Here is a 144,179-nt window from a genome sequence, read left to right on the forward strand (position 1 = left end):
TCAGTTTAATTGCCAGGAAAAATGGTTTTAAATCCTTCTTACACATTGGAAGGTGTCTGTCAGAGAATGCTGTAACCAGATTTAAAGAGTTGATTTCATCATCCTTTTCTTCACTGCCATGTGCAGATATGACAGAGGACGGCTACCTAAATTTTACTCCAGTAGAACTTGACTCTCTTGTTGACAGCACTATAGCTTCAATGCGTACAACACTGGACAATGTTGCCCCTCTGAAAAGGAAGGTAATCAGTCAGAAGAGGTTGGCTCCTTGGTATAATTCACAGCTGCGTGCGTTAAAGCAGACTGCAAGAAAGCTGGAGAGACAGTGGCGTTCCTCTAATTTAGAAGAGTCTCAATTAGTCTGGAAAGATAGTTTAATAACGTATAAGAAAGCACTTCGTGAAGCTAGAACTGCTTATTATTCATTATTGATAGAAGAGAATAAGAATAATCCCAGGTTTATTTTCACCACTGTTGCCAGGCTGACAAAGAGTCCGAGCTCTGTTGAGCCATGTATTCCTTTAACTCTCAGCAGTGATGATTTCATGAGATTCTTCATCAATAAAATTGTTTCTATCAGAGAGAAGATTAATGGAATCCTTCCCATTATTATCACTGATGTATCATCAAGTAGAGCAGCTTTAGAAGTATCTCTCGAACCTGAATTGTATTTAGACAGCTTCTGTCCAGTTGATCTTTCTGAGCTAACAACAGCAATAGTCTCTTCTAAACCATCAACTTGTATGTTAGACCCAATCCCAACCAGACTGTTCAAGGAGGTTTTCCCCTTAATTGACACTTCCATATTGGATTTGATCAATCGGTCTTTGTTGATAGGATATGTACCTCAGACTTTTAAGGTTGCTGTAATTAAACCTTTACTTAAAAAAACCTACTCTTGATTCAGAAGTGTTGGCTAATTATCGACCTATATCCAATCTCCCTTTTTTGTCTAAAGTTCTTGAAAAAATAGTTGCAGTTCAACTTTGTGATCATTTACATAGAAATAATCTGTTTGAAGAGTTTCAGTCAGGATTCAGAGTGCATCATAGCACAGAAACAGCACTGGTGAAAGTTACCAATGATCTCCTGTTAGCTTCTGATAGCGGACTTGTTTCTGTGCTTGTCCTGTTGGATCTCAGTGCTGCATTTGATACGATCGATCACAGCATTCTGTTACAGAGACTTGAACATGTTATTGGGATTAAAGGAACTGCATTAGGCTGGTTTAAGTCATATTTATCAGATAGATTCCAGTTTGTTCTTGTAAATGAAGAATCTTCCTCACACGTTGGAGTAAGTCATGGAGTTCCTCAGGGTTCTGTGCTTGGACCGATTCTTTTTACTTTATACATGCTTCCATTAGGTAACATTATCAGACAGCATGGCATAAATTTCCATTGTTATGCTGATGATACTCAGCTGTACTTATCTATGAAACCAGATGAAACCAACAGGTTGGTCAGACTACAAGCCTGTCTTAAAGACATAAAGACCTGGATGACTCAGAACTGTCTGCTTTTAAATTCAGACAAAACTGAAGTTGTTCTCTTTGGACCTGAGCGCTTCAGGGAGAAATTGTCTAGTTATATAGTTACTCTAGATGGTATTTCCTTGGCTTCTAGTTCTACAGTGAGGAACCTTGGAGTTATTTTTGACCAGAAATTATCATTTGACGCACATATAAAACTGGTTTCTAGGACTGCCTTCTTTCACCTTCGTAATATTGCTAAAATCAGGAACATCCTGTTTCAGGGTGATGCAGAGAAACTAGTTCATGCATTTGTTACTTCAAGATTGGACTACTGTATTTCCTTATTATTGGGCTGTCCCACATATTCTCTGAAAAGCCTCCAGCTTATCCAAAATGCTGCAGCCAGAGTTCTGATGAGAACTAACAGGAGAGATCATGTTTCTCCAGTTTTAGCTTCTCTTCATTGGCTCCCTGTTAAATTCCGAATAGAATTTAAGATTCTTCTTCTCACATATAAAGTTCTTAATGACCAAGCTTCATCATATCTTAAAGATCTAATTGTAAGGTATTTTCCTAACAGAGCACTTCGCTCCAAAACTGCAGGTTTACTTGTTGTTCCCAGAGTTTCTAAAAGTAGAATGGGAGGTAGAGCCTTCAGTTGTCAGGCCCCTCTCTTGTGGAATAAGCTGCCAGTAAATGTCCGGGAAGCAGACACCCTTTCCACTTTTAAGATTAGGCTTAAAACTTTCCTTTTTGATAAAGCTTATAGTTAGGGATGGCTCAGGTAATCCTGAAACATCCCATAGTTAAGCTGCTATAGGCTTAGACTGCTGGGGGACCTCATCTGTCACACCTTTCCTCACTTTGCTCTCTTTTTCCCTGTTTAATTTCACAAATGATTTTATGTACATGTGACATTATTGTGGTTATTAACGTATGTTTCCCTGTTCCAACAGACATCCTTTGAATGGCGTTATGGTGTTTTTTCCCCCCTCTTTTCCCTCTTTTCTGTCTTCTCAAACCCCAGCTGGTCACCCTTCCTGAGTCTGGTTCTGCCAGAGGTTTCTTCCTGAGTCTGGTTCTGCCAGAGGTTTCTTCCTGTTAAAAGGGAGTCGTTCCTCTCCACAGTCGCCACAGGCACGCTCAGGACGGGAGATTGGACTGAAGACAAGTTTCGGTGCAATCTGTTGGTTTCCTTAGCTAGGATATTAATTTTTTGAATTGGCTCTATATGAATTAATTGGATTATGATTACAATTAATTGAATTCCAATTGGCTTGAATTGGACTATATTACTTAAGTGCCTTGAGATGATAATTGTTGTAATCTGGCGCTATATAAATAAAATTGAATTGAATTGAATTGAATTAATAAATGTTGTTCCATCCTCTTCATTTATCTCTCCTTAATGAAATGCTGTTTATAGATATATTCTTATTTTAAAAAAAGGATTTTGTTGTGTTTTTATAGCCTTAAATTGAGCATTTTTTTTCCTGTTTTTCAGAGCTACAGTAGTTTTTCTTAAATGCTTAGACACACAATGGACGTTAAACATGTATGAAAACCACTAAGCTCTCTGTAGAGGATGTGCTAAACATCAATAAAATGATTTAATGCAATAAATATGAGCTTGAACGTTGATATCAGGGTTTTTGGAAGCATATTTTGGAAGATGTCCTTCGCTTTTTGCAGAAATGTACATTTTTAAACTACAATGTAAGTAAAAGAGAGGCCTGGCTCATTGTCTATAAATGACAGGGTAGGCAGTTCTCCGCCTGGACCTTTAACATGCAGCGACTGTGGGCTGAACCAAGGTGCTGAACCAAGAGTTGCTGCAAATGGAGGGAAAGTGCTTTGTGTAGCTCTGCTGCTATTGGTGCATGATTGAGAAACACTGTGAAGCTTTTTGATAACCACAATCACAGAAATGCCCAGTTTAAGTGCAGCCGTGTTGTTTTTAACTTGAAGGTGCCACTTTAGGTGTCATGTAAACAAATTGCACTTACAGTGAGGACAATGCACTGTGGGCACGATTATAGCACATTGCTGGGAGAGTTTTGCTGATTACTTCTGTTTAGTCTGCAGGGTTCGGTTTTAATCACAGCCTCTTTACGAGGGCCGAGGTGACTCGGACTTGTGGGAGTCTGCCTGCCACACTGCTCCACTTTTTAACGTGAACACAAAACAGTTACAACGAACCCTCAATGACGTGCTGCAGAGAAAAATAGGAGCCAAACTGTGTCAGTGGAACACAGGGCTTCAGGTGCACCAAGCCTCCTCTCCTTTTGTGTTCTCCAACGCTCCATTTTATTGTAAAAGGGAGTAGGGTGGGCTTCTTTTGAAATGTTGACATTTGGCATGCAGGCATGAAAGATAGCAGTTGCTGGACTGAGCACTGATCAGGCTGCTTCTCTTGTCTAAAGAGGCTCCGGGCACCTTTACTCGCCTGGTGCCTCCAGAGTAAGGAGCGTTGGTATCAATTTTACCTTTTTCTATCAGTAAATGCGTGAGAAGTGGTCCATGGCAACATTCAAGTCAGGAACCAGATTGCTCTCTACCACTCAAACTGTAAGAGAAACGTTCTGGGGAACTAAAAGCTCACGTTTCTGTAAAGCAAATTAAATTTGAAGCATGTTTTTTTTAGATTCCCCTGAAGAGGTGCAACTCAGCAACCTGAAAAAGTGGTGAAAGCCAGTGGTATGTTCATTCAAATCACAGTTATCATACAGAATGTAGAGCTGATGTAACCGGTGTTGGTCAACTTACCTGGAAATAGTAATTAGTTACTGATTACTTCTCCAAGAAAGTAATCCAGTTATTTCCTGATTACTTATTTTCAAAAGTAATGAGTTACTTTACTTAGTTAATTTTCAAAAACATGATGCACAACCTGAGTAGACCTTTCAGCCTAATTCTATTCTTTCTGCATATTCTATTGTATTGAATTGAATCAAATGAAATGCCTCTTTTTGAAAGCACCTGTTGCTCCTGAGTCTATTTTCACCTGTTTAGCAGGAGGGGCGGTCGGAGGTTGCCCGGTGGAAGTGGATGTGGTAGCTGCAGTGGTCATCTCAGTTGGGGGGATCCGGGGAGTTTTCTCAATGAGTTTCACATTCCTGTGCCAGCTTGTTAGGTACTTGCCCAGATTTGAGTTGGAATTTTTCACGGTAGATACAAATTTTCTTCCCATGCAGCGTGTACAGCGGACGCGAATGTTTTTGTCACTTTTTACTGAGTCAAACTCAAAGTGATGTCGGTGCTTCCAAGCATTAAACGCTGCATGGTCCTGCTCTCTCCCGCGCTCCATGCTATCGCTTGTTGATCTACACGCGCGCTGATGTCGCACCGCTCATACGTGATTGTCACGAGACACTCTCACAATCAAAATCACGGTTTAGTAACGCAGTAATGCAGTCTGCTTACGGGAAAGTAACAATAATCCAATTACTGTTTTTGCAGTTGTAATCCCTTACTTTACTCATAAAAAGTAATCGGATTACAATAATGCGTTTCTGCCCATCGCTGGATGTAACAACGAGGATCATGACCGTGTTGAGGCCTGTAAAATCCCATCTTAATCCTTTTCTGTTCAACATGAATCCTTACAAATCTGCCCGATTCAAGCATAAAGTAAATATATCCGATAATGTATATGAACGCCTTTGTAAAACCCTTGTGCAAAATGTTACAGTTTTACAGTAAAAGCTAAAAAGTTACTTCATATATGGCGTTTACTTGGCCACAGTTGTTTATAAGGAGTTTGGGGGGGTGCTGGAAGGCTTAACCCACAAACCTTTGGGCACTATTTTTCCCTTCATCACAGAAATAGTTAGTTTAAGAGTCATCCTGCACAATCATTTGAGCGGTCACTTCCCTACCTCTCACAGTTCCTTACTCTTCTGCAACAGGTTAGAATAAATGCACATGTTCAGATACATGCTACAGAACACGTTTAGATATTTACAATAATCTGGTTTATCAGCGTTTACACATTTTTCTAAGCATGCCTCACGATTCCCATCATGTCATGTGAATTATTTCCTGTAGATAACAACAGCTTCTGGTTTACAGTCATGTGACACTGCTACGTTTTGGAAAGAGTAGAAAAATGTACAAAGTACATAAGATTTCTGGTGAGACTGGGATGAATGAACACATGCTTGAATCTGTCACTTTCATAACTGGTTTGTTATTGAGTTAAAACCGGGGTGAGATTGTCATGGTAGCGCATGTAGACCCTTAGACTCTCACGTTCAGGGAGGAGTTAAAACAAAACATCATATGTCCTATGACAAAATTATAAACATACAAATTATAATATACAAGTGTGTAATTGGAACAAAGCGCTGTGAATGCACAGTGGTGGGTTTCGACAGGAGAAAGTCCCTTTTTCCAGCAACTGTGTATTTTTTTAGCTAAAATCAGCTAAACCTCATTTGCAATAAAAGCTAAGATACTGTAACAATCAGCAGTGTGCCAAGAAATGATTACTTAGACAGACTTATTTGGCTGGTAAAAAGGACTCTTCTTCTGGCAACAACTGAACTGGGGCAACCTTCTCTACACAGAAGTGAAGCTGAGATGCTCGGCCCTGCACAGAAATGTGCTCAAAGCTGCTGGGAAAATATTACAGAAGCACATGATTACGCAGGTTTTTGTTAGCTTGTTGCTATCCTTTTCATGATCAAATTCAGGGCTAAACACATTAGTGTGCTTTTGCTCACTGGATTACAGTGAAACTGCTTCTTTTACAACAATATAGCTCATTCATTCGGACCCTCTTATGGTACATAATTGCTTGTATCAACTTGGTTCATGTACAAAAACAAGCTTTTCTATCTGCATGCCTTTATCGTGACATCCAAGAGCTCTTTCTGTAAGAGTACTTTACACTAACTGCAGGGAGAGGATGCACAAACACACACACAAACTCATCATGGGATATACAGTACTGCTGCGCCTCATTTGATAATACCTCCTCCTCCTCGTGTCTCTGTTTCTGTGGATGTGTCTGTCTCTTCTCAAAACAACAATGTGATATTGTCAAGCAGCTGAAACATCTGTAACTGAGACACCGAGGACCGAGTGTGAGTTTTGAAAAAGCAGCAGAAAAGAAAGACATCAGCATATAACATCGATATGACTAATGAAGCCATCCTGCTGCGTTTTGTAACATTACCTCAGCGGAGTGCCAGCAAAGCATCGCTGGGCTATACGGCCAAACCTTTCATCTTATGCCACATAATATAATCATGTGATTCTTTATTGATCACCAAGGAAAATAGGCTTTCGGATCTTGTTTATAAAGAGGTCAAAGGTCAACGCCAGCTGATGCCGAGCATCGAGTAATCAAGTAAACACTGATGCCACCGTCCATTTTCCTCCTTTCTCCGATTTTAGGGCCCGCAAATAGCGATATATCAAAGAGGCCGTAAAGTGCTAACCCAGATCTCATGAGGTGGTTATTTCACTGCGGCCAAATAAAGCTTTAAAGGAAAAATCTCGGGCCACACAGTCCCATGTATACAGGTCTAAATTAATGGTAGGAACAGAAATCTCTCCAAGTATTATATTTGTCTCCCTTCTTCTGTTACTTCTTAAAAGATATGAAGAATGCAGTCTTAACAGCCATAACCAGAAGCCTCAAAACAGCTGGAGAGGAAACTAAAACTGCTGGAATTAACAACTGAAAACTTCTTGTTGTTATTATCAGTGTCCATCAACATATTAGAAACGATTTCTACTGACGGGGTCATTTTCACGTTGCAGAATTTGCATTCAAACAAGGCAGAATGAGTGACAGAATGAATAAATATAAAAATGTACGAAAGCAAAGCATCCTACAGTGATACTTACAGAGAAACAGCCACACATGAGCAGAGTATCTGAAATAACTGCAGACCTAGTTAATGTCACCATTACCATGGTGTCTTCCATCAGAGGAATGTGGTTGTGTGTCCATGTGACCCCAGACACGGATCGGTAATGTAACACTAATGCAATAACAATAATGTAAATAGGTAATAACTACGGTACAGCTGCTGAATTGTTCCCTGGGCAGTGCAACTGAGAGGAAATGATCATAATGTGCTTTCAGATCCCTCAGGATCTGCTGAGACAGACATGAGGGCATCTGAGACGGCGGTCACCACTGGATACTGTCGCAGTAGATGGTACATTTGGCTTCAGGCATTTAGTCAACACACAGATAAGGTACAAGTGCTTTTTAAAGAGCTTCATGAGGGAAGAATTTAAAGAAATCCAGTTCCTGAAACACTTAGATAATAGGATGATTCCCAAAATCGTGTATGTTGCATATGTCGTGAAAAACAGAATCAAAGTAAAAAAATGTGCTTCTTTTACAGTTAGCTGCTTTATTATTTACCGAGCTTTCTTTTCAGATATTTAGTGAAACTACTCATGAGAAATGTCATTAAACACACCCACTGTCCACTTTACTGCTGGGAGAATGTGCAAGTAAAGACAGAAGAAAGAAGTTTGATTCTACAAATGCAAGCTTGGGCTGTGAAATCTAAAAGTCCTTAAAAAGCTCCTTTTAACATTCATTTACCAGACTTTTGCTTTATCTGTATTTCCATTCTTCCCAGACAAAAGGAGCATTGCAGATCTCAATGGTGACGTCAAAACTATGTTTTGGAACTGATTTAAAGGTCTTAATATTGACTTTTAAAGCCCTTTGTAGCCTCTGACCAATCAGACCTTTCAGTAAAATATGAGCTGTATATAGATTGAGATCCTTGAACAGTGGACTTTTACCTGGAATGATCAACTTAAAACATACTTTCAACATAGAGCCATTGCTGATTTTACCTACTTTTTTCTTTATTAATTTATCGGTAAACTGACTTAATTACATTTCATACCGTTGTTTTTGCTTGATTTTATTTTAATATGTACTTTATACCCATTACTTCTATAAATAAAGTTTGTTATAGAAGTTATGTAGCACTGCTGCATTAAATTAGTGTCTGAACTGCATCAGCAGCTGGTTTACCGTATCCTCTAAAGCAGGGGTGTCCACATCTGATCCTTGAGGACTGCTGTCCTGCAGGTTTTAGATGTTTTCCTGCTTTAACACACCTGATTCAGATCAATGCATCAGTGCAGAACTTAACAATCTTTTGAAGAGATCCCAGGTGTGTTGAAGCAGGTGAACATCTAAAACGTGCAGGACAGCGGCCCTCGAGGACCGGAGTTTGACATCCCTGCTCTAAAGAGTGAACAGGAAACAGTGGGTGAGTGCATGAGTAGACGATCCAAACACAGACCCAGATAGCTGCATCTTACACTTTTCAGCAACACACAGGACACAAGGAACACACACTCTGAGGAAACTCTACAGCAATGAACTGTCCTCATGAATTTTAAGATGAGAATGTTAAATTAAAACAGCTAAGCCACAAGTGTGGCGAACCCTTCCCCATCTTACCATCAGAAGACTCAGACTCTCTTTAAAAATAGTCCCATTACAGGTCTGGATTCAAATCATTTGCTATTAATAGCGTTCGGTTTTTAACTTACATTTAACACAGTGTGTCAACTTTGTTTTGGACGCAGAGTTGTACACCGAAGGCGCTTCAAACCTTTCTCGACTGAAAATTAAATTACAACCCGCACAATGCGATCGCCCTGAAATATGTTGCAGTCCAAAATCATTTTGCCCTTCATAATTTTAGGGACCGCACACACAAGGGACGCCAAATTAATTGAAAAGCAACACGGAATCAAAAGCATCTTAATTCAAATGCCTCTGCAGCGTGCGTGGGCATCAGCAGAGAACACTGCGGTGCCACAGCATTATCAATAATACATCAACACCCCCCTTCCGTTTCAAAGGCTATTGTGGAATGTGTAAGGAGAAATGAACCTTTTCATCTATTCAGTAAGTGTCCTATCTATTTCGGTCTATGCTGGGGTCAGCTCCAATTCAGAAAGCTTTTACACCACCTTTCCAACATAGCGTCTCAATTTGGTGAAAAGAAAATTGTTGTGGAGGTTCACTTGTCTTTCTGTGCTGACAAAATTGGGACCATTCTGACCCCAATTTTTGTTTTGTTGGAAAAAACATTCCTCTTTGCTTCACCTGAGGGGGGAGAAAAATGCAACTGCACACAGGTATGAACTATTTATTGAATGCAATGCATTAAAATATAAACAGATGCATTACAGGGAGCGTGTTGGCAGCTCGAAACACAACATAGCTTAAATATAAATTTAACTGGTACCAACGTGAAATCTAATGCGTCTTAAAAAAATCTGACATATGTGAATGTATCAGGAAGAGCTGGTGTGGTTGATGCACCTATAAAAAAAATAAGATACATTTCATAAAATAAAATTCAAGGAAAGCAGGTAAAGCTTTGGTCTAATATTTTAAGTGTTCCTCTACACCTGCAAAGGATATCCGGAGCATTAAGACAACTGGGATGTACATGTGTTCCAGTGCAAAGTGTCAAGAATCCATGTTAACCAACTGGGACGCACATGTGTTCCAGTGCAAAGTGTCAAGAATCCATGTTAACCAACTGGGACGCACGTGTGTTCCAGTGCAAAGTGTCAAGAATCCATGTTGACCAACTGGGACGCACATGTGTCCCAGTGCAAAGTGTCAAGAATCCATGTTAACCAACTGGGACGCACATGTGTCCCAGTGCAAAGTGTCAAGAATCCATGTTAACCAACTGGGACGCACATGTGTTCCAGTGCAAAGTGTCAAGAATCCATGTTAACCAACTGGGACGCACGTGTGTTCCAGTGCAAAGTGTCAAGAATCCATGTTAACCAACTGGGACGCACATGTGTTCCAGTGCAAAGTGTCAAGAATCCATGTTAACCAACTGGGACGCACATGTGTCCCAGTGCAAAGTGTCAAGAACAGATGTTAACATGTTTAAATAAAGGCACTTGCGCATTGAAACGATGACACAGCTGGAAAATGAAGGAGAATGTTTATCAAAATGTACAATAAATACAGTTAAACATTTTCTTTTCTGGATTAAAAGAAGAAGAAAAAAAAAGATACAAGAGATGATCTGAAATCTTTTGGTCATGATACCAAACCACAGAATTACCTCTACGACCTAAATAAACATCGATAGTGGCTGCAGAATCGTTTTCAGTTCAGTACAACAAAAAGTCAAACAAGAAGTTTCCAAAGAATACAGATCTGTGTGAGATTGATTACCCAAAACGTGATTCATGCGTTCAGTTAAAAGAAGAAGAAGCTTCCTACGAAAAACACGTAGATAAGCCTCAGCACGCCGTCCCTCCTGCGACACGTGGCGCTCAGTCCACGCTCCTGTACGTGGAGAAGAGGTTATACAGGACGCGCAGGGTTGATTTAAGGTCACAGTTCACAATATCTAAAGAGAAGAAGAAAAAAGATTTATCATCAACTTATCTGTACAACAAAGTCCACTCAGCAGCAGTGATGTGCACAGGGGGAGTCCCCCCCTTGTGGTCCAATTGTTGAAAAACACATGCTAAAGTGTCCTCTGGGGAGCCAAAACATGTGCTAAACTGCCCTCAGTTGCCCTCTCGGGAGCCAAAACGCGTGCTAAAGTGTCCTCTTGGAAGCCAAAATATGTGCTAAACTGCCCTCTATAGTGGTGAGGACGTGCTATGTGCCCTTCAAAAAGTCACTGCTCAGCAGCCTCATTCCTGCCTCTCTGCACTACAGGGTAAATCTTTTCCTTCGCTAAACAAAGCTCAGCAGACACCCGGCTGAACTTTGGCTGTTGAAATATGATTATAGCAAATCCATTTGACTCACAACACAAGACTTTCAGAGACTTGTGGCTTATTCAGTTCTGTTTGACCCTGACATGAAGTTCTTTTCTTCTTTCTTCCAGTTTTAAATGATTAAATTGGAGCTTTAACATTTTTTCTAAATCGCCTGGTGAGAACAAACTGAGCTTAGAGCCTTTTGATTTATAAGAAATGCATCAAATGTGTTGAGGCTTATGGTTTTTATTGTCCCGTGCCTCCTTTAACTCTACAATAAAGAAAGCCATGTAACTTCAGAAGCTGAAACTTAACAGTTAGATCCAACACACATGGCTCCAGAAGAATATTTTACATCCATACATGCATACATTTCAGGTTTCAGTCCCTGATAATATACATGTGCACAACACAAATGTCTGCAGATAGAACACGAAGGACAGGGATTTGAACCGTTTTTTTTAATCCTAAAACACCGTCATGGGATCATGTCAAGTTGAATCCCCCCAAAAAACACCAGAGAAGCAGTTTAAATGCAAGCAGAAGGGGGTGTTTCTGCAGAGAAATACACCACCACACACTTTTAGCGGGTCATGAAGCACGACTGAGTTATGTTTAAGAATATCTTTAGGAACATTTCAAATGACAGTAAGCTGAATAAAAAGTGTTTTCCTACACATTACATCACCGTAATGATCACCTTTAACCTGCATGTAAAATGTCATCACATTTCCAAGTAACGGTTGGTTTTTTTGCTGTCAACCCTCAACTTTTGCCCTAAATATTCATCAATTAGCGAGGCTCAAAAATGATGAGACGAGCATGCTGCATGCAGTCTGAACACCTCACTGCTGCTGTCAGAAACAAGGTCGATGACACGAGCTAGAGGATGATCATGTGGTCATATTTCACTGTGAACAAGTCATTTGACCGATTTCTAATGTGAAAATATCGATTACTGAAGCTTAAGAAGCTTAGACTCATATTGTTACATTCATAGGCGACAGTATGGATTAAAGATGCACAGCATGAATGTGAGAAATGCACATCCTACCCTCTGGTCGGGGCTTTGGCCGCTCCAGACCTCCGTCCTGCATCAGTTCAAAGGAGAACGACACGTTGTGAACCTGCAGACACAAAATAAAGCTGTTACACACATACATAGACCCCTTAAGCTCTCATATGCACAAATCACACAACTCCAGACACAGCCCTCAGCTGATAAGAGAACATACATTCCAGGTGGATTCATTTGTGCAACCACAGCTTCGTGTGTCAGCAAACACAGCGCAGCTCTGTTCTGTGAGACCATGAGCCTTCAGCAGCTGCACAAACACTCTGCACCCTCATTTGTCAAAAGGACACATGTCACCAGCATCACTCAAAGAAAGTGATGCTCTCATTTAAGGCCAGCTGATACGAGTCATTACAGGCGAATGAGTAACATGTGACTGCCAAGCGAAAGAGTGTTTATCAAATATTTATTACAGCTCACATGGGACAAACTGAGTTTGGACGTACAGGCGAACGATGCCAGAGAACAGAACTGCCGTTTATTCAAACCGTGGTACTAGAATTTTCTTCCTTTAGACTTTCTGAAGGTTTTGTCTTTCAATTCTACAGAGATGCAGCTGACTTCTGAGGAAAAAAATACTGTAAGCGAGGAGGGAAACCAATCAGAGAGAAGAGGTGGAATAGTAGGAAGATGTTTTCTATTCTCTGCCCATTGTATATATGCGAGTGTGTGTGTGTGTGTGTGTCTGCTGTGAAGTACTAAAAGCTTTGCCCAACAAGGGCTTATTGTGTGAAAAGCCTGACCTTAGCCCATCGAATACAAAAAAAAAAAAAGAAGAGAAGAGAGGAAGAGCCTGAAGAAGAGATCTACTGAGCAGAAGCAGGAGTGCTTTTAGATGCCTTGTGCTACTTTTCTCAGCCCACCCCTGGTGTATCGCTGATAGGTCTCTAGGCCCTCAAACCCCCCCCAACACACACACACATACAGAGCGAAAGAGCTGAGCCCCTAAGCCACTCCAGTGTTTCCCTGTGCAATAGGAGATTACAGATGCTGTGGGGCTGGTGCCTGTTCTTCCGGGCCAGGAGTGTGTGTGTGTGTGTGTTTGTGAGCAGTCGTGTACATTGTAGCACTGATGCCCATTTTGCTTCGCAGCTTGGCAGGGGCCGCTGGCCAAAACCCAAACAAAAGGCTACTGTGGTGTCTCCGCAGATTGCCTGTTCAGAATACCATAGTACCACAGAGGCCAATAGAGGAGAGGTGGCTCTGTGCTGAAAGGGCTTCGAGAAAAGCGGACGACATTTATCAAGCTATTGAGTGTAGAATCTTGGCTCCAAGTGCACAGGTCTGTTCAGAAATGGAGTATTGATTTAGGAGTGTTCCTTAAACTGCGGGCGAGGACCAAAGATGAGTCACAACCACGTTTTTCGTGGATCTCAAAAACAAAATAAACTGGGTTAATCAATGCGCCTACTAATCCAAAAATATGGATGGAAGAAGGTTGCATTTGTGTATTCTGACTTTATGTATGTATTGATTTTATTATGTAAAGCACTTTGAGCTGTTTTTGTATAAAAAGTGCTATATAAATAAAGTTTGATTTGATCCGATTTATTTTGGTCAATTCGGGCTGATGTCTTGAATCAGTGGCTTATATCAAAAGTCATCATGGATTCTCTACTGAAAACAGATGTCAGAATTAGCTAAATTAAGTACAACATAACATAACGCTGTTAATTTAATCAGAAAAAGCTGAATTTATTCATCGATGTCATGGCAGTAAAAAACACTAAAATTGGAAGAAAACAAGAATGATTCAATCTGTTACATCTCCTGCAGATTAATAAAAATAAAACTGAGACTGAGAAATGTACAATAAAACAACTATAAGTTAATACAAGGTCTTATTTAAAAACCTAAGAGCTTCTAAGAAGTCTCACAGTGTGTTGACTAGCTCATGTTTAGTGAAACCTGATCCTAATTCAGATGCTTGACTTGTTTTTTTTTTGTTTTTTTAAGTGGGACGTGTGAAGTTCTTTTGAGTTGTCAGATTACAATAGAAACTAATTAATGAGTTAGTCCAACCAAAATCAGACCTTTCAAAATACATGTACCGTATTTTCCAGACTATAAGTCGCTCCGGAGTATAAGTCGCACTTATTTAGAAATTTCTTTCACAAAATCCAAGACTAAGAACAGACCTCGTCCATGTTGATCATATGATCCGGTGACACGTTGTGTTCAGTTACCTGCTTTTCAATGAGCTCACGGAAACTGTCGACCTTGGCTTGGAGGTCTGCTGGCAGTTTCTGAAACACCGCTGTCCGTGCTCTGATAGAGAGGCTGTTGTGTTGCATGAAGCAGTAACACCAAGAAAACCCGCCTGCAAAGTCATTTATATTCATCTCCTTGGCAAGTAACAGGACATGGAGACGTAACTGCACCGTTTACGAGCCTCTCCCAGCAGGACGTTGTTCAAGCACTCATCTGTGGATTCGTTCCTCCAGCTGTGACCATCTTAGCATATAGTTGTCACAAGCCTAGAGTGTCCTCTCACAGCTGTAGATAGCTGTAGATAGTTTACTCTTTGGTTCATGTCAGTCAGTATGAATTAATATTTAAAAACATGTTAAATTATATATATTTTGATATATAAGTCGCACCTGACAATAAGTTGCAGGACCAGCCAAACTATGAAAAAAAGCCAAACTATGAAAAAAAGTGCGACTTATACTCCGGAAAATTAGGTACATGTTTAAACAAGTTACTCAGAGCCAAATCGTGCTTCTTAAAACCCATCTAACACACCCGGATAAGCTGTTGGGGATCCAATCCGTCTTCCATGTATGCACATCTGACACGGACTAAGAATAAACTCATAAAAACCTGACAACTCTGCCGCTCTGCTCTAATAAAATCCTGATTTCATAACTGCAGCATGATCAGACAAAATACCCATTGATGTTACTTAAAGACAACGTTTGTGCAGTTAAATGCTCCATTCGAGCTGTAACCACAGCTCAACTCAACTGCGTGTAACCAACCCAGAGAAGACATGGCGCTCTTAGCTCGAAGAATGAAAAGTGTCCACGTGGTTATCATGTCTTGGTGGACGAGGTAAAGCTAAAAGATACTCAGATGGTTACTGATGCAGAAGTGAAGCAGTGTAAAAATCTACACAATAGCTCTTGCCTTAAACATTATGTAATTTTGTAGGTTTGAGTTGGAAACTGGCATGGCTTCCTCTGAGTAGCTTTTAGCTTTAGCTCTGAAAACACTGACAGCTGTCTATAGCAGGTAAAAAACTGACGACACATTATTACTTCACACAACCCCACTTACAAAAAAATCCCCTTAAATGACGTCCTTGCAAATACTAGTTACTGGAGGAATTATTTACCAATTAAACTACAATTAATTCAGAATTAGGACAAAAGCTGCAGCAAAACTGCTGACAAACTCCAAAACAAGCAGGAAACATGTCATCACATAGGTTCTGCAGTCACTTTTAGGCAAAGCCTGTGAAGTAAATGTTGCATCTTCATCACTGTCTGAAGGACCAGTGGGTGTCTGTGCGACTGCCCGCGTTATTCATCTTAATAGTCTAAAAGCACGTGGTCGGAGGACTCCGATCATGCGTTCACCTGCATCATTCTCTTACTCAGAACAACGACACTGAGGCTTGTACTGAGGAGAGACTTTACAGGACACTTCTACAAAGTACTGCACACCATTTACAACCACTTCAGCACAGTTGACCTAAAGTGTAGTATAAATAGGACGAGGTGTTCGTTGGCAGAGTAGCAATTGGTTCGCGCTCGTGGAAGCCATGAACTGGCAATGAGTTATTTTTCATCTCACAATGGGCCTAATTGAGTAACTTCCAGGATTAATATTGACAGGCAACACAGTTGTGCTCAAACTGGGGATCACATGAGGTCCACAAGGCTTTGACTTCACATTTTCTGGATCATCAAAAGAATGTGTGAGGATAAAGTGCTTAAAACACTGTTACTGTGTACCGACTGCTGCATGAATGAGCGCTTGTGCTTTTTTTTATAGAATTATAGGACATAAAAGAATTATATTATTTGAAATTTTACAGACAAGTGATTCATGACATCCGTCACGGACTCATTCGCCCTCTGATGTGAGACCTGCCGGATCCTGAATCTATCATCGTGGAAAGCAACAATGTCAGTACACTTGCTCACAGAGAGCAACAATAACTCCCACTGCAGATATGAATATGTTTTCTTAGGAAATAAAGTCTCGTCTTGCAGATGCTGACACGTGGTTATCATCCTGTGTGATGGACGTCTATTATTCAGCCCTAAGGACGTCTTATTTTAGGAGAATGGATACCCAAAATTGTTTGATTGTCACATGCGGTTGCTTTGTTATTCCAACATACAGGACCTGTCAGATCACACCCTTGTGTAAATAATGACAAGAGGGGGGGTGGCTTAGCTTTCTGCAGATGATAGTAGGGGGGCGGGGCTCTTGAAGGCTGCTTAAGTTAATGACTGCTCTGAAGAGTAGTGAGAAGCTATAGACTAAACCTTTACAACAGACAGGACCAAGCTAGTTGATCCCAATTAGCATCTTACTGTAATGGTGATTCACCAAATTGTGTCTGATAAAAACTAAAAGTCATCAGATATTTGAAAACACATGACTGAGCTAATATGCTGTGTCAGCAGCGCTGTAGCAACCTGAGAACATTTCTGCCTACATTTTGCTACCTTTTTAACATCAGCACTGTAGCGCCTGTCTTCCATGAGGAAGGCAGCTGAACGCCACAGTGAGGAACGTTTCCCCGACAGGAAACGCTTTTCAGAGGTGGAAAAATAATCCCACTTTACCTTTTGGTCAAAATTCTCTGGTGTGAGAAAGAAGTTGTAGAGCGGCACGAAGTATCCCTCCAGCAGCCCCATCAGCAACACCAGATAAACCCCATCTGCAAACTGAAGAGCAGCACAATTATAACACATACAGGACCTCTGAGGAGCTGAATACCTGAGGCTTAAAAGGGCTGTTTTAACAAAATAACTCACATTGCAGCTGTATGTGCATGTTGGTGTGAGACTTACCTGTGTGTCCAGTTCAGACACCTCTAAGTTGAGCTTGTTCAGGTGTTTGTTCACAAATGTGATCAACGTCTGAAAGACAACAAAGAAGTGTCAGACATAGAAGCTGGTCACACAAAAGTATCTGCACAGGTTGATAGTCTCACAATGGACTGCCTGAGTCTTTCATCAGTGAAGATGGAGAGGAGTTCAGGATTGAGGCTTTTACCAGCTATGACTCTGCATAAAATCAGTTCAGATAATCAAAAGTCCAGAACAGGTCCAGAGAGTCGTGATTCACTGTGGAAATCAATGAATGGACTGAACAGGGACTGAGGTGAGGTGGAAAACCATTCTCTGGTCTCCTCATAGAAGCCCACAGTTCAGAAGCAACACGAAGCTCCACAAACTACAGCAGCTTGGCTCTACAGCAACTATAACGAGGTACTAAACTGACCTGCCTGCAGTCCAGCCCTTTTACCCACTTTAATCATCATAAAACCAAGAAAGAGGTAAAAGGCGGCCTGAGACGCTGAGCGGCTAAAGTCACATCACGCAGAAATGTGCAAACATTTTGCTTTGGACAACTCCTCAGCTCCCAAACACTCAGTTTGTCCATAAATGGTAAACACGCTCCTTTCCCAACATCCCAAATTCAAACCAGTGCATATTTATCATTAAAAATAGTTTACTAGTGGCTACAAACACATTAAAAATGAACAGAAGACAACCAAAACACAACCTTTACTGCTCTGTATTTTCAGTCTATATTTGCATGGGTTTCATTACCATTTAGACCAAAACCTGAAGGTAAAATGAGCTGTTTAGGGAATTAAATTTCATGTAATACTATGAAAGTTCCCACTTCTTCATGACGGTGTTAGACATGGTGGATGAATCCGTGATACCACATTTTAACCCCAGAAATTTACCTTTTTGACAACATTCAGCTTATCTGGAGCGTGGTCAAACAGGGTGTCAAAAGCATCACGCTCTGTGGAAAGTAAAGACATTAACCGATAAATAAGAAAAACGAGCACTTCATTCTGAACATTTTGGTTCCATAATTCCTCTTTTTACTGAAAACATACCATGTCGACCGGAGAAAGCCCTGAAAGAAACAAAAAGAGGAAGAAAATGTGTCAGGTACAGAAATCAGAGACAGTTTCTGCTTATTAACAGTTTCCCCATTTGAATATTCATACAAAACAAGAGAATATAAAAGATACGTTTCCAGTTCAATCGCAGAGGAATGCAGAGAATGGAGGGATTATGTCAAACAAATGACAATACAATAATGCAGTCGGGTCTCATAATTTGATTAACAATAGACGCATGCACACCTTGGGTGTTCAAATACCGGGGTTTCATCAGTGGGATGGTCACAGTGACCACATACTACAGCTCAATGCAATAATCTCAACAGGGCCACAGTGCTGCAGGGTATGACTACAATGACTGTGTACTCTCTGAACATGCAGGTTTTCTATGGGAATGGAGGGCCTCTTGTCTGTTATTACTGTGTTAGCACTTCGGAGGATGTTGTTGGAAAGGGTCAGGTGGTTCTGGGGGGGTAGAAATCGCTGCAGCGCCAGCATCCAAGTGGAAGAGATATCGCAGCGGCCAGGCCAGCAAGAAATGGCAGGCGCACACACACAAAAGCACCATCGCACACGTTCACGGTGTAATCTCTGATGGCAAACGCAGGCAGGTCTGGGCAACGATCCTGGCGGTGTGGTAATAACCGCATTTCCACTGTGACCATGCGAGTGTGTGCGAGGCTCTGTGTGCGTTATTAGCAGTCTACCATGACAAAATATGCGTGTTGGCCTGGTGTTATCTCCCTCGTTGCTGCTGTCAGGCTGCAGGACTGCCTCACAGGGGGACAAAAAGCGTGTGTGCGATTTAAATGGTCTAATTCTTCAGCTAAGGGTGCCATCACATCGACTGCACAGATACAATGGTTGTCTCTTCACCAGCGCACAATATTAGGATTCTGTCTGCAAAACAAAAACAACTAAACTGCGAAAGGATGAACACCAAGTTTCAAAACTCTTTTTAGATTAAATCGAGTTTGCTTTTTGCATCAGAAATAGCAGTGACCAGTGCTTAGTGACATTCATAGCAGTGTTTCAAACACCCCTGAGCTCTTCATCTTAGTTCCTCCACAACTGCTTTGTTCAGACATTTAACATAATTCTGACTTCTTCTGCTGAACGATGCTCAGTGTTACATAATGTTAGGTGTTGGCAGACATTCCTCTAAATCCAAGGGTTGCTGTGACAGCAGCCAGGAAACATCTTAAATGCAGAAACTGACATATTTTGTGTGGCAGGCACTTCGTTTTGGTCTCTGTGACAGTGAGTGTGGAAACCTGCAATGATGCTGAGGTAAAAGCCTCCACTGAGGTCTCTAAGGAACAGATGAGCAGATAATGTGGCTTTCAGGCTGGCTGCACTAATTTCTTTTAATCTGTTTGCAACTGAATAACCCTTGTGATGCTGCAGAAATCTGACAACATCGAGCCAAGTCACACACACACCGCTTTAACCCGGCACAAGACTGAACTGTCACATTAACTGACAGAAACACACAGCAGTTAAGGGTTAATCGTATAATCAGCTGTTGGGAGGAATCAGCTTCGCTGGTGAATGGAAACCTGGCCTAGTGAGGAAAAAAAATCCCAAACAAAGGTGTGCTCTGGGTGAGGAGAAATAAAAACACTGGCACGGCTTTACTAATGCTGCGTCAGACTATAAACAGTGTTATCTGAGGTTACGTCATGCTCAGCAGCAGAAATGTGGCTCGCTCTGCTTGCTTCCATCTACGTAACATCAGTACTGCTGTTCTGATTACATCCCGCCTTTCACTGTAACTCTTCTTTTTGGTTTATCTGACAAGTCCATCGATAAACTGCAACAGGTTCAAAACTCTGCTGAGAGAATTCTTTCCAGGACCCCTTCTTCAGTCTTATTACACCTATACCGCAGCAGCTCCTGTTAAATTCCACATCATTTATAAATGCCATCAACAACCTCACCCCTCTGGATCTTACTGAGCTCCCCAACACCAACATACCCAGCTGTGCTGTTAGGTGTCCTCCTCCATCCAACTCACCCTCTCACCTACTCGCTTGTCCATCATCCCAACATAAAACATTTAGATTCTTTCACCTGCTTCAAAACCTGCCAAAAACTCACCTTTTCAGACAGGCACATTCACTAATCCTGAGACTGGACTGACCTCATTGTTGCACTTCATTTAGGGCAGAACGATATGGAAAAAATAATCTAATTGCGATTTATTTTTTAAATATTGTGATTTAATAATCGATTATTTTTCAAGTTCCTCGACTTTTGTATATTTCAACAAATATAGGGATTAAATCTTTCTGTTATAGCAGACAAACCCAGCTCTGCGTCACTCTTTGCTTGCATTTTTTATACAGCTCCGGAACAGCAACCTGGCTGAAACATGTCCGGGGGGGCATGCTGCACCGCTTATCCAGGGTCTTAATTAAAGCTGTAAACCCAGGCTTGGTCACCGTGGTGATGAGCATCACGTCAAAACTCTGTTATTGCTCGAGTCATTTCTCCGTGCCGTTTTGACGAACTTTCACATGGAGTCACGCTTTCCAACATTTCGGTTAACAAGCGCTGTCGGGTGCTGTGTTGATGATGAGATGCGCTGCTGACGCCATTTGAGCCATGCAGTTATCATGAGGCTTTATGGTGTTTTTTTAAAATGTTGAAACAAGTTTGTCGTGTTGCCTCTCGAGGTAGCAACATACCTGCATACCTGGTTTTGCAGCATACCTGGCAGTGCTGTGCAGCGTCCTCTTTTGTAAAACAACTGAAGCACTGCTCCTCTTAGACACTACAGTTTCTTTAGTGTGGGCTGCTGTCGTGGTTGTGCCGGAGGCCACCGTCGTCTGGTCAGTTTTGTTTGGGCCCTTTGCGTGTTGAAAGTCACATGACTTAAATTGCAACGGATGCGATTAGAAAATCCAATTTTTTCACATTGCGATTTTATCGCAAATGTAATTAATCGTTCAGGCCCAACTTTATTGCTGTTTTATTATGTTTTCTTTCTACTATTTTGACAGTTTTGTGTTGCACATTATTGATTCTTGAGGGTCCTGAAAGGCTCCCATAAATAAAACGTATTATTGTTAGGCAGACACCATCGGTTACCTTTTTATAGTTGCACATGGGCTTATTCAAAAAAACTGTATGGACTTAAAACTAAAGCGCCTGCAGGAAATAAAAAAAAAAAAAAAAAAGTCCCGTCCGTTGCTCCTTTGCGTGGCTGCCTCCAGAAAATCTGTTTCACGGCCTAACGAAAATCGCTGCATATCCACATGCATAGTTTTACTTTTAGGTGTCTTGTCGCTATCATTTTGCTCTTCCTGCTGCTCAGACTGTCAGCGAGAATCTTCCATCCAGTTCTTCCAAAATTCAACAAACTTTATCATAGACTGTAACTCTGTTGCCAAGATGAATCAGTAAACTTCACACGAGGTATTTGTATTAACCAGCCTAGGTACTTTTATGCGTTTTGGAAAGCGTGATTACCACCAGGTTTCTTTGTGCACCATCAGCAGTGATTCTGAACACAACATGCGTTGTGTGGTGTGAGAATGAATCACACACTGGAGGGTACTCACTCCGTGTTGCCAGTGATTTCCTCTTGAATCTGCCTGGACTGAAGGATGCCCTCTCTTTTCTGAAAGACATAAAGGGAGGACACTGTGCTCATGTTGTGCAGCTGAATACGACTGCACAATAAAAAACAAGGTGGCGACTAATGAAGGGATAAAAACTCATGGCTGGAAACCACCAGAGAGGTCATATAAAAGCAAAAGTTTCAATAAAGAAGGTGACGTGTCACGCAAGGCTTCGGACACTTGAAATCAAATTCATTTTCCACCCACCTGGACGACCACGACTTGAATTGAAACGTGGTCTGGCAATCTGATTGGTGCTCTGAAGTGCTGTGACAGCGCCACCAGCAGGTGAAGGATGGCAACAATGCTCTTAGCATGAACCGCTATTGTGAGAAGAAAAACAGCATCTTAAAATACAACTGCAAGCAGGTAAATTCCTGCATACCATTCAACAGCGAGAACAACATTATAACAGTTATTTTAATCACAAACTGTCTCAGTCTGCATTAAAAGGGCTCCGGAATCACCCAACCCCCATTAGTAGCACCGATGCTCCAAACAAAATGTATGAGCACCAGGGCTGCAACTAACGACTATTTTGATAGTCGATTAGTCATTGATTATTGAAACAATTAATCGACTAATTGGTTAATTACTAATTAAAACAATACAAAACTGAAAAAGGATACATTCATGCCATATTTTATCTTGACTTTTGACATAAACTGAAAATGCTAAGAAGAGTGCTGGCTGTAATGCACCAACAGTCAAATCAATACCAAAAAGTGAAAAAGAATTCAGCCTGGTTGTGACTTTGGACTGTGAAGTTGAATGATACCATTTTAATGTTGCACTTTAATGTTAAAATCCAAGACAACTCCGCTTATTTATAGCTAACAGGCAATTTACAGAAATGACCAAACTTGTGTTTTATTTTCAAGAACAAAATGTAAAAATGTGTGTAAATGCCTACTGAATCTCTTTCTTTAGAATAAAACATGAACTCTAGGTTTTATTATAAGGCTTCATGACAGAGAGATGGAATAAATATTTAAGCTGTAAGTTGTCCACTAATTAGTCTCATTGTGCTTCCGATGAACTGCTGTTTTGTTTAAGAGTCACATTCAGTTCAATTCTGTTCAGAAGATAAACGTCATCCATGAACGTGAATGGCAGCTCTTCTTTAATAAGCTGTTAAATGTGCTGAATTTTACTGACTAGTAGATTCCTGCCTTAAAAATGTGGCTGGCAGGGGTGCTGTACTTCCCATCTGTCCACATCAAAAAGTGTTTTTCTGCTGCTAGTGAGAGCATTACATGAAATACGTTCCTCATCTGTATCTTATGAACAGGTCAAAGTTGGCCTCTCCTTTCCAAACTGAGATCATCTGCAGATTTGGTGACTTACTGCGATCATAAATGAGGGATTGGAGTGTAAGAGGAACATCTGAATTATGTAACACTTCAGTTCAAAGCTCAGAACCATAGGCTGCTTAATGTGAGATGACAAGAGATTTGACCCAAAAGAGGGGTGCCAACATGTTTGCATCACGCTTTGTTTATGCTCGCCGTTGTCGCCCACATGCATGACGTAACCCCTCTAATTTGACACCACAATAACTGGAGCTCAGGGCGCTGTTGTGTTGTTTTGGCTGGTCGTGAGTGCCTCCATTTTTTGTGAGCTGGTGCACACTGAGACAAGGGCACATTTGACATCGTCAACATCAAAAACTGCTTAAAAGTGAAACTGAGAAGTTAAAACTGTGCAGTTGTGAATATTATTCTTCCTGTGTGTTTTCTTCTGAAGCTACCCTGAGGTGTTTGGGGGGGGGGGGGGGCATTGTCTCTGTAGCAACTCCTTCTGTTTAGGAAGAAAACTGCAGTGAAGTGTTGGTAGGATTCCCACAGACGCCATGCTGTAACGCTCAACAGGGCCTGATGCCTTTAATTGTAGCGACAATCAGTTACGATATCTGACACCCAATTAGTTTGATTGGTTGCTGCCTCTGCTGTCGCTTGAAAGAATTCAATTCTTCCGGCAAAGCGAAGGAACAACCCTAGAATTCCAATCGGAAACATGAGACGTGTCGTAAATACGTGTCACAGTCTGAGCTGTGTTGGTGCTGTTGCTGGTGCTTTAGCTTAGCTCTGCTGTACAAATGACAGAGATCAAAGCGAACAAACCTGCTTTTTGGCGAGGTGAAACTAAGTGTGGAATAATAAAGACTGATCAATGCAGCCGCTGGCTGAACTTCTCACCTGTGCTTCTGTGCTATTAATGCTCGTTGGCACTTGGATCTCTTTGTTGAGAAATCGACTGTTGTATACCCTTCCTGGCTCTAGCTAGCTTGAGCCAACTTGCAGCCGATCAGTATTCGATCATCGATCGATCACCGAAGCCTATGGGTCTGTCCCTCTGCAGAGGCTGAGAGCAGCTACGATTGATACCTTAGAGCAGGCACAATGCCCTGCATGTTTTCTATGTGACCCGATTCAAACAAATGGGTCAGCTCTTCGGCTCTTTAAGCTCTGCAGAGACTGACTGATGAAGACTTATTCATTTGAATCAGGTGAGCTGGAGCAGAGAAACAAGGGCAACACACAGGGAAGTGTGCCTTAGAGAAGGTATAAAGTGGCCCTACATGTGACTCCTGTGCAAAACTGCAGCTTTAGCCCTCTAATCTCGCTCATACAAGACAAAGACAGACATGGAGACCTGCTATGTCTGCTGTTTATAGGCAATCCACCCCCTGCTGCTTTCATGCACAGTCAAGGACTGCATTGGGACTGGGATCCCACGTGTCCTGTTGGACCTGTTGGACCTGTTGAATACAAATTCAACGTGTAACACCAGCGCCAGTTTAACTAGCTCCATCCACAATGATAGAGTCAACAAATCAAGATGAAATTAAGTTTTTCAAGCAAATCTAGGCAAGTTTCTCTGTTGCAAACATGTTTAACACATGGCAGAAGAAGGCACAAAATAAGTAGAACGAGCAGGATTTGTAGGAGGAAGGGAAAGAATTAAGAAACATTCTAATACACAATATCTGTATTCTGTTCCAGTGATTTAGCCAATCTTTTCTTAATGTCTAATCTTTTTTTATATCTCCAAGATACCACTATCTACAACCAACATGTATCTCAGCATTTTCTTCTTCTTCTTTTTAATCCTTTGTATTTTTTTAATAAACTGACATTGGGAAGCCAAATAACAATGAAAATATTTCCTCAAATATTTTTGTCTTTTAAGGAATTTACAATCAAGGGTTTTACATGGCAAGGACGCCCTGCTTCAACGGCAAATACAAACAAGAGATACCAAAAGTTGCCTTGAAGTGATATTAAAAAACCACAAAAATACAAGCTTCACCCAGTAAAACGGACAGAAAACTGCACAGTGAGCTCAGCCGTGAAGCGCCTGTTCAGTCAGACGCACTGAGTCACATGTCATTACTCATCCAAACAAAGAGGATTTACAAAAGCAAAACAATCAGGATCAATTAAGAGCCTGAAGTCTTTGATTGTGCCCTGTGGCAATGGAGCGTCACAGAAAGATGCTAAGAGCCGTCATAAAACCTCAGATCCTCACTGCACATGAGGATCCCAATAGGCCATATCAGGGATGAGGGTATTTCTCTGGCATCTGGAGGCGGGATGAGAGTCTGGACAAACAAAGGTGAATTGATTAAGAGAAAGCCTTCAAATAAAAGGACAGCCAAATCAATTACATTCCATGTTATCGACTGTGCTCTTTAGCATTTTTGAGGACATCTTGCTCCAATAGCTTTTCAAGGACGAAGCTTCCATCAGAGGAACATTTAAGAATGTCAGATTATTTGGTCTGAAAGAAATTCATTTGATGTGGCCTTTGTGTGGGGCTCACTAAATCGATCAGTTTCTCTGTGTGCGCCATCTATTTTCATACCTTCCTCATGCAGTGAATCTGCTCTTTATTCATCCTCCCACCCACCCGCTATGTTAGCTAATGTATGCAATTATTTTCAGCTTTTCTCGTTTTTAACACTCTTGTCCATCAAGCGTTGTCATCGAACAGGAAGCCGGACAACCTCAACATACTGGAAGATGTCAACAGAACTATCTTTAGTTACAAGAGAAAACAGGAAGTCCTGCAACAGATGTGATGGCCCCCACAGAGCTCTGATCTCAACATCACGGAGTAAGTCTGAAGAAGAAACTCAAGTCAAGTACCCTGTTAAACTACATGATGTCATACAAAGGGGGACCTTTTCCCCCCCAATTATTATCATATTATAACCTTTCAGTAAGATCAAAGATCGTTTGTAAGCAGCATCAGCACAGAAGCACCAAACTAAACTCAGATATGAGGCAAAAGCATAAAAAAATATGTAAAAACACAAAACTTACATTGAAAATAAATAAAACAGAAAAACTGTCCATGTTTCTGCCTCTAAGTCACATAAGAATGTTATGAATTCATCTCGTGAGGTCATCTTCTTTAAATTCGAAGTGATTGTGAAATTCATTTCATGAAAAGGCAGCAGGATAATTAAATGCCTTTTTCCCCAGTTCAGTGTGGGCTCTGGGAACAGACGGCAGGAATAAATCCCGATCTCCAAGAGAAGCACTTCCTGAGTTTTTTTCCCCCTTTTAAATGTGGGTCTGTAAATAAGGAGGAAGCACACCAAGAATAGCTTTGTAGATTAGAACATACCAATGACTAATTGTAGAGAAAGAAGACAGAGAAACACAAGCATACAACGAGCAGTGGTGGGTTAGAGATTTAGGATCCATTACAACCATTAGAGCTCCATGATAGACTGCATCTAATGCATTTAATATATGTGAACAGCCTCATCATAATCCACCACAGGCATGAAGCAGCGGCTGCAAGCCTCTTTCTTTAGTCTTAAATGTCAGGCACAACTTGTTTCTGTGCTAATAAATGGAAAAATTCAGCGTCCTGGAAGTTCTTCATCTGCTTTAAAGGCTAAAAGAAGGTTCAGCATCGACTTGCTGGAGTAACCGAGACGTTTTTGAAAGGGAAAACATCTGCACGGCAGTTTGTGTCGTAACCAAACCTGCAGAAATGGTAACTTCACAGATGTGAACGTTAACCACGCCCCAAGGCATCATGACGGATGCTCACTGTTTGACTTCTTCCTCCTCCTACAGATGCAGATCTATAGAAACACGGGTCCTCATACAGGAACTATAAAAGAACAGTAAGTTTTAATTGGCCGACGAGCCTGTGCATTGTGTTCATTTACCTAACGGGAGGCCAGATTTTACAGCCTCCGCTAACAGAAAATTCTCCACATTCTCTGAAACTATTTGTCCTCCAAGCTTTTCATGGATCATTGAACCCTCCCCACGTTCCTGTCTGTATGAGGCTTTTTTCTACACCCAGAGATGCTGCTGACCTGCTGCCAAATAAATAATTAGTTGTTAGATGTTCTGCGAGTTTTGTGTTTTAGGTATTTTATTGCGTCTTTTCCAAAAATTTCTGAAAAAGGCTGACGGCATCAAATACAAAAACGTAGCATTTTTATCTAATAAACAGTCAAAATTGTTGAGTTTCTGACTGATAAATCGATTCATTATTTTTTATCTTTATTTATTTCTTTACTTTTACGCAGTAATTATGTTGCGCCTGGTGACAAAAGTAAAAGGCAGTGCGCTGGGACCTTTACAATAATTAATGTTATTCACCGTGTCAGATAAAAGAGAGATGTAGCTGTCAGTGCCAAGAGAGTTCTTCATTTGCCTTGTTCTCAAACTGAAGCAAATTATTCCACTAAAGTGAGACAAGAACGTTCAAACATAAGCACTTTACGCAGAAAGGAAGCAACGAAGGTCAGGCTAAGAGTGTGATGCCTCATTACTCAACCACTGACGACAGACCTGTCTAAATTCCTTTTCTGGTAAATAAAAGAAATCATAAGTAATAATTAATAATTACAAGGAGAACTCAGCTAAAGGAAAGTATATGTGGATATGATGTCTGGCAGGTGATCTCATGAGGCGCATTCCCACTGTAGGAACCTTTTGCAGTTCCTATAACCTTTTCAGGAATAGGGACGTTTTTTTCGCACATTCTGACATACAGGAACTAGGGACCACGGTCCTCAGTTCCAGTGGGTGAGGACGGGAGTGCATTCCCGAGAATGGGTGCTTAAGTGTGGGTGCACATGGTCGGCTGGGGAGACTGGAGCCTGGAGGTAGAGGTAGGGGGCCGGAAAGCAGCCCCGGCCCCCGAGAGGCGGGTGGTTGGTTCGGGGATGTTTGGTGCCTGGTTCTTTTTTCAAAGTATTATATAGTACCAGGGGCGTGGAGCACCAGCGGGTGCAGATGGGAGTGCATGCCCTAGAACGGGTACTTAAGTGTGGGTGCACAGGCTCAGCTGGGGAGCCTGGTTCTTTTACAAAGTATTATATAGTACCAGGGGCGTGGAGCACCAGCGGGTGCAGATGGGAGTGCATGCCCTAGAACGGGTACTTAAGTGTGGGTGCACAGGCTCAGCTGGGGAGCCTGGTTCTTTTACAAAGTATTATATAGTACCAGGGGCGTGGAGCACCAGCGGGTGCAGATGGGAGTGCATGCTCTAGAACGGGTACTTAAGTGTGGGTGCACAGGCTCAGCTGGGGAGCCTGGTTCTTTTACAAAGTATTATATAGTACCAGGGGCGTGGAGCACCAGCGGGTGCAGATGGGAGTGCATGCCCTAGAACGGGTACTTAAGTGTGGGTGCACAGGCTCAGCTGGGGAGCCTGGTTCTTTTACAAAGTATTATGTAGTACCAGGGGCGTGGAGCTCCAGCGGGTGCAGATGGGAGTGCATGCCCTAGAACGGGTACTTAAGTGTGGGTGCACAGGGTCAGCTGGGGACATTTCATGCAAACAGAGTTCCGATAGTGGTTGGGTGATGTCCAGGATGACAGATCTCTATCATGTTTTTAAGGCTCCATGCTTTTGTCAACATAATAATAAAAAAAAACAGCATTAATGATCTTAGCGACCCACAGAGGTAGCCATTCTTCTTCTGTGTTCGGTTGTTCTGGTTTAATTCTCACTGTGAGAACTACAGCAACACAAATCTGCCTGAAAACACTCGTTTTTTTTAAATTCCATTCTTTTACGCATCTGTGTGAACTCCTCCTCATTTTGCTGCTGTAGAAACAGATTTCACCCGCAGGTCGTGGTTCTCATCTTATCTTTACAAACCTCAGAACAGTCTTTCATACAACTGGGAGCCAGATGGTTCACCTTCATATTTGAATGTCATAAAATTGCCTAATGCAAACAGATAGCAGTGTCCCGTTTCATGGATTTCACACACTACAACCCCACGATGCAACAATGCCCTCCACTGTATTCCTTGCACTGTGTTCTCAAAGCTAATCAACTTTATGCAGTGCACAGAGACTGGAGAGTGAACAATGTCACAATACAAGACCCAAACCGGATGCTCAATGCACACAGGCTGGTTATTATGCTTGTATCAGAAAATACCAGCGTAGTTCCTTACAGTCGACATTCCAGCGAATGTTCCGGGTGGAGAGTTTCAGCGAGTCGTTGATGCGCTCCAAAACAGTCTGCAGCTTCTGTTTCTGGGCAATCTCCGACTGGGTCACCTCGGCCACGTTCAGTTTCTCACCTTCCAGCTTTTCTAAAAACACACACATGAACGCGAGGACAGACACCGATGAGTTTACGTTTTTTTTAAAAAGAAACAGGAAAAAGTCCCACACAAGCCCCAACACAAAGAACAATAACGCTGACATCCACTTAACCATCATCAGTCCTGAGAGAGCGGACACTTCTCTGGTCAAAAGCATGCAACCTAATGCTGTCCATCTGCCTCACACATGTCCAAATACAGTTTTAACTACATTACAATGATGATAAGAATGAGTTTTTTATCCAATAGTTGCATTAATGTAGTCAAACAACCACAGATCAGTGTAATACAGTAAATGTGTACATGATATTTAACATGTTGAACTTCCTGTATCTTCAGCCCTTTTACAGTTATTTCACTTTCCTCTAGTATGTGCAAAGAGTTTTTTTACAAATTCAGTTTCAAACGTTAACGAGTCACCCAATCTATACCTGCATACATCTGAATAATAAAATAACCTGGTAAACCATTAACAGAAATGTCCAAAATTGACCTTAAACTGAGCTTTGAGGTAGCTTTACTTAAAGAAAGCTCAAATTGGGAAATCTGGGAGCACAAACTGTATACAGAACATAAACATCACATATACATTAAATAACCCCATCATCTTCTGAATTTCCCAAAGTCAGCCTCAGCCATGCTGGATTAAGTCAGACGGTCACAATGAGGATAAAAAACTGCTAATTTCTGTGATAATCTGAGCTTTGATGTGGAGAATTGCCTCCTGGGACTACATTGCAGCTATTCAGCGTTGCTGTGCTGCAGGGTTCCAAAGATTTAATCTTTTAATAATGTGGTCCAAAAGATGGGAAAAAATACGGGACCCTACATTTAAAGTCCTAACAACTAAAGGTATTTTCCCCATTTCTTAAACTAAAATAACACGATGAAATGTCAGTGGGTTCAACCCTTACCGAATAGTTTCTGCAGAACTTGTCCGTCATACAGATCTTCAGCCAGATCCTTCACAATAATCCTCTCCCCCACCAGAACATCATTTATCCAGTCGATCAACACCTACACAGCAGAATGTGAAAAGCACAGTCACAATAATTCTTGCTCTTTATGAGATGAAATATTCACGTTTGCCTGGCATGTCAGGGCACAAAGATGCAGTCCAATTGAATTATAATCCCGTTCAATGTAACGCAATCATAATATTTAGTTCAATTCAACACAAAAAAAGCTGCCAACAGACTGCATCAAAACATCTGTTCTGAGCATCAACGTGTATTTCTTGTTAGTCGTGATATAAACCACAACGTAAACGACTAAACAAGTTTCATAAGATTTATTGTCAATCGATTTGTCAGCCCTCTCAGCTATGATTATGAACCTGAACATCAGCAACTTTACCAAGTACATTAAACACAAAACAACCTGCTAAGAGCAACAATGAAGCTAAAACTGCATCTGTCTGTTATCCAGTTGTTTCTCTGTCCAGCAGTATAATCCAATCTGATCTTTATTGTTGTCCCGCATCTTGCTCCCACAGTTTATCTCTTCTTCCTCACTTCCTCCGATCACGTCGTCTTGGGTCTCTTCACTGCATCTGTCACAGTGTTTTCTCTCTTTTATCCATTATGGCGAAATGGCGTTGTTATCTAAGCTGCCGACGTGTAACGAGCTATTGTGAAGCAAAATGCTGTGAACTGTAGTATCTCAGCTCCCGGGCGCTCCAGGGCAATATCAGGCCCAGGGACGTGCACGTTAAAAGGTTAGAGTCAGAAGCACGTAGGTTCAGCATTTTATCTAGCGTTGCTTTAAGAGATAAATCAATCCAAGTTAAAATAACTCAAACCTTCATGAGCTCCTGCAGTTTACGGTCGTTCTTGGAGTTGGGGTCCACCATGGTGCGCACCTCATTCTCCTCTGGAAAAACAGAAGTTAACATCACAAAAATGAGTGAGTACAAAGAAGGTTGATCAGCAAAAGGTAACCTGTGCAACATCTAAACTCATGACTTTATCTGCCTGCGTGGGACAGGGAGTGTAGCTGGTTACCTAGCATGGTGTCCTCAGGGTCCAGCTCATAGTGTGAAGGACTGAGTGGAAGGTTGATGGCATTTATGCCCTCCTCCTGAAGCTCTGAAACTACAAGAAACAGGTTAGAAGAATCTTAGAACAATCAAAGTCACCCATAATGAGAATTTTGTGCATGTTAGGAGGACACACTTTGTAAATGATGTGTGAAACGTGGACGTTTCTGCTATTTCTGCTAAGTCCCACATGAAGATCAAGACCCTTCCCTTCATAATCAACTACACAGTCACATTCTGCAAATGTTTCTTAAACAGTAGCAAATTGCATTTTTGTGAACTATTTTCTAATAGTTTGTTGAGCGTCGATTCAACAGAAAAAGAGTAACAGAGCGTGTGTGAAATGCTGGAATATTTGGATTCATTATCTGAAAGGCCAGAAGCAGAACTAAAACACAAAAATGATCAATAAAAAGAAGAACCATGTGCAAAAGTACACAGAACAAGGCTGCATGACGTGCTTCTGCCAATCAGGCCAGATCAGTCGATACAAACCAGTAGTTTGGACAACTCCCTAAATGTTCCCTTGATTCCACAAACAACCATTAGCAGCCCTCCACTGAGAGCCATTTGACGTCAGACAAACAGAGCGGTGCTGCTTCCTGCTTCTCAGCGGGCTTTACAGAAAGCCAGCATGTCTTTCTCCTCAGTGTGTCAGATACCTGAGGAGGCTGCCGAGCCGTGTGTGAGTGCAGGAGCATGAAGTGAACATCCTGTGCATTTCTCCGTCTTCACTGGGAAGACATCCTCTTAATCAACACCATCTACAAGTGCCTGCATGTGCAACATATGTCTGCATGAGCACACATCGCATCACACAGAGATGTATGAGAATATTCCTGCAGAGTGACGCGTGCCTCACCCACTTCATTTCTGCAAATTACCACCCACTTAGTCGACCACAGTCGTTGAGCAGATACTTTATCCATCGATGCCAAAGTACAACAAGTACATGTTTGGATTTCTAATTTCTAGGCATGCATTAACTGGCAATAATTCAGCTTGTTAAAGTCATTTTGTTTGAGTTTGGCAGACAAAACATGACGGAACCAGAAAAACTAAACTAAGAATGAGCACTTACAGTCAATAATACAACTTATACGAAAACTACTGTAAATAACTTGTATTACTGACTGTAACTGCTTAATAATGACTCCCAAACATTTCAACTCCATTTCCAGAAAATCTGTCATTTATTTGTTTGTTTGAATCTTTATTCAAACGTTTAAACTGACCAAGTTTAAAATTAATGCAGCGACATACTCAAACGTTGGGAGAGAGGCAAAGAAATAGAATACAAGGATGGAAAAAAGATAATATACGAGTCAGAGTGTTGTTGGAAGATTCTCCAGTCAGCGGATTACCTGGTGGCAGGTGAGGGTGTCAGGATTGGGTATAAAAGGAGCATCCACCAAAGTTTAGTCTCTCCAGCAAGGATGGGTCATATTTCACCACTTTGTGTCCAACTTTGTTAGAGAATCATGCCCAGCTCAAAAATTACTTCTACGGAGTAGAATATTGTGAAAAGATTCAGGAAGTCAGGCAAAAAAGTAGAAAAATAAAAATATGTTTGTAAAATAATAGATAGGTCTAAAAAAATGATGTGAAGTAATCTGCGTGCTGTTTCCATGAGGGCGGGTCAGCTGGCAGGGCTCAAAAAGACTCAAAAACAATGCACAGTTCTTTTCGAAAGAAGGATTTTGCAACTTTATGACATGAGAGCGGTGGTCCTCCAGCAAAGTAGCCAAGTTTAACTTTTTGTCAGGCGTATGCCCTTCATATTAGTGCGCCTGAGCGTGGCCACATCTTACTAATATGGTGTCATGCTGGTCAGAGACCAGCCTTTGAACGCAAAGAAAACTCATTTCAGGCATCAAACTGGTTAGTTCGGGCTCATTACCACTGAACAGCTAACACTGAGCCTCCTTGTGTTGGTACACTTGGTTTAGACAACCCAGAACTCACTAAAAAAATACATCAGATGAGGTTAAAGTCTCATTTTATTGGTGCAGGTCGGGCCTGTCTGTCCAATACCTCACTGGATCTGAATGGACCGGTTTCACAGTCTTCCATTTATACTAACTTACATTTTTAAAGGGCGCTCATTGAAAATAAGACTTTCTCGTACTGTCGTTAAATCATATCAATCATTTTTGCTTGTCCTTATAACTCACACACTGCTAAATTAATCTGATGAAGTAAGAAACCAGCATGCTGCTGCAGAAGTTCTCCTTGTTGGTGCTATCAGGTCTATATTATATATATATATATATATAAATAATTTAATATAATTAAATAATTCTGTGGACGACTGAAACTAACATAATCCGAAATACATTTAAAAATATAAGTAAAATAATAAAGAAAATTAGGCATATTAGATTAATTGAGACCATACACTGAGGCAAGTGAATACAGCTAGAAATTGATGCAGAATTATTGATTTATTTCAAACTCTATAGATTAACTATTGCAAATAGCAATGTTTTGCTATACTTTAGTAGCTCAATGCAGATCAATGCCGCCTCTGCTTAGAAAACAAATGCACAACCATTAGGTTTGGTTTGGTTTTGTTCCCAAACCCAAATACATGCATACAAAAAGGGAAAGTGCTCAACTCAGGGGGTCTTTTCCCAGCTAATATTCACAGATTACAGCTTCTTTGTGTCCGACTCTCAAAAATGTTCCTATTTGCTGATCCAAGGTAGAATTATTTTAAAATTTAATGAGCTTAAGAAGCCCAACTGAAACAAAGAAAATGGGTTGAAAAATAATTTGGAAATTCTATTCATCAACCTTTTAAAAACTTCCAAAGGAGGACTGGCTTTCCATGTGCCTAACTCAAGGTAAAGGAAATTATTGGTGGCTCTGACAATAAACAACTTCTACCAACGTGGTTCTTATCAATCTCACACCTTCTTGCCACATGAAAACATCAACATGCTTTGGGTGATTATATGATCGACTATAAGTGTGAACAAATGTGAACGAAAACCCACCCAGCAGCTAGAAACTCACAGGCTCACATGGTGATGTAGTTGCAGTACAGTAACACCATACCAATTAGCACAGTCGAATACTACTGTAACTATCACTTGTGCTATTTAAGGTTGAACCAGCATGCAGAAGCCTGGGTTGGGGGTTAGAGGATGTTGGGTAGATTCATATGCAATCTGAATGTGAGATAACCACAGCATATGTTATGTTACACTGTCTATACTGTTATCTAGTACTGAAAAGTCCCTTTTCTTCACTTCTTTTGAACACAAAGTTTATGTGCTGTGCAGATTTAATTTAAGAACAGAATGGAGGGGATTAAAAGGCGTCCCGAGTGCCCTCACAACACATCACTCCTCCCCTTTCAGTCAATCATAAAACAAGGACACGTAGCCATACACTTGGCTAAATAAGGCTAACAATAAAAAGCCACATGAATCCCGCACGATGCTGCACGAGGAAAGATTACAAGTCGATATGGTGTCCTACCTGGAGGGCAGAGCGCTCCACAGCCCATGTCTGTCTGTCTCCGTCCCCCAGTGTCGAGCATCCTCTCCTGGCTAGCAGGACCAGCTTTCTCCCCTCCAGTTCATCTTCCACAGGCTGATCTCTTAGCAGCCTCTAATTTCAAATCTGACCCCAGGACTAATTTTCAAAATTAGCTCTATTTTCAGAGATGATATGGAATTATATATTTAAGTGCTGTATGTACTGTTTGCATTAAAATCACTGTTTGTTTCGGCTCTAAAACCTGCTGACCTTCTCTCTTTTCATACCCGTTCATCCCCATCTTATGGCTTCTCCCGTCTTTCACATCCTCTACCTCCCATCTAACCCTTTTTCCTTTTCATCCGGTCATTACCGCCGTGCCTCGCCTCCCCACGCGCAGCCACTGCCATAAACGTGGCACGGACTCAAATTTATTCAATGACACAAGAGTGGCCAGCCCACGTTTTCCATCAAATCATTGGAACACTCTGCACACATCCTACACACCTGCCTGTGTGTGTAGAGAGCACGAGCAAGCTGGAATATAATGTGATTGCATGCATGTCTTATGGAAAAAGGCTTCATAAAATGGGGCTCAGCTGTGCAACAGTATCCTGACTGATACAAAGTAATCATCCAGCTGAAAGAGACCTTTCTCATTCCATGATAAAACCTGGCCTTCAGCAGTGGATGTCATCTGAATCCTGTTGTATATTCAAAGCAAACCGCTCGCTACAATAACAGAGCGGAGCATTTCAAAAGAGGCCGTTGGAATATTCTTATTTATAGGGTATTCTTCGCAGTTAAGGTCCGACACAGCAAGGTTTATGAATTAGCGGATGGAGGTGAGGAAAAGTGCACGTCCGTGAGCACAACAGTGAATCACGATGAACTGCCGAGCTGCAGTTTTCCATATGAACCCTGATGGTTCTCTACAGCAAGAGCAAGCGCGAACAGTAAAGCAATTCATCGTAAACAAAGCCCAACAAACCGTGCGAGTCTTCAGCTCCTTCTGTGAAAAATGAGTCTTAAAAATAGACAAAGAGTCTAATCATACCACGCAGCACAGTTACTCCATTTAAAAGCAAGCATCAAATTGAAGATTTAAATCAGTTGGACTTTAAGGAGCTCAATTTGAACTGAGCTTGTTTGGGAAAATCATACCATCATGGTTACCAGTATGCTGGTTAAATGTTTTAAATGTAAGCATCTTATCCTGCTTTCAGAAAGCCAACCTTTAGATATGAAGCAGTGTTAATCGCTGATGTTTTTATTAAAAGAGTTTTAAATCTTCACGGTCACCTCGTTCAATTTAAAGGTGATGCTACATTTTTTCACACTCATTTTTTAATCATTACAATGATGATGGGACAATTTAAATATAAAACGGACAGACACAGATATGTGTTGTTACTGGCATGAATTATTAGGTTTGTTGCTTTTTATCTGTAGTTTTGCATATGAAAGAATACGATTAAAACCGTCTTCCCCGCCTCAGAAATAAACCGACAACACGTTAATTCAATGGAATTCATTCTGGCAACTGGCCATCAATCTACTCTTGCTTTAATGATAAAGCAGTAATAACCTAATTAATTGTTTGCTTTGTTCCTGGCTTTGGCTACACAACTGCTTCTAGCTGGAAATATATATGGCTCCAGTCAAAGGTTTGGACACACTAATCAACTCGTTGTCAAGGAGACAGGTCCAAATTTTTGACTGGTACTGTCCATTTAAATTCCTTTTTATTGGTTTAGTATTATAGTTTGTTTTCTTTGTGAAAAAGATGTTTGTTACTGGTGATCTAGAGTCATCCATCCATCCTATTTCTATACCCGGGCTGGAGCCTATCCCATTGGGCGAGAGGCAGGGCCACACAGAGACAAACTCTTAAACCCACACTTCTTCTTTTCCATGGAAGAACAGACATATTATTATCGCCATAAAAACAAACGCATAAGGAGAGACGATGAAGAAAACAGTGGAGTAATCAGTGGGTGTTAAGAAATAGAGGATCATACTTATTACCTAATCCAAGAACAAGCAACAGCATGTGAATCAACCTCATCAAGGAGCAAAAACATGGAGGAGCAACGTCAGAAAGCTCTAAGAAACATTAGCGAGGCTTTTCCTCGAAGGAAATCACTAATGAAGGACAAAAGTCTTCAGACTGGCGTCAAAGGTGGTTCACTTCCCCTCAACTGGTAATTTAACCAGCAGATATAGATGCAATTAAATGGTAGATTAATTTAATATGGTTACCATCTCCAACCATATTGTCAGCAGTTGATACACATTGTTCCTTTCATGCTCCTGGGTAAGGTGGTGTGCTCCAAAAGACACCAGGACAATGTCCAATCTAAAGGCCTTATCAAGAAGCACCACATCAGAAACCTGGAGACTTAAACAGCAATAAATACAGGATATTAACAATAAGGTTTCTGGCACATGATAAAAATCTGAATAAGCATCAAAACTGGGATGCTGCTATGCATGTAAACGCACTCGTTATGAACTGTTTCTATCTAGGGGGTAAGTTCCCCAATGTTTGGTATAAAATGTATGTGCGGATGTGTCTGTAAAAACTGTTAAAAGAAAATGAAATGAGCTCCCAAAGGTTGGAGATTAAAGGAGCTGTGCACGAAATCTCAAATTTGATCAATTTTTATCACGTTACGGTAATTTAATGCAGTGCATTTAGTTGAGCCTCTGGCAGGGTGTGCATGTTCTTTCCTAGAAACAGTAAATAAACACAAACACACGTGAGCCATGATTTCACTGGCACCGAACAGATTGGAGAGATGAACTCAAACAGACTTAAATCTATTCTAACTAAGCTTGGTGTGTATTTCCTTTTTATTTGAGTTAGCACAGTCTCACATACATTTGATATTTGAGGTATTTCATTACACCACCCTGCACCGCAGGATGCAGGGAGGGTGATGGTGGTGGACTCAAGCCTCCTGCGGGAGTGTGACGGGCCCGTGTTTACTCATACCACATTCCTCACTTTTTACAGTAATGGTGGATTCAATACCTTACATGGATATAGACACAGCCCGCGGTTATGCCAACATATACAAGACACTACACGTTGTAGCTCCGGGTCCTACTTTTCCGCTGAATTAAAAGACATAAAGTGCTCAATGTGGTGGCTCTTTCTCTAACTTTAACTGCGTAGTTGTGATAAGTTTGTGGGCGTTTTAAACTGCGAGCCTGAGCAGAAAAAAAGTGGGAAAAATGTTCAAAACTCAAATTATTTCCCTTAAAGAAGTTGTAAAATAAGCCGAATAACTCCCAGCTCATTGTTTGTGTTAGCTGTTTACCTTCTTTAGCTTTTTTCCTTCTAGCCAAAGTACCACCAAGTTTTCCCAGAAAAGAGTCATCTTTCTTGCGGGAGGACGGAGATTTGGGCGTCGGAGATTTCGGGGAGGACGGGGACTTCTGAGGCGAAGAAGCCATCGTTGCGAGAGTAATTTAATCCGGGACAGTTGACACAAAACTGTCCGAGTTGACGTGGAAATTAAAGTTGATTGAGAAGTTAGAAAAAAAAAAATCAGCGTCTACTCCCTAAAACGGAAACGGAATACCAGACATTTTCTCCCGAGGTTGGCTGGAGTCAGAAGCCCCTCCTCTGTGGAGGAGGTCTGGGAGCGGGCGGGAGGGAGGCAGCTGACCGCGGGAACAGAGTGGGAGCTCCGCGGATCAACAGCTGCTGGATGAGGGTTATGAACGAGGGCACAATAAGAAGAAATCAATTATTAACGACTTTTGGGATGGTTTCTGGATAGCCTACTAAACGTTTAATAGTTACGCCACTATAAAATGAGACTCTTCCTAATTTTTCTTGCCAGCTTTCAGATTTTACTTATTTTTTTTGTGATTATATTGGCCAAAATCTTAAGTGAAAGCCACAATTCCACTACAGCCACTTAATATTTTTATAAATATATATATATATATATTAGCATTCATGTGTCCTTCATTCATTTTTATTGTTTTTAACATCTTTATTCCCTGTTTTTTTAGCCACATCTGTGGCTCATTTACTAACCTTCCACTTCATGTCATAGATTTGTGTTGAATTTTCACTGGACTGGTTTAAAATTTTGTTGAACATCAATGAGCCTAGATGTAGAATGAATGGCAATGAATAATTTTCAAATAAAAAAAAAGAGAACAAGCTTTTTTATATATATGTTGCTGCTAGTTTTAATTTTCTTACAAAAGAATGCACATATTGTGCATTTTTAACGTATCCAGAAGTAATTCGGACCTGCATTAATCTGACAATATAATAACTCCAAAACTGCAAGAATAGATTTTTTAATGGAAGGTTACATTAACTTATAATTCCCCAAAAAGTGTTATTTCAAAACTGTTTTTTCACCAAATTTTTGGTATGGTAAAGCGCTATTACAGAATGCCGAAAGATGTAATTTATTCCATTATCTGATGAAGATCTTAAAATAAGGAACTTCAACAAGTGGTTGAGATATAACATTCATTGTCATTATTTTGACCATGTAGACAAAAATTAAACTGAGGAAGCTTTTAGGAGTAGAATTCATGGTTTTCTGTAGGATTGACTCAGATTGCCCATTGAGTGTAGAAATTACACAGACAAATAACTGTAAAGGAAACATAGCACAAACACATAATCAAACAAAATCACAGAATACAATACTAATCCCTGTGAAGACTTAAAAAAAACATGCTGCCTTTTCATTCAATGACAGAGTAAAACAACATCAAGTAACTTCAAGATTCGACTCGTTAATTCGGCACACAATTCAAGAAAGAATGTTGCAAGAAAATGAAAAGTAGATGAGAAATTCTGTTTTCTTAATTCTCAGTTTAGACTGTTTGTGCTCTTTGACTGTAAAGCCCCAGAAACAACAATTCAGTTTAGTTTTAGTACTGAACATTGAACAAAAGCTTTAAAAAAATTCACTAAATATGTGGATGGCCCATAGACTAATAGCTTGGACTCACGTTACAATAACACCTACCCAAACACAACATGACAACAATATTGTGCAAATACATTTTTATTAAAGATTATTTTCTATTTCAAAGACTCAAAGCAGCATAAAACATCTAGAATCAAAACACACAACTTGAATATATATTTCTAGGCATGAAAACATAAGTTTCTATGATGATTATGTTTTTTGTTGTTGGTTTCTTTTTAATTCAGGTCATAAACAAAGATGACATTTAAAGCCCAGGACGGGGAGTGGAAATGAGCAGTGCAGTGACTTGTCCTGGGACTAAAACATATGTAAACACATTATTCATCTTCTCATGAGGGAAACAAGCCTTCAGATATCGACTCAAAGCCCTTTACACAGTGTGTTAAAGCCATTGAAACAGAAAGATTTGAGTTTAAGCGGCAGTGGCAACAAAAGGCTAAACCCACACTGAAATGGAAAGAGGAGAAAATTATTCAAATTTCCAGCAGGGCACATATCCAGTCACTGTAGACCGTGTCTGTGGCATATGATTGGGGCCAGATTCACGATATGCCTGAATGTTTCAGCCCATGCAGCATCGGTGCTCTGCCCTGAGTTTCATTCTTACAGGTTATGGACAGTAAAAGGTTTCAGCCTCTCAACTTTCCCTCTTGTGTCAGAGTGTGAGTGTAAATACAACCCAACTCTATTTACAGTGTTCAGGACAAGGTGAACAAGTATTAAATACACACAAGAAATTACAGTCACACACACAACTGCATACAAAGTGAACAACGACAGTTAAAATAGTTATACAGTAATAATCAGGACCAGGATTGAGGATGAAAACCACCTAAAGCCGTCACTGATTAGTCAGTCAGTTTGGTTTATAAGGAGTGCAAAGAATTGACAAGGCAGCCGGTCACTGTAAGTGTCTTGTATGTCCAGTTTCAAGTCAGTGTCTATCTGTGAGAAATCATAAAGCTCAAATAACCTTAATGGCAGAGGTGTTCATTAGCTCAAGCTCCATTTCTGCTCTCCCTTAGTCTTCAAACTCATCTTACCAGTGCAGACGGACTCTTCTTTGAGATGAATGAATGCCTAAACTTTCAATAGATTTTCATCCATATCACATTCTTCAGATTTGCAGCTTTAATGAGCCAAATGCAAACTATATAGAACAAATTCATCCTCCACTGAGGTCCTCAACATCCAGCCCTCATCCCGTCTTCTTCTCCCACCCATCTGTCATTCTCCTGAGCCCAATGAAACTCGTAGCCCTTCGACAACACAAGGCTCTCCAAATCCTTGTCCTCAGCTCGCTCCTTCAGCCTCTGCTCCTCCAGTATATAGACCAGCATGTCCCGCTTCTCCACTGTCCTCATGATCTCTGCCAGGATCCCCTGCTCCTCCTGGAGCTCAGTGGCACTTTTATTTGTGTCTGGCATGAAAGAGGACAGAAATAAGTATATGCTCATTTTATCTCATCATAATTCTGCTTGTTGAGGGTCTTACCCTCTACCGCCATTCGGCGTCGTAGGTCTTGCTGCAGCCGGCTCTGGGTGTCCTCCAGCTCAAGCTCCTGAGCACTAAGAAGGAACAGAAAATGGTGTGACCTCTACTGGTGTGAAATATGAATTGCAAAAAGCATTAACATAATTTGTGTTTCCCCCCCAAGTGTTTAATCTGTGTGGAATACAGTCACTCACAAGATCATAAGTTCTGATTCATAGCGCGCCAATCGGTTCTTTTCCAGAACAAGTTTGAACCAGGACTGATACAGCTGGGCCTCATCACTGTCCTCCAACTGAGGCGAGTCTAGGAGGGAGAGTTGGATTTATCAAGTTTTAGAGGGATGGAGACAAAAGAAGAAATACATTTAGGGGATTTATTACAATTCTTTAAAGCAAGAAAAAATAAAATAAAAATCCAACCGACAAAACACCCAAAACATACTCAGTGATTCTGAGTGACAAGATTTATCATTCACTCGTACACAAACAAAGCTCAGTACTGTAAAAAGATGAAGCAACAATGAAGTCTCTGTGTCTATTCTGAGAGCAGCCATTAACTGCATACAGAAGCTTTTAACCAGACCAGGATTACAAGGCATCGTTTTCTCTAAATGCTCTGAGAAATATGAGGAATGCATTTTAACAACAGGAGAAAAGAAAGAGTGAAGCTCTAACTGGAATTCCACTGAGCTGCATGGAGGTGCCGTGGCTCAGACTTCTGCCTTTAAAAAAATGTAAAGGCTCGAAGAGCTTTGTTAGTCACTGGTCTAAATGTGTGCATGCACTGAGTACCTGTTTCTCCTCTTATAATTTTTTCTATCGCCACTCCTCTCTCTTCTATATCACGCTGTTTCTCTCCAACTTCCTCCAGCTGTCTCTGGATCACCTGCACAGAGGAAATATGTCATGATGTGGCACCTGCAAAATAGACTCGCTGTGAGATTCACCACAGAAGAAATTTCTGCTTTCACTTCTAACTCACTAATGAAAGCTTTTCTTTTTATGAAGCATCCTTGGAATTCGATTCAGAGAACACATTACGGAGAGTTGAAAAGGCCCCATTTCTTTGGTATAGAAAGACCGCCATCAATAATCCAAAGTAGCCAAAAAACAGTCTCAGAAAGAGATGGTTCGGTTTTCAAATGCAATTTGCCAACATTACCAACATTCACACTAAGGGTGAAGGGGTTATGAAGGAAATCATCACTCCAGCAATAAAACATTTTATAAATATGGGTTCACATTTTTCATGCCAATCAGTGAATTCTCATACTCTGCTTCACTGACTTGCAGCAGAAAATAGTAATGATTTTAGCTCAAGCTGAGCAGTGCTCGGTGCTGAAGTGAGTTTCCAAACACTTTGACAGAGCAATAAAAGAACCACACATTTATTTCTTATTATTTCTTACATGTCCTCACAAGAGCCATCACTATTCCCTCTAAGTTTGAACATACAGTCTGTGTGTGTTTTAGACTATGGACTGTATAGACTAATGCAGACTGGTAGAAGTAGTTTGCCTTGTGATGCAGCAGAGAGCTCTCTACTGTCAACTTGAACTAATGCATGCCCTCAGATAAATAAGCGAATGTTATGTTTGCTGCTTTGCTTTGAAAATGGAGGAAACTCGCCAGCAAAGCCATCCAAATTGGCCAATTAAGACACCAAAATGACCAGAGAAGTGGTGTTTAGAAGGATTTTGGATTAAATGCCACGAAGAAGCCATTTGCTTAACAAACATTTTAAAGACTTTAAACAAAGCAACTGTCAAACAACGGATATCCAGACTCACCTACGAACTCGTAACGCATGTGAGGCAGCAGAGGCACCACAGATTAATGAGTCAATTGGGTGTCATTTGACTGCCTGCTGTTCAGCACAGTCAGCTACTTTGCTCTTATAATGTCAGCATTGACAAGATAGCAAGATTTATGTAAAGATGCAGCCAGCCTGTATTACAAATGCTTTTATAGGTTTTTTAGCTCACGATGGAGCTGCTATAAAATATAAAATTTCAAATCAAACAGCTGCATGACAACCAGGAAATCATCAGGGCAAGACTAAAAGATAAGAAACTTGCTTTAACCACAGAGGGATGGACACTGATGACCTCACATGCTTGAGACAGTCATAGGTCATGGTTCTTTAGACTCATGGGAAAGTGACAGTTATGTCCTGTTTATAAAGAGCGGAGAGGAAACCATACAGCTGTTCCGTTGGGATTTAAACTTGAATTTTGGAAAAAGTGACAGCCTTTGTATGCACAGGGTCACTGCTGAGCTATAGGTCTGCTTGGTGTTGGACAAACAGAGAAGAGCCGTAGTCAAGTGAATAAATATCAGTCACTCTACTGTAGAGAAAAGGCACCAATGCTACCGGGATCACAGAAAACTAGCAACAGCTAGGTCAGCAACACGTGACTCCTGCTCAGAATGAGCAACGTGTTCACCTCGACAACCTTTCAGCAGCATAACAAACAGCTGCACAACAGAACTGTGACTGAAAGAACTGTGAAGAACCGTTTACAGGTAAGGTGTGCATACCGGTGAGATCTGCTGCTTTATTTTCCTTTCTGCTGATCTGTGTGCTGCTTTTCCCTTGTGCATGTTCAGATACAAGTGATACTACTGAGTGATATAGTCTCACTCGCTATTTTCGACATACAGTGAAGAAAACAGTGATTTTCACAGTGTTCTGCCTCCTCTCTTCTTTAGAAGGACACTCATGCATCCCCCAACTTGCATCCCCTGCTGTGAAACGCTTGTGTAAACAGCAATTGCAGAGAAATACCGGACCAAACTGTGCACACATTTTTCTGAACATGTTCAGTTCTTGTGTAAAATTGGCGACAGTGTGCGAAGGCCATCCTCGGCTCTCTGGAACAAGAATTTCTATCAAAAACCTCAGAGAATCCTACGAAAATGTGGCACCTGAGCCCTGTGCAGCCTCTTCAGCTGTTCTTGTTTATTCTGCTGGGGGACCATCTTTTCCTGCTTCTTCTTTAGTCTCCCTGAATACTGCTGGAACAAGAGGAACAGAAGATGTCAGACATACAACTTCACTGCAGTTTGATGTCCATTGATGTGTAGAAATAGTCCACACAAACCTGGTGATTAGATGTCAGGTTCTCACTTTCATCGCCACTTGAGGATGTCTCCTTCTGCTGACTGGAGGCTACAAATAAAATGATTAAAAAGAGATAAGCCGAGAAAAGTTTGTATGAAAGAACTAAACTGTTGTTTTCATGAGTCAACGTCTAACACCACAATGATATTAGAATATATATATATATATATATATATATAGAATATATATTAAAAGAATTTAAGGTTTTACATTTCTATACATTAAAGAAGGATTTAAAAACTCGTTTATGTATGGCCTGTATGAATTTCCCTTAAATCCACAACACCTGTGGCTCTTAATCTAGAAGATGAGGTCCCTTAAGGTCTCCTTAAAACAACATCCCTGAAAATAAGTAAAGAGAACACAGACAAACAAATGAGATGAGACATTTTATATCTAATCATTATAGAACAGAGGAAAGATTTATGAATATTTTTGTTAAAGTGCAGTGGAAGAACCTGATGTGAGAAGTTTATTAGGAAACCCACCTACATCCCAGTGTTGAAGTTGTTCTATCCTGAGATATGGGGTAAGGTTCCTCTATGCTAATGTGCACAAGTTATTGATAAATATTCCATTCTTGCAACGAATTCACGCAACTTTAAAGGACTGCAAGGCAAAACCTCAGAGGCCACTTCACAAACCTTTGTTTTTGAGGTTGGAGAGGATTGTTCTGATTTCCTTTTGGTCGTCATGGTCCTTCCCTTCACTGTCCGACAACTGCCTCTTCCTCAGCTTCAGGGATGAAAACAAGTCAACCCTTTTGCGGGAACGCGACGCAATGCCATCAGAGAACCCACCCTCAGAGTCTCTTTGGCTCTTTAGGGACACCTGCTGCAACAAGGAGGGAAGGTCGCGACCCTCCCCCCATGGATCTGCCTCTATCGACGCCCACTGGGGATCCCACATGCTGGCCCTCCTTTCCTCTACGGTAGACTTTGGTGCTACGGGGTTGAACAGTGAGCTAAAGCTAAACGCCCCTTCAGACATGGGCCTCTGTCTGTGGCGGCCATCATGTTTGGGCCTCCTGGAGAGTTAAGACAAAAAACATGACATTTAGAGACAACTATTTTGCCATCAGCAGCTAAACTATGAAGCAAGTGTGTGATACAAACATTATGACTGCAGTGTTGGAGCTGCTGGAGTGACTGTTCCCATTAAAAGTCCTCCTGAAGGCATTGGCTATAACCTGGAAGGCTGAGGTTTGGCTCTGGGATGCTGTTCCGTTCTGGCTCGAGTGTGTCTGAAGCTTATCTGCTTCTGTTTGTACCTGATAAAAGATCAGACGAAAGGAAAAACACAGTCACCGTAATGTGGTATTAATTCCTCTCATCTCCCTCACATGACTGCATTTGGATCACTGCAGTGTTTTGTCAAAGAAAAGATTAGAGGAGACAAAGAGGAGAGAAATGTCTCACATCCATACTCAATCTTCACTTTACTGGCTTGATAAATTCACAAAGACTAACCCTGGTCTGTACGTTGGAATGTGTTTGTGATGGTGCCATTATAGGCGGTTTCTTCTGATTTAAGCCTCACCTCCAACTTCAGAAGCTTCTCACTTCCCACAGAAGGATTCTGAGTATCTGCTGATGTTTTGGAGCTGCCTTTGGAGTCCTGAGAAAACAGGAATACATTCAATAGACAAAAAAAAGTATCTGTATATATATATATAAAAGAATCTATAACAAGTCAATAAATTGCACAACAACCTACTAAAAGGGAACTATCATAGCACGCTCTCTGCCAATGTCAATGCACTCTTTAACAGTTTAAAGAAAGGAAAGGATTCACACAGCTGCCCATCATCTCCACTATGTTTTCGGTAATTAAGCTCAGTAGTTTTTGCCATTTACGTTACCCACAAACAGACAGAAGGCAGTGATTACTTGTAACATACAGACTGTTTTCCAGCAGAAGAAATTTCCTCAATGTCAGCTTCAGGAACAGTCTCCGGTCCCTCTTCGTCCAGTGGCAAGCGGCTCTGAAAGCGCTTGATTATGATCAGAGGGAAGGCTGCACATACAAACACAACAGGTAGCACGTTTTATCGGAAATACCGCAAATGCTCCATGTCCTCCATCAGTTACAGAAGTTTTAACTGAACATTTTTTGTCTCGGTGTGTTAAATATTAGGCTCAGCGTGTAAATGTGAAACAAATCACTCATACGAAGAAGACTCAGAATAGGACAGAAGGGCATTAAAGGGCTGCACAGCAAAAAGAAAATGTTAGTGTGACAAATACAAAAGAAAACTGAAATAATAAAAGCAGACAGGCAAACAGGAAGTGAAAAAGGATGTTAAAGTCCAAATTGGAGAATGCACCAGATGCATCTCTCAGGTCCTGTGTCAGGATTTTTTCCTCTTTCTTAAGGACATCACTTTCAGATACTGTTCATCTGCTGGAGATAGTTTTTTAGGCCTGACACTTCTTCTTTTGTCCTCCACTTGTCCAGTTTCCTCAAATGTTTTAAGGACACACTGCACACCATGCTGTGATATGCCAAGTTTTCAGCTAATAGCTCTTTGGGAATCACCTTGTTGCTGCAAAAATGCTATTTTCTGTCTGTCAAACTGTGTTATCTTAGCTGTTTTTCATAGATGCAACTAAAGAAATGGGAACAAATGATGTGTCTCTGTGACAGGCTGCTTGTAACAAAGTGCCCGAAGATGCAATTTAAAATCTGTTGCTTTGCCAAGTTGTCTCTTATGTGTCGACACAACACTGGTCCCCCCTGCTGAGTTAGGTACCTTTTTTATGCTTAACAAACAAAAAAAACACACCCTCTAAAAAATGTTCAGGTACAATGGACTGAAAATGCAGAAAATGTCCAAAGAAAAACGTTGACAGACCTTCAGAAAGCCTGGAGAACTATTGCTCAAGGCTGCTTTAAAATATTACAGGGAAGTCTGGCTGCTTGGAAGAGAAATATGAAGAAATTAGGGCCGGATCAGGACTTTTGCACAGTGCTGTAAGAAAATATAGATCCCTGAAAATTCTACTTTCATACTCGTTTTTCACATTTTAACGTCTGTTCTTTCTACGTCTTCCATTTACAAAAAAAGGCGTGTTTCTTCAGTTTTTATGTATCTGAAGGGAATTATTGATTATTATTAATTATGAATTATTGTGAGCCTTCCCAGCCAGATCGAGATCAATATCACCCTGCGTGGATGGGCCGCATCCATCAGCACATAACTGTACTGACATGAGCAGAGTTTATCTGTGTTATTCCTCATATTTTACCTCATTTCAATCAACTGTTTGAAGCTGTTGGCTGTTAAAGAATAAAGTAAATGTGTTTAGTATTTTCAGTAAATTATGTAATTACATGTGATGTTCTTAAAAAAAAAAACAATGATATAATTTTCAGTTAGCTTCGCATATTCTTAGCTGGCGGAATTGTATTTCGAATGGTTCTACTTTTATTCATGAAGTACATTTCAGAGGTAGTATCCCTTCACTTTTACTTGAGTAAATCATTTGAATATGTACATCTACTTGAGTAAAACTGTATGTATTATCGCAACCTCGTCACCACGTCAAAATAAACAATAGAAAACAGAAATTAAGAAAAGTTGGGTTGAAGCTAAACAGCAAAATATGAAAGCCATCAAAGTTGAGCAACATCAGCATCTAGTGTTGAATATGTCACATGACACCACAGCAATGTAACGCACAAGCTGACTAAACACTAACTTAATTCTTTCTACATCTGTCCTCAAGCACCTAATTTATACCATCACATGCTTATGATAATACATATGAGAATATAGTGTCACACTGGGTGCAGAAGGTTCATATATCTATGTTTTTATGCATTATGAGGTGCAATCACAACGGCGTCAGAGCCATATCCCAGCCTGACAACGAGCCCGAGCATACAGCCAGAGGTGTTAAGAACAAGAGAAGCAAACAGAACCGTGCAGAATAGACAAAGTTCAGCATACAAAACAAATCTCCAAGAACACTCTGCATGAAAATGAGCTTGTGAAACTGTTAGTAAAGAGACAGGCCAGGCACAGGCTTCCTGCAGTCAAACTCTGCAGGAAACAGGAACGAGCAGGGAAGACACATTAAAAATCTTAGGCACTCACTTGCCCGGATCTTCCATTTCCATCGATTTTTATTTTTTGTGTTACATTGATCTGCGGAGAACAGAATTAATGAGACAGGCCGGCTTAATATTTTGGGAGAGTGTTAAACAACATGTTCACCATCTATATATCTATCGATTTATCTTTCTGAACATTATTCTGCATCACAGATAGTTTCCAAAAGAGTTGGATGGTTTGTAAAAAGTCAAATTAAAGCCTGAGTTTAATTGGAAATAAGCAACATAAAGAATGTTAAAACTGAAAATAATAATTGTTTTCTTCTTCTTCATTTTGAATTCGATGCCAGCAACGTCAATAACAGCTGCATCAAAAGGAAAACAAGAGACAGCACTGAGAAATGTGACTGAATCTAAAAAACAGTCAGGAGAAATGTTTCATCACTCTGTGAAAGACTGTGTGGGAAAAGGAATGTGGAGAATTTCTACAGCACGTTGTAATTTAAAAAATAATCTCTCCCGAAGCTTCGGACACAATTTGTTGCTGCGTCCACAAATGCAGGTTAAAGCTCTGCAAAGCAAAGAAAAATATAAATGATAAAAATGAATAACAACCCAAATGCTTTTGTCTCCTTTCAAAATGTACTGAAGTGAAAAGGAAAACCGTCCCATAGACCGATGAATGATAATCATAAAAAGTAACTATAAAAAGGTGGTTGTACCGTTTGTGTTGTTCCTTTCGAAGGGGATGATGCAGTCCACATCAGAATAACAACGAGTATCGCTGGGATCACTTTCAGAGCAATTTGACGAACAATGAAACACTGACAGCCAATTAAAATACAGCCAGGATCACATTCCCTCTGTGGTGCTGAGGACAGCGCCCCTCGAGGACCAGAGTTTGACATCTTAGATCGTGCTTCACACGGTTTCTCTGGTATCACCCATATTCAGTTAAGTTTATTCTTTATGACCAAGATATCATCAAACTGATGTTAAACCTTCGTTAACAGAGTAGGAGATTCTCCTAACTTCTTCATAAACTTTCACACACTTCTGGTTTCCTCATTTACTCAGTACAGCAACAGCAGGCTATCAAAATCCATTTTGGGCCCCGGGCAGAGTTGCCCTGTGCATGCATGGCATCACCATTTACAGCACACAGTCGCTCATGAGTGTGGATGCTCACGTTATCGCTTTCGTTCTGAGTGTTTACGGCCCGTTAAAGACGTGTTCCTGTCCCAACTTCTTTTGAAACTTGTTGTTATAGTTTGTCAAAACGTAATAACTTTAGCCAGTTTAACATTCAATAGGATGTCTTTTTTGCAGTTTATGTGATTTTTGGGTCTGGAGTCGTTGCAGAGGGTTCAGGTCAGAGACAATAAAGTAATTACCACGGTTCATCTCAGTTTGCGTTACTCCTGCATGAGCAGATGTGTGTTAGGACAGAACGTTAAGTTCAGGAAATCTCCACTGCACAAATAAAATAAACATTTTGCTAAGTGTGGGGAAAAAGCTATTATATGTCAGCCTCACCCTTATTTCCCCACATATAATCGAGGGGATGGACTCCAACACAAACAATGTGGCAGAGTCACTAGTTAAAGTTCAGCCAGTTTAAGATTCTCCCTCTGGGAATATTATGTTTTCAAGTAATAACAGGGATTGGAAACTCATTTTAGCAGCACTCCATTGGTTAATACCTTTAAGAAAAACAAAGGAAAGTCCTTCCAATTCTGAGTTACACCACGCTGAGCACTGAAGGGGCTGAACTGACCTTTGGTTCTGGGCTGGCTTTGGCCTTGGATCACGGCGTCGTCTTCTTTTGTTGGTCTGACAAGGCAGGAAGCTTCCAGAGTATCAACGGCCATCTCTGTGTCCTCAAGATCTCTGTTCTGACCTTTATCAGGCTGCTCTGACTGCAAGCCGGATGCCCCATCTGTAATAAAACAACAGTGTATGGGCATTAAATCCTGACTCATCTTGAACTGATGCTATTCTATGTTTCAGGAATATTAACACAGACATATTTCATGCATACTGTCTCAACAGAAAGCTACAACGTTTCAGCAAATTCTCTTTAAAGTTGCTCTTCTACAACTGATGTTAAAGTGTAAACACATCCCAGGTACTTCAAATTAAGCTATACACACTCTATACAATAAAAGTGACAAAAATTAACCCAGTACCTGCTTTAGAATATGACACATGCTGGTTAAACAACTGTAAAAAAAACAAAAAAAACAAAAAACACTATCTACCTTCCCAGCCATGCTGATCTTCATTCACATACAAACACCAACAAATCACATGTTTATGTGTACTCACAGAGTAACGAAGCCAAAAATATACAGAATCTTTCCAGAGGTGATTCCACTTGATCACAGCAAAGAAATGAAAATATGTTGGCATCACTTGTGGCATCAGATAAGCGCGACTGTTTAATCATTCAACTTTTCCTAAATGTGCTCACTGTCGGCGTTTAATTTACAGGACATTTAGGAGAAACGAGACACCAAACCCAGAGGAAAGGACAGAGAAGACCCGCTAGCAGAGCCCATGAGGAAGCTGGAAGAAAGAACTGACGAGATTCACTTCAATTCTGTTCAGGTTGGCTGGACTCTTGAACTGTTTCTCAGGAGCTGAACAGTGTTCAGTCACACTTACGCTTTTGCATGAGGCCCATTCTTACTTTTCTGCCAATATAAAGCTTCTCTTCATTATTTACCTGCACTTTAAGCCACAAACACAAGGCAAGCTGTGTAGCTCCTTAGAATTAGCTTAAGACTGAACTTCTCCAGATCCAATAGAAAGTGTTAATTGTTATCAAAAGCTGTGATCCTGAACATGACTCGTGTGGGTGATGTTAGGTCAACTTAGCATAGAGGTGGTAGAAAGGATTTGCTTTTAATTTTGTTGAAATGTTACAACTGAATTATGAAAATACCCCGAATGCAAATTGGCAGATTGTTTTTCCAAGCGTTTTAAGAATTATTCAAAAATCGTGATTCAACTGATTGGCAACAAACGACAACGCAGATAAATTATGTAATCAAACTGATTTATTTCTGAATATATTTACAGCTTCTAAATATCATAAATTAAGCATCTTTACAGAGTTAATCAATGAGGAAAACAAAGAAGGCTGAAAAGCTGCATTGAGAATGAATATAAACAACTAAAAAACATAAACAGTACAGCCAACAAAGTGTATCTGTGCAAAAAAAAGCTGCTATCGGGCTGCTTATCTCCTGAACAAAGACTAGGAGGTACATGAGAGAGATCTGGAGAGGGGCGCAGAGGTGGGGAGGCCTCCTCCTGAAACAGAGGGAACCACAGACAGACCACAGACATGTGGACACAGGTTACTGTCAAAAGGGGCCTGAGAGGAAGGGAGGCTGTTGCTGCCGATACATCACAGAAAGCAAATAAATTCAGGGACCGCTGAGATGGCTGGATATTCGGTGTTAAAGAGGTTAGGGACCAGCACAACACAACATGAGTTAGAGAGGTTATCCCTGAAGCGAAAACCATGGACAGATTGTGTTAAAAATTAACTGAAAGGTGCTATGTGTGCTAAACTTTAAACTGTGTATAATCTCACAAGCTTAACCATTTACTGTCGACAAAACTCGGGAGAAGACCTAACCCAATAATGAGCATCCCGCAAATTAGCCTTTTCTGTCCATCCAAAGCCTAATTAAACTGTATGTTTAGCTTAGCTCATCAGTCGTTCTCCAAACTGAGAGCACTCTGACAGCTGTCCGTTGCAGGTAAGGCACTAACTGCGTAGAGAATACGTTACCCGACCCCACTAGATTAAAAAGAAAAAATGTCCCAATAATTCTACATGTTAGCAGTAAGAATGATTGGATATGCTAATCAGCACTAAACACGAAGAGTATCAGACACTGGTGGTAGTGTCACAACTTTTGCAAGAATTTCTCAATGAAACAAAATTTTGGATAAATACAAAGTTTGACCAGATAATGATACTATTTAAAATCAGAAAATCCCCTGAGGAAGTTTTTCACTAAATTTACAGCAATTCAATAGCTGTAGGGATATTTCTCGAAAAAAGGAGCAGCAGGAAAGATTTAAGTCGTCAAACATCGTCACTAGTCTTCCCCCGAATAAAATTAAATAGGTTTCATGGTTGTATACCTAGTGATCCTAATACCCACACAGCTACCATGACCATGTTTAGTTTAGTCTCACAGCATCACACAGTAATGGCAGCTACCTCCTGGAATCATTGAAAAGCACAGTATTCTATTCTATTTACCAACACAGTGCTACACATAACACCTTTAATTTCTACAGCATGCCACGCAGGGGCACGTGCTGCTTAGTGATTAGTTAATCGGGGTTAGGATTAAAAAAAAAAAAAAAGGTAGGCGGAGCTATAAAGGCGGCCAATGCAAAAGCAACATAACAAGATCTTTATGACCAAAGCTGGCCAATCGTCACCTTCCTCGCTGGCAGGAATCAGCCAATCAGAGGGTGCAGCATTGGAAACTTGAAACAGACTGAACAAAATGAAGTGAACAAGACAGAAGAAATAAAATAAATAAGATGTGAGTGGAAGAGCGAAAATGGAAGACGGAAAGAAAATGTACGAATAACAATTATAGGAAGACGCGACTACAAAATGTAACCAAGCAGCGCTTAAATCAATTTAGCCAACAAAATATATCACTGAGTGGATTACAGATTACAAAAGAAATGCAGTGAAATGCTTTAAAATAAAAATAAAAAAACGAAAAAAAACAAAGCAAACAATGTTTTAACGGAGTCAAAAAGAATAAACAGTCTTCTTGGCGTTTGCTTTCATTGGTGTGGAATGACTATAGATAAGGCTCACTGTTGGCATTAAAACAAAAGGCTTCGAGCATTTTACTCTGAATAAATTTCACAAAACAAAAACCATAAATAATGAGCATTCAATACATAAAGTCACATGACTTGTAACAACCATCATAAAGTTAATACTGAAACTTATTATATTCGAGGAAAAAAAACAACACTGTTTTGGCATTTCCATTGCACATCTCTGTCGTGCAAAACGCAGCAGGCGAGTCAGTGTAACTTCTCTCACATCATCATCACTGACATCATTTTAGTTCACCGTGAAGACACCACACAGTCCACATGGCGTGTTCCAGGTTACTTTGCAGCAACAAAACAGAACTTTTCATGCATTTCAAAACCTATTGGAGAGCAAAACTGGAAGGCTGTAACATTTTTATGATAATCCATCATAAATGGAGCGCCAAGACCTCAACGCTGAACTGTGTGTTCAGCGTCTGGGGTCACAGCAGCCTGGAACAAGCCTGTGTGGGTCAGAAATTAAATCAGAAACACCAGGAGAATCTGAAAGTGAGAAAACAAGGTACCAGGGAGCTGCTCGTAACCAGCAGCGTCAGGAAGGGCTCGATAAACTATACGTTCACAGTACCTATGTGATGGTGCGCTTAACCTTGACTTTTAGAATGAGGTTTCGGTTGTAAATAAAGGTGAAACTGAGCCACAAAAACAATCGAAGCGATTAAAGTATAGCAGCTATTAAAGCTGCTTGATTGAATACTTTTTGTTTTAACAATACTAAAGCAAAAAAAAACAAAAAAACACTTAGAATATAGGAAGTACAGTTATTTTTTTGGCATTAACCCTTTTTGGGCAGTTCAAAAGGAAAAAGAAAAAAATCAATCTGGGTGCCCATGAGGCCCAAACCAGAACCTTGTGAGTCCCCTTCCTACGAGAGCTGGTGGCCGAAGGTCTGCTGCGGGGCCAGCTGGGGTTCCTGGTACATCTGTCCCAACACCTCATGCATCATGCAGAGCAGAGGACAGCCCAGGCTCAGCAGCTCATACAGAAACATATAGTCCTGTGAGTAGCTCCTGACGTGGGACCCCACAGCTGTGACAGACTCACACACACTTCCAAACAGCCGTCCTGGCAACACACACACAGCCCGACTAGCACGCCTCGGCCAGCTCAGGCCTCGCCTAAGCAAGGAAACCAGGGTACCTGGGGACTGGATCTGGATGCTGCCTGTGGTGGCGCAGATCCCGCTGTCCAGCGCTGAGGTTTTGGCATTGGTTTGGTCTTCCTACAAAAACCAGGATAAAAAAGAAAGAAAATGACAAATAATCTTATTTATGCTCTACAGACAGGGGCAGACTTTCATAATCAGTCATTTTAATGAAAACACTTGTCATAAAAAACACATTCTGCATTTGACAACTAACTGCAGAGCCACAAGAGACACATCATTCTCACAAATACACCGATGATATGTCATATATTTAAAGACAAAATCATTCTATATCAATCCTCCAAATCATGTCTTACAACCCACTAAAGTGTGTTTCTCCACAGAACCACAGCCCTCTGCTCGTATTTCCCTTGTTTCTTTCTTTGTTGCTGTGTTCAGGATGTTTTTGGCTGCAATGTTTGGGTAGAGGATGTGTCAGTATCAGCCAACATTACATTTTGTTGCAATTAGTACAACTTGCTGTCTCATTCCTTCTGCCCGTTGTCTGCATTGACATCGGAATTAGTTTTGTCTGATTTATGCAAATCTCAGTGTGCAGGTGCCGAGCTCCGATTGGGTAAAACTCCAAGAGCTCTCAGAGGATTGTCTACGGAGGAAAAGCTCTCCTATGAAGACCTGGGATGATGACAGCGACTCACTCATCTGCCTCTCCTCCCAACCAGACACACCGTTTGTCACAAGTAATATTCAAACACAACTTTATACAGTCATGAGTTTGTAGGGGTGGGCGGCCATGTTGCTTTCAGTCATTTTCTCTTGTTTTGTTAGACCAGGGAGGTAAGTGATTGTCTTTTCTTTTGCTTTGTTTAGGTCATTTTCCTTGCTGACATAGATAGCTTTGTTATGTTTATTGTTTTGAACCTTGGCCCATCCCAAAGTTTATCTTTTAACTCAAATTAGATGAACCTTCGTGTTTTTTCCCTGGTTGGCAGTTATTTTGGTGTGTGGGGGGAGTAAATATGGATTTTTATCTGGATACCTTTGTGGCATCTCCCACAAGTTAGAAAAGTGCAGAAAAGCCCTGCAGGTTAACCCTTGTGTCTAACCTTTATGATATTCCAGTGTCTTGTGCCTGAAAAGCAGAATTTAAGCAAACTGTTTGTGAAGTGCTGCTTGACAAGAGTGCATTACCCTCAACTTCTATTGCTACGAAGTCATTTTTCTGTCATAACTTTGACACTAATCCTCACAAGTGCCTGGCAGCACTGAGGGAAAGACTGATACAAGATACAAGACATCTGCAGAATTTCTTACCATTCTCCTCCTGAACCTGCCCAGGTGAGAGCTGCTTTGGCGTTGGGCATAATGCATCTTACAGTAGAATTTTGCTGTGAGGGACAAAAAAAAGACGCATCCAGTCAGCTGAAGCTAACACATTTCAAAGTAGGAAGGATATCTCTTGAACAAAAAGGTTGATTGACTTACAGATACTCCGAGTTATAATCAAAGGATCAGTAGTTACAGTGAAATCAAACATACCCTCCTGTGAGTCAAATGTGTGTCCTCCCAGGCGGAGGGTGCAGTTGCAGATGTCACAACGGAAACACTCCCGATGGAAGAAATAGCCCTCAGCGCTGAGTCTCTCCATCACGTACACCCGCTTGGTGCAAAAGTGGCAGATGTCACTGCCGCCGAGCCCAGGAGGGAATTCCCTACGCGCCACACACTGAAGGGAAGAATACCGGGAGAGTAAGAGATTTCATGTAAAGCTTTCCTGGCATGTTTTAAGGGCCATTTGCCTCCAGAAGAATGCTGAGAAAAGAACAAATAAACAACAAAAACACACAGAACATATCTGATGTGCGAATACAAAGCTGGATTTTGACTGCAGGAACCTTTTCCACAAACTGATCTTTCAGGGGTCTTTAATTTCCAAAAGAGGAACCAGGAGCCAAACACAGAACTTGGGGACAAAAACACTAGTTCCTGAGTGCTTAATAAAATGCATACATACATTTATGCATAAATGCATAAACATCTGCTTCAAAGCAGTTAAACTCAAAGCCACAATTATTAAACAGCCAAAACTTCATAGAAAAGTGTTAAATTAACAGTTTGAATTAGTACAACTGAAGCGCACATTGGCCGTAGTTAACCAGCGCTCCACAACCCCATTTATCTGTTATTCGGGATGCACCGATTCGATATTTGTATCGGTACCGATATTGAAGAAAATTATAAAATCGGGTATCGGTGACAATGGGCCGATCCATATCGGCCGATCTCTCTTTCCCTCTCTCTTTCCTCTTTGTTCAGATGCTTTTGTAATGGATGTTTAATTCCCCATTTTCACTAAACTATATAAAGAGCTGATTGCTATTTATTTTGAAAGTCTACCAACCAAGCTCGTGAAGCTATTGTTTTTTTCCTCAATTTCAGCTCCTTTATTATTTAGTATTTATTTTGTTTTACATTGGACTTTGATTCCCTAATTGCACAGACTGAACCAGTTACACTTGTTCATATTTTTATAGTTAAGATTGTTTTACTGGTGCACAATTATTAAATAAATAAGTAATTCAGTACATTCATATCCGTTTATTTGTTGTTTTTTTTTTTAAATAGGAAAGAAATGTTTAAGTCAAGTCTGATGTTGCCTTGCACAAAAGAATGATCCCAGTCTTTTCCACACAATGAAATTTACCGTCTCGCTACTATAATTTAGCGCTGTATTTCTTTATCGGATCGGTATCGGCCGATACTAAACCTCAGATATCAATATCGGAGGTGATATTCTACCCTTTACAGCAGATGTCAGAGGAAATAAAGAAGACCCAGAGCCGAAATTATCTTTTAACTCCCCAAATAAAACACTGTGGCATTTATATTGATGTATTTTTTGGTTAAAATGTTACATCTCGTTACATCGTCAAAATCTGTGTGGAAAAGTTCATTTCAAATTTAAATAAAAATCATTTCCAGTTACTGTATCAAATTCATTTTTAACTGCCAGTAAAAGAGCAAAAAGAACCCCTCCCGAAATCTTGTGCTGTTCCTTTAGGTTACAAATGAACTCCTTAAGTGTAAAGATTTTCCTTTTAATGGAAAATAAGTCCACAAGACGTTAGTCTGGAATTCATATCCTGACACTTTTATGAGCCTCAAGCTCACTTTGGGCATTTCACATTTCCAGAATAAGGTATATGTACATTTTCATTTCCTTCAGATTTGTCCAGTTACATCACTGATACGCAGTGATAATCTGTAAGGAACTTCTTGTTTTTAATAACTGCACTTTACATCAAACCATGAAACATCAAACATTTACCCGAGTTGTTTTTGTGCTGATGTGCGACTCAAAAGCAAGACGGAATAAAATGGGACAGACAAAACAAGAACAATGATGTCACAAGGTGGTTACATAAAACACTGGTCTCTCAGATTTATACCGCCGACATCCCTCAGAGCTTCAGATGTATGTATGTTTGCTGATTAAAGGTTTTGTTGTGCACACAACGGTTCCCTGAGACATGAACAACGAGCCTAAAATGGCGTTTATGTCTGATAACCGGGTGGGAGGTCAAGGCAAGTATGATCCATCTGCACTGCAATTAAGCAGTGGGTGAAGTTAGCAGTAATGTTATATACAGACACACAGAAGCTACTAAAATACAGTCACAACCAGCGCTCTTAATGTCTTTCCTGTTCGTCTGCAGCGAGGAACCACACCACCTTTCAGCCAGAGAGCTGAAATCTGACAAGTCCAATAATGTCGTCAAACCTGGGTTAAGCACACGTCACGTTATACACAGCAATCTTCTTAGAAATGATGCTGGTAGTTTCACATGCAAGCCGCTTTACGGTTTGGGGTTAGAACCTCTCTTAAGCGTCCACATGCGTCTTACCGGCGCCGCTTTGGGCCTGTGGTCCGTCTCATAGAGGATGGCCAGCATCTGAGCTTTAGCATCTATGGCTGACGATACCTTTCCAACTGTACGCTAACGTTAGTGACAGGCGCAAAAGAAAAAGAAGAGGAAGGAGTTGGGAATCAAGTAAGACAGATGACAAAGAAGAAAATGCACTGAGGTATTGACTTGTACCTCTTTACTGTAACTAGGAGCTCCAGTGGGACAACTCTCAGAGCGAACAACTGGTTTGGGGCCAGTTCTTCTTGGGCTTTCAGAATCCCTGCTCTCTGTGCTCTGAATAAACACCAGAATGAATATCGCTCGTATGATGAGTCACAGTTTACAGGTGATCATTTTACTGATTTTACTGTAGTTACATCGTGTTTTAAGGCTGGAGCATGTTAAATCAGAGGCGGTCTTTTTCATATGAGGCTTACAAATCTATCACACGAATATGGATGGTTTCAATTTGCACAATCAGTACTTTTTTGTCTGATAATATTTACAATAATGAAAGGCTGCTTCTTATATTTTTACTATATACTAACAGATCCCAGAAAGATCTGCTGCACAAAGCTGATTGTTTTGGACTCTGGGTGAATTTAGACTACTTTACAAACTGAAAACCTGACAAACCGACCAACAAAGCCATTCTGCTCCTAGGAAATGCTCACCTAGAACTGATTAAATTCAGCTGAATAAGAAGCAAAGATATCCCTGCAACATATAATCACAGGTCAGCGCAGAGCGATGGTTTAATAACACTAAACTAAAATAGTTTCTAGGCGTGTTGCAACATAACCTTACTTGAGAATAAGAAACATTGTTACATCTGACAGGTTAAACCTTTAGCTTTTATACGAATTCATTGACATTGATGTTTATCAAAATTTGTCTGCAAGTTTGGTTTACAGTTGAAATTTTAGGTTTGTAGGTGCAGCTATTATGTGCTTGATAAAGGCATCTTTCAACTATATCAAATTTAGTGCTTTTATATATAAAACAAAATTATTTTATACATACAAACTCTGTTTTCCATCTCCTACATTTTTACAGACAAGCAGCTTAATGATGAATGGTTAGAAACAGAATGGATATAATATTTAGATGATTGAATAATGCAGAGGCCTGTTACCTGGTTGTGATCATTTTTAGCTAATTCCCTATCATCAAATGCCCCCCGAGCAGTTTTGTTGACCCTCTCTTTCTCATTTTCCACATTTCTCCAGGAACTCTCTTTTATCCTCTCAAGATCACAGTTAGTGGGGATCTTCAGACTCTCATCCACACAAGGTGAAGAAATGGGAGATGTTTTGCAGCTGGATGAGGAGAATTGTTCTGTTTTTCCAGAGTCAGCATAAGACAGTGGAGTGGAAGAGTGAGTCTGTGGTTTGTTCTCATCTCCAGCAGAGTGGAGGGGAACAGAGGAGAAACCGGACTGGACTGCAGGGTCAGAGACAGGGTGGACCGCAGGGTAGGAGCTTTTAGATAAAGACAAAGGAGGAGCAGGAGGAGGTGGAGATGAGGAGGGAGAAGAAGAGGAAGAAAATTCCACCTAAAGAGGAGCCAGACAAATGTTAGAGGATGAAACCGAATCTTAAATCAAAGGCTTAGTGACTCAATAACAAGGTGTGAAAAGGGTCCAAACTTATCAAGAAACCTGCACAGTATATAAGACATAATAATCCTTTTTAAGCTCTACAGGTTAGATATGCTATACCATCTATTGTAGGAATTTATCCACTGCAGGATGAGTTAAGAACCAATAACACTCCTTGATACAGTATTAAGTGATGAATAAAACAATCTAATCGAATCATCTGCAGTAAAATTGCACAGGACTCTAAAGGAGAGATTAGTCTTTTCTGTACTTTTTAGCCAGTTAACTATTTAATAAATAATCAGAGATTTTCATGAGCGCAGCTGGTGAGAGTTAATAAAATGAATAAATCTACACATTAAAGCTGTTAAAGAACATGCATCACTGTTGTAAAGCTCCAATTTTCCTCTGAAAGTTATAATAAAGCTTATTGCCTTTTCCTCTTCACTGAATATTTAATCTCTCTCAGAACAAGGGTGCGCCAACAGGTCAAAACAATCAGCTATAAAGACATAGTTCAGAGACACAAAAATAAAGCTAAACGTGAGGATTGCTTCGTCCTGTAATGAGCAATATATCTGATAAATGTAGACTTGGTTCTCTTCCATTTGAGGGGCTCTTTTTCCCCCATAATCAAATTAAACGCATAAGCAGGTCGGTTAATTATGATTTCTGGATTAGCATACTATCCACATCATCCAAACTCTTTCTGCATAAAAAGCAGAAACAGCTCATTCAAACGCAGCCAAATAGCAAATAAACCTCCAAGATGATTAAATATCAGAAAGCTAATTTAGATCATTTCTATGCAACTGAATGTGTCAAACAAAAGCAAAACACATCACAAATCAGGGCCGAGCAATTGACTTCTTTAGTCGTTATAAGTAATATTCTCTCTTTATCAACACACCCATCAGCCCCTCATTTTAAAAAGCGGTTACCATCATCATGCAGCAACATTAACAGTGAAACTGCAGAGATACACAACCTGCGACACAGAGAGAGGAGCAGATGGTTTGTTGGACCCATGAAACATGGAGGAGAGGAGCACAGCTTTCTCCTGTATACTCTTCTTTGCAAACTCTCTAGATGACAACCTCTGGTTTTTACTCTAAAGGGAAAGGGGGAAGTGATTAAGGTTGGAGAAAACAAGATAAGAACTGTGCTGAAACGATGTTCAGGAGTGGGATGAAATTCACCTGCTGCACAGACTCCTCTGACCTCTCAGAAGACTGATCAGACAGAGCAGAAACAGAGAAACGACTGGTTTGGGGGTCAGGAGAGGTGCATTCTGGGTCAGCGACACTAGGGCTAAGAGAGCGAGGAGAACTTAAAGGGCTCTTAGAGTGGGAGGGTGATGGAGAGTGACAGGGGAAGCTGGTTTTCTGAGCAACAGCACTGGGATTCTCCAGTAACCGAAGGTAAACAGAAGGCTGGAAAGCAGAGGAGGAGAGGAGAAGCAAGAGGAAACAACAAAGCGTGAGTTTATACTCCACATTTTGTGTGAAGGTGTTTTAAAAACAGAGGAACTACTCTAACAGATAAGAATACCTGCCACTTGGGGCGAGGAGGAGGCAGACGAGGAAGAGAGCGGGTGTCTTTGGGTTTGGCAAAACGGGGGTTTTCCCTCTCTTCCTCTTCTTCCTCATCCGAGAGAGGAGGTGGGGTGGAGGAAGGGGAAACAGGAGGAGAAAAGAAGGGACTGGATGGGTCCCCAGACTGTTGCAAGGGTGGGATGATAAAAGAAGGGGAAGGAAAGGAAAGGAAATATCTTCATTTTCTAGAATAAGGAACCCTGTAAGTCATATTTTAAGAAATTACAAGTAAAAGAAAATGCATTATCACAAAGAAAAGTGTCAGATAATTTCCCCTTGGTCAAAAAAAGATAAAAACAGACAGAAGAAAAAGCTCCATCTCAACGACCAGCTATTGCCCTATTCAAATGCTCTGGTTCTTACCTTGGAGCGGATCTTTACTGTCGAGGAGTTCTCCTCAAATTTGGCCAGCAGTTGAGTCGCCATGGAGCGGACCTTGTTTGCACGCAGCTCCCCATCTTCACCAGCAGGAGGCGCACTGTGGCAGGACAACTGTGGAGAATACAGGACACAGACAGGATTACACAGGGAACGAATGGTGGTGAGAGCATGGTGTAATCAGTTTAAAACTGTCATCACAGAACCAAGGGTCACATATATTTTCATCAGACTGAAAAATAGTTAAAGGACTTTTGATTTGATGCAGAACCTACCTCTGAGAGGTAACTGCTGCCCTTCCTCCGTCTCTTGTTGACAGAATCGTCTTCCAGTTTCTTGTCATCCTGTGACAGTGGATGTAACAACACACATCCAGTCACACAGACTTTAAATCTGACATTTTCTATCCGAATTAACTTTTTTTACAAATCAAACTCCACTGCACAAGGAAAATAAATAGACTATCGAACATGCCGATGCAAATAAATGCATCAGACGACCGATGCTGTAAGCTGATTACATCAAGATATGAAGAATCTCTCTGATCACGGTGCAGACTAACAGCTGGGATCGATGATTCAAATGAACAACAGTGTTTTACAGATAAATCCTTGATTTGTGTTTGCTTCAGTTCATCTAATCTAAAGCCAAAATGTGAGTGAGTGAACAGTGTTTGTGATGAATGGAGAGGCCAGGAAGAAAAAGACGAGAATATACTTTGATTAAATGAATGCTATAAATTGGCTGAGTTGTACTTTACCCTGGGTGTCCTTTTACGGGGCTGAGGCGGGTTCTCCAGTTTGTGGTTGGTTTTAGATGGATGTTTCTCACCATTTTCATCTGCTTCTTTGGAAACTAGAAGATTTAAGCATAGAAAGAGCAGGGGTAAATAAAGATTATGTATTCAGTTTTAGGAAATTCAATTAAATCGGTTTAATTTCATGAGATATATAAAAATTGCAGTGCAAGACATATTTGGAATGAAAGCCCCATTAATTAGATTTCTCAGTTTTTGTTACAAAACAAATTTTAATAACATTGTTGGAAACCAACTTTTTTTCACTTTAGGGGCTTTTTTTTTCCTAAAAAGCTCTGAAAAGATTTTCCTCAGAGATCAGAATTGCAGAATAATGCTACTTCAGAAATGTGAAGTTTGATCTCTTTTGCTGTTGCTTGTTACTATCAACAATAACATATTTCATCATCACTTATATAATTCCCTTATTAATGAAATTAGCTAACAATGTTGTACAAATACTTAGTATTTATGCAGTGGCGTGCACAGACTTTTTTAAGGGAAGGGGCGAAAAAAAAAAAAAAAAAAAAGGCACTTATAGCTTGTCCTCACCACTGCAGAGGGCACTTTAGCACGCGTTTTCTCTCCCGAGAGGGCACTTTAGCACGCGTTTTGGCTCTTGAGAGAGTAGTTTAGGGCAGTTTAGCATGCGTTTTGGCTCCCGTGAGAGCACTTTAGGGCAGTTTAGCATGCGTTTTTGAACAATTGGGCCACAAGGGGGGCATCAGCTGTCATTGGGTGAGGGTACACCCTGGACAAGTCGCCAGTCCATCACAGGGTCACACAGAGACAAACAACCATCCACGCTAACACTCACTCTCAGGGTCAGTTTAGAGTCAACAATTAACCTGACATGCTTGTTTCTGGGCCGTGGGAGGAACCCACACATACAAAGTAAAAAGGCCTTGTTAATTAAAAATTAAACACTGCTGGTTAAATTGGTGCCTGTCTTCTTTAAGTGGAAGTCTAAAATGGAAGTCCTGAGTCCTCCGCAGCGAGATAATGAGTTATCATTCACTACAACGTAAGCAGGGCTCATCCTTAAGGCAAAAAGTTACAAAATTATTAGAAATTCATCAAAACCACAAATGCAGCTTCTTGAAACAACCTTAGGGTATTATAGTAGTGCAAAACCCCACAGTGTTCCCTTGTTACTGCCTAAATATAATCAAACCCCCCCCACCTTAAAGGTCCATGAGCATATTCCCACCAAAGAGACTGAAAGTGGGTCATCTTCCTAACATTTCAGAGGTGTGGATAGCTTTGGTGATAGCTCTCCTTTGCATTAATATACAAAGCACTGCTTTGAAAAGAGGCTGAGGCGGCATCTTGCAGTGGTGGTGTAACCACTGATGAAGGCCTCTGCAGCTATGCAGAGAGACTGGATATATTTCCACAGACATAGCACGCATACCAGTCAGGTCTCTGGCAGGGACTAACCCGACCGCAGTTGTGCAACAAGCAACTTTAGCTCCTGTAGCAGATCCAGGCTCTATAATTTCACAGAATGACCACGGAGTTTGACAGAATTCAAAAATAAAATGAGAACGTGTCCGCAGCAGCAACACGCAGTGCCCGTTGTCTTATAACACAGAAAAACTCCAAACAGACAGTGTTTTTTTTTTTTTGTTAGGCAGGGCATCTCACATTATTGGGTGGTTATGAGGAAGTCTCACAGTGAACTGCACATCTCCTTCTGTTTGTTCCGTACGACAAGATTTATTTTTCATAAGCTGGATCCACTTTATAAAATAATTATTTCCTCATGTCAAACGGGTTGGGAAGTCAGAGGGGCGTTGACTCTCTGAACTTTGTGGTAATTTATGTGACGGTTTGCAATGCAATCCATCCAAGTTCATAACTTTTGCTTCAGGGATTTAATGAAAACTGCCCTGACATTCAAAAATAAGTTGATTTTATAGCCTCTGGCAAACTTAGTTGTTTATTCAGTAATAATACGCAGATTAACCTGCTAAAAACACAATGTTGCTCATAGTTTCTACCACTAAGAAACAATCGAAAACAGATAAGAAAGCAAACATCTTTTTTCATATCCATAGCCTAATAAAACTGAGGTTATAAGTAGAGAATGAAAAGTTTTATTGAATCTAAAACAGTTAGGACTCTGACCATTGTTGTTTCTCTGCGAGTTCCTGAAGGCCTCGTAGAACTTGGACAGGTAGAGGACCATCAGCAGCTTGTCCGGTTCTGCTTCTGCAGCCATCTCTTCTCCTGTAGTCACTGGCTGGATGCCGAACTCCCGCTCAGCCACGTCAAACGCCAGCTGGTTGTTGGCCGCCGCATCCTCCTCATTCAAAGAGTCAAAGTCACTAAAATTGAAAGAAGAAGAATAATGGGGAAGGTAAAAGGTTTCTTGTCACGTTCTCTGTATTCTCAGAATAAGAAGACTGAGGTCAGATGACAGGGAGGAACAAGACAGACGAAGAGGGGATTTTATTGGATCTAAATAACTCTAAGTTAACTTAAGTTAACTGCACTGACATGACCACTTCCTTATGTGCTATATCGACAACAACAAGGTCAGGCTGGGAGATGCACACAGCTGCAAAGAAGAGAGAGAAAACTCCTTCATTGCAAACTGGTGACAGAAACTAGACTCAGCTCTGCTGGTCTAATGTGGGCTGGGTGTGCACGTGTGTGGCTTAAATAGTCCTGCAAACAATTTCAAGCTAATCCACTTGGTGGCTGCAACACACAAGGAAGTATAGCAATTAATCAATGAAAAGAGGAGAAAAAGAAAGTCTGCTAGTAAAGGCAATTTGATGAAGAAGTTGATTTATTAAGAGCTCTGCACGAAAACTACTGAGCAGGATTTCATGGAACTTGTATGGAAATACAAAATAAACGACAATAATGTTCATGTGATCCAGCCCTGATAGAGGCATGAAAGACATGAAATTAAATGATGTTTCATCCAAGAAGCAAGTTTTATTTCTTCAACTTGTATCACCTTTTTTGGCCCAATAGTCGGCAGTTGAGTCGGGCACCACCTGGATTTAACGAAGCAAACAGACAAGAGCCTCCCACAATGTTTTCAGCTTCTCATTCCTTAAACAACCCACGTGTTCAAACAATTGCTCTTCATCAAGCAAGCAAAACAACTGAGGAGAGTTCTGAAACTACTGAAATTTGGTTCAGAACTGTCCAACACGTCATCAAAGCCTGGAAGGATAGTGGTGAACTATGATCTCTGGAGGGAATACTGTTGGGGCGAAAGTCTTGATTGTGATCATACAAAATGTCAAACTCATTCAAATCCTTTGATTTAACAGCTGTGAAAGTAAGAGCAGTTCCAAATGCGAAGAGTAGTCAAGGTATTGGGACTAAAGTAGAGGAAAACCACTTATCAGTGAGGCTAATCGGGGGGGAAGGGCTTCCATTTGCTCTGGATTTCCAAAGTGATGGGCATATCAGAGTTAAAGAAGAGTATTGGCCTCATGTCTACTGTACAACTGTGGATCCATCAGGCTCAAACTGTGGTTCAGGGAGTGCAACACATCATTTTCACCACAGAGACCAGACCGCAACCCCGTTAACAATCTTTAGGAGGTCTAACTCCTAACTTTACATCATCAATATAAGATGAGTGCAACTCATCTAACTGAGTATCATAGTGTATGTAGGCAGTGTTTGTACCATTACTGCATGTGTTTTTATGCTGGACTGAGTATTTATCTCCAGGTTATACTGTAGGTTTGAGTAACTGTATTGCATTTTTTGCACCCATCTGCACTGAGATGCGCTACTAGCTTTTTTTTTTTTTTTTGCTTGTCTGACAAATAATAAACTAACGAAAAACAATAACTCATCATCAGCATATTAACATATACACTTACGACATATTCAGTTTGTTTGCATGCATGAATTGATATACATATATACACTGCTAATATTTAGGACGTTAACAGCTTTGTGGTAAAGAGGAGTTATGAATTTAAGGGAAATTCAGGCACTACAGGAGACTTCAGAGAATCCCCAAACAATTAAGATCTCTACTAAAGTTACAAACTTCAGTCATTAATAGTTTAAATGTTGGACCGACAGAGCCACATTTCTATGGTGGCAAAAGACTCCTTTAACTGACTGGTGATAGCTGTAACCATGAAAAAACACATGTCATCATCTCCCACTTAAAAACTGATAAGTATAGAATCATAGCTTGGTGCTATGACAGGGACTGAGATGACATGAGTGCATTAGTCTACAAAATCCCTGAAGAGATGATGTCATTCCAACTCATCACTGTGGCATTTAGATGATGGTTTTCTCAGTTGTGTGTTTGTAGTCAGTGAGCAACAGACCAAACAAACGTAGGTCATCTGCCAGCGTGTTTAGGAGAGAGCTCTAACACCACAATCACTTGGATGGAGCGCCTGCAAAGTTACGCTCGACTTCAAAGTTGATTATCACTCAGGAAAATCAATTAATCTGCTACAGAGAAGAGTCAAAGTAAGAGATGTTAGTGAAAGTAGAACATTTTCACAGTACCGCAGTGCCTTACATGAGCTCAGGCCTCTGGCGGTGGACGAGGGCGCAGAGGGCCAGGCCATTCCTCCAGGAGGACGTGAGGTTGGTAACTTCCACTCCTCTGTACTCCTGAGTTTGCTTCTGACACCAGGTCAGCAGCCGGCCAGGACGCACCTCTGACTCTGCATTAGAGGAAGTGCATGTCAGGGAGGCCCAAGTCATGATGGACACACAGCGTCAAAGACCTTTTTCATGCCAGAAAGGATATAATCCCCCCCTTACTCCTCCAAGAGTGCTACATTTTATCAAGACTGGAAAGTTTCTTGTTCTCAAGCCTTTAACTTTAAAAATGTGATCCACTTCCCAGGGCTGACCCAGACTGACATTGGCAGCAGAGCACGGCTTCAGCCAAGGGCATAAACTGACCTACTTAGAAAATCTCCACATCTTGCACACTTTGATGTGCCTGAAATTGTGTAACATGGTTTCCTTCACACATCAGGATTTATCTGCAAGGTCAGACCTCTGGGAGTCGGCGGTTGTGTTACAGCTTGTTTTGATGTCTCATGGGAAAAAAAAGGATGATCTAATTAAAAGGCCTCTGGTGACATTTGCCTATCAGAAAGCTTTAACATGATTGGTTTTAGGTAAAGTCATTCATAAGCGTGGGTGGAAAATAGTCTTTTTTGGTGTCTTGTTTTATTTTATGGACCATAAACACGTGGCTTAGTTGCACATTAATCTAATTTCCAGGAGCAACAAACCTCTAATTTTAAGCATAATGACATAAATTACATAAAGTAAAAGATACAAATTTTTTTTTTAAAAATCAGTTTTCTACCTGTTCAGTACAAGAAACAACCAAATCTCTTCTCAGGAGTTGAAGGGGACAAAAACAGAATGTCTCAATAACTACAAATGAACTCTGATGCTGCTTTCAGTGTGGAAATAAGCCACCCGTTGTGTACCGTCACCAAGACTACTTCACTGCCTTCAGACTAAAGAATGAGAACCTTCAGCTGTACCAGCTGAGATAACACTCGTCTGTACAGGCCCGGTATGAAACGAGCATATCGGGTCAGCACGTGACTCAGAGGCATCGTGTCTGACCTGCATACGAGTGTAATGTAATCCAGCTTTATTGTTAGGCTAGTTAATCGCTCACTGTGATGTCAGCCTTCCTTCTTCGTGAACTCACTTAACAGCTGGGTCAGATTTATTAAAGTGAGCGTCTTTGTAAAAGCTTTCACATTCTGTGTCACATCTCAGTGATGAATCATTGGATGATCAGATAACAAGCCCCATGTTGTCACTGTCACTACTTTGTCAAATGATAATTGAAGTGGCAAGAATCTGCTTTTTATAGCAGCATGAACACCCTGCAGATGTAAAGTAATCTCATGTCTGAGCTGATGTATAAAAGCTGGATGCTTCCACTGGTTACAGCATAACAGAAGAATTTAGAATTATTTTTATGGCTGGAGGGGAGTTTGGGGAAACATTCACCTCTTCTGGACAGGTTGACTGATCTTCGCATTGGCCCTCCTTTTCCCACCTGACCCAAGTCCTGCTGACCATCAATGAACAGGTGACGCACCTGAGGACAACAAGAGCAAAGGAGTCAATCCATATGAGACTTTTTGAGCTCTTCTCAATCTTATTCACAGAGAAAATTAACAGCTGTTCTTAAAGATCATTCCAGCCCAAGTATGAAGGGACACCACACCTTTTCACATTTTTCTCCCCATCATAATTTTTGGAGCTCTTCTCTGCAATACATAACCAAAATGTCGTAATTAAATCAAGCCAATTTGTACTCAGAATTGTTCTCACCACATGGGTGGATGGACTGGCCAGTTAAACAGGAGTAAATTTAAATTGATGAGCTTCCCAGCTAGTTTAACTTGTAGCCGAGGCAGCCTACAGCACATCCTCTGCCACATTTTCTATTTTTGCCTTTTTGTAACCAACATGGCCTGCCTAATGACACTCTGACTCCTAGAACAGAGGGATTCAGGAGAAATGCAGTTTACACACATATCCTGGCAGCGACGTTTGAGAACTGAAAGTGCACCAAAAATGACTCAAACAAAAAGAAAAAAAGCCCGACCCTGTTCAGCAGTGGTGCTGGCAGACGTCTGCATGTTTCATATCAGGTTAAATATCTTCAGCTCCAACGTTTGCATGCTGGAACATAAACTTTGCACAGCTCCTCTAACCCTCACAGTGTGAGAGGAGATCTGATCTCTCAATACAGCGACAAAACTCGTCCGTGCTTGCAGGTAAACACGAGAGGAATTTTGTTCCACTTTCTGTCAAAGATCCTTTTTTCAAATACAATTTGACAACATTTAACTGGTGAAATTACCCTTTAACATGGTGATTTAAAGGGATTTAGAGAAGACAGTAACTGAATTTAGCGTTAATGTTATAAAGGGTGACCTACGCTTTCTTTGGTCGAAAGCTACGATGTGTTCTGATGCACATAGTCGAGAGCTGGACTGACCTGATGTGGGCGCACACAGCTGGAGTTCAGGTTGGGGTAGCGGGTAGAAGGGTCAATACTGTACTGTTCAAAGTTTTTACTGATGTTCTCTGTGGTGGTCTGAGGCAGCAGACGGTAAAGGCTCTCCCTGAGGGAGACAAAAAAGATCCAAGTGTGAGATTTTAGTCACAATGATCGGTATAAGGACAACACAAGTGGAGTCTACTTAATTTACTGTGTTTGTAGTCTTTAAACGGTCATATTTCTTCATGAGGTATCAAACGAATACAGAAGAGTTTGATACCCCCTGTTGGGGGGGGCCTGGGGGGCCTGGGTGTTGATGGGTCTCAGGCCCGGGCTGCTGCGACTGGTGTGACCGGGTGGTTTGTTTGTTTGTTGTTGTTTGTTTGTTTGTTTGTAGAGGTCCTCCGGGGTGGGGTGGGGTTGGGTTGAGTGGGGTGGAGCGGGATGGGTACCTTCTGGGGGTACAGTAGCTCCCGGAATATGGTTGCTGCAGGCCCCGAGCCTGGTGGACATCAGGCGCTCCTGCCCTGTGTTGGCTCCCAGTTAGCGGGGGGTGCCTATTGCAGCCAATTTTGTGGCATTTTGAGCCTTAAGGGGTAAAAACATTTTGTTTTTGCTAACTTTAAGTCGAACAAACAGAAATGTTTGAACTTTCAAAAGTCAGCATGTGACGACAGTCATTAAAAGCTTTCCTCAGGAGATGCACACATACAGTAGGAATGTGCTCCATAGTTGCTTTGGACTGCTCAACAAACAGTAAACAGCTGTCGGGACTGAGGTTAGTTTTTGTCTGAATTAAAAATTAATCACAGAGCTGACCATATACAGGACTGCTCCCATCTCAGATCACAGGAAGAGCAGCAGAAACGCACACACCTCTCAGCCAGTATCTCCAGGGGGCTCTTTCCCTGTGACCAGCTCCTCACCATCCAAGCAGTGTCGAAGGCGGCCAGAAAACCCCGAGCACAACCTGTTCCCATCGGCCAGAAGGGCTGAGAGCAGAGAACATGCTGTCAGTGTCAACGCACAGTGACCTGAAGGCACATCAATGACACAGGCCGTCATACCTCGAGCAGACTGTCTCCCACCAGCGCAACCAGTAACTGGCGTCCATGTTTCTCCCTGATCAAGGCGGCGTTCTCCGACGCGTACATGCTGGTGAAGTCAAACATGGCTACATCTGGCTGCCCGTAGTGGTTGATGGCGTAGTCCAGCGATGGCAGCTGGTAGTTTGTGCCGAAGTCAGCAGCCTCACGAGCATAGGAGAGCAACGCTTCCTGGTTGACGTTGTCAGCACTCAGTAGTCTCTCTGTTTCCATGTAGTCCTGCATTAAGAAGACGATGAGCAGGGATGGGATTAAGCAAAGCAAGAACATCAATATGCTGGAACTAAATACTTAAGAATACACAAATCTATAGTATGAGCTTTCTGCAGTATGTTATTAGCCTATTTAATATCTTCTGTTTAAAATATTCTGAGTTAAATTCCCTCTTCCTCTAAGCTGCGCGCTCAAAGACAAAACAGAGAGGAAAACTGTCTTAATCGAACTATTTTTGAACCCATAAAAGCATGCAAGGTTTAGCATGTCGGCTGAACGATCAGTTCTAACATGTCGTCCTTCCCATGAGTGATACAATCTTCCTCACTCACCCAGGATTAATCATCCCTTCATTTTTGTCAAAACAAAAACTTCCTGAGAACCAACAGGGCACTTTAGACAAAATAATAATGGGAATGATCCAGAAACAAGTTCCAGAAAAGAAACACACATTTAGAGTGTGTGAGGGCCTGGAAACGGATTTCAGGTGGGTTTTAAACAATAGTGTTTATTGACCTAAGAACTAAGGATTCACTTCAGCCTTTGCAGGACTGTTTAGATGACAAACAATGGATTCATTTAAACCTCCTTAATCTTAATGATAGCAAAGCTGAAATCATTTCATTTGGACAGCTCTACTTTGTAGAATATTCTATTTTCTACAAATTTTCTTGAGCCTTTGATTTCCTATAATCAATCATATGTGGAAACAAACAACATCTCAATCAGTTCTGTGGGTATAGATGAGTCGTTTCTTCTGTCTGCAGCTGGTACAATATGCAGCCAACCGTCTTAACTGGAACAAACAAAACTGTTATCACACAGCTCCAGTTTTGGCCTCGCTTCATTGGCTTCTTGTTTGTCACAGGATTGATTTTTATGCTTAGTTTTTACATCTCTTGATGCTCCGGCTCTTCCCTAAACACATTAATCACCCTCCAGCTAAGACGCTGTGCTCGACCAGTCACATGTTCTTAGATGTACATACAAAAGTGGGGGGCGTGGTGACCCACATAAGAATTGTTCAGAACTTCAAGTCAGTATCAAAGATCCAAATGCTCTCACTAGCATTCAGCTTTATTATGAGTGGAGCTTTATTATGTCTTAATACGCTACTTTTAATCTGTTTTTTTATCTTAATCGTCTTAACTGCTGTCTTTTTATGGTGTGTCATTTTATTGCTCTTGGTTGGTTTATCTTTTACTGTACAGCACTTTGGTTTAACTGGTGTTTTGAGTGTGTTTTAGGAATAAAACGGATACCGACGTGATGAGTGCACCATGAGGCCTCTGAAGTTTTGACCACATGTGTGCAGGCTATGATCCAGCTGACGCAGGGAGAAATCACTCAGCAGCAACGGGCAATGTAAGCTGAGATGGAGACCACAGAGGGCAGGGCAGGGTTTCAACACCTGTGTGTGGACGCTTATAGAACACGATGGGGAGAGTGAAATGATGAGGACTTGGCCTCTTCTTTTAGGGGTAGAAAGGCAGACAACATCTCATAATTCTTTGTTCTTCATGGTTACGTTAAAGACTTAGTCAGGGTTAAACAAAGGGAAGTTATGGTTAGATTTAGGGCGAGTCTGTAACCATTCAATGCAAGTTAAAACTGAGTCATTTCTGTGTGGGTGAGACAACCCCACACGGTGCTTCTCATGGACTTTGTTTTCCTTCATGTGTGTGTTTGTGTTTTCAGAAAATTAGCCTGCCATGCGCTGCTGCGTGTGAAGATTAAGAGCAGTCTTTCTAATAAGATTTAGTCTCATTTCTACTGTCTAATCTCTGCCACATATGGGAGTGTGTGTTCCTGTGGGTGTGTGTGAGATATATAAGAAAGGTGTGAGAGAGCAAGCCTTTAATTAGAGCCCCATTCATCATCATCCTCCATGGTGACCCATCGCTCACTGCTCTGGCAACCACTTAGACTCTCTGCTCTGGGATCCAGCTTTAAATACTGCGTGGGCATTTCTGGCCTGCCAGTGCATGTTTCAGTCCTAATTTTGTCAAGAAAACCCATTACATACATCAGTTGGACCTACTTTCCACAACTGTTTGGGGTACAGTATGGGACCTGTTTCCATAATAAACAGCTTGTTGTCTTCTTTGTCGTCCTACTACTTTATTGAGAACACTTATAACTAATAAAAACCAGTCTGTAACAGCAAACTGTGTGTACCATTTAGTCACTGACTAAATATCCGATTACGTCACAAAAAAGCAAGTAACACATCTTAACTTACATTTATGATGACCCCTTTGTCCAGCAGACTCTGCTTTTTTGCCGTCATCACAAAGTAGTGGGTGTTGTCTTTGTAGTAAACAATGTTCTCCAAGTCAATTCCTGAAAGCATGACCGTATTCTTTAAACAGGAACTTTTAAACAGGAACCGTACCTTTATAACACTGGTAAACAAGTTTGTCAGACTCAAATTGTACTGAACCGGTTTTTACATTTAATTGAGCTCAGACTGGCCAAGAAGTACCAGAAGAAGAAGACAGGACACAGAAGAAGAAGCTGGTAACAAAAGAGACTTCAAAGAAAAGATAGCATGCATCTCTTTTGTAAAATGTCGGCCTAGATTCTCATTTGTCCAGGTCATGATAATCTTAAGAGCTTGAATAAGGGCGACTGAACTTCTTTTTCTTGATTCTGGAAGTCATTTAACCTGCATTTCAACCTTCGGGCTGCACGGTGGTTGGTGGTTTGCATCGTCGGCCTCACAGGTTCAACTCCGGGCACTCTGGCTTCCTCCCACCATCCAAAAGCATGCATGTTAGGAGAAGGGGAAGGAAAACCTAAGAGAAACAAACCAGGGTAGGGGATGCTCTTCAGCCTTGGCTGGCAAGTCGCTTACGAGGGAAGCTGGGGAAAACCAATGCCTAAGACGGATGTACCGGGCCTCTGGCGCGTAACAGCAGTCCAGCGCAACTACGTCATGGAGACGAACGAGACAACATTTCACTGTTCTAAAACCTTTGGATCGACTGGTTTTAGAACTGAAGAAGCCTTTCGGCTTTGAGGTGAAACGTCTTCAAGAACCAAGGAAAAGAAGTCAAGTTGCCCTTATTCAAGCTCCTATCATCTCATTGTAAAATAACAATAATAAAGCGTAAAAGCACATACAATGCATGAAGCTGCAAAGATGTTCAACTACATGCTAACTTTTTCTGCTCTTTTTTCCACCAGCTAGATTGCTTGTTAGTCGTTTTGGTCCAAGAGGTAAAAGGTTAACCAAAAAGAGCCCAATACTGAGAGGTTCAAAGGGGCCATACATCACATATTGTTGGAGTCTGACGCACAAATTGAATCTCTTACGGGACGGGAGCAGTAATCTAATTGGCCAAGCTGAGCTCTAATCATAGCTCGATGTAACTGGAAGGATGACAAAGAGTACCGTCCATCATCACCATGTCTCACCTGTGTCCTCTTTGAGTTCTAGAAAGAACTTCTGGTTAAAGATGAAGGCCACACCACTGATTTCTTCCACTTTGGCCTCTGCTGTCGTGTTCCTGTTGACAAAGTTAGCCGTTATAGCGATAGCCAGCTTCCCCCGAAACTCCTTGCGACTGAAACCTGCCCAGAGAGGAAAAGAAATGTAATGTAACCTACAAGGACACAATACGTCATTAATGTTTGATTTTCAAGCAACATAATCATGACTATTCAAACAAATAAGGCTGCTGAACTGCACAGTCGGAGTTCACAAAAGCTTCACAGCAATGATTAAAACATGTTTACCAAAGCAATAATCAGTCAATTTATGGTGGAACTAAAATATGTAATGGTGTGTAACACCAGAAGAAAAAACTTCCAACATCAGTCCTGCATTGAACAGAGAACTTAAAAATCCTTTAAAAACATAATATATATCACACACAGCACTGACTCGATACACACAATCAAGCTTTCAGTTGAAACCACGTCAACAGGAAATGCTTTCGTGAATGGAAACAGCTTTGACCGCGTGATTAATGTCCTGTTAATGTGGGTCAGTGAGAAAACTTTCCTCAGGTCTCACTTTGAACCAGCTGCCAACATTTGATTTATTTCTCACCATCCAATGTGCTTCTGCGCCCGTCAGCTCCAATCACCACGTCAAAGTCAAAGTCAGAAACAGGATGGCCAGATGGCCGGATCTCTGCTCGCCACCCAGGACCTGAGGAACGCCACGAACCAAACAGGTTATTGTCAGGAGAGTGAGGGAACATTGGCAGGAAGGCAAGAGGACAGATTTGTGGGTTATATCCTGGAGACTGCGCAGCCTTTTCTGTTGAAGTGCTGATGTAAAAGGTAAACCACATTCTGCCTATGAGCCCTTCTGGGCTGCAAGTCTGCAAATAGTTTCGTCGTGTTCTCTGGAGAGCTGCAGGGCAAATGTCCCCATGGGATTTGTTTTCTTTTAAGGACAAGTTGCATATTCAAGGATGCTTAGAAAAGCCACCTCAGAGCACAACTAAAATGCAACTGAGACAAATTATTTAAATAGCTTTTGTCCACCCTCCAGGAACATTTCTCATCATTTCAGCATGTGTTACATGCGTCAAGCTTTCTATATAAAGAGGAGATATGCAGTGTGTGTCACTGCCAGTCATGAAACTTTCACATGCAGACACCATATATTTAGGAGGAATAAATATTCACCAGCCCCTGAAACCGATTCTAGCCTTTACACCGTTCTTTAAAGAGGTGAAGCTCAGATAAAGATACACAGCAGAGAAGAAGCTGTGCTTCACAGGGACAGACTTACTGTCATCGGTCTGCTCCTCTGGTGGCTCCAAGAGCTTTACAAACTCCACATTGACGTGGATCTCCACTCCCAGGATCAGGCTCACTTTCAGCAGCATCAGTTGCAGCTGGCGGATACCTAGAGTCAGTACATGTGCACATGCTGTAATTTCAAATATAAATAAGACATAAAAGCAAGGATGGAACACATTTTAAACTGGAGAATTACACTGCTATATGGTCCTTATTTCAATCCAAATAAGATGATACTAAACAACCTGAATGTGTGCACAAGAAGCAGAGATGCAACACTGCAACTTGTTCCTCTTGAGAATCAATCAGATTGGTGCAACTAAAAATATTATTAAAATGTCATAGAGCAGCTACAGAACCTCTCGCCAGAACAGTGACGCATCATTAAACTCTGATTTTAGGAAATAAGAAAGAAAAGATGCTTCCTTATTTCTGCAATGTGTAAGCAAGCTGGATTTTAACTTCCCACAATAAAGTGACCACAGGGAAACCCTAGCGAAAGCCTTTGCAACAGCAACAGGGTCGCCCGGATATACTGTGCTCAATGTTTGGAAGAATCTGGCAGGCAGATGGTTTGAACAAACCTTCGTCATTCCCAAGATGTCAAATATCAGAGTTCTGTTACAATCTTTGGTCTCTCTGAGATATTCATTTGATTTACAAAGCACCAATTTGTGATACAAGTCAGGGAGCTTTACAAAGAAAGTAAACAAGTTTAAATTCAAGGAAATACAGACAAATTCAATCCAACTATAATCCAGTTCAATAAAGTTCTGTGCAATGCAACAGTATTTAGAAAAATGGCAATTCACAAACAGCCGCTTTGCTAAGAAAAAAAACATATGGCATCGATTCAGTCCACTGCAGCATCCTTTGGGATTGATGCCCTGAATAAATGGGAAGTAGGTCGTTATCTGGCAAGCTAGAAAATTCTGTTGCAAGAGTTGATTTTAAAAGGCAAATCTCAAGTTTGCTAACCAAGACGTTTAAGATGCCCCAATGATACTAAACAGTGAAAAAAAGAATGAAATAGAGACTGAAATCCTGTCTTAAAAGTACAACAGTTAGACAGGACGGAAAGAATGCCCTACGTGTCCCATTCATGTTAAAAATAAATAAATAATCAGCAGATATATTTCATACTGTAACAGTTTCATGAATGGCCATGGCCCAGCAGCTCCTATTTTCAGGAAGGAAGGCAGGGCTGCACATACAGAGAAGAAGTTACAGTGAGATACCGTTACAGTTATACCCTCAGCAGAGCTCATCTTTATAAATACACGACACCGTTACCAAAACCTTTCAAGTGTCAATGGAAACGTCCCACCAGGGAGGTGCAGTCAACACAACCATCATCATGACACATGTAATATAGAGAAATGTCACTTTTTGTGAAGACGACTTTGGCTTTGAGAGTTAACAGCGGCACATACGTAAAGTAGGCCCTATTTTACTTTCAGTTTGGCTCCAGGTTATTTTGCATGCTTTCTCTTGAATCAGGCAGTATAGACCTCACTTATTGATAAGAAATAAGAGTACTGAAGATATAAAACAGATTTCCACTCACTTATGTGGTCGATGGCGCCTGCGCAGAACTTGCCGTAAAACTTCTTGGCCCCGAGGCCCCTGAGGTCATGAATGGTGTAGGGCCAGAGGTGGAGCACGTTGTTCCTGGAGAAAGTGTCTCTCTTCTCAATCACCACCACTTTGCAGCCCAGCAGGGCCAACTCGATGGCTGTCCGCAGACCACAAGGACCCCCACCAATGATCAGACACTGGAAAAGGTTAAAGAAACCACAGCAAGGATAAGAAGGGAGTAAAAAGAACGAGTCATGCAGGACTGTAATCAGACAAGATTACAGAATATGTATGCTGTGGCCAAATGTAAGGATTGCAATAGCATGTATGAAAGGGGAATTGTTCAATTGAATTAACTGAATAAATAAATCACTTGTGAGTAGACAGAAGGCTTTAGTTGTCCTTTGGATGTAGATAGTTGTTCTGATTTTACTTCTCTTAATAAGAATTCCGACAAACCCACAGCATCCAATCTTTCCAGCACAAAGCTGGCAACAAGCTTGTGAATGTGGTGGAGCGTTAAGAGAGACTCAAACATTTTCATGAGGAATTGATGAAGACCAAAACAGAAGGAAACCTGATGATCACAGATGAGGAATGGGAGAAGCGATCCAAGTTAACAGCATTTTCAACACTGCGGAGAAAGTTTTCCTGGAAAAACCTTCACAGCACAGCACAAAAGAGCTTTAGACTGCTGGAGATAAAGTGGGTTGTCAGAGTCAAATCATGGCATTATAGTGACTTTCTGAGAGGAGGATCCCGGCTCGAATCCAGCCTTGGGTCTTTCTGTGTGGAGTTTGCATGTGTGGGCTCTCTCTCCAGATACTCCAGCTTCCTCCCAACATTAAAACACATTCGGAAGTCTAATTGGTGTCTAAATTGATGCTGTTGGTCCTGTGATGGACTGGCGGCCTGTCCAGGACGCATCTGACATGGAGAAACTCCAGAAAAGGGGGTCTTGACCTAATTCTCCATGACTCATGTTTGAAAATGACATAGGTTTGTTAATGAAATCCCAATCTCTTAGAAACAAGCAGTTCACAACTCTGGGTCTTCCTTTAACGGTGTGTAAATCAGTCACTTTTCCAAACTGTAAACTGGGACGTCTGCTGCGGTAAAACCAGCAGAAGACATCTTATTTCAACTGGTATGCACTTTATCTAAATCTCATAATCCTGTTTAAAATCAAAAAGATCTACATCTAACACTCGATGGCTGCAAATATTTAAGAGACGAGACTTTAAGAAAACTACTATGAAAAAATATGACTGAACCAACAGACTTTTATTTAACCGAGTTGCACATGCATTTTATTATAACTCTTTACATGCATGATGTAAGCAGGAGCTTTTAATAAACTTCTTCCATAAATTGAAACTTAATTACTGCGGTGTACGCCATTATTTTCATACACTGCTTGCATATTGTCTGTGTATCATCAGTCACTCTACTGCCATTTATCATTTCCACCGGGTACCCAAAATGCTGCTAACCAAAAGATTTGAAAGTGGCGGGGGCATCTTCAGAGGTGATACCGGTATTTTCCAACGTCATTCTGGCTGCTCACTGCTTTCCCTCTTGCTCCTCCTCTTCTTCTTCTTCTTCTTCTTTTCCTTCTATTTCTTTAGGTTCTGGCAAGCTGGACGTAGCAAAGGCACATTACTGCTCCTACAGGTCACAAATAGAAGTTTGGATAGCTCACAAATCTAGCGACAGATTTTTAACGCGTCGAGAAATATCGGCGACTTTACTCTCGCGAGATCTCGTCACACCCCTCGAAATTATTACTTTAAAAACAGTCAGTATGCAGCACATTGTAGACAGTTATTGGTCACGGAGAAGCTCCAGTACTTTACCCTTTTATCTAATAGGCAGTTACAGTATCAAACCATTTTTTATTTCCTTTCTTATTTCTTTTAAATTGGCAAAAGCTGAGTTTGAATTGAATTATGACATCCTATTTAAACACTGCAAACACAAGAAGAGGGAGTATGCTTCATAGCATTAGTGTGGATTAGGGTCACATCTTACAGTGGGGTCTCTTCCAGTTTCTCCAACAAGGAGAATGAGTCAAGAGAAAAGCAACAGAGAAGCATGATTATGTGAAAAAGAAAATATCTTAATCTGAGTCTTGATCAAAGTTTAATTTCCAGGTCAGCACGAAGTTTTCCATTTTACGGATATATGGGACATCAGCCGGCAGCACAAATAGGACAGCCATTTGGGAAGATATCCTTTAAAAGTTTAAGAGTATAAATCTTTGGGGAGTATGATTTGAGCCATCTTCGTTGTAAAAGAAGTGAACAGACAGACATAACTCATGAGTTCTCAGCCCTTCTGCCCTCATTTAGAGCACCCAGAGAAGCACCCACCCAGCTTCAGCTCCTCTATCTTTCTCCAAATAGCAGTTTCTCTAAGAAAAAATGTCTGGAATAATAGTTGCGCTGTTATTTTTGGCCAACCCTCAGCCCAACCCTTCTGTGTTAATCTCCCCTCTGCAAGTCTCTGGCCCACTTCCCCCTCCAGGATGTCTTATCTTTCCCTTCAGATATGAAGGCTCTCTGTCACCACGCCGAAAGTGCTGCTTAAAATGTGCAACGTACAACAGCACAGGACATTAAATACCAAACATGACATGCCTCATGTGTCACATGAAATGCATATCTGAGCTTCCACACTGTGTCTGGGCCTCAGCGTGAGCCACAGTTAAACTTACATACAGTCCCTGCAAGAGTTTCCTCTGTAACAGCTTACACTAGCTGATCCATACATTATACCAATTAAATCCTCAAGTTACAGCCACAAAAACCACTTAATCATGCTGCTGACTTTGGATTAATTTGGTCTAATTAGTTATTTGAATATAATACAGACATAACACAACTTCTTCAGCACGTGAAGCAAGTGATTTTATTCATTCAGACTGACACAAACATAAATTAAGTTTAAAGTACTAAGGCTGCACATGTTGGTCCCTTTCAGTCACACTGTACCTTGGCGTGAACACCTTCCCTCCGGTAGCCTTCATTGTTGTGGTCTCCTACCTTAAACTAAAGCTTAACTGATTATTTCACACGTGCAAATTAAATCACGCTGGTCACAAAACAACAAAACTCAGAAATTCTGTCATTTGAACTTTTCAATTTCTACAGTTTGAAGCCAAGTTTGATCTCAATGATGCTGTTCAACAGCCAGTCTACAGACAACAAGAGCTGTGTTGTGTTCCTGTTAATCCTGTTTAGTCACATGAATAGCTTCTCTTTTTTTTAACTGGACATGCAATGCATTTGTCACAGAATTAGCGGAACTTTGTTAGCAGTGAGGTTATTTCTGACAGTGGATCATTTTTAAATACTGCTGTAAGGAAATGCACAAAAAGGAAACATCCACTGCAACCGATCAGACGAGAATGTGCATGTTGACCCATTTAAAATCGCTTCGTTTGGATGGAATAGAGGAAGAAATCATCAGTTTTTCTTGCCCACCAGCTTTCTGTCATCCTCACTGAATATTAACTGCTCCAGAAAGCAGAGTAATTAATCACAAAGACAGGAATAATCCAACCTAAAGAGCTTGTTAAACGCTAATCATTTAGTCTTTCTCCCTGTGATAACGCATCATCAATCATTCATCAAACAGAGAGACACAGAACGAGTTGACAGGAAGAAGGTAATGGGATAAAAACAGCAGAAGCTTGTTAACTAGCAGGTTAGCAAGAAGACCTTAATAAATATAACTAAACACACATCTCCAACATCATCTACGAGCAGTAAACTGCTAACATTACTAGTTTTGTGTTTCCCGTGGAGGTCATTCTCTGGGCCTTTCTTACCCTTGTGCCTTGGCAGATTTTATTCTGCTTGTAGACCTTCTGCTCCACCCTTTTGTCCAGTTTCGTCCACAACGCTTTGACCTTCCAGGAGCTGACCGCAGCCTTAAGAGAGGTGTAAAAGTCGCTGTAGTCCAGAGGATCCAGCTCCAGCTGTCTGCAGAGGATACTGAAGGCCTGCAGAGTCCCTTTACAGGTGGATGCCTGGAAAAAGTTCTCAAAGAGCTGGCTGGCCTGAGCCGTACGCTCGTCCTCCGTCTCACCCATCTGCTCTGATGGCAACCGGAGTCCGCTCTCCTCAAAAACTCGCTCTCTTCTTCCACTTTTGCCTCTCTTTGTCTCCTTTCACACACTCAGCACTGCAGTCCAAGTTTGTGTGTGCTGCTTCTAAGCAAAAAACAAAAAATAAGATGCTTAGATAACCATGGCAACTGCTAAAAATACAGACTTGATTCCTACAGTTTTATACAGGTTACTTACTGTACTGTGTATCCTGTCATTTGCAAAAGAAATGTGCATCAACATCATCTCCTTGTGGACTAATCTTATATTTTACAGATGTATCAACCAATCAATGAGCAGGTTTACTTTTCCAGACAAAAAGTTTATCTTCTAAATAAATTGTATTGTCGTCTTATTTTTCTACCAACACAGATCAACAACCCCACACAAAGTGTTTAAAACGAACTGTGAATCCAAGTATTCAACCTGAAAGGGTACATTTCTTTCTAGCCTCAGCAAATAATAGGTGAAATATCATCATTTTGGCATGTTTAGCTATTAAATTTAGATTTTAAAGAAATAAAATGCTACAAATCCCTTTGCTAAGTCTTCTCAGTTTTGCAACAGCATCTGGGAACAGCCTTACAGGGTCTGAGGTATAATTATAAGCCTAATTGTGTGCTAAAGATGGGGCTGAGCAGACCTACTAAAAATTTGTGTCAGACGTAAAATTTTAAGTTTTAAATTTTTTGAGTAAAAAAAAACAAACAAACATCTGCAGCTCATACTGCCAATAAGCCACTAAAGAGCAATACGTTGCTTCATATCCAGCCATACTGTGACGTCATGCATTGTGTTTGCTGCAACCAAAGGTTTCTGTAATGGCCCAAAGCTCGGGACAACAACAAACCTGCAGAGTTCAAACAGTCACAATTAATCTGCACGTGTTTTTCTCTGGAAGCAAACATTCTCCTCCTGCAGCTCCACTGAATGCCTGGCAGGATTATGAGTGAGTGTGCACTTGAAGGGGCTCAGCTGAGCAGTCATGGGAGAAGCTCAAACGCTGTGGGGCTGCAGGAGTACGGTGAAAACACTTTCACAGTCATACGGCCCGGTTTGCACACCAGTGGCACAAGAACGGAAAAGAAATACCCAGAAAATACAGACGACTCCCACTGCAGACTACGTGCTTTGTCTCGCCTCTGAACAAACAGTTTCAGACCCAGAAAACAACTCGTGAGGCAGTTGACCTACTATCAGCAGTGCATCACTTCCCTGTTCCGCCATGAGAATGTTCCTAATTTCTGGTTCCTTGGGACATCTTATCTTGCTAAGACGGCCGAGTCTATATGAACTGATGTCCACTTACAGTTTGTTATTTCTGAAGTCCACTGCAAAGTTCACAGCTAACTGTTACTGAACTCAAAATCACCTTCATAAAACCATATACTGAAGGGCTAAAAAGGCCTGTTCTATTGTAGCGACCTTGTCCATTCAGACACTCCAAAACTAGCAATTAGTTACCCATCAGAGGAACACAGTTAGACTCACAAGGTACATCGTGGATGTACAAGAAACATTGCCACAGTTCTATAAATTGTTGCTGCAATTGGCATTTAAAAACTCACTGGACAAGAAGGCATCAGGTTCATTAATAATAGCTGATGTGTGTAGTCCCTCGGACTTTGACAGTGCAGCTCCACAGAAAGCCTGTTAAACCTCAAATAAATAACTTAAAAGGCTTGATAAAAAAAAAATAAAAAAAAACAAAGCCACTGACACTAAATGAGTTGGGCCTGCTCGTCAAACAAATCCTGACTGACAAATACTGTGTCCAAATATCCGTCTACGATTTCAACTTCCTTTCAAAGATCATATCAGTGTCCATCCATCCATCATCTTCTGCTTATACGAGTTTGGGTCATGGAGGCTACGAGTCCAGGAGGCTACCCAGACATCCCTCTCCCTGGCAACACTCTCCAACTCCTTCTGGGGGATCCCGAGGTGTTCCCAGGCCAGATGGGATATATAATCCCTCCAGCAAGTTCTGGGTCTGCCCTTTTCCAGTCTGAATATAATGCTTTACCTTAAATTAAGAACTGAATTCATCTTACAACCAAAACTCTACCCAAAAACAAACACCGGCTTCACAGTGAAGCCAAGAATTTCCCAGATAACATCTCCATCAGAGCTGAGTATCAGATTCCTATCACTGGAAGCCTCTCTGCGTTATTCTCCCTGTTACAGTCATGGAAACAGCTGTCCTGTGGGAGCTGTGAGAGAGATTATGTTGCTCTCCCACACGCACACAAAGATAAGGCCCTGCATGTCCATTTACTTAAACACATACAACTCACACAGTGTTCCATAAGCCTGAAACTAAATCATCTGAAAACTATTGAGTGTCAGTCACGCATCCCACAGTCCCATAGAAACACACCCTTTCCCTTTAAATCCTCGAGTGGCCCAGGGGGGCTCTCGGGTCTCTGCTTCATAACACTGTAGCCTGCAGCACACTGTAGCCTCTCAGATACGATTACCTTCTCCAGAAACGCACACATGGACACCCTCAGAGCTTTCATGTTGTTTCAGGCCCTGCCCAGATAAAAAGTTTCCAAAGCTTTGCACCTTGCTCTCCAGAAGAAGGAGTAAAAGCTGCATTATCTCATCTTAGAGCTAACAGAAAACTTCATGAATCATCTTGTTTGGACATGTGACTGCCCTCATCCTGTTGTATTTGTCTTATAGGAAACCACGAGAAGCAGCCAACATCCTGACATGAGCTCCTGTTTGTGTTTGGCTCTGAAAAACACTCTTAGTATAATGAAACTACCAGTGGTGAGTCAGGTCAAGAGGAAAAAGCAGTAATGTGGGCATTGAGAGATAGAAGAAGGTTATGGGAAAAGATCACAACCTTGGGACCTGTACTATTTATATAAACACATCTGGCAGGATGCATTCTGGGAGTTTAAATACAGGAAGTTGTTAAACTGTCTATCTCTGTCCACATTTGTTAATGGGTCACGGTATCTTCACTTGTATCTACATTTCAAGGTAACTGAGTCAGAGACAAACAACATATTTCCTTTTTTCAGACTTTTTAAAATGAGTATTTCATACTTGCATCTTAAAACTCTGTCAACTGTATTGCTTTCAAACCAGCATGCTTGTGTGCTCACACAACTGCTTAAACTAAAACGCACTAGTTAGTATAACTGCTTCATCGCAAGTTGGGGCTCCAAAATGGCGGTCCTGTTGGGAGAAAGGCTCAAACCCTGCCCAAGTCCTGACATATGAATCCATCCACTGCCCCAAAGTGTAACAAGTGCATCTGGTTTTAGGGGAGTTCAAAGATAGTTGCTGTAAACAAAGACTGGTTTTAAATTAACGTCTCCATCTTAACATGGTCACTGCCCTGATCAATGCAACACTGGCGCCGGCATGAAAGAACAAATGCAAATCAAATGGGTGAAAAACGTCCGAAAAACATTCCTTTTCTGTGTACAGCTTCTGCATGTTAATTACCATTTAAACATCCATTTTATGGAACATTTTTCCATTAAAAAAAAAAAATCTGTTTTTTGGTCAGACTAAAAGTGTCAGGCAAGTCAAATCAAACTGGTCCTTAGAAAGTCAAGCTCATCAGAAACTGTGGTCTGGTTGTCCACTGAGAATTAATAATAATTACTGTATACATTTAAAATTGTCCTCAGGATACAAACCACGCTACTACTGGTGATGGCGAAGGACTCAGTCGCTTTAGGAGGTGCACCAGTTTAAAAAAGGAACATACACATGGGGCATTTGCATGGAAAGGTTACTAGTTTCATTCAGCTTATTCACAAGGAAAGAGAGCTGCCATTTTGCATCATCTCATTGTTTTGCAGCCATAAGAGTCCGTCGTCTCTTCCACAGTGGTGACAAAATTTTTGGCATCCAGGAAACTAATTTTGTCGGCTCCTGGCAGTAATGATGCAATTAGCACCTCCTCACCAAACAAAGCCATCATCTGAGGTAACTATTTGTATCACCGAGGGCAATAAATTCACAACTACTTCACTTCAGTCACAAGAATAATTTGCATCGTTATGCAACTTGCACAGGTCGTCATTTATGATGAAAGAGTTCCAGGTACTTACAAGGAAGTGGCCATACTCACATCACCTCTTATGACAGATACGTTCCTGTGCCTCACTCATCTTTCAAGAAAAGCTGGTATGGTATCTTAGAGTAATCTTACTGACAAGTTACAAGAGGTGAAACAGATCTGCCAACGTTGCCAAGAATTCCAAAGACCCAAAATCCTGTGTGGAAAGTCTCCAGGAACTCAAAGCAAATTTCATAAAAATATCTAAGTCATGCAGGAAGTGAAAAATCACAACGTCACATTGTTAAAAGTTGGCTTGGGTAAAAGCAGCTGGAGCATAGAGGTGACAAACGGAGCAGGAGAAATGTGCTCCTGGACCACAAACAATGAGACGCTTCATTCATACAGACACCACAGAATTAGCTCATTTTTACTACACAGACAGCTGGAAAGGACGAGGTGTGATCTGTAACGCCTCTCACTTTTCACTCAGCACAATACTGTAGCCGGCACACAGTGCATTCAGCTTTGTGTTCCAAACAGTCGTCTGTAATAAGCCTCTTACATGACTCCCATAATGTAGTTCAGGGCATTAGGCTGTTTCTTGACCCACAAATTAAGCATAATCTGTTAAATCCAACGCTAAATTAACCATAAATCCGACACTGTCCGAGTTTGGTCAGATTTCAGGCATTTCAAACAAGAAAATCCTCTCTGTGAATGTAGAATTTCTTCGTTGCATTCTCACACTTTGGCTGAAGTGCTGGTTTCATCTATACACTGACAGCTGTCACCGTGTCCGTGAGCTGACCGCAGACTAAATCCTCCCAGTGTCATCACAAACAGAAAAGAGCATCTTTTGAAAAAAAAAAAAAAAGGAGCCATTGTCTTCCATGATTATGTTGTGAAATCAGCAACTGCTGGTTAACATGTAATCTTACTGGGCTGCATATCTGCCATCTTTTTAAACTGATAACAGAAACTGTAAATTACATGAATTCAAACTAGGAATTTAGCACTTAACTTTGATTAAAATTATTAGAATAATTCATTTTCATAGGAAAAACAACAGATATGCTGTTTATCAGCACTCAGTGCACAGCATAGATACTCATTAAGGCCCTCTGAGAGAGGTTAAAGGACCCGTTTTATAAGTTAATCACTTACAAGACAGCTGACCTTAAATTGTGTAAAGTCAGTGGCCTGTGGATGAGAGCTAGTTCATGTCTGAAAGGAAGTTCAAAGCTGAGTCAATAAGTTCCTGCCCAGACAGCCTGGGTGTCAAGGAAGAGGAAAAGCACAGAGAGACAAGGCTGCAGACGCAGGGAGTGTCATGCGTTGCAGATGCTTTACTTATGAAATTCAAGGAATTCAAACACGACCACTGAGAGAAAAGGACGTGGCTAGGAGGCGTGCTGCTCCAACAGCACGGATTCACTCTGAAATCAGGAAATGTGAACAGCTGGAATGCCAAAAAGCTGAAGTGTAGATGTGTCGTCTTTTCAGAAAAACATCAGACAAAAGTCAGCCGCAACCAGCAAACTGCTCACACAGCAGTGCAGCAACAACCGCCTTCAATACTGAGCACAGCAAGTCAACATTTTCATCTAATGAAAGCTTAAACTGACGATTAGTGTTTGAGTAACAGCAGCACAAATAGCAGCCTTCAAAGGGACCATAAAAACCCTTTCAGTGTAAAAGGCAACACGTTGTGCAGATAAGATTTATAGCAGGGCTGAAGCAGTTTTATGTAATGTTTTCATAATAAACAGACGAATGGTTAACGTTATGCTACACAAATACAGGAAATTCAAACCTCACGCTGAACTCTGATTCAGTGGCCCGCAACTCTCCAGAAATTAATCTTTCAGGGTAATTTCACAAGGAGACAAACCGTCTTTTTCTTCTTTTTTATTCCCACATCCGTCTGCATTTGCACACCGATCATTGTTTGGATTACTGCTGTAACAACAGACTGGATCCATCAGTACAATAAGAGCAAAGGGATCCAACAAACACAGACCTGTGGCCCAGAACAAAGATGGTATCTGATAAGAAAAAGTCAATGTCATCCAACAGCTGACATTTCAACTTATTGCAAAGTTTGTAGATATCAGCTACAGTGTCAAGCATGACAACTGGCTCTTATGCCATGGTTGATGACAATCGGTGCCACACCTAACGACAGCTTCCACAGAACATTCAGCTTCTATCTTTTGACTCTTAATCAAACTTTTTTTTTCATTTTATAATAAATACACTTGGCGTAGTTCGATATTTCACGTTCACATTGTTGAGAAATGGATCTTTTGCCACAATTGCACCAGTTTTCAAGTTATTTTGTTTTTTTACCCTCAATAAAAGTTCTTTTGAACGAAGCGAACGCCTGAAAAAGCAAAAGCAAATATTAGGTGCAACAACGTTAAAAGCCTTTCCGGAAGGGAAACTTTTGACTGAGTATCTTTGAAGTTCATCAGACTGGCCCACAGCTGAAAGTGACACACCCATACTTGCAGATAAGGGGCTCTAAGAGGGGCAACACTCCCATCATCTGCGTTTTTTTGTTATTTCCTCTGAGGCAGAACACACTGAAGCAAGTCACCGATGAATAAAAAAGGCAAACGAGTATGTGTCCGTTATGGTGATGAAAAGTGAGCCTGTAAGTTTGATTTAGCTGACCGTTCAGGTGCATTAAAGCTGCATTGTGGAGTTTTCCTGTGAATAACTGCCTTCGCATCTTAATTTCTGTGAAATTTTCAACAACCTCTGACTCTCCCAATAAAGAAAAATCTAAATTAGCTCACCCTTGACTGCAGGCGAACATTTATCGTCACCCCGAGGGATTCAAAAGATTACTTTCACATGAATGAGAGACAGATGAGCACACAGCTGGGTACAGAGAGGTGCATCTGCAGCATCTGCAGGCACTGCTGTCAAGGCCTGATGAAGCTTAAACCAAAACCTGGTCGACATTCAGCACACGGCTGCATTTTTCGGCACATTAACGACTGTCAAACAGCAGAGCATTGCCGAGCTGCTCATGTTCAACACAAACAAGGAGACTCTCAGAAAATGACACTGAGACACTGAGAATCACAAGCAGTCAAAACCTCCCTTCAATATGAGCATCTTCTGTTGAGATCATGTTAGAAAATGTGCTTTTACGGAACATTTCAGGGCTTTTACTGAAGTGAAAACATTCAATCTTTTATGCGGCTTTGAAGTTCAGATAAATTGTGCGTGACACTGAAAGCCAAACAGCAGATCATCTCAAAAGTATTTCAAAAGGACAATTTTTTGTCACTGTTGATTTGCTCCAAATTGTACAACTCAATAAAGAGGGAGAAGAGGAATGGGATGTGAGATGATGCTGCTAAGGATATTTCACGTTCAGAGCATTAGTTTTGTAATAAAACACAGGTAAAATATATGGTTAAGAGAAATCCAGACTGCAGAGTAGTGCACAGAGGAACTCTGGGATTACTGAGCATGCACACTTTGTGAGAGTCATAGCTGTAGAGGAAGTTTGAGTTTTCCACCCAAACTAAACTTGCAGTCTGTGTAGGGACAGCTGAGTTTTATTACTTTTGTACAAAAGCTAAATGAAAGCAAACTAAAGAAAGAAAAAAAGGTAGACACTGAACCCGCATTGTACATCGCTTGGGATAAAAGCATCTGCTACATAAATGTAATGTTATGTAAATGATGTGTTAGGTTGCACAAAAGCATATGAACAAGATGTCAGAATTTCTGTATGAATGCAGAAAGCTTGTTGTTCTGACTGACGCTTATCTGCTGGTCTCTTACAGCACACTTCATAAGAAGGAGGAAGGAGGAAACAGGGAGAAGTATTTGCATCAAGTCAGATTCATCAGATGTAAATACCAAAGGGTAGTAGGAACCTCCAGATAGCCAACATTCAAATGCATGAAAATGACTCACAAAGTCACACACAGTGAAAACAAGCAAAGCTGACTGAGTGGAGGTGGGCTTATCCGTCACAGTCCAGCAGTTAATCAAACATTAGAGTCAAAAGTTTGCCCCAAAACTGATGACTGCTGCAGAAGAAAACACTAAATGCTGAATATCCATTTGCTCATTCTTTAGACATTTTCAAGCCACAATCAAATCATTTCTACATCAATCTCTCCCTCAAAACTGATCTTTTCTTGCAAGAGAAACCCAGAACTCCATGAAAAACCCATCACTGCTTGTACGTACTATGAAGTGAAGACAAACAGTGCCTCCAAGATCTCCGAATGAGGTTCAGACTTCACTTAAGTACACGGGGAGCGAGATAACAGTGATAAAGTTTCCTTTTAGGTGTTCATCACGTCACACGGGGGGGCTATTTCTTTGCAGTTTTACTAATAAGGACATTGAGTTGATTATCGTCTTAAGTTCAAAGGTTGTACCCTCCTACAGAAACCAGTGTGACGGTAAAAGGTAAGGTTTAGCAACAAGGCTTTAACTGGCAATGCTGTCATCAATAGTATCACTGCATGCTTTGTGAAGATTAACAACCAAAGACGGCTGGAGATGAAAGAGTAGTTCCACAGGCTTTAACTGCACAAACACTGAAGACTATAAAAATTAATCATATTCTTAGGAAATATGTCATCCTTCAGCTGAGAGGCACCTGATTCATGCTGGAAGACATGCAGAAAGCACCGCTTTCTAAAGATCTTCATTGTATCAACAAGGACCCACGCAAATGTTTTTAAGAGCAGCTGAGAACTGAGTGATTTCATTTCCCTACTGGCCATCTACTGAGGATTAGATTCCCTCTTACACCACAAGTGGCCCGGCACATGATCCGATGCGTCACTGTTTCTCTCATATCACACCTTTCATACACTTATGCCCTGTACAATTATGGATGTACTTGTCCTGATTTTAGTCTTAATCTGATCCTTAAAAGAAAATGACTGTCAGATCTGCACAATAATTGCTCCTCAGTATAAAACACAAATTGTTTTTTTCTTAAATGTTTAATCTCATGCACAAATATACATATAAGGCCATTTCCAAACTATTTGGAGTCCATAATTCTACAGAGAGAAAGATTATTCACAAGTAGAAAACATTCAGGACAGCTGTCAATCTTCCCAGGAGTGGACGTCCCAGCAAGTTCACCCCAATGTGAAAAAGCCCAGAGCTACATCTCAGACTCTGCAGGCCTCAGTTAGCATGTTAAAGGTTAAAGTTCATGACAGCACAATTAGAAAAAGACTGAACAAGGATGGCTTGTTTGGTATGCTTGCAGGAGAAAGCCTCTTCTCTCTAAAAAGAACATGGCAGCACAGCTTAGGTTTGCAAAGCTGCATCTGAACAAAGCACAAGACTTCTGGAACAATGTCCTTTGGACAGACCAGACCAAAGTGGAGATGTTTGCTCATCATGCACAGCAGCACGTTTGGAGGAAGCCAAACACAGCATATCAGCACAAACACCTCATACCAGCTGTCAAGCACGGTGGTGGAGGGCTGATGATCTGGGCTTGTTCTGCAGCCACAGGACCTGGGCACCTTGCAGTCATTGAGTCCACCATGAACTCCTCTGGATACCAAAGTATTCTAGAGTCAAATGTGAGGCCATCTGTCCCACAGCTAAAGCTGGGCTGAAACTGGCTCATCAACAGGACAATGATCCCAAACACAGCAGCAAAAGATGTTTCCACAAGTTGATGGATATCAGTACGCGGTTAGGATCAGATTTGTTTTAGAATACGTACCAATGTGTAAAACTTTAATGTTAAACAAAAATGCTAAATGTTAATCTAAAGCTTTGACTCATGATTTACCTGAAAATACATTTTTAGATGATAAACTTTAAATTATCAGTGTTTCTTTTCTCTGCCCAACTCTGTGCCCATTCATCTTAATCTATGACACAACAAGTCCATGTTAAAACTTGTCTGGACCAAATATGACGTTACGGTTTAGTCTAGTCTCACTCTGCCCCCCCGACAACAGATTACTGCTTGCTGGCTTAAATGCCATATGTTTGGTTGTGCTGGGTGAGGTTGTAATTGGTTCGTGTGAGCCTTGAAATCAAACCCTTAATCCTCACAGTTTTAACACTGCACACTGTAGGGGCTTGTAGGCGTAATCCAAACGCCTACAACTCGTCAGCAGTTGTGATATGAAAGACCACAGAGTCTGAGCACATTGCATGACCACTAGATTACACTTTAACTAAAAATTAAAGTGAGTTTATGGAGGTCTGCTGCAAATCCAAACTTGCACAGATCTAGTCGATGGTGTAATATCTTGCACCATATCTTGTAATATCATCATAGGTACTTGTGCCACAGCTCTACAATGCAAAACACTGTCTAGACTTGGTTGGTTTAGATTAAATTTAAGACCCCAACTTATGGAGCAGGATTTTTTGCCCAAGTGTCCTGGAGAGGTATAGGATTTTGTAGGATAATGAGAATTAGACCCATGGGCTGGCAGCGTGCAGTTTACAACAAGGCAATGCTCTAAGGCAGCAAACTGAACATCTAGAGCACAGACCTCTGAGCTTAAACTGAAGAGCTGTTGAACATGAAGCAAAACGCACTCTAAAGTACTTGGAAGTGCCAAGACGGGTGCGACAGCTACAACTAATGCAAGATTCATCAGTGCCAATAAAACCGGTTGATCATGGCAGCTATCAGACCTAAAAACTAAGGAACAAGAAAAGGTAAAGTGTGGTTGTTAAAATTTTAACTCCAAGGCTACAGTCAAGACCTATAAAAACAAAGGGCATCAAAGTAGAGCAAACCTCAAATCTGCATTCTGAAGTCACATCAGCGAGGTACAATCAAAACTCACAATCCAGTTTCAAGGCTGACCAAAAGCTGATGTGTACAGACCAAACAGCAGATCAGATTTCAGAGCGGTGTTACGAAACATCTTCCACAGTCATTCCATATGATAATGATAATAGGGGGAAAGAAAATACTGTGTTATGCTGGTTTGAGTCCATAATCAGCAATTTTGTACAATAAATGACATAAACTGGTTAAGAAGGTCCTAAAGTGTATGCTAAAGTCTTCCAGTCCGGTCAAATAGGAACCTTTTGAAATCAAATAGGCAAACCGAGTGAAACAGCTCAAAAATCTCAGAGTATCCAAGTGGCAACCATGATGAGAGCTAATCAAATTCTCCAAATTTCAGGAAACGAGCTTCAATGAGTGATTTATAATCTCATTTAACAGAAACCAGTGGGCCATCCTTTATGTCAGGAAAGGAGATAATTCAATCCCATGATTCCTCACAGATTCAACTTTTCAAGCGACCTACGATTATTTTCATGCAGTAGATTTAATCCTTTCATGTAAAGAAAGGGAGTGTGACCAGCATAGGTGAGCAGCTTGTGAAAACATCTTTAACTTTTGTAATGAAGCCATATCCTCCATGAAATTGTGACAGCAAGTGCTTTTTATGGAAGATTGTGGGAACAGCTGTATTTTCCCTACCTCAGACCAACAGCTCAGCGTAAAAGTGGTTGGATTGTCGCTGCAGAGTGGTCGTTTGTTCCTTATTCATTTAACCTGTCCCTTTTCCTTGCCCTCACTGCATTTGCAAACAAGGTCAAACAGAAGTTTTTGGGGGTTTTTTATGATTATTTGACCGTCACTGCAGAAGTTAAAGCAGAAACCTCGGGTCCCAGCCTTTGTCAAATCCTCTGACACACTGAAACTCAACTTGGCCTTTCCCATCTGACAGCAGCCCGTCTGGTCAGCCAGTGACAGTGACGCTCCGCTCCCTGGTGTATTTTTGTCTTCCCTCTCTGAGCCGACATATGCAGCAACACCCCCTTATAAGTCAAACGCTCATTCCAGGAAGTGACAGCTTGTGCAACAGTTTTTTTTTTTTCATTGCCCCTCAGACATCATGGTACAGATAAGTAGGAAAATCGTGGTCTCAGATTAACATCTTAAGGGTCGGCTGCAGAGCAGTAGGAAATGAAGATGAAAGACCACAGTAATTCCACAGGCAACTGTCATAATTCAGGGTGGCTATGAATTAGGCCACATACCTGGAAAGGAATGGTGCCACTGAAACATCAACAAGAGGGAAAAGCAGATAAACCCAGAGGCAATAAGCACAACTGACTGGGATACTTTATTAGTCACTATAGTGTTGATTTATTTTGTGAATTCAGACAGAAAAACAAGCTTGAACTCTGAAATCAATAACTACTTTAAACAACTGCAGGCTTCAGACAAAGCGTTCCCATCAGCTCCACTTGTGTCAAAACTCTGTGATTCAAATAAAATCAGTCAGATTTTAAAGATAACTTCCCTAAACTCTGCAGCTCTGTTGTGAGTTTCCTGTTTACAGTAATGTACATCACACTAAAGGAGCCCTTGTAGACCGAGTATGAAATACAGATTTCGGCTTTAAGTACAATACCACTGATGGCCATTAGCTGCTTAATAACATATTTGACTCCTGCTTCTCCAGTGAAATGCTAAAATCCTACACTCCATTACAGATGATCGTCAGGCAGCATCTCACATGCTTTAAACAAGGAGAGCGCTAGTTAGAAGCCTTTCCTTTCCTTTCGCTCTCTGCAGTTCTAATTTTCTGTATTAAAAGTACACTTTCCACATCTCTTCTATTTGTTTTATCAATAAAAGTATAAGTAAGCTCAAGTCTTAGTAGATTGTTACAAACACCTTGCTTTTAAAATTTCCGACAATCGCACAAAGTCGATTCAAATTCAACTGTGAGGCGCCAAGATACTACCTTCCATAATAAACCACAGTTACCAGTGATGATGGTAAAAACAACCACAAGCTGAAATGAGCCTTTCTCCCTGCCATAACCGTTATTTAAAACCATCATTTAAAAAGGATTTACCCAATTCCTGGACCTCTGACCCTTAGTCCTTTATGCTAACCAAGCTGCTTCAGACCAACACTTTCTTTCAGGAACTTTAAGCTACTTGCAGCAGTTGCCCTTCATAATGCTCATTTATCTTATATCCATAATCCACATATATAAATGCGCAGATTGTCATCCGTGTTCGATATCTGCATAGGACCAACAACTGCAGCCTGGAGCACACTTTAAGTTTGTACGCAGTTCTGTGTCTAATGAAGACTAATCCATTATTTCACTGCAGTGATAATGGAGGGGAAGCTTATCCTGCGGCTGAAACATTAGTCCATAACAGCTGGGGGTTATAAGACGAGCCTTTGCCGCCTGACTGGATTTCAGGTCTCGGAGAACATGGAGCCGCCTGCGACACACAAGAATCAACTGAAGGAAATAACAGACAGAGGAATAACAGTGGAAAGAGTCAAATCAAGAGAAAAGGAATTAGAAAGCTCTGAGCTAAACAATTTATCAGGTATCTAAGACGCTGAACCTAACTTTTAAGTCTTTTCTCCTGTCGATGATTGTCAAAAGAGTCTAAAAAGAACCATAAAGGAAGAATAATGGAAGAAACAAGCTGTGTGCACCATTGTAAGGAGCTTCAGCACGAAAAAGTAATGAGCGTCATCTCATTTCTTTACATTTCATCTCCAAGCAATCAGATTTTCTTATAATCTTTCAACGTGGCCTTGAGCAATAGTTTTTCTTTAGACATTGGTTGCTTTTTTTAAAACTAATTTTCATTCCAGTGCTTGTACCTGACCATTTTCAGAGGAACCTGCTTTATGTTTGTTGAGCCACTATAAAAAAAAGGCATCTAACAGGGACGAACCAGTGTTGTGTCAACACACAACAGGCAACTTAGCAAAGAGCCCCTTTTCACTTGTATGTTTAGGCACTTTGTTACTAGCAGCCTGTCACATCATTGTTCCCATTTCTTTCGTTGCAGCTATGAAAACAGCAAAGATAACACAGTTAGACAGACAGAAGATAGCATTTCTGCAGCGACAACGTGATTCCCAAAGAGCTATTAGCTGAAAACTTTGCATATCTCAGCATGGTGTGCAGTGTGTCCTTAAAACATTTGAGGAAACTGGACAAGTGGAGGACAAAAGAAGAAGTGTCAGGTCTAAAAAACTATCTACAGCAGATGAACAGTATCTGAAAGTGATGTCCTTAAGAAAGAGGAAAAAATCCAGCAAAGACCTGACAGGACCTGAGAGATGCATCTGGACCTTCAGCTGATCCATCTACTGTTGGCCCAAGCCTCATCAGAAATGGTCTCCATGGAAGGGTGGCTGTCAAGAAGCCATTCTTAAGGAAGGGAAACAGGGAGAAAAGGCTGAGCTATGCCAAATGACACAAGAAGTGGACCGAAAATCAGTGGCAACAGGTCTTATGGAGGGATGAATCCTCCCCAGAGCCCGGACCTCAACATTATTGAAGCAGTGTGGGATCATCTGACAGAGAACGGAACAAAAGGCAGCCGACATCCAAAGAAGAGCTTTGGGATGTCCTTCAAGGAGCCTGGAGAACTATTCCTGAAGACTCCTTAAAGAAATGACAGAAAGCTTGTCTCAGAGGGTTCAGGCTGTGTTGGAGAATAAAGGAATAATTAGAATAATATAAACTCTGTCTTTGCCTTAAATTTACATATATGTGTAAACATGTTTCGATAAATTGCTGCACCCATTTTCCTGGCTAATATATTAAGAATTGAGGAGTGACTCAAAACCTTTGTACATTTAAAGTCAATGCATTGTCTACCAATAAAGTGCATCATTTCTATCTTCTTTTTGTGTTTTCTTGGACATTTGTGTCAGGGAGCTAGTTTAAAGTCATTCTGACAAATAAAACAAGGTTGAAATGGAGGTTTAACCAAATTAATTTTTACTTCTACTTACATTTTGGAGGATCAATACAGGTTTGTTTGTTTTTTTTGTCGTAAAAATCAGGGAAAAGAGCATAGGTTGATGAATGTTTCATGTAAGAATATCAATAACTTATCTTGATATTTGTCTAACCACTGCTTTGGGCTGCTTTTGTCTGCAGCCTGCGCGCTTCACCTGTTGCATCTTAACAATAAGATGCAGCAAATTATGAATAATTCAGTCCCTTGACCGCAAGCATCTGACAACACCACAGACAAATAAAGAAAAGGGTGAATCTCCCGGCCGTGCAGCGTGAGACATGATGCATTTCAAAGTTACATTAATTAAATGTGTTCAGTTGTGCACTCACGCTCAAAGTGCGGCTGTCAGCTCCTCACACCAGAGAGTCCGTTCAGACAAAGAGCCGCAGTCCTGGTTCTTAACGGTGTCGTCAGTAAAAGCCACAGACTATCCTCCGTTGCCGGTTAACACAGTTTCAGACTGGGGTGTTCTTTCAGCGACCTGCTGCTCTCATGACAGCCGCTGAGTGTCTGCCAAGTGCGCCGACTCTCGTGTTGAAGACTTGCGTCAAGTTGCGTGACAGCGCGAGAACTCTTTTTCCGGTTACCTGTTTCTAGAATAAAAGTCCAGTTTTATTCTGTTTTTAGATGTTTTTCTGCTTTTATTTCCCCACCAAAACTGCACTGTTTTGATGAGCTGGGTACAAGTCTGCAGATACCTGCAAATATTCAAGTGGATGAAAAAAAAGCAATAAAAACGTCAATATCTTAATTCTGTGCATGGACATAGACAGAAACTACGTTTGCCTGGAGAAATATTTGTCTAAAAAGTTTAGTGTTTACATGTTGTGAATCCTTTCAGAATCAGAATCAGAAACTGGTTTGTCACTCAGTAGGTTTACACATACAGAGAATTTGTTTTGGTATCAAGGTGCAGAATTTCACATCTAAATATAAAACCATAATGATAAATGTAAGACGAAAAGTGTTTACATGAGACATTTTTATTCTGACTGGACTCTTAATCTAATTAAAATTGCTCCATGTAAACACAGCTAGTCTCACAAATAATTTTAGCAGCAATCTTTTTTAAATAACAGATAAATTACCTTCAATCTTTATCAGGTCTAATGAGCAAGACTTTTACTTTGAGATCAGAATGGCCTCATGTTCTGTACTGCTTTGTGTGTTTTTGATCACCTTCATACATCTGACGGAGAAACTGACAAGGCTGGTGTTTTCAGCACCTTCCCAGAGAGCCAACAGGAGCCTTCAGCTTGACAGGAAGATTTTTCTCAGACAGGTTTTAGTCACAGAGGAAACCAACAGCAAAACAAGAAATGCTTTTTTTCTTTTACACATACATGACTTCATATATTTATGTTCAAATGAGCAAGACAAAGTTCACGTCAAGTTACTGAGTCAAAATTATGTAGCACATACATTCGCACACAAAGAAATGTTGGAAATAAGTTTGTCTGAATAATTTAATTTTCTCAAGTTTAACTTTCCATCATCGAGTGTCCTCCCTGAGATGTTTGGTTGGACTCTGCCCTCAGGTGGTGCAGCATTGCTACAACATCCTGAAGCTGCAAAGCATCAATTCTACCCAAAGGGGCCAGACTCTTGCAGAAACACACGGTGGAACTGCATTGGGATACAACTGGGAGCTGTCAGGTTTATTTGAAATATACTGTGCCTCTTCTATTTGTGTATTTCTCCTTAATGTTCATTTCTACATGGCTAATTAACTTTATAATGATTTACTTTACAGCTATTTTTGTCTCTAAATACAGCTTCAACAGCACCTTGGGGAAAGAAATACAAAATTTAGATTTCAAAACCTGGTTGTGTTTTTGTAAACCTGCAGAAAGAAGTAAAATTCCTCCAAGAGATGAAGAAAGAGTCAGCCAGACAGTGAAAAAAAAAGACTTTCACACATTCTCATACTTTGTTTAATGATGATTAAAGTGGTGATGATCCTGTACTGTCAGAATTTTTTTTAAATTCTTTTTGCATTACAGCAAATTCTTAATTATTCTTTTTAACATCACAGTTAAATATGTGGATTGTGTTTGCTTTCTTTGCTTCGTCTTCATGTTTTCTGATTAGCTTTTTTTTTGCTTGAATTATTTCTGCGAGTAACTCCAGCAATTCTTCTCATCTGTTATGCTGCGTAACCAAGGCAACGGGATGGCTGTTTGAAGCAACCTCAGCTATCCAAAGCTCCTGGAATCCCCTGGAACAAGACGCCAAATACAGATGAGTGGAAGAGGAGACGTCGAGCTTGCAGAGCAGGAACAAAATGAAGAGAAGGAGGAGGAACAAGTTTAAACCATATCTTCCAATAATCATGATGAGGAGTGTGAGATAACTTATGGATACAAAGGATGAGCATGGAGCCCTCACTGGCAAGCAGCAGGAATATCAGGAGGCCAGTATTATCAATTTTTAAACCATAACAAGTCTGCAGATACGACTCCAACACCTCTTTGCTCAGATTTGAGACTATATGGGCCGAAAAGACTGCAGACAGAAACATAACAGTAAAGGAGGAGGATTACAGAGCTTGTTAGCAATAGATGGTGTAATCCTGGATGTGTCATTGAGAAGGAGCATCTCTGCCTCCCAGATGTTGAACTGCTGGCTGTGAGTTGCTGTCCATGTTTACACCTGTGTTACCTGTCATGGCTGTGTGTGTACTCTCCAGCAAAGTTGTTGCCAGGCTACAAAAACAACACCTCAACTCCATTTATGTTCCACCCATCCATTATCTTCCACTTATCCGGGGTCGGGTTGCGGAGGCAACAGGATTCCGAGGCATTCCCCAGCCAGATGTAATAGCTCCACCAAGTTCATGGTCTGCCTCGGGGCCTCCTCCCAGTTGGATGTGCCTGAAAAACCTGCAAAATAAATCAATCCTTTGCCTTGCATTATCTTGCAGATAATAATAATAACAGATGGTCTATTATTGTACCCAAGTAATTAGATGAAAATGCCTGATTTTCTCATTATGAATAACAAGACAGACTTCAAAAGTGCACAGTGGTGAACCAGATCAAATTTATTCAGTTTCTTTGTGTCATTGTGAAGAGGATTGCAATCATTCCACTTAAATATTTAATTCCCACCATGTTCGTGCTGCTGGAGACGCTTAACTAAAAGCGATCAAAGCTGTATCATCCAAATACGGCCGAATACATTGACTTGGTGTATCTGTGCGATAATCAGTGTAAAGAGTAAAAAGCTCAGCTGATCTCACACAGCTCCAACATAAGTCATAATGACTGAAGTCAGAGTTTTGTTCACCTTTACAAATTGAACTGTTTTTAAGAACAGAAACAAACCAGTTGAACAAATAAATATTTAATACCTGCTGAATATTTTTTCACTCCAAAACGTCTCCTTGTATCATCTAAAATACATCTTAAAGTATAATTCTTCATCTTAAGTATAATTCCCTTCACTTCTGTGTATATTGTCACTCTAATGTGGACATGAGGATTGGTTTTATCTAAATAACTCAAGTTACTCTCTGACTGTTTAAGATAATTAAAATGAAATATTTCAAGAGATGTTTTAATTGCTCATTTATCTTTTTATTTATTTGATGCAAAAATTGAGTTGAACTCAAATGAAAAGCAGTGAATAAAATCTCAGTCTTTGCTGGATATTTTCATCAGTTCTGAGAGAAAAGAAAATGCAGAAATCGAACATAGTTTTTACATTTTTATTGATTTTAAAAAATGTTTGTTGTTTTTTTTGTACATTGTTGTATCGTTCATTTGTAATTTATAGTAACAGATAAAACTGTTTCTTTGGTGGATGGAAATGTTTTGATTAATGGTAGCAGTGCAAGTAACGTCCAATCGGAGAAATAAAAATTAGAGACAGAAATTCAGGATTGGCTTCTTCTCTCCGGTTGGAGGCTGGATTTCATCGCTTTATCTAAATAATCGAGGGCATGATGGAGGTCCTCCAAAGCACAAGAAAAACCTTTCTGTGATGTCAGATTTCTTGGAAAGAGCATTTAGGTGTGTTTTGATGTTGGACACAATTATTTGGTCAATCAGGGGTTCATCTAAACTCATGAAAATCAGCACAGTGTCTGGACCGTGCCACATTTTACATAGCCTTTTGAAAATGGCCTTGTCCAGGTTTGGAATTTTGTTTTTGTCGATATTCGGAATGTCTCCCTCAACTTCAGCCCAAAGCTTCTGGAACAGCCGGTCAGATACGGAATCAAAAACTTCTGGAGGCCAGATGTTCACTGAGGACTTAACATTCTTTAAAATGATTCTTTCAATAAGTCTTTGTAAAGCTGATTCGATTGTTTCCTCTGGTAATATGGCTCCTTTACAACTGTCTTGTGATCCAGTGGTAGCCACTGAAGTCATTCTTACAGGTGTGTTTACCTGCGGGATGGGTGGTGACTGTGCTGCTGGTACTAAACTTGGATCTTCTTGAACCTCTCCAGTCTGAGAGGAGACAGGTTCCTGGTCAGAGTCTGGGGCTGCTTCATCTTCCGGCATCAGCTCGTCCTGAATGTTTGTGTCCACAGACTGACGGCAGGCATCAGTTTGTGTGGACTCTGGATTCTTCTCTTTAGGTTTGAATAAATTAATAAAGGCCTTGCTTGCAGAAAACAACCTTTTGGTGATGCCAGGTTCCTTGTCGGGTTTCAGGTGTTTTTTGAAACAGGAGACAAGGATGTTGTCCACTAATGGGTCTCCTAACTTCATCAAAGGCAGCACAGAGTCTGCTGCACAGCTCCATTGCTTGCAAAGACTTTTAAAAATGATCTTGATTGACTTTTTTGTTCTCTCCTGGTTTGTTGCAAAATGTTGTCCCTTAACCTCAGTCCAGATTTTCATAAAAAGTCGCTCACTGATGGCATCACAGTCTGATGGAGAACATCTCAGCTTTGACTTGTCACTGGCCTTCTTAATAAGTGAGCCAACCAGTAGGACTAGGTATGCTCTTCGTTCTTCTTCCTGTTCATGTTCTTCAGATAGGAGGGCACCGACTGAATCTGCGGCCTCAGGCTTTACGACCTCAGCAGCAGTGACTTCTGATGACTCCTGCTGCTGAGGGAATAATTCCTCGTCAACAGAATCCTCGGCAATAAAATCCTCCACAAGTGTTACCTCATAGTCCACAGTTGTTACCTCTGAGGTCTGTTCTTCAGGAACAGAGTCCTCCATCGGTGCGACTTTGCACATTTTTCTTAAAAAGAAGCTCTTGATTCTGCTTCCCAGTCCTTTGTTTTTTGTTTTTTGACGAGGAGCAGGAGACGCTCTCTCTTCCAAAGTCTTCTTTTCTGAAATCATTGTAAAATGCTCTTCTTTCTCAGGAGCGGGCTCATGTTTTTTGATCTTCACCTCAGCTCCTGGTGTGTGAAGTGAACAGCTCTGAGTTGTTTCTTCAGTCGCTGCCACCTCAGTGTTTTTTATATTGCACATCTTGCCAATTAGATCTCTTATCATCAACGATGCTTGGAATCCTATATCAGCTCTGCGGGAGCAAGATTTTCTACTCGGGTCTCCATGGTCCTTTCCAGAGGAGGAGGAACGCTCGACTCTCTCCGCCACCTCTTTGACCAGTAAATGGTTAAATTTTTCTGAGCTTACAGAGGAGACTTCCTGCGATACGCCCAGAACCTCTGCAAAGGTTTTGGGCACCGTGTCACCAACAGTGGCCTCCACATCTGCAGAAGTTAAACATTTATCTTTTGGATTCTGTAACATGGAATCCACAATAATATCTATAATATTATTTGAAATTTCTGCGAGAAATTCTCTGGTGTGTTTGTCAGGAATGCCTATTGTCAAACACGCCCATTGGTCTTGTGTCATTACATTGAGAAATGACTCAATCAATGATCTAACCATGTTGGCGGTTTCTTTCTGTGAACTCGTTGTTCCGTTCATAGTGATTGTTGAAAGTAGTGTGTTACGATTAATAAACTTTTACTAGTTGTTTCTCGAATGTTTCTGTGTCCAAGGAAAAAAGAATTTAGAACGATGGACAATATGTATATGTGTGTATCAATATATATCTATACACCCGAGCAGGGGTTACGTCAATGTGACGTCAATCACATCAGAGGAACAGAACAGCGCGTCAAGTTAATTAAAAAAAAAAAAAGGGGGCGCGAATTTAACCACGCCCACAAAATGCGACAGCACCTATTGAGGGTAAAAAAAAGGATTAGAAACAGTTGTATGTATATCTGTATATTTATATAGTGTGTTTTAAAACGGGACTAAGCAGCTATTAATGTATTTCGTAGTTTCCATATCAGTGCAGTAATCATATCAGTCAGTAGAGGGCGCGAAACGCTGAGGAGGAATTTAAATCCTCTGAGATTAAAAATGCAGAATAAATACTGCAGCGGTGCTGAAACGTTACCGACCTCTTTTTTTTCACAGATGGGTTATTATTATTCGTCAAAATCCTCAGGATTTACCTCACACGAATCATAAAAGCAAAGCGAATCATTAGTAATACTACACAGTTTTTGATTTGTCACATTTTGATGTATTAAAGTTCAAACGTTTAGCCTTTGCGTTGTTATGCTAGGCTATACTAGGCTAATGCTGCTAATCGGTTGGTGACTGAAAAAACTGGGATGCCAGTCTCCAATGGCCGCTTGTTTTTTAAATTTATCTCAGCTGAAGTACAATCAAAGCAATTTCAAACACTTGTATTCGGTAATATATCTAATTTTTTTCTTTCACTGTACTCTCACCATTTGTCTTCACTTTGTACACCTCAGACCTCCACTACAATTCAGTCCTGTCATTTCCAGAAATACTCTGATGACTCTGCAGTTGTTGGGTTTATTAGTGATGGACAAGAGGCTGAGTACAGGGAACTAACTGGTCGACTACTTTGTGGCCTGGTGTGGGAACAATCACCTCATCTTGAATATAAACAAGACAAAAGAGGTAAAAGTGGATTTTAGGAGGACCAGGAGTCAACTAAACTCTGTGTCTGTTCAAGGTGAAGAGGTGGTGTGGGAATACAGATACCTGGGGGTTCACCTGGACAGCAGACTGGACTGGAAATGCAATCCTGAGGCTGTCTACAAGATGGGACAGAGCAGACGGTATTTCTTCAGGAAACTTGGGTTTTTCTATGTCTTCACCAGAATGTTGAATATTTTTGACATGTCTGAGGTGGAGCGTGCAGTCTGCTTTGCAGCCATCTGTTGGGGCAGCAGCATCAGAGCCAGAGACTCAGAAACTCTTAAAGAAGGCTGGTTCTGTACCAGGGCCTGCTCTGGATCTGATTGCAAAAAAATGAAGAATGCTGCACAGCTTGATGAACGTACTGGACAATACTGCACACCCTCTATATAAAGCAGTGATGCAACAACAAAGTGCCTTCAATCAGAGGCTCCTTCAGCTCTGCTGCAGCACAGAACAGTACAGGAGGTCATTCCTGCTCACAGGATTAACCAAACACAACAACCGCTTATGAGGAGAAAGGGGGTGGGGGGAATACGGTGTTTTGTCACAGGTGAAAATGCTCATTTCTTTTGAAAAATACACTCCAGATTAAATGGCCGAGCAAAGAGACAGTAAGCTGCTTGCTGAGCAGACACGGGTAGATTCCTGCTCCTTCCTGGTTTTTATAAGATATGTGACGATGGTTAAAATGTCTCTCTGGTGTGCCTGTATCTAAAATACTGTCATGCTGAGGACGAAATGGTCTGAAGGTTTCAGAACAATAAAAATGATGTCAGTTCTGTGCTGGGACAGCAACCAGTTCAGTGTTTTAAACACAGCCTGTGAGGGGAGCTGTTTTAAGCTGTGGCAAAGACGGCTCCGTCGGTATCGATATTGTTGTAACAGATATCTAATCAGACAGTCATTTTCATTTTTGATAAGTATCTTAGAGTCTATTTTCTCTGACAACCCTCTTTATGACAGCTTTACTGTGGAATTTGAAGGTATTGTAACTTTAGAGGGGAACAATCTAAGTATCTCTGAAAGTATTTGGATGTTTTTTCCCTGTTAAAGGAAGCAGAATACGTCCTTCATCTGAGCTGTGAACACCATGACGTTCTCTGCCTCTTTGTTTGTACTTCCAGCTGTTGTGTTCATGAACACACCCCTTCCCTGACACCCACCAACGCCACTGGGGCAGCAAATCCGATGACCCTGATCTTCCATATTTGTTCCTGACGTCAAGTTCCTGGATCAATGTCTGCTCCTAAAGAACTCCCAAAGGTATCCAGGGACAGCTTCATCAAAGATTCCCTCAGGCGTGAGGAAGAGGAGGAACCACCAGGGGAACATCCAACTCCATGAGGGTTGAACTCATTGTTGACCTTTGGAGAAGTGACCAGCTGGAAATCCAGGAGGAGCAGGGTGTGTCCTGTAGATTGTCTTCATTGATCTCAGCACTGAACTCAAGCCTCCGGTGTTCTGTGATGAAGACGGTGAGGTGGTGGTAGAGACTGAATCAGTAGATGGTAATAAGGTTGACTGACCCTTGATGGTCATAAGCAAAGTAAGTGAAGTTTGCAGATGTTGCTGCCTTACTGTCTCGTAGACCTGAAGCTCCCCAGTGGACAGTTTTTATGATTCAGACTGATTTTAGCTGTGAAACCCTGAATTAACAGGTGGATGAGGGGCTTACTGAGAACCTCACAGAAACAGGTCATTTGTACTGTAAAATTTAAGCTGGTTCATTGGAGGACTTGCTGATAATGATGATTCAGCACACTGAGTTTAGTTTCTTTTGGATTTTGTTCCTGTTCCTCAGGTACAAAGTCCTCCATACAGTTTTATTTTATTTATACGGCACCAAATTACAACAAATGTCATCTCAAGGCACTTTATTAGGCACCAGTTAGACTCCAGTTCATTGTAGTACAATCACAATCCAATCAAATCCTATTATTAAATTCCAAATTAGTCCATTTCATACATACAAAGTCCTCCACAGGTGTGATCTCTCCTGATTGCTGCCGAGGAACAAAGATCTCAGGTACAGCTGGTGACTGCACTGGTACCACAGCAGGAGAAATCTTTTCAAAAAGAAGCTCCTTTTCCTGCTTCCCTGTCTTTTTCTCTTTAATTTTGGACGAGGAGCTGGAGAAACTCTCTCTTCCAAAGTCTTGTTGTGTTCTGCATCCGTCATGACACCCTGAAAAGCTCCATCCAGGGAGGAGACAGTCTCTGAGTGTCCAGGCTGCACAGTTGGTGCTGGGAAGGTGATACCCCAGAACACCTCTGTTCAAGGTTTCCTTAACTCCTCCTGAACCATCTGTCTTCTTCTACTGTTTATCAACTTCAGCCCAAACTTTCTGGAACAGCCGCTCACAGATGGAATCAAAGACTTCTGTTCTCTGAGTTCAGACCCATATGTAGAATAAATCTGTCAATAAGTAGCTGCACAGCTGGTTTGGATGTTTCTTCTGGTAATTCTTGTTCTTTACAGTTTCAGAAAACAACCTTTTGGTGATGCCGGGTTCCTTGTCGGGTTTCAGGTGTTTTTTGAAACAGGAGACAAGGATGTTGTCCACTAATGGGTCTCCTAACATCATCAAAGGCAGCACAGAGTCTGCTGCACAGCTCCATTGCTTGCAAAGACTTTTAAAAATGATCTCGATTAACTTTTTTGTTCTCTCCTGGTTTGTTGCAAAATGTTGTCCCTTAACCTCAGTCCAGATTTTCATAAAAAGTCGCTCACTGATGGCATCACAGTCTGATGGAGAACATCTCAGCTTTGACTTGTCACTGGCCTTCTTAATAAGTGAGCCAACCAGTAGGACTAGGTATGCTCTTCGTTCTTCTTCCTGCTCATGTTCTTCAGATAGGAGGGCACCGACTGAATCTGCGGCCTCAGGCTTTACGACCTCAGCAGCAGTGACTTCTGATGACTCCTGCTGCTGAGGGAATAATTCCTCGTCAACAGAATCCTCGGCAATAAAATCCTCCACAAGTGTTACCTCATAGTCCACAGTTGTTACCTCTGAGGTCTGTTCTTCAGGAACAGAGTCCTCCATCGGTGCGACTTTGCACATTTTTCTTAAAAAGAAGCTCTTGATCCTGCTTCTCAGTCCTTTGTTTTTAGGTTTCTGACGAGGAGCAGGAGACGCTCTCTCTTCCAAAGTTTTCTTTTCTGAAATCATCGTAAAATGCTCTTCTTTCTCAGGGGCGGGCTCATGTTTTTGATCTTCACCTCAGCTCCTGGTGTGTGAAGTGAACAGCTCTGAGTTGTTTCTTCAGTCGCTGCCACCTCAGTGTTTCTGATATTGCACATCTTGCAGATGAGATCTCTTGTCATTAAGGATGCTTGCAATATCATATCAGCTCTGCGGGAGCCAGATTTGCTACCAGGGTCTCCGTGGTCCTTTCCAGAGGAGGAACGCTCGACTCTCTCCGCCACCTCTTTGACCAGTAAATGGTTAAATGTTTGCAAAGGTTTTGGGCACCGTGTCACCAACAGTGGCCTCCACATCTGCAGAAGTTAAACTTTTATTTTTTGCATCCACAATACTTTCTATGATATTATTCAAAATTTCTGCCAGTATTTGTTTGGTGTTTTTAGTATTTTGTAATATTGAGAGAGCTTTAAAAGATGACACAGGTCCTTGTTCATACTCAGGAGCTGGCTCATGGTTTCTGATTTTCCCATCAGCTCCTGGTGTCTTAGGTGGACAGCTCTGCTTTACTTCTTCAGTTGCTGCCACCTCAGTGGGATCCTTTTTCTTCTCTTTGAATCCCAATGGGATGGGGATTTCAGTATTTGTTCTCTTTTCAGTGTTGCTTATTTGGCACATCTTGCCTATGAGATCTTTTATCATTGAGGGTGCTTGAAATCCCACGTCAGCCCTGTCGGTGCCAGACTGCAGGCTTCCTTAACTCCTCCGTAACCATCTGTAAATCAACTTCAGCCCAAACTTTCTGGAACAGCCGTTCACAGATGGACTCAAAGAGGAGACAGGTTTCCGGTCAGAGTCTGGTGCTGCTTCATCTCCCAGCATCAAGTTGTCCTGAGTGTTTGGGTCCACAGACTGACGGCAGGCATCTGTTTGTGTGGACTCTGGATTCTTCTCTGACTCGATAGAAGCCTTGGTTGGATTATTCTGCAAAAGAAAGCCATACGGATCATTCATGGGGCAGGATATAGGGATCATACAAATCCATTATTCTTACAATCAAAACTATTCAAATTGAAATATCTTCTGGAATACAGACAGCACAAGTAATATTTAAAGCAAAGCCAAGAAATCTTCAAAAATGAATCACTGAAAGGGAAGAGGGTTATAATTTATGGGGGAACATTTACTTACAAGACTCTGACTGTGCATACGACAAGAAGAAGTTTCTGTGTCTATATGTGGAGTGAAGCTATGGAACAGTTTGCATGTGGAACTGAAGGAATGTCCAAACCTAAACCAGTTTAAAAAGTGGTACAGAGAGATGACTTTTACAAAGTACAAGAATGAAGATGTCCGACTGTCACCAGGTATTTATTGTTACCTATTTCATTTATTTTCTGTGTTACCTTCAGTTTGTGTGTGTAAGTACACATCTATATACAGAAAAAACAGCACTTTTGATCAGAGGTTGCGCCAGACTTTTTCATTGTCCGTCATTTTCACTGACAGGGTCATAAAAATCCCGTCTTAATCTATTTTTACCCGTCGCTTTCAATTTAAAAAAAATAATAATGACATATGTTTCAATAGCATTTCATTTTCATTCATTTTTAATTAATATTCAGTCCGAACAAGCTGAACAGAGAATCCACTCCACACTGACTGTGGCCCCAGTAGCTACATATGAACAATGAAATGAAACGATTACACTAAAATCTGAACAGTTCGCCTGCTGTGGCCTGAACGCAGTCTCACACTTTCCTCCTGGTCTGCATGGACTTGAATTACGTGTCCACTTGTGCGTAATCAAATGTCTCAAGTGATCTGTCCTCGATTACTTGTTTGTCCTTCATCTTCCACTGCATCAGTCCCTCTTTTCTCAACACAGTCATCGTTATTGGGTTTTTGAAGAAAATTCGGACACTTGGCTGCAGTGACATTTTTCCTTGTGAAGCCAACGAGGTCATGCATCAAGAGAGAGAACAGCTGATTAATATGCTCACTCGCCACCAAGTGGTCAGCGGTGTGAATTGCAATCTGTCAAAATGACAGATGGCCTTCAGGTTTTTTTCCATCACGTTTTAAAAAACGGTCAACTACGGAAAATATTCGGTTAACGCGACCCCTGGTAGAAGTACACATCTATATGTAGAATAAACTTTTCAATTTTGATGCAGATTCATGTCACAGATTCTTTTTCGTATTGTTTTGAATGTTGTGTATTATAACTATATTAATGGAAAGTGATTAATTGAAATAATTTATAGACACGGGGATTAAACAAGTTTGTACTTCCTCCCACTCCTTTTCGGATATGGAAATATTATTTTCAGTGTTTTTAAGTATGATACCGTTTGTATTTCTTTTTCTCTTATCTCAGACTAATATTGTTCCTTTTTTTTTGCATGTTCGAAATAAATAAATCATCAAAGTGGGTTCACATAGGCTACATTAATCTATTAAGCATTTAAAAGGCAAACATGGAATACATTTTCTTATTTATCTTGTTGTAAAGTCATTTGGAAATTCTTTAATGCCAAGGTGTATGTAAAACAAATCAGCAGCTTTTACAAACTATGATGATGACCAGCAGGCGGCCATATTGCTCTACTCAGGGACAGTACTTAAAACTGGCATCTTACACATAAGAAATGAAGCAGACTAATAACTTTACGTAACGTTTATTCATTTTTTTTAAAACTTACTTTTAAATGTCATAAGTACATCAGTGCAGCTGCTGTTCACTGACCGTAGACAACCAATAGGATCGCTCAATTCACCCTGGATCCACTGTTGACAGTCAATCAAATGCCTCAAAACATTGTGGTACCAGCCAGTGGGGGAAACAGATATTTTTTGTCAAGAGTTCAATAATTAATCTCTAAACTAAGCTGGAAGTAAAAATAAATTAAATAAATCTAAAGACTTCTTCTGAAATAATCTATTCATTTGAATGGTAAGTGCACTAAAAATCCCTACCAATTAGCAAAATCTCTCTATTAAACTATTTAATTTCTTACCCCCATTATGGCTAAAAATATCTGTATCTATTCACTTTTTCTATTGTAAAATGAGTCGGAAAATTGTGAACTAGTTTGTACATTTTGATTTATTTATTCTTTAAAATGTTATGTCGAGAAAATAACCTTGTGCTTAAATAACCTAATCCCAGTCATATCTTTCTGGTCCAACTAAAGCATAACTGTGGTGTGATTGGGTGAGACTTACATGCATTTACTGTGGTACAAAGACGCTGATAACTGGCAGGTGTGTGTAATTAAGAGTGAAAAGGAAGACACTGGGAATGGATAAAATGAGGAGTAGAATCAGGTACAGAGTTAGTGTTCAGACGGAGCTGAAGGCGACCAGAGGTTAGTGGGATCCAGTCACACAGCCATCTAACAGCCCATTGAACTGTTATGTCTACCAGGATGTAGCGGCCTCCGTCCAACATCGGAGCATGTCTCAAACTCAGACCACGGAAGGAGTAAAGTAAATCATTAAGCTATAATTTTGTATTAAGCCTGCAGGCGTTAACTGCGTCAGGAGAGGAGATTTTGAGGAAGCTGACCTGTGCAGTTTTTTTTTTTTTGTATGTGTTCTTTGCAGTGCCACTAAAGGAGGATAATGTGGGTTTAGGAGTGGATCGTTTTGAACTGGTGGAGCATTAACTATCCTGGGAATGTGAGAGGCTTAACCAGGTTAGATCTCTCCAACTTTATTTGCTATAGCTGTATTTATTTAAGATGATGGTTTCCCTTAATTGCTAGTTGGTGTTTAAGGGCTCTGACTGGCAAAGCCATCTGCCTGCAGCTAAACTAAGTTACATTTCTACATAAATCAAATATTAATTACCTTATTTAGATTTTTTTTTAACTGTAAGCTCTAGATGTATAAATTTGCATTTTAACAGCTATATATATATGTTTATGTGTATATATATATCCACACCAGAGATGGGGACTTGGACTTGAGTTGAAGTCGCATTAAACTGTGACTTCAACTTACCCAAGACTCGTGAAAAACCGTTATTTCATGTTATTTTATTGTCGTTATTTAGCTGTCATTCGTCTTTTTCATTTGTGTTTGATCTGTGGCCCTGACACCGTCACGCATGCGCCATGTACAAAGAGAGCATCTTCAACATCAGATATGACAATGGTGAGTCCACCGGGAGCGCCAGTTTTAGGTGTCGCTATGAACTAACCACCAACATCTAACTTCTTATTTTTTTGAAAAAGCGAAGCACTTCAGCTGATCCGGTTTCTTCTCTCTGTTATCATCTGCTCTGTTGTAGAAAAGATCCTTTCAGAGGGGACTGACGTTGCTTGGTGGTATGATCCTTGTCAATCCTCACGATTGGTTGCACAGCATGCAGGTGACACCTGTCGCCAACGCCCGCAGTGCCCACAGGTACTTTTCCAAAAGCGAAAAGTAAAACTAAAAAACGGCTCGCGGACGGCCGTGAGCTGGTCCCATCGTTCACTTAAAAGAGCCGACTCGTTCGCGACTGACATCACTAGTTCAAAGTGGTTTACAGCAGGTTGACTGACTGATTATAATAATAAACAAGATGGAACAAGTGAAGTAAACAATAGTTTAGAAAAAAAAAAGGATTAAAAACAAAGAACAATTTAAGACAAAAACTGGAGACAAATGCAAGAGAAAATAAAAATGATTAAAATAAGATGAATAATTATAGTAAACAAATTTATATAATTAAATGCTTAAAATCCATCCATTTTCTATACCGTCAGTCGGGTCGCGCGGGGGGGCTGGAGCCTATCCCAGCAGTCATCGGGCGAAAGGTGGGGTACACCCTGGACAGGTCGCCAGTCCATCACAGGGCCACATAGAGACAAACAACCACACACGCTCACACTCACTCCTAAGGACAATCTTTAGAGTCGCCAATTAACCTAACATGCATGTTTTTTGGACGGTGGGAGGAAGCCGGAGTACCTGGAGAGAACCCACGCATACACGGGGAGAACATGCAAACTCCACACAGAAAGGCCCCAGGCGGGGATCGAACCCGGAACCCTCTCACTGTGACCACACCACCGCGCGGCCTCAATGCTTAAAATATAAACGGAAATAGATAACCTACAACTGATCCTTTTGTATACTGTTCCATACGAGGATTGTGCAGCTCTAAGGTCAGAATTTGATTTGGTGTTGGCGAGAGACTTGGCTTGGAAAAAATGACTTGTGAACGCCTCCTCATATTTTACGTATTAATTAAGTACGTATTTAAGTATTTTTACTTTTACTGTACAAGTACACAAAAAATGTGAAGTAGTAAGCACATTAAATTTAAGACTTTGCTTAAAAATTTGGTGGCATGTTTACACGTCTGTTTCATTTTAGTTCATTACTAGTCTGTTTATCACAGTCGGATGATATAAATGATACTTGTTTGAATTAAAGTAATGTATATCATTCCAGCATACTTGATAATCACAGAGTAGAGAAGACAAACCCCCATAAACGAGGAGAGGCAGTGAACCAGTGGGTGAAAGACTTCCTCACCGAATACGCAGAGCTTCCCACAAGTCTCCATTCTCCTTGAGGCCAACGTCGACGGGTGTATCTATGGACAGAAAGGAGATGTGGGAGCTCTACACTCGGCATGGAAAATTCAAGAACAAGTCAGAGCAGTTCACTGACAGCGAGAGAGGCAGAGCACTGAAGGCGTCCAGCTCAGTGAGGAGGTGGTTGAACACACCGGTGACCCACATCACAAGTGTGACGATGAAGAGGTTCAGAAAGTATATTTATGAGAAGGAGAAAGTAAGTGTTCAGAAAGAGAAAGGTTAGAATTACACAGAAAATAACAATGATTCAAATTAATATTTTAAATAAGTTCAACTAATTGTTAGATTATATCAAAGGAAAATCATCAGCCATCAGCCTTTAAAGAAGTCACTCAATTAATTTCATTACAAATATGTTAAATTTAATTATTATATTGCTTTTATTATTGTGACTGTAAATATTTTTTGGTATCGTTTACAATACCAAATTTATTATTATATTATCTGTTCAGACATCAACTTTTTAATAACACTTAGAATCTGCTTATGATCTCGTACTGTATGACGTTTCCCCATTAACCTTTTTTCCAATTTAAAAAAAACAAAACAAAGAGAACTTGCATATGTTTCATCTTTACTGAGCAGCGTGTCGCAGACCGTAACGTTCACACACGTAGGAGTACCTTTAGCGTCAGGACCTGTTTCATATGACCGAAACCTGGAGGGATTGTTGCTGCATCAAGGCACTCATTCCTGGCTCCACCTCCTCCAGGAGAGCTACAATCTGCACGGCTCCTAACCTCAACCAAAGACTTAACCAGAGCCAAAACAGGAAAAATGGCGGCATATTCCAACAAGGATGACGCCGCTGGGTAAACTGACAGAGGATAAACTGGGTGTAAACTGGCAAGGAAATAACAAATAGTAAATCCCAGCTAAATATACACAAGGACCTGGCTTGGTCTATCGCTCACTAGCATCTGCCCACGAACCTTTCTGGAAAGACAAAATTGCTCAGGAAGTGCCCTGTGTTCTCGGTCAAATAGCGGGAGGATGAAACGGTGACACACCTGTTTTGGTCATGCCAATTTGCCCAGAGATTGTGGTCCTTGTTAATATCTTGGTTGAATAGGTGTGTGGAAAATACCAAAATCCTTACCAAATGTGTATAAATAACATGAGTAAAGCCTCTGTAGTTTGACTGTTTATGTTGTAATTTAGTATATAATTCTTGTTCAAATGTAAGAATTGACATGATACCGATCAAGAACGAATTAAAAAAAAAAGTGGGAAAAATTGAAAACTGACATTGCTCCGCTGTTAAGATATTTAGCTTGTTAGCGTAGCCTGCTAGCTATAAATAAGAGGAGTTGTCTTGGATTTTAACATTAAAGTGCAACATTAAAATTGTATTATTCCGCTTCACAGTCCAAAGTTGCTGTATTCTTTTTCACTTTTTGGTACTGATTTGACTGTTGGTGCATTACAGCCAGCACTCTTCTTAGCATTTTCAGTTAATGTTAAAAGTCAAGATAAAATATGGCATGAATGTATCCTTTTTCAGTTTTGGATTGTTTTAATTAGTAATTAACTGATTGGTCGATTAATTGTTTCAATAATTGATGACTAGTCGACTATCAAAATCGTTAGTTGCAGCCCTACTTTTCACGCTGTGCTAAAAATTTCTACCAAATTCTACCAAAAGAGAATGTAAATAGCAGAAAATATTGCAGTGTGGTTTAGTTTTACGAACATTAACATGCAACAGCTATTGCATCATGCAATCTTGATGTGTCTTTTAGGTAGAGAAGAAGCCGTCTGGTGAAGGCAAAGGCTCACCTGAGTGGTTATTCAGTTTTGGACCGTGGCTTGTACGTACTCAACAGCTGTGGAGACTTTGTTCCAGTCTTGGGTGGACAGTGGGGGCAGCAATCCACACAGACTCACTCCAGGTACCACACATTCCTGGAGCTCCTCATTAAGGACCAAGGACCCGACGGGATCTTGTCCCTTTACATCACGTGCAGATGCTCACGGGACACTTTAAGGCTCATCCACGTGACCCTTGAGGATCTCAAAGGTCCTGATGGGCTGGATGACAGAGTCAGCCTCTTTGAAGACACCTGACAAACAAGAAGTCAATATGACATGAATGCTAATCATGTGAAATACAAAGTGAACATTGTTTGTATGTCATGTGTAATCACAGCAGCCACACATTCTTCCTCCAGGTCACATAAGTGAATAAATCAATATCTGATAAGATAAAGATTACAAACTATCACATTTAACGAGTTGCTGGCCAGACGTCAAACAAAACAGATCCAGATAAGACAGAATGTCGGATCATTGTCCCTGACAGTGACTCACAAACCAGGCAACAAACTGGCTCTTCAGGCTCCCAGTCCACACTGAGAAATGAAGGTGTTGCATCTGACCAGTCAGTGTCTTCAGACCATCGCTCCAAACAAACTGCTTTTTCCACTTGTGGGAATATTTCAAAGTTAAGTTTAAAAAAAAAAGAAAGCTGGTGGCAAAGTTGTAACTGGATGGTTATAGATGCTTTTATTTCAACGCACTCTTTACTTTTTATTATTAACTGGAAGTGACAGACACAACTCTGATTTTATAATCTCGCTTTGTATTAAATATGGTAAAGCTCCTCAATATCTTTCTGATTGGTTCAAACTGGACTCTACTACGTTTAGTTCAACTATGGGATGCGCAGCTTTAAATGAGATTTTCTTTTGCTTTTACTACATTTTATTGTCTACATTTTATCTTATTGGTGATTTGTTATCTGAGAAAGGTGCTTTATAAATAAACTTTACTTACTAACATGAATAAGGTGGGTGTGTCTTACTCCACAAAGCTTTACCCAACATAATCCCAGGTACACAATCGTGGTGTGGATATTTGTGAAATGTCAAACATGTGACATTATCATTATAGGCCTGGAGCCTATTCCAGCAGTCATCGGGCGAAAGGCAGGTACACCCTGGACAGGTCGCCAGTCCATCACAGGGCCACAATGGTACAATTAAGGTCAATTATTTGGTGTATATTTAACTTTCAACATAATTTAACTTTACATGATGGCTGCACATCGACTCAACATCTGATTTTAAATAAGTTTCTTGTTTGAATATTTTGGTTCTCACTTTTTCTGGTTTCAAAATGTTTCCTACTGCAGTGTTTCCCAACCACGGTCCTGAAGGTGCACGAATAGGTCGTAATCAGCCTTCTGTAGAGCTTAAAGAGCATGGAGTGTCTCTTTGAAGTGCCTTGTGGTGACATGAGTTGTGATTTGGTGCTTTGACAACTGAATGAAATGGTAAAAAAAATACCAAACTGAGACTAATTTGAACTTTTCTTTGAGAAGGTTGAACAGTGTGAACACTTGAATTAAACTATTTTTTAAGTGCTTTACGGTGACATTTGTGTTTGACACAATATCACCAAATTCAATTATGTTAAAAAAAAAACAGATTCAAACTGATGTAATCTCAGAAGATACACAATACTACTCGTATATCATTAAACGTTTGAATTTATACTTCTCTTTGAACAAGTTGATCAGGGGAGAGCGCGAACGCAGTCCCCCACTACCAGAAATTATGCAGTCGAGATTCCCACATTTGGGGAATTCGCAAAGGTCAGTACAGCCGGAGTGCAATGGCTGAGCCTCGCCCTGGGTGAACTACCTTCATGATCATGGTATCTCCCCTGCCAGGTAAGTATGAGTTGTACAGATCACTGAGGGGGGACTGACTCGCACACATACTGAGAACACTGATGGTGCTAACAGTCTATAAGCTAACTAAACCAGAGGCTACAGAGGCTGGGATGATGCTACAACATCTGAAAACAGAGGGAACTGATCTGTGGACTGATAGATTATTAACTTTTTATTTCTACAAAAGACTGCTCATGTTTCCCATAATGCACTGCTGTATTTGCTCACAAAAAGCTATAAAAATACATCATGTTTTATAAATCAGCCTGTCTGTAAATGACTAACAGCCCAACAGAGAGTTCAAGTGAAACTAAGTGAATCAAACTACAATCACAAACTGTTTTGTTCACATCTGACATTCAGAGAAAGTATAAAAACACACAGAAACATGTTCTGTCTGCTAACTGTGCAACCACTTCCTGTTTCTTTGTTTACTGGTGGGGGGATACTGACAGTCCTGCTGCTGCCTCCTACTGTTGTGGAGTGTGAACCAGGCTGGATGATAATGAATGGGATCTTACCACAATACACATCAAAACCACAAGAATTGTTCCAAATGATGTGGCATCTGATTTTATGTCTTCATGTGTGAAGAAACAAAGAAAAGTCATGTAGATGTTTTTTTCAGGCTGTAAAACCACACCAGCTTACAAAGCTCTATCGGTCTCTGGTGGAGAACGGAGGTAACTGCAGGATTCAACCATGAAATAAACATCTGATCCATCCATTACAGATGGTCCTGATGTTAACTTTAAATACACAATACTTTCACATACAACCTCGGTTTAATGTTCATAGTAAACTGGCCACATGACTGTTGATCTACTTTATAAAATGACACTGAGGTATTTCAACAAAAGTAAAGACATTAAATGATCTATTTCAGAGAATTGATGTTGAACGATGGGAATAAAATTGTACGAGTGCTGCCATACAGAAAATTATTATTTTTTATAAAAAGCCTCAAAACATTCTTTCTCAAATCTGTGATTAAAAAAGAAATATTTCAACACACCAAACAGTGACTTAAAGTGATGTGGGAGGAGACAGAAGTCACTTTCTCTGTCTGTGCACCAATAAGACGACTATGAATGTGAACAGCAGAATTTTGACGGAGAATTTATGTAAAATGTAGCCTAAATATGTACATTATTAGTATTTACTACCTGTGAAACCCTGCAATCATGCAATGCATTTTATACACATTGTGCACTGTGTTTGTCAGGGTGTAAGTACATTAGAGGAAAGGACTGAATGAATTCTGACATTTATTGAACCCGACCAACAGGCTGCGTTTACACTCCGTATAAACATGTATCCTATGTAATCTCATCACAAGTACATACACCGTCTGTGATATTCTGGCACACACGTGGACACATTCATATGACAGAAAATGTCTGATGGACTCACTGAGCGACCACTTACTCACCTTGTGTACGTCCATATGCGATTTCTGTGAAGATTTTTCTCTCTGCCTCTGTGTCTGAAAAAAAAGGAAAAAGGTACTCTGAGTAAAACAGATGTGTAACAATTAGCCAATCATGTAATCATAATTATCAGACAAATGTAATAATATTTGCATCATCACATCAACTCAACAGAAATGTCCTATTTCGAGTTTTCCACAGTATGATAGGTGACAGACTGATAGAGATTACTACCTTTTAATGGAGCCGTCTTGTTTAATTTCTGCCTCCAACTGTGAGCGTGCCATATCTGTCCTGTGTGGTCCTTGTTTAGGGAGCCCAAAAGACATTTAATTGCCCATTTACATTCCTCTCTTTACTTTCAATAAACAGCTGTTATTCTTTATAGAGTTTAGGTGAATTATGAAATTATTAACTGCAGTTATTTCTATGACAATTATCTAAATACAACTTCATGCGTTTGAACTGTGCATTACACTCAGGCTGTGATGCTGAGTTTAAACACAAGACTCTTTCACAGAAGACCTTCCACTCGTCTCTGTTCATTTCTGCAGAGACAGTGAACAGCAGAGCTGTGAGCTCATTGTTAAAGCTTCAGAGTTGAGGAGGGGGGTGTTGTTGCTACACCAGAAGGAGCAGATTCATATCAGTCTTTCATGTACAGAGATGCTGAACCCGTGTACAAATGTGTCTGAATAGTTATTTGGATTAAAAACTTAAATAATCCATTACAGATGGTCCTGATGTTGACTTTAAATACACAATACTTTCACATACACTACACCTAATATACTGCCAATTAAATATATTCTGTTCGATTAAAAACAGGAAAAATATAGTTTAAAAAGAAGGCAAAAAGAAAAGTTGAAACAATATAAAAGTGGAGCTACGGGGCATTTTTATGCTGATCTATTCTTGTTTGAATCTGGCATCTTATATAAGCAGAACTACAGCCCAGTGTGTAGTGGGTTGTTTGTTGGTGGCTGTGTATAGAGCTGCACAATTAATCACATCTCGATCTTAATTCTGACTTCCTACATTTACCTTTAAAATGTGTGCTCCGCCAATGAGTAAAATGACATCACGCACTCCCTGTTGATCACATGCTTGTTCCAGGCACGGAATCAAGAAACTAGAAGTTTTTCCTGGATGAAGTTTGGAAGAGTAGCAATGTAAGGACAGAAACAGGAACAGAGAATCAAAGTAAAAAATGTAACGCCCAGCACAGAAGAGGGTAAAGAACTTCATTAAAAATACTTTATATTTACAACAAGTCATGGTAACCAAGACAAAATAACAGATGCATTTATTCACCAGAAACAATACAACATGCACGCTTAAATCTCATTATTTTTCACACTATTAGGGGGTGCACCGTTCCTGGAAATACTGCAATACCAGGTCGATGCGTGAAGTGGACGGAGAAAGCCCCTATTCCATCTCCCTATTCCAAAAATCAATTTAATATATGGTCCCCGGGTAGGGGACGTATCAGATATTAAACTGATAAGAACAGATTTTTTTATTTTTTATTACAAAACTTCCAAGAAACATTTAGAACAACATGACAAAACAGTCAAAGCAATGCTTTACATGTCCGACACAAAAACCATACAAACATAAGAAACAACCACAAAGAAACACTACCCGCTCATGAAAATAAAGTCTTCCATCGCTCTCTTGCAGCGTGATACCCGTACTTTTCCTCCTCCATTCTTCTCATGCATCCAATCTCTGCCCTCACCCTTGCCACCACCCTTCCCACCTGCCAGTCCACATTGTTTTTAATCAACGCCGTCCTTGCATCCCACAGCGCCACCTTTCCCATAGACAGAACCAACCATAACAGAAAACCCTCCCTACCTTTCCCCCTTAAACCCAAGCCCAGCATTATCATGTCATACTTTAAAGACCCCAATCTTGGAAAAAAAGAACCAACTCAACCCACACTTTTGTTGCAAACCCACATTCCCAAAACACATGCTCAATTGTCTCATCAGCCCCACACCCCTCCCTTGGGCACAAACTCCCCCGTGTCAACCCGTGTCTATTTAAAACTTCCCTGACTGGCAACCTCCTGTGTAAGGCGAGCCAATTTATATCCCTCGCCCTGTTTGTGAGACCTTTCTGCTGTGTGAAAACCCACCCTTGTTGCCCCACCCCATACACCCCCACCGGCCCCCTTTTTTCCACCAGAGCCCTGTACAGGCGCCGGTGACTGAAGCACAGGTCCCCCTCCTGACACTCTGGGTGCTTTTTCCCCCAGCATACCACCTGCCTATAATACGGGGGTAAGACATCCCCCTTTGGCTTTCGATTGTCCCATGACACCAATCTCCTGAAGGGGAATGACAACCAAAACAGCAAAAGTGCCTGAAAATGATGGCCACTGGTCTGTTGCACAGACCTGCACAAAAAGGAAAAGAAAACCACATCCAACTTAAGTGGGATGTCCGGCACACCCCTCCCTCCCATCCGAACTTCCTGGTACATCCACTCCCTTCTCACATATTCATACCCCCCCCATACAAAGGAAAAAACATCTCTCATGAAACTTCTCCTATATTGAGGAGGTAAAGGAAAAACATACGCTAGGTATACCAAAAATGGCAAAATATCAGCCTTCAAAACCAGCACTCTACCACTTAAGGAAAGTTGCCGGGATTTCCACAGCCCCATCCGCGAACGGGCTGCAGCCAGACGCCTTCCCCAATTTAATTCTGCACTCCCTTCTCCCTGAAACTCTACCCCCAGGACTCTCACTGGGCTCTGGCACTGGGGCAGACCAGCTAGGCCTCCCACCCTACCAGCCCATGGTCCAAAAAACTTAATGGTGGACTTCCCTAAGTTCACCTTGGCCCCCGACACTATCGAAAAACTCTCCACCACTTCCAACAGCCGTGTGACCGACCTCTCTGTTGTCAAAAAAAAGGTCATGTCATCCGCATACTGCATCACTGTCAACTTGTCTGGACCTGCTCCAGGAAGGTGCAGACCCACCACACCCGGGTCCCCCGCACCACCGAACCCAGCGGCTCCATGTAAGCCACAAAGAGCAGCGGGGAGAGTGGGCATCCCTGCCTCACCCCAGTTCTCTGTGCCACCACTGTACCCAAGTGCCCGTTCACCATAACTCTGCTCCCCACCCCCTTGTACATGATCTCCAACCACTCTATGAAACGGGGCCCAAATCCCATCCTCTCCAAAACTGCAAAAAGAAACCTGTGGTTCACCCTGTCAAACGCTTTCTCCATATCTAACCCCACCAAACTCATATTGATCCCCCGCTCCTCCACCCAATGAATACAGTCCCTCACCAATCCCAGATTCCACTGTATTAGCCTTCCCTCCACCCCACACGTCTGATCCTCATGGATTACATGAGGTAGAGCCTTCCGAAGACTACCAACTAGGACTTGAGCCACAATTTTGTAGTCCACACAGAGCAACGTGATTGGCCTATAGCTTTCCATTCGGTCCCTGTCCCCTTTCTTATACAAGAGAGATATGACCCCCTCCCTCATTGTTTTCCCTAAGCCCCTCCCTTCCAAAACAGATTTAACCACCTCCCACACATCCCTCCCCAAAATCCCCCAAAAAACCAAAAAAATTCCTTGGGCAGCCCATCAATCCCAGGCACCTTGCCTGATGGCAGCCCCTTCATGGCCTCCTCCACCTCTGCCATGGTCACCGGGCCCTCCATCCCCTCAACTATATCTCCAGGAACCCTTCTCTGCAGAGACCCTAAAAACCTTCCAAGGCCATCCTCACCCACAGCCCCCTCCCCAAAAACTTCCCCAAAAAACAGAGAAGCTACCTCCACCATCTCCAGTGGGTCTGTCACAGAACCCCCACCTTTCCCACGCAGCTGCGGGATACATGCCCTTGCCTGGGCTGTCTTAACCTGCTTGAAAAAGTAAGCACTGCAGCGTTCCCCCAACTCAAACTTCTCCTTTCTACACCGAAATAAAAACACCCTAGCCCTCTCCCTAAAATAAATCCCTAACTTACCCTTTACCGCTTCAACTGCCTCCCTATCCAACGTCTCCCCCTTATTCCCTGCTGTCACCAAAAATTGTAGTCTCCTCTGTAAGTGCACAAACTCCCTTCTCCTCTCCCGTGCTCTCACTGTGCTATATGAGATCGTCAATAGGCGAGTATTGTGTTTTACCCCCTCCCACCAGTCCACCACTGATCCGAAACAAGGCTTAAGCTGTTCCCACACCCCATAATGGAAAGAAAAACTTTTCCGGAAAGCCTTTTCCTTCAAGATTTCACAATTTAGCCTCCAAAACCCCCTCCCAAAAAGGGGTGCCTCCACCTCAAAGGTCACCCGGAGTTGGCCGTGATCTGTGAACCAGAGGGGCGACACTGCAGCATCTTTCACCTCCACCACATTTGGCAAAAAAACAAAATCTATCCTACTGCGTGAACCCCTAGAATTTGACCATGTGAATCCTTCCCCTGACTTATCCACCACCCTGAAACTATCCTGTAAATTAAAGTCCATCACTACATCCCTCAAATAAGGCAAACTAAAATCCCCAATGCCTTCAAAAGAGACATTAAAATCCCCCCCCACAACCAAAACCCTGTTGGTAACACAAACATCAGGCAACGCCAAAAAAAGATCCCTCAGTCCCTGTGGTTCTGCTGGGGCATAAACAGTGATAAACCGAAAATAGACCCCCCTCCAGTCCGCATCAACCACTAGTACCCTTCCCTGTACCACAGAAAAACTCCCCGACACATGAAAATCCCTATCCCCAAATAAAATACCCACCCCACAAGAGTGAACCCCTCCCACCCCCCCACCTTGAAATCCCCCTCTTCCATCCATCAGAGAAGACCCTTACATCTCCCCCATCCCTTAAATGAACCTCCTGTAAAAAATAAACCTGGAAAGGGACCTGGGCCAAATAATGAAAAATCCCCCCCCTCTTCCCCTTATCTCTCATCCCCCTCACATTGACTGTTAAAACTGTAAAGGTCCCTTTCAGGCCTTCTCTTTCTCTCCCAGTAGGCCCTCGGAACCACTCCCCACAGACCCCCCCGATCCGTAGACCTCGCACTCCTCAAGGTAGGCCACACTGCTGGGCGACCTGGCCTCAAAAACAGAGCGTGACGAGCTCAGGGGTGAAACAGCCCCCCCCTCCCCTGGCCCAGTCCCCCCATCTATGTTATCAGCCCTCACACCATCTTGGGTGCCCACGGAGGCCCCGCCCTCCCCTTCCGCACCCCTGCTTACTCCTTGATGCCTCTCGGAGGCCGCAGGTACCCCCTCCATTACATCAGACCCCCTGCAGGAACCCTTCGGCCCCAAGTCCACACCCAATGACCCCGAATGTCCTGGTGAAGTCGAAGGCACCTCTCCTTCACACGCACTGTCCATCGACTGAACGGCACCCTCTCGCTGTTTCTTCCTCCTCCTTCTTCCCTTCACCTGTGTTTCAGCACGGACCGCTTCAGCTGAGGACTCTGTGTAGTCCTCACCTGAAGAGACCCTCTGCCTCCTCACTCCACCGATCGCTGCCATCACCATCTACACCGTCTCCTCCTCCGAACTCGCCGCACAATCTGCCCAGGATCCTATCAGCGGCAGACAGTCTCCAAAGCTCACCATAACACTCACACCTTCACGATCACCTCCCAAGTCCGATGGGTCTGCCGCTCCTTCTACGTTGCTCTTCCCTGGGACATCTCCATCTGCCATGAGCCCTTCCCCAGCCGGCGAGGCTGCGGCCGCCTCCGCAATCCGGACAGCAGCCCCCGTCCCAAGGCCCATCTTTGCCTGACGCAACTCCACCTGCGGCCTCTGCCTCCGGATCTCCAAACCTCCAGCCACTGTGGCGTATGTGCGGGTACGTTTGGGGCAGTCCCGAAGCAGGTGCCCCGCATCCCCGCACCCATGACAGTGCCGGGGTGCATCACAGGTGGCAGCACCGTGCCCACTTCCCCCACAGTTCCGGCAGCAAACTTGGACGCAGCCCGTCGCCAGGTGTCCAAACCTGCGACATTGTCTGCAAAACAGTGGCTGCCCGGAGTAAAAAAGAAATCCCCTGTCCGCCCCAATTGAAAAGTATGCAGGGGGGTGCTTTAATCCGTCCATGCTGTCTGGATCCTCCCCCAACAGCACCCTGAACTGCCTCCGACCTGTCCAGATCCCAAAACTGTCCCGCAGATATTTCGGCTGCATACCTCCCGTACCTCCTGAGGAACCCAGCCACTGCCTCGTCCCCGACGTATGGGTTGTAAACGTGGATAGTCACAATCCTCAAATTCCTCTGGCAAAGAGGCACCACTCTGAACCTGGAAAAGGGCTCCATCTCTGCCTTTTCCTGAAATGTTGCTTGGATCTGATCGTACTGCTGCTGGCTGTTCAAAGTGAGATCATATCCCCCATCGGCTGCGTTCCATTGCAAACAGAAAATCTGTGCCGGATCAACTTTCAAACCTGCGACGATGAGAGTTCTGACGAACCACTCCCGATCTCCAAAATGACTTTTCTTGTCTTTTAAAACAATCCTCAAAGAATTTCGCAGACCAGCATAAAATGCTGTCTGGGATGGATGTTTAATGACCATTTTTCCTCCAAAAAAAAAAAAAAACGATACATCTAAATCAGCCAGGCTCCTTACATCGCTTGGCTCTGGTAACTTAAACCACTTACCGCACTTGATCTTAGCCAAAAGGCCGAGAAGCGATACCAGAAATAGGTCGGAGGAAACCAACTCATTCTCCGCAACGTCATTCTAACTCACGGTTAGACACATCAAATAGAATATGACATGATTTATGTCACAGTAAAAACTAACGATGAACAACGTTGCGCCTGTAACGCAGATGTTGTTTCGAAAGAGTAAGTTGAATTAACAATTGTCAACAAATGCGGCTTCGAGTCCCTTCCTGCACACGTGGTACGCTTCAGTCCAATAGGAAGCGTCGAAACTTAAACATAGAAAAAACTCAATTTTCCTCGCATATACGTTACAATATGTGTATTACCTTTATGTGTGCGAGTAAATAGTCAGTTGAGCTTCATGAGTCGAACGAATGTAAAGGGACAAGTGCAGTCGAGGGAAAATAATGTTTTTTCGATACGGACTCCAAACTGACAACGCTCCTGTGGTGGCCTCTAATGGAGAAGAGAGCCAACGCACCTCATGCTCGGCTCCCGAATTAATTACTCAGCAAATACCCTAACGCACCTGCTCGGCACTGTAGGTGGTCAAACTGAAAACTATTCTTTCTAAAAAGTAAAGTTAAACGTTTAGGGAGCTCCACAACTATGACCCAAACACCAACGGTAACTTACGTACATGTACAGTTAACGGCAGTTAGCTAAAACCTTAATACCACCACCATTCCAACAATTAAAACTAACCGACACTCCCAGTAAGCAAACTTAATTAGGCTGTTAAGACGGTAAGTTAACATTCAATTTAATTAGACAAAAATGGTCAACAGTGAGAAATATGAACGTGTTGAAACTGTCCAGACCTTCAAACCGTTGGGGTTAATTAAACCGAAGCTAGCTTAATTAGCTAACCTCAACTACTCTGCTGCGTGAAACGTTTGCAATGCGCGACGAAAAATTAAACCAACTTAACAATATGTAGTTATTTATAATGTTAACACAATAGCCGTTCTTATCTCAAAGAAAAGTACAGCATATTAAGTAAACATGAACTCACTAAGGGCCATCCGCCACTTCATCACTCTTTACTCCCGTGACAGAACCAACGTGTTTCAATTAACGCATGCGCATACATCTTAAATTGAACCCAGCTTGTTGCTAATTGTCAAACTGACAAGTTTTATTTCCAATTCAACATAAAAATATGTTTGAAATCTTTCAATATGTTAGCTTTGCTTGTTCACCTCTATGACTAAAATTTTTTTTTTTTAAACTGACAATGACAGCGAGTTTAAATTAGCTTTAAATGTAAAAGCACATTTGTAAAGCACATGGTCAATTGGAATTATATATATATTTAAATAAATCTTTATTTTAAAAATAAATTATCAAAACAAAAAGTTTTCTGGAAGAGATTTAAACAAGTTTTGAATATGCATTTTCCAAATATTCATTGAAGAGAGACATTTTAATCCATTTTGTTTGTAAAAAACTAAAAACAAAAACCTGAAATCTGCACACTAAGAAAAATTGGTTTTGAGGACATTTATGAAATTTCCTCCTAATAACCAACTTGGGTTGGTCACGCTAGTGGAATATTATTTCAAGTATGCAGGTTTCATGTTTTCAGCTGGAGATGTATGCTTTTTGTTACATACTTTCATCTTGATCATTGACATTCAGAACGGTTGCATGCACAGGTAAGTCCTGCAACAGTTGCACTCGTCCATTTAACTATTTAACTATTTAACTAACTCTATTCAGTGTTATCATTATTATTTCTACCTTGTACAATTGCATTCATTATCTAGTGCAATACAACCTCTCAATAGCGCTGATAAATTAATAGAGTAATAAAGTTCTTATCTTATCTCGATAGGCAGACAGACATTTAATACCAAGATGTAATGCCACTTTACTGCTAATAGGAATTGCTGCTCCAATAAATTTCCCTTTGGAGAATAACATTGTTTAACTATCTAGATGGCAAACCCCACAATCCGCATTGCCAACCCAGATGCTCCTGAAAATCGGCAACAGGCCATTCTGATGGCGAACAAAGAGGCCCGTCTTTATCGGGATAAAAGGCTGGTCTTCCCCACGCCTCCCCCGGAGCTGCTGAACCAAGCCACTGCCCTGGCCCACGCAGAAAAGCTCCTTCAGGCGGAGAGTGTCACTGCTCCATCCCGCCAGCAGTGCCTGGGAAAGCTGCCAGTGCCGTTTGGTCAATACAAAAATGCACCGTTCCACTGGCTTGTGGCAAACGATGTGGGCTACATGAAGTCGTAAGCATTTTAAATTTAAGACAAATTTGGTAGCATGTTTACACATCTGTTTCATTCTTGGTTCAATTACTAATCTGTTTATCACAGTCAGATGATATAAATGATGCTTGTTTGAATTAAGGTAATATATATCGTTCCATCATAATTGACAAGCACAGGGTAGAGAAGTCAAACATACAAAAGAGAGGAGAGGCAGTGAACCAGTGAGTGAAAGACTTCCTCGCTGAGTATGCAGAGAGCTTCCCACAAGTCTCCAATGTCCTTGAGGCCAACATCAACAGGTGTATCTATGGTCAGAAAGGCTTCGAGGACAGCAGCTTTCAGGAGATGTGGGAGCTCTACAGTCAGCATGGAAAATTCAAGAAAAAGCAAGAGCAGTTCACTGGCAGCGAGAGAGACAGAGCACAGAAGGCCTACAGCTCAGTGAGGAGGTGGTTGAACACACCGGTGACCCACATCACAAGTGTGACGATGAAGAGGTTCAGAAAGTATATTTATGAGAAGGAGAAAGTAAGTGTTCAGAAAGAGAAAGGTTAGAATTACACAGAAAATAACAAATACTCAAATAGGTGAGTGTTTAGTGTTGTAAGTATGCTTGTTTGTGTTTGGTAAGTGAAACGTGGTACATCATACATTCTGATTGTTACACTGCCTTATTGTCCAGCAACTGCAGGAAAGCACCTCTAAGTATAGTCCTTCATTATGGCTCGGTGATGAAGCTGAGATGGTAGCTGCATGCGAGTCTGTGGAACATAAGTAAGACACATCAGTAAATTTATATGAAGTAGTTTTATGTAAATAAGTCATAATATAAGATAAAAATTTGATACATTTTTAGACTACCCAGTCCCAGGAGTCTAAGACTCAAGATTCAGGTCCCAGAGACAAGGTAAAGCTGCCAGAGTCCAGTGTTTTCCAAAGGCTTTTTCACCTCTCTTCACTGCCCAAGCTGCCTGAGTCCACCGCACCACCCAAGCTGCCTGAGTCCACCGCACCACCCAAGCTGCCAGAGTCCAGTGTTTTCCAAAGGCTTTTTCACCCCTCTTCACTGCCCAAGCTACCTGAGTCCACCGCACCACCCAAGCTGCATGAGTCCACCGCACCACCCAAGCTGCCAGAGTCCAGTGTTTTCCAAAGGCTTTTTCACCCCTCTTCACTGCCCAAGCTGCCTGAGTCCACCGCACCACCCAAGCTGCCAGAGTCCAGTGTTTTCCAAAGGCTTTTTCACCCCTCTTCACTGCCCAAGCTGCCTGAGTCCACCGCACCACCCAAGCTGCCTGAGTCCACCGCACCACCCAAGCTGCCAGAGTCCAGTGTTTTCCAAAGGCTTTTTCACCCCTCTTCACTGCCCAAGCTGCCTAAGTCCACCGCACCACCCAAGCAGCCAGAGTCCACCGCACCACCCAAGCTGCCACACAAGAAGCGCATATCCAGGATCCCGGCTGCTGCACAGCCAACTGAAGCCCCGTCCGCGTCCCAAGGCCAGGATTATCCACTGAAACCACCTCTAAGTGACTCACCTGTAAGTAACATTTACAGTGAATGCAAACATAAGTGTGAGACGCTTCTTTAAACTGTGCTCCATGTGTATCATTGCATGTTACAAATGATAAAAACAATTTTGCTTTGTACGTGTTGTGCGTGTTACAGGTGGAGTTAGAGGGCTGGGTACGTCTTTGGGAAAACCCAAACGGCATTCCAGCAGCTGACATCTCATGGCTAAAGGAGGACACAGAGAGAGGTCTCTTCACTGCCGTTCAAATCTACAAGGACATCACTGGTGTGCTCAAGAGGCGACGGGTGATGAAGTCAGACCGCATGTGGTTTTCCCCTCCAGAACCTCCAGGCTTCGTCGGAGGTGCTCTGCCTGTACCACACCTGTTTTTCCGCAGCCGTGTCTTTGCGTGGCGCCCTGTAGGAGTCTGGAGATGTTCCCTGAAGTGTCCTTGTGGCGATGAGTGTGTTGGAAAGGGTCGTAATGTGTACCTGTACAAGTCTGGCTACCACACCCGGATATAACTCAATTCAGCTGTGTTAGAGTAAAAACATCATGGTTGAATAATGATTACATTGTATCTAAACATGTAAAAGGAAAAGTTCCTTGAAAATCATATTGATTTGATTGTAAATTGTTATATGCTATTATCATTATTGTTATTATATATTGTTCCCTGATCTGTAGTCCAGGTACGTCACATTTGTGACGTATCCAACTGGTACACGATGCTGACGGAGGTCCTGTGCTGTGGGCCTTGCACAAAGTCAGCCAGGGGTGGAGAAGGTGGCACAACAGGTCGGTGGCTTGCATGGGATCCTGTTATTATAACACAACTGAGCGAGGCACATCAAGCTGTGTTCCCTGCCGTCCTCACTAGCAAGTGAGTACACTCAGCATCGTGTGTGCACGTGTCAGTCTTTAAAGAAGTTATTCGAACCGACCTAAAGTTACAAATTTTTCCTCCACTAACAGGCGTGGTGTGGACAAGAATGTTGTGCGTCTTCTGAGGGACCGAACCGAAGGGAACACTATGGTCAAGGTGTGGCGTCAGATACAGGAAAACCACACGGAGAAGCACCTTCAGTGCAAAGACCTGTACACCACACAGCTTAGTGAAACCTGGAGGGATTGTTTCTGCAGTAGGTCACACATTTCAGGCTCTTCCTCCTCCAAGAGATCTCCCGTCTGCACGGCTCCTGCGCCACACCTTCCTGCTGGCAGAGGCCGACAACGTGCAGGACTACAGGAGCCAGATCCTCTCCACTTTTGGCACTGTGCTAAAGATGGATTCCACCAAGAAAGTATGTAAATCAAAACGCAATCATAGATTGTGGCATACAGAACATATTTCCTATTATAAACATATTGTCATATTGAGGAGTCCACAGAGAAGCTGGGACCTATGTGCCGTGGAGTAATGGAGGTTTCGTCTGGCCAACCAACCTGTCCCCAGCATCCTGTATGTGGACCGTGGCTGTTGCCGTGCACAGGGCCCAACAGCTGTGGAGACTTTGTTCCAGTCTTGGGTGGACAGTGGAATGGTTGTGCATCTGGACATCTTTCACTGGATTCACCGTTTCGATGAAGCCGTCCGCACAGAGTCTCACTCCAAGTACGCAGTGTTCAAGTCTGCACTTGCTGGGGCGGTGCTGGTGTACAACCGCGCAGACATGGAGCTACTCATCAAGGCTGTCAGAGCCAAGGACCCGACAGCTCTGAAGGCTGTGACAGATGAGGACGTCATCCACCTTTTTATTTCCAGGGAGCAGCTGAAACATCACGTGCGACGGGTCACACAAGGGGCGCAGGAAACGTTTAGGCTCATCAACCTGGCCATTGAGGAACTGAAAGGCCCCGCGGGGCTGGATGAGAGTGGAGTCGGCCTCTTCAAGACACCTGGTATAAAGACCTGACACTAAAACTTACAACATTAATACTAGTTGTGTGGCATAAAAAAGTCTCCATAACAATCGGTTTGTGTGTCTGTACGTTATTTGTATTTGCAGCGGCCATTGATGAGATGTGGGCGGCGCAGCGGCGACACCTTGAGTGCATCCAGGATCCTCCAGACATCTACATGTATAGGGTGGCGCGTACAACGACCATCAACAAAGTGGATGTGCCCTACTACAAATGTCTGCGTGGCAACAACAGCCTGGAAGGATTCCACAAAACTTTGCCCAACATGATCCCAGGTGCACAGGTGGATATTTATAAAATGTCACACGTGTCACTGTGAGTAATCTCATGTGTTTTATTGTGATGTTCAGGTCCCCACTGCGCAGCCCGGCCCTATCAGGTCTATCTGATAAGTGGCATTGCACGGTGGAATTCTGACCGCCGCTCTGATGCAGTGTTTGGGGGGAAAAGGACGGCATCACAGAATCTACTCTGCACCACTTATCGACCGCCTCAACACCCGCTGTCGGCAGCTGTTCGGAGAGACTGTGGAGGAAAACTTCCAGGCTCCCGCTGATGTCCCCTCTAATGAGCTGCTCGGGTTGGAATACCTGTTTAGTCAGAGTACAGGAGAATCTGGCCCTTTTTCTCTCGCAGACATCGTGAACGATGGGCCGGATCCAGAGGAGGAGGTGCTTCAGCCTGGGCAGCATGATCCAGATGAGCCAGATGAGGCTGTGGAGACCTGTGACAATGCGCTGAGTGCTGTGCTGCCCCACATCCGGCTCTCCAGCAATGAAATTGCTAGTGCTCACCTTCCAGTCTTTGTGAGTAGCTGTTTGTTTGTTGATGTGGATGTACATTTTATTCCAGGAGTTAAAGTTGTTCAACTGCTACGTATGAGCCAGTGTTAGACGAGTTTTCAAATGTTTCCACTTTGCCAGGAGTTAAATTAGACATTAAAACAACAGTGAAAACAGTAGCAAAGTATTTAAAGCTTGTGTAGAAGAAGGAAATATCCCGGAAGCCTGGACTGCCGTGGAGGAGCACGACAAGCAGCCTCAGCAGTTCAATCAACTGTACACAATGCACTGGAGCAACACTCTGTACTGCCGCACTAAAAGAGACGACCTTGTTGATGCTGCTGTGATACAGAAAGTAAAGATGGCCAAACGCTACGCACCAGCACAACAAAACATAAGTGCTCAGCACAACAGGCTAATGTACACACTGGTGAAACTTTTGTGGCTGCATTGTCCTCATGGGTCACGCAGCAGTCCGGAGAAGACGACCATCCTGAAGGCATACGAGCGGGTCCAGCACCGAATTTTAGTGGATGACCCTGTTGTCTGCAAAGCTGGCATTCCCCTACCTATAATAAACGTCAAGACCGTGCGGGACTTCATCCAACACCAAGAGCGGCTTGTCAACATGAAGACAACGAGACAACCATCCACCATCACAAAGATCACCTCCATCTCATCAACAGACCTTCCTCCTGCCCCTCATCAGCCTACAGTCCTCCCTCCACCAGACTACCAGCTGAAATATGTGCCCACACCAAGCACTGCCGGGACAAAGGTTTTGAAGGGAAGGTCGGACATAACGATGCCCGTCTCCCGGCCGCACCTAAAAGTGCCACAGCTAATAAGAAAAACCCCCGCCACCTCGCCAATCACCAGGCCTGTACGATCCCTGTCTGCATCTACAGCAGCCCTTAAGATTGCAGGGCGCTCTTTACGACCCACGATACCTGCCATTCTGGTGACCCCTGTGATAGCTGGTCCCTCTACATCAGTCCTTCCCATCACCTGTGCTATCACCAGCCCTTTGCCCTCCCCTTCTGTATCAGCAGCTCCCTCTGCGATTGCAGGCCCCTCCACACAGACCACAATGCCTGCCCGACAGGTGATCCCTAAGCCGGCCGATACGCCTGCAACAGCTCCTCCAACTGCGTCCACACCGCCTGCTACACACACCACCGGCACGTTGCCCAGCACTGGCGGTCATTTAGCCTGAGCGAGAGCTACGCAGTACAAGCGCAAGCACCAGGGGCATCTATTAGAAGTTGGAGCCAAATTGTCAAGGGTGCAAAATATTCCAGTCTGTACACTCTGTGCCCAACCAACACAGGGACACAGAAGATACAAGAGAAAGACATTCTGCCCCGTAAAGATGATGTCCTCATCAAAAGGTCTGAACAACAGAGTTTATGCTAGCTATGAAGACTTTACCTCTGCTGTAGACAAGTTGGAGGACTTAGATGTAAATATGCCTTAACAACCTGTAAATATTCTGAACAAACTCACTGTACATATAGAAATGATATGTACATAGTAATTGTAAATAGTTTTATATTTTTATAAACGTGATTTTTTTCATGTTCAAAAACACTTTACTGCTGTGTAAAATATCCTATTTGACTTTCTGCTGTTGTGGTTCACTTCAGTTGATTGAAATCGTTTTACATTTAATACACAAAGATTTGAATCAAGTTTTAAATTGTAGTGCTTTGATGTCAGCAGCTTAGTATAATAAAAAGTTTGAATTTTCATTCTTAGCCAGGTTTAATGACACTGTAGTTTATTTTAAAGTTCCCAATTTCATGCACTTTGTTCAATAAAACTGCTGCTATAAGCATGAAGCATGAGTTCTGTAATATCATTCAATGTTTTTGTGATTGTTGAAGATTTGGAACACAGATGCAGACATAAGGTAAGATAAGGTTGAGGTAGATGGTAAGGGATCAGGAGTTAGAGGGGTTAAAGAAGAAGTTTAACTCAGTGGCCTCCTTCTGTCCCCTGGCCACTCTTTTTTTCATGGCCAGCGATGGTTCTCAGACCACTCCACACCTCCCTCATGTTGTTTTGTTGGAGTTTGTTCTCCCAACTTTCTCCTGTAAGACTCCTTGCCCTCAGTTCAATCTGCACTTAGCAGCCGTATTACTTACAGATAAGCACATGTAAAACAATATTACATCATTTTGCACATGTAAACAGATCAGAATCGGCTTCAGAAATATTTAACTACTTTTAACCTGCCTTCAACCATCCTTGAATATATCAATTGTTCTGTAAAAAGCATAAATGGCATTGAAAAAAAAAAGATCACTCTCACAAATATTCTTCAAATCAAATTAATTATATTTTATTGATTGTTGGTAGCAAACAGTACAGTAGCAAGTGAATAAATGACATCAATTGTGTTTCATGTGGCAAGGCAAGTTTATTTGTAGAGCACAATTCGTACACAAGGCAATTCAAAGTGCTTTAAAGATACATAAAATCACAAGAAGGCAAATAAAATAATTCCATAAAACAGAAAATAATCATTAATCAATTGAATGAAAAGTGAAGAGAGTCATATGCACAGCTAAATAGAACTGTTTTCAGCCTGGATTTAAACATTGTCAGAGTTGAGGCCTGTTTCACATCTTCTGGAAGACTGTTCCAGATTTTAGGAGCATAAAACTAAAACGCAGCCTCACCTTGTTTAGTCCTGACTCTGGGCACCAGCAGGAAACCCCTCCCTGAGGTTCTCAGAGTTCAAGTCGGTTCATATGACTCTAACATGTCAGAGATGTACTTTTGCACTAGACCATGAAGAGACTTGTACACAAGCAGAGCTGTTTTAAAGTCTATTCTCTGAGCGACAGGAAGCCAGAGCAGAGACCTGAACACTGGACTAATGTGGTCGTATTTCCTGGTTCTAGTCAGGACACGAGCAGCAGCGTTCTGGATGTACTGCAGCTGTCTTACAGCCCGTTTAGAGCCCAGTGAGCAGGCCGTTACAGCAGTCCAACCTGCTGGAGACAAATGCATGGATTAGTCTTTCTAAGTCTGGTTTAGACACTATTCCTTTGATTCTGGTGATGTTTTTTAGATGGTAAAAAGCTGCTGATGTTATTGATTAAATCTGACTGTTAAAGTTCAGGTCTGAGTTCAATATTACCCTTAGATTTCTAACTTGATCATTAGGTTTTAGAGAGAGAGTCTCAAGGTGACCAATAACACTGTCTCTTTGTTTCTGTGGGCCACAGACAATGATTTCAGTTTTGTCTGGAGAAAATTGTTTTGCATCCACACACTGATCTGTTTGATGCAGAGACACAATGTATCTACAGGCCCGTGTTCTTCTGCCGTCAGTGACACATAGATCTGAGTGTCATCTGCATAGTTGTGGTAGGACACATTATAGCTGCGTATTAGCTGGCCTAATGGGAACATGTACAGATTGAACAATAGGGGTTACAGGATCGACCGCTGTGCTCATACAATCATAATTATGATAGACTGTCATATTCCCAGGTGGCTTAAAAAGGTATCATATCAAATACCTTATTCAAAGCTGTGGAATGTAAGTTTCTGGAAGGACAGAATTCATTGAGGTGCTATCATATTTGTTATTGTGCGAGACTCAAAATACCCATTTTCTGTTAAACAATCAATAAATAAGGCACAGTTACACTTAATCTTGATCATAGACAATCTGCCAATCATATTAATCAATAATTGCACTATGGACCGGCTTCATTGGGATTGGGTCCCGCCGGGACTCAAATCTCGCGGGAGAGGGCTGTATGAACTTTGCTGCGGGCGGGCGCGGGCGCAATTTTGCCAGGTCTCGTGTACGATAATTATCGTATTTGTATGATGATTTTGCCCTGTGTACGATGTATGATCAATAATCCCCAAAAAGGCTAAATATATGATCATTTGACCATTCTGTGAATGTGTGGTTGTAAAAGCCTGTCGCAACTGTCTGTCGGATTTTTTTGTGAACCCTGAAGGTATTTCCATTTCCATGTGACAAGATTCAAGCCAATCATACTTTTCTATGTGAGCTACAAGTGACGTGCATGTGTTTACCTCAGACGTTCCTAACAGTAGGTGGCCTCCAGGCTTGATTAGGCTCATTAGTTCCCACTCGTCATTGTTTATGAGGACATTTAGCCTAAATGGTAATGGTAAATGGACTTGTATAGCGCTTTTCTAGTCTAACTGACCAGTCAAAGAGCTTCACTACATGCTGCATTCACCCCACTCACACACAGTCATACAGTCTTATTAAGATTCTAATCATTCAGGCAACGTGGGGTTCAGTGTCTTGTCCAAGGACGCTTCGACATGTAGCCCAGGGAAGCCAAAGGTCGAACCACCGACCTTCCGATTGGTGGGCTCTTCCTCCTGAGCTACAGCCGCCCCTCAACGCAACTGTGGGGCTGCTGATGCAAAGCCGTGAGTGCCTGTTAGATTCAACACTCGAGTGACTATAGCGCATCAAAGACTTGTTATTTTAGTTAAGACAGGTGTACGATAATTTCCCTCAAAATACGATAATTTTATGTCTCTGGTACAATAATACTACATTTCCCACCTGGCAACACTGTCGGGATGTATCCTAGCGACAGGATGTCAATAAATGATGTGGAAAGGAAGCTCAAAGAAGGTCTTTACAACACAAAGACAAAGCAAGGCAAGTCTGACATTTGGAGAAGTTTCTCAATTGTCCATGAATCTCTTTATTAACGGCCTATAAAATGACGTGTTTTCTCCCGCGGGATGGGACAAGACACAGAATCAATGCATTTCTATTATTGTGCGGGCATAAATTCTAAATGTTTTCCGGGTGCGGGCGGGAGTGGTCAGAAATTTAGCGGGAGCGGGATGAAGAAAACAGTCCCGCGCAGGGCTCTAATCCAGACCTCAGTTCTAAGGGACTTAATTGTACAAATGACAACCTGGCGCCACATTATCCGGGTTCTGTAAGACAGTACCGCACAGTACACCGACTTTCCACAATTTTGACATGTCACTTTTTTGGAAGTAAAACACCCTGACTTCATTTTTTCCCCCAGTGTCATACATTTCTCTTGGGTTTGAGGAAGAACCACGCTTTGCCTCCGATATGTTGATCAGTGTGTGAATCTGCAGCCTGGTCCATTGATTAATTTCCACAGACACCTCATTCTTCTTCTTCTGGCTCTCAACGAAGGAGGCCGCATTTCTACTCTCTCCTGATTCTGCCCTCTCCTATATCTCTCCTGCTTCTCTTGTCTTGTCCGGTCCTGTCTCAACTTCAGTGCCTCTCTCTGCATTGCTTTCAAACTAAATCATGGAATTGATCAGCTGGTCTCTAAACGCAATTGACAAAATCATTGCTACAAGAAGCTCGGGTCCAGGGGAACCCACCTGTCCCGACGGAACGTTTGCCGCTGGGTACACGAGGGACTCCTGGGAGACGTGGAGAGTCGTGTGCCTGTCGAGTCTTTCCGTTGAAGACGTGGAGGATCTATACATATTCGGAACCATGATAGCGGGCTTTCTGCTGATTGGATTAGGCATTGCCCTGGTGTATCGCAAAATTCAGAAGTCGGAGACAGCAGTCACAGGCCCAAAGCTGTCCGGCATGTTTGAATTGGTGGGCAGAGCTATTTGTGCTCAGACTGTGGTCATTAACCGCAATATGGAAAACATCTTGGTGAAGCTGGTGGCTATGCCAAGGTGTATGGATCGTTTTTGTGACCAGAATGGACAAACAGAGTGAGTCGTGTCCATTGAAAACGACTACTCGCCCTAACCAACAATCATAATCTAATCTGCATTCCTGCTCTCCTGGCAACGGCCTTGGCCAAGGCCGCTGCTGAAACAACTCTCCTGAAATCACTGCTGTGAGACGCTCTGAACTACTTCTCCCCCTCCCTTCTTCTTGGACACCTGGTGATTGTTGACTCCGACTGGGACCCAATCAAGGACTTCTCCATGGCAACCTGCTGTGGTATCACGATGACATCTTGTGAACTGAAACATTGGTTGAGAGCCAGACATAGCAACTCTCTGGGCTTTTCCCCCTCTCCTCTCCTCTTCGGAGTTTCAGAATTAATCGAAAATGTTGTGAATGAATCTTAATTTAAAGGATTTGGTAAAGGGATTACTATCATTGACTAATTTATGAAGAATGTCTTTGACATTGTGTACTAAGAAGTAAATTATGAGTTAAGAGCTTATGAAATGATCTAGTACTTGACAATACAGTTTTTGCATTATTTATGTTGAATTTCTCCGTAGAATCACTTTTTGGCCAAATGTAGGAATGATTTGGGGATGTCTTTGGTAAGATCTATATTGTTAAGGGTTACGTAAAAATATCTAATCCTATACAGACTTAATCATATGAAATATAGGACTTGTTGGTGAAAGCTGGATAGCTTAATGAACCATTTCGTTTTATAGCATAGTCTCATATGAATATAGGTTATACATGTTATCTTTGAAAAAAGCGTAGCCTAACAGGCAAAGCAAATTTCGAATTCCCCAAAGTGTAAATACATTTAACACAGTAAAATGTCACACTAACATGAGGTCTAAAAGAAACATGTTCAACCAAACTGATGGTGGGCTAGCTTACTTGGCTAAGAGGTGACTGCTACCGTTAGCCTAGTTTTCTTCCAGACAAACGTAACAGTGTTAGCTTTTCTGGAATTTTGTGTTGCTGTTTGAAATGTCAACTTTCATTTTTAACCTATGTTAAAGTGTGAAACAAAATAATCCCATGGTACAGAAGCTGTACTCTACATCAGTTAGGACCATCATGTATTGCAGCCTGAAGCTAGCAGTTTTGGAGCTAACGGGGTGTGCTAATGCTAACATTGTCCTTATTTCTTATCAACTGAGAATACCGGAGCACATTTATTCCTAAAATGACTGAACAGCGTGACTATGATCCTGGGCAGCAGGATTTGAGGATGTACTTTGTACTAAAGATGTACTTTGACCATATTTAAATTGTCCATTTTAAACATTAAACATTCTAGGGACATGTGGTAATGTCATTAGCTTGTATTAGTAGTTTGTAGAAGCATAACGTTTGCTGAAAACTGCTGAATAAATTGTTTTGGGACTGGATAGTGTCGTGGTATAATTGCCACCTTTCGTGTGGAAGATCTGAGTTCAAATCCCCTGCATGAAAGGTATTGTCTCCAGTAGGGGTCCTTAGGCAAGCCCCCCTTACCCTACCTGCCTATCTGTAAGTCGCTTTGGAAAAAAGCGTCTGCTAAATGCATAAACATAACATAACATAACATTTTGCCATCTAAAACAACTCACCCCTCAAAAATTGAGCAAGAGCTTGTCACTTTTACGACAGACAGAAACATAACAGTAAAGGAGGAGGATTACAGAGCTTGTTAGCAATACATGGTGTAATCCTGGATGTGTCATTGAGAAGGAGCATCTCTGCCTCCCAGATGTTGAACTGCTGGCTATGAGTTTCTGTCCATGTTTACACCTGTGTTACCTGTCATGGCTGTGTGTGTACTCTCCAGCAAAGTTGTTGCCAGGCTACAAAAACAACACCTCAACTCCATTTATGTTCCATCCATCCATTATCTTCCGCTTATCCGAGGTCGGGTTGCAGAGGCAACAGGATCCCGAGGCGTTCCCAAGCCAGATGTAATAGCTCCACCAAGTTCATGGTCTGCCTCGGGCCTCCTTCTTGCAGATAATAATAATAACAGATGGTCTATTATTGTACCCAAGTAATTAGATGAAAATGCCTGATTTTCTCATTATGAATAACAAGACAGACTTCAAAAGTGCACAGTGGTGAACCAGATCAAATTTATTCAGTTTCTTTGTGTCATTGTGAAGAGGATTGCAATCATTCCACTCAAATATTTAATTCCCACCATGTTCGTGCTGCTGGAGACGCTTAACTAAAAGCGATCAAAGCTGTATCATCCAAATACGGCCGAATACATTGACTTGGTGTATCTGTGCGATAATCAGTGTAAAGAGTAAAAAGCACAGCTGATCTCACACAGCTCCAACATAAGTCATAATGACTGAAGTCAGAGTTTTGTTCACCTTTACAAATTGAACTTTTTTTAAGAACAGAAACAAACCAGTTGAACAAATAAATATTTAATACCTGCTGAATATTTTTTCACTCCAAAACGTCTCCTTGTATCATCTAAAATACATCTTAAAGTATAATTCTTCATCTTAAGTATAATTCCCTTCACTTCTGTGTATATTGTCACTCTAATGTGGACATGAGGATTGGTTTTATCTAAATAACTCAAGTTACTCTCTGACTGTTTAAGATAATTAAAATGAAATATTTCAAGAGATGTTTTAATTGCTCATTTATCTTTTTATTTATTTGATGCAAAAATTGAGTTGAACTCAAATGAAAAGCAGTGAATAAAATCTCAGTCTTTGCTGGATATTTTCATCAGTTCTGAGAGAAAAGAAAATGCAGAAATCGAACATAGTTTTTACATTTTTATTGATTTAAAAAAATGTTTGTTGTTTTTTTTGTACATTGTTGTATCGTTCATTTGTAATTTATAGTAACAGATAAAACTGTTTCTTTGGTGGATGGAAGTGTTTTGATTAATGGTAGCAGTGCAAGTAACGTCCAATCGGAGAAATAAAAATTAGAGACAGAAATTCAGGATTGGCTTCTTCTCTCCGGTTGGAGGCTGGATTTCATCGCTTTATCTAAATAATCGAGGGCATGATGGAGGTCCTCCAAAGCACAAGAAAAACCTTTCTGTGATGTCAGATTTCTTGGAAAGAGCATTTAGGTGTGTTTTGATGTTGGACACAATTATTTGGTCAATCAGGGGTTCATCTAAACTCATGAAAATCAGCACAGTGTCTGGACCGTGCCACATTTTACATAGCTTCTTGAAAATGGCCTTGTCCAGGTTTGGAATTTTGTTTTTGTCGATATTCGGAATGTCTCCCTCAACTTCAGCCCAAAGCTTCTGGAACAGCCGGTCAGATACGGAATCAAAAACTTCTGGAGGCCAGATGTTCACTGAGGACTTAACATTCTTTAAAATGATTCTTTCAATAAGTCTTTGTAAAGCTGATTCGATTGTTTCCTCTGGTAATATGGCTCCTTTACAACTGTCTTGTGATCCAGTGGTAGCCACTGAAGTCATTCTTACAGGTGTGTTTACCTGCGGGATGGGTGGTGACTGTGCTGCTGGTACTAAACTTGGATCTTCTTGAACCTCTCCAGTCTGAGAGGAGACAGGTTCCTGGTCAGAGTCTGGGGCTGCTTCATCTTCCGGCATCAGTTCGTCCTGAATGTTTGTGTCCACAGACTGACGGCAGGCATCTGTTTGTGTGGACTCTGGATTCTTCTCTTTCGTTTTGAATAAATTAATAAAGGCCTTGCTTGCAGAAAACAACCTTTTGGTGATGCCAGGTTCCTTGTCGGGTTTCAGGTGTTTTTTGAAACAGGAGACAAGGATGTTGTCCACTAATGGGTCTCCTAACTTCATCAAAGGCAGCACAGAGTCTGCTGCACAGCTCCATTGCTTGCAAAGACTTTTAAAAATGATCTTGATGAACCTTTTTGTTCTCTCCTGGTTTGTTGCAAAATGTTGTCCCTTAACCTCAGTCCAGATTTTCATAAAAAGTCTCTCACTGATGGCATCACAGTCTGATGGAGAACATCTCAGCTTTGACTTGTCACTGGCCTTCTTAATAAGTGAGCCAACCAGTATGACTAGGTATGCTCTTCGTTCTTCTTCCTGTTCATGTTCTTCAGATAGGAGGGCACCGACTGAATCTGCGGCCTCAGGCTTTACGACCTCAGCAGCAGTGACTTCTGATGACTCCTGCTGCTGAGGGAATAATTCCTCGTCAACAGAATCCTCGGCAATAAAATCCTCCACAAGTGTTACCTCATAGTCCACAGTTGTTACCTCTGAGGTCTGTTCTTCAGGAACAGAGTCCTCCATCGGTGCGACTTTGCACATTTTTCTTAAAAAGAAGCTCTTGATTCTGCTTCTCAGTCCTTTGTTTTTTGTTTTTTGACGAGGAGCAGGAGACGCTCTCTCTTCCAAAGTCTTCTTTTCTGAAATCATCGTAAAATGCTCTTCTTTCTCAGGAGCGGGCTCATGTTTTTTGATCTTCACCTCAGCTCCTGGTGTGTGAAGTGAACAGCTCTGAGTTGTTTCTTCAGTCGCTGCCACCTCAGTGTTTTTTATATTGCACATCTTGCCAATTAGATCTCTTATCATCAACGATGCTTGGAATCCTATATCAGCTCTGCGGGAGCCAGATTTTCTACTCGGGTCTCCATGGTCCTTTCCAGAGGAGGAGGAACGCTCGACTCTCTCCGCCACCTCTTTGACCAGTAAATGGTTAAATTTTTCTGAGCTTACAGAGGAGACTTCCTGCGATACGCCCAGAACCTCTGCAAAGGTTTTGGGCACCGTGTCACCAACAGTGGCCTCCACATCTGCAGAAGTTAAACATTTATCTTTTGGATTCTGTAACATGGAATCCACAATAATATCTATGATATTATTTGAAATTTCTGCGAGAAATTCTCTGGTGTGTTTGTCAGGAATGCCTATTGTCAAACACGCCCATTGGTCTTGTGTCATTACATTGAGAGATGACTCAATCAATGATCTAACCATGTTGGCGGTTTCTTTCTGTGAACTCGTTGTTCCGTTCATAGTGATTGTTGAAAGTAGTGTGTTACGATTAATAAACTTTTACTAGTTGTTTCTCGAATGTTTCTGTGTCCAAGGAAAAAAGAATTTAGAACGATGGACAATATGTATATGTGTGTATCAATATATATCTATACACCCGAGCAGGGGTTACGTCAATGTGACGTCAATCACATCAGAGGAACAGAACAGCGCGTCAAGTTAATTAAAAAAAAAAAAAGGGGGCGCGAATTTAACCACGCCCACAAAATGCGACAGCACCTATTGAGGGTAAAAAAAAGGATTAGAAACAGTTGTATGTATATCTGTATATTTATATAGTGTGTTTTAAAACGGGACTAAGCAGCTATTAATGTATTTCGTAGTTTCCATATCAGTGCAGTAATCATATCAGTCAGTAGAGGGCGCGAAACGCTGAGGAGGAATTTAAATCCTCTGAGATTAAAAATGCAGAATAAATACTGCAGCGGTGCTGAAACGTTACCGACCTCTTTTTTTTCACAGATGGGTTATTATTATTCGTCAAAATCCTCAGGATTTACCTCACACGAATCATAAAAGCAAAGCGAATCATTAGTAATACTACACAGTTTTTGATTTGTCACATTTTGATGTATTAAAGTTCAAACGTTTAGCCTTTGCGTTTTTATGCTAGGCTATACTAGGCTAATGCTGCTAATCGGTTGGTGACTGAAAAAACTGGGATGCCAGTCTCCAATGGCCGCTTGTTTTTTAAATTTATCTCAGCTGAAGTACAATCAGAGCAATTTCAAACACTTGTATTCGGTAATATATCTAATTTTTTTTTCACTGTACTCTCACCATTTGTCTTCACTTTGTACACCTCAGACCTCCACTACAATTCAGTCCTGTCATTTCCAGAAATACTCTGATGACTCTGCAGTTGTTGGGTTTATTAGTGATGGACAAGAGGCTGAGTACAGGGAACTAACTGGTCGACTACCTTGTGGCCTGTTGTGGGAACAATCACCTCATCTTGAATATAAACAAGACAAAATAGGTAAAAGTGGATTTTAGGAGGACCAGGAGTCAACTAAACTCTGTCTGTTCAAGGTGAAGAGGTGGTGTGGGAATACAGATACCTGGGGGTTCACCTGGACAGCAGACTGGACTGGAAATGCAATCCTGAGGCTGTCTACAAGATGGGACAGAGCAGACGGTATTTCTTCAGGAAACTTGGGTTTTTCTATGTCTTCACCAGAATGTTGAATATTTTTGACATGTCTGAGGTGGAGCGTGCAGTCTGCTTTGCAGCCATCTGTTGGGGCAGCAGCATCAGAGCCAGAGACTCAGAAACTCTTAAAGAAGGCTGGTTCTGTGCCAGGGCCTGCTCTGGATCTGATTGCAAAAAAATTAAGAATGCTGCACAGCTTGATGAACGTACTGGACAATACTGCACACCCTCTATATAAAGCAGTGATGCAACAACAAAGTGCCTTCAATCAGAGGCTCCTTCAGCTCTGCTGCAGCACAGAACAGTACAGGAGGTCATTCCTGCTCACAGGATTAACCAAACACAACAACCGCTGATGAGGAGAAAGGGGGTGGGGGGGAATACGGTGTTTTGTCACAGGTGAAAATGCTCATTTCTTTTGAAAAATACACTCCAGATTAAATGGCCGAGCAAAGAGACAGTAAGCTGCTTGCTGAGCAGACACGGGTAGATTCCTGCTCCTTCCTGGTTTTTATAAGATATGTGACGATGGTTAAAATGTCTCTTTGGTGTGCCTGTATCTAAAATACTGTCATGCTGAGGACGAAATGGTCTGAAGGTTTCAGAACAATAAAAATGATGTCAGTTCCGTGCTGGGACAGCAACCAGTTCAGTGTTTTAAACACAGCCTGTGAGGGGAGCTGTTTTAAGCTGTGGCAAAGACGGCTCCGTCGGTATCGATATTGTTGTAACAGATATCTAATCAGACAGTCATTTTCATTTTTGATAAGTATCTTAGAGTCTATTTTCTCTGACAACCCTCTTTATGACAGCATTACTGTGGAATTTGAAGGTATTGTAACTTTAGAGGGGAACAATCTAAGTATCTCTGAAAGTATTTGGATGTTTTTTCCCTGTTAAAGGAAGCAGAATACGTCCTTCATCTGAGCTGTAAACACCATGACGTTCTCTGCCTCTTTGTTTGTACTTCCAGCTGTTGTGTTCATGAACACACCCCTTCCCTGACACCCACCAACGCCACTGGGGCAGCAAATCCGATGACCCTGATCTTCCATATTTGTTTCTGACGTCAAGTTCCTGGATCAATGTCTGCTCCTAAAGAACTCCCAAAGGTATCCAGGGACAGCTTCATCAAAGATTCCCTCAGGCGTGAGGAAGAGGAGGAACCACCAGGGGAACATCCAACTCCATGAGGGTTGAACTCATTGTTGACCTTTGGAGAAGTGACCAGCTGGAAATCCAGGAGGAGCAGGGTGTGTCCTGTAGATTGTCTTCATTGATCTCAGCACTGAACTCAAGCCTCCGGTGTTCTGTGATGAAGACGGTGAGGTGGTGGTAGAGACTGAATCAGTAGATGGTAATAAGGTTGACTGACCCTTGATGGTCATAAGCAAAGTAAGTGAAGTTTGCAGATGTTGCTGCCTTACTGTCTCGTAGACCTGAAGCTCCCCAGTGGACAGTTTTTATGATTCAGACTGATTTTAGCTGTGAAACCCTGAATTAACAGGTGGATGAGGGGCTTACTGAGAACCTCACAGAAACAGGTCATTTGTACTGTAAAATTTAAGCTGGTTCATTGGAGGACTTGCTGATAATGATGATTCAGCACACTGAGTTTAGTTTCTTTTGGATTTTGTTCCTGTTCCTCAGGTACAAAGTCCTCCATACAGTTTTATTTTATTTATACGGCACCAAATTACCGTACTTTCCGGACTATTAGCCGCACC

The 144,179-nt window shown here is 41.5% G+C and overlaps 2 protein-coding genes, 2 non-coding genes and 1 pseudogene across 8 annotated transcripts; all 5 read right to left on the minus strand.

Annotated features, from left to right (window-relative positions):
- Positions 1-9,607: 9,607 nt before the first annotated feature.
- parvaa (parvin, alpha a) lies at positions 9,608-38,756 on the minus strand. The gene is made up of 13 exons (XM_072386605.1): positions 38,476-38,756; positions 31,629-31,718; positions 31,427-31,497; positions 30,540-30,642; positions 29,473-29,613; positions 22,233-22,348; positions 21,966-22,024; positions 18,391-18,410; positions 18,232-18,293; positions 17,324-17,392; positions 17,096-17,197; positions 12,273-12,345; positions 9,608-10,857 (listed from the first exon to the last, which is right to left on the minus strand). The coding sequence occupies exons 1-13, from the start codon at positions 38,609-38,611 to the stop codon at positions 10,781-10,783; spliced, it is 1,119 nt and encodes a 372-aa protein (XP_072242706.1). The 5' UTR covers positions 38,612-38,756; the 3' UTR covers positions 9,608-10,780.
- Positions 38,757-40,202: 1,446 nt separating this feature from the next.
- Positions 40,203-97,171, minus strand: mical2b (microtubule associated monooxygenase, calponin and LIM domain containing 2b). Of its 5 annotated transcripts, XM_072386610.1 has the most exons (37): positions 96,984-97,171; positions 81,561-81,944; positions 77,718-77,925; positions 76,140-76,256; positions 75,447-75,548; positions 74,810-74,965; positions 73,632-73,732; positions 71,138-71,395; positions 70,947-71,062; positions 70,068-70,194; positions 69,068-69,158; positions 67,596-67,743; positions 65,204-65,403; positions 63,038-63,132; positions 62,553-62,621; positions 62,263-62,391; positions 61,856-62,023; positions 61,504-61,737; positions 61,293-61,415; positions 59,820-60,259; positions 58,897-58,978; positions 58,702-58,794; positions 56,336-56,522; positions 56,111-56,184; positions 54,829-54,910; positions 50,576-50,737; positions 48,842-48,892; positions 46,643-46,758; positions 46,282-46,359; positions 45,858-46,012; positions 45,387-45,769; positions 44,723-44,790; positions 44,547-44,636; positions 42,411-42,504; positions 41,814-41,922; positions 41,620-41,693; positions 40,203-41,545 (listed from the first exon to the last, which is right to left on the minus strand). In XM_072386610.1, exons 2-37 carry the CDS (start codon positions 81,822-81,824, stop codon positions 41,310-41,312), a joined length of 5,280 nt encoding a protein of 1,759 aa, XP_072242711.1. In that variant the 5' UTR covers positions 81,825-81,944; positions 96,984-97,171; the 3' UTR covers positions 40,203-41,309. The 5 variants fall into 5 exon arrangements, with proteins under 5 accessions (XP_072242711.1, XP_072242708.1, XP_072242707.1 ...); XM_072386607.1 differs by lacking the exons at positions 58,702-58,794; positions 58,897-58,978; positions 59,820-60,259; ... (1 more) ...; positions 61,504-61,737; positions 61,856-62,023 and having other exon boundaries at positions 44,547-44,633; XM_072386606.1 differs by lacking the exons at positions 58,702-58,794; positions 58,897-58,978; positions 59,820-60,259; ... (1 more) ...; positions 61,504-61,737; positions 61,856-62,023.
- Positions 97,172-115,867: 18,696 nt separating this feature from the next.
- On the minus strand, positions 115,868-116,031 carry LOC140308086 (U1 spliceosomal RNA). Its single transcript, XR_011916064.1, has one exon. It is a non-coding gene; the product is annotated as a U1 spliceosomal RNA (small nuclear RNA).
- A 2,789-nt stretch (positions 116,032-118,820) lies between these two features.
- Positions 118,821-119,010, minus strand: LOC140308040 (U2 spliceosomal RNA). Its single transcript, XR_011916050.1, has one exon. It is a non-coding gene; the product is annotated as a U2 spliceosomal RNA (small nuclear RNA).
- Positions 119,011-123,985: 4,975 nt separating this feature from the next.
- Positions 123,986-124,161, minus strand: LOC140308076 (U2 spliceosomal RNA; annotated as a pseudogene).
- Between the last annotated feature and the right edge of the window lie 20,018 nt (positions 124,162-144,179).

Source organism: Leuresthes tenuis, unplaced genomic scaffold (assembly GCF_036924035.1).
Source record: "Leuresthes tenuis unplaced genomic scaffold, fLeuTen1.0.hap1 SCAF_5, whole genome shotgun sequence".
Classification (NCBI taxonomy): Eukaryota; Metazoa; Chordata; class Actinopteri; order Atheriniformes; family Atherinopsidae; genus Leuresthes; species Leuresthes tenuis.

What these genes read in the sequence shown, in the direction of transcription:
- parvaa (XM_072386605.1), bottom strand. Translation starts at nt 38,611, where the DNA reads ATGGCTTCTTCGCCTCAGAAGTCCCCGTCCTCCCCGAAATCTCCGACG. An exon ending in CCCTGAGGACACCATGCTAG is followed by an intron (nt 31,498 to 31,628) that starts GTAACCAGCTAC and finishes CTGTTTTTCCAG; the next exon opens with AGGAGAATGAGGTGCGCACC. An exon ending in GGCTTTCTCCGGTCGACATG is followed by an intron (nt 18,294 to 18,390) that starts GTATGTTTTCAG and finishes TACTTTCCACAG; the next exon opens with AGCGTGATGCTTTTGACACC.
- mical2b (XM_072386610.1), bottom strand. Translation starts at nt 81,824, where the DNA reads ATGGGTGAGACGGAGGACGAGCGTACGGCTCAGGCCAGCCAGCTCTTT. An exon ending in CAGAGGAGTCTGTGCAGCAG is followed by an intron (nt 61,416 to 61,503) that starts GTGAATTTCATC and finishes CTTTCCCTTTAG; the next exon opens with AGTAAAAACCAGAGGTTGTC. An exon ending in GTAACAGGCCTCTGCATTAT is followed by an intron (nt 58,979 to 59,819) that starts TCAATCATCTAA and finishes GAGCAGGGATTC; the next exon opens with TGAAAGCCCAAGAAGAACTG.